Below are 104,172 nucleotides of genomic sequence, written 5' to 3' on the forward strand. Positions count from 1 at the left end.
AGGAAGGAAAAGCGGTGAACCGGCGACAGGGTCATGGGCAGCCAAGGCTCATTGATGCACGTGGGAGCAGAGGCTGGCCGGAGCGCCTACAATGGGCACGTGAGCATCAGAACTGGACCACGGAGCAATGGAAGAAGGTGGCCTGGTCTGATGAATCACGAGTTCAAGGTGTTGACTTGGCCTCCAAATTCCCCAGATCTCAATCCAATCGAGCATCTGTGGGATGTGCTGGACAATCAAGTCTGATCCATGGAGGCCCCACCTCGCAACTTACAGGACTTAAAGGATCTGCTGCTAACGTTTTGGTGCCAGATACCACAGCACACCTTCAGAGGTCTAGTGGAGTCCATGCCTCGACGGGTCAGGGCTGTTTTGGCGGTAAAAGGGGGACCTACACAATTTTAGGCAGGTGGTCATAATGTTATGGCTGATCAGTATATATATATATATATATATATATATATAATGGATTCGAAATTTCTAGTGAATGTATGTGAGTTGTAAGACACATTTGTTAATTGTTAATTGTTAATTCAGAAAATAGTATTCAAAATGTCAATTTTTCCCATGTTTATGTATTTCCCTATTTATGCCATTATTATTCTTTTGTTTGTTTTGTGTGAAATCACTTTGAGTGACACACAACACAACCAATTACACATATTAAATACTGTAATGAGAGGTTAATTTAGTCTGTGGCACACATCTCTGTGAACTATTAACTTGACAGTAATCAATCCTCTTACCAATCACGTGTTTGCTGAAACAGCACAAAGTCCAAATCAGTGTGAGTATTTTTTCAGTTAAAATGTTATTATACTAGGCCAAGGAGCTTTTACTTCCAGAATCTTAACAAACATGGATACCTTTTCAGTATTCCTTAGAGAAATCCCTGGTTGGTTTCTTCTCTTTGGGATTTTTCTTCCAGTTGCATTGCTCTTGATACTCCTTATAGTATATTTGGCATGGAAGCTTAAAGAAGGTATGTTACATATTATAATATTTATTAGCAAGCGTACTATTCTAACAATGTATTTTGCATTGTTTTTTTTAAATCTTATTCTTATATGTTAAGTGTGTGAATTGACTACAATACTATGGGTTATAAATAAATATCTATCTATCTAATCACACGACCCAGTTTGTAATTAACCCAATCTCTCTATATATGTAACCTTTTGCTGTGCATTCTGTAGTTTCAGTTAAGAAAACTCTAGTTAAATCTCTTAACGTTTAGCTGTTACATGTTATTGCCAGTAAAAAATTATCACATTTGAATTACGTTTTTAACGTTCAACGTTTGAAATTAATAACAAGACTTAAAGCTTAACTAGCACACTCACCAAAATGATGGCTTTATATGTACATGTGTTAGTACAGAATTGTATAAATAATTTATCTGTGATTTTACTGTTCTATTCCATCATTTTTGTGACTTTAAAAACTTTACTTTCATCACAATCATGGCCACTAAATATCCCAAAGAAGATCTCTTCTGTCATTAAGGATGTGACATTTCAACACTTACTGGGAAGCAGAAAAGATACATTTGTAGATTGTAGATTTGTCTACAGCAGCAGCTATGTTCAGTGGTACTGTGATCATATGACTCTGTTCACCGGGACACTTTGAGATGGGACACAATTTGAAAGTAGTGTTTAAATGCAGACATTAACGTTTTAATCAGGCATTATTTACACTGTTGCCAATTTGAGTCTCAATGCATTGCAATGACTTAATCAAATAAAGGTTCATAACTGTATTATGTTAATCTATTGAAAGTGTATTTTGTGGCAACTGTAAACCACCCTGGAGACGAGTGTCTCCTAAATAAATAAATAAATAAATAAAGGTCAAGTCTCTCTAGATCAAATCAGTAGCATTGCAAATAAATCATGTTCAGCTGACCAAAATTCTCAAGGGGTCGAACCAATCATTGTGGTGAGTGCGCTAGTTCCCTTTAGCTTGCTGATGTTTTGAATGCTTAATTTTTACAATTCAAATATTTTTTACAGAATATAGTGGAAGCTACTGAAGCTATTATCACAAGTAGTAGGTAAAACATGTATCTTTTTTTAAAGTAATCCTAGTAGCAATGAATCATGATATTGATTTAAAATTCTCAGGGAAATATCTGAATAAAGCATTAATGTCATGCTGTTTTTCATGAAGATTTAGTCACTATGGTAGTACTTTGGTGGTGCATTAAAGAAAAGTGTATAAATAAAAAATGTAGATAAATTAAAATGCGAATCCACCCACATGGATGACATTATCAGAAATTAAGTCCTTGGTTACACTGTAGCTACTACTAATTACAGTGGGGCGAGGAACTGTCACAAACAGTCTATCACGCACTACAGCTACATGTCTGTTAGGAACGGCAGTAGCAACAGGTCCAGTCATCAAGGGAAATGTACCCTTTACAATTTAATATTCAGATCATGTGTTGTGGTTACACAAGCCTGAATATATAACAATGTTGTTTGCCTTTTAATTAAGTGATCATGTATTTTACATTTTAAAGAAAGCCTTTGCAGTAAGGTAAACATCATAACCTTGGAATAATAAAGACTGCATGGATATTAATGCAATGCAAATCCATTAGAAGCTCTCTTCCAAATGAGATGTCATACAGGTCAGAGGAGTACATTGCACATGTGTCTGAAATATCAAAATAAATGCCTGACATCTACATACTTAATTTAAATTTAATTTGCTATAATTTTTCTCATAGAAATTGATCAATTTAAGCAGTCATTTAAGCCTTCTTGCTCATTCTACAAGTGAGTGGGCATTCAAATTGTGGTTAACCTGGAGACTTTGTGTAACTGAACCTTAACTGGCTAATTTATTTCTTCACAATGAAAATAATGGGAAACAATCCTATTCATACTAATGGTGCTAATAGTAAAATAAAATAAGAGTTTTAAACTCTTATGCGAAGTTTTACAATACTAAAGTGTTCATTTTTATAGCATCATTAAAGTAAAGTTCAGGTCCCTTTACACGTCAATTTCTTCCCACATTGTTGATTAATCAATACATCAGTTCTTCAGTTTTAAATGGCAGTTATCTCAGTTCCAGAAAACACCATCCAATAGTCAAAAAACAGTTGAATGCAGCACTAAACAAAAGCTAGAAAAACTGAGGCCAAACTTTATCAGAGGCCTGCTCTTAGTTTGCATAATCATAGGACACAGCAGGCCCATGAAGGGAAAGCTAAGATCCCAGAATATCATGCTAAGTGGGGGCTCCCATGATCACTTTATTAGTACTCATCAATTGTGTTAATACATTGTAAAAGGATTTCTGGAGGCAGCAGTTATTTGACAGGGATTTAGTGCAATAATTATTTTACCAACCAAATGTATTACACATTCCTTTAATGTATTTTTTTGTGGGACCCCTGAGATCAGGGCCCTTGCTACTGTTACTCCCTTTCTCATTCTCCTTAGCACAATAAGTCTGTAGCTGTGATATGTTCACCAGGGTCTCCAGCATTGGTTTGGTTTTGTGGCTGTAATATACAACTGTCAGTGTGACATTTTAATTCAGCACTTATTGTAAAAATTCCCAGAGGAATCCTACAAAGGTGCAGAAAGTTTCAAATCTTTCTAAGGGCACCTTGACAGCTAAAAGAAGGGATTTTACAGTATATTCATGATTTGTCTTTAACTCGCAGTGAATGAAGAATTGGCTCTGGCTCCAGACCCCAGAGAGACCGCTTATGATCTGTGCTTCAGGACAGCAGCATTGAGAGGGAAACGCCGAACGAGGTTCCACAATCATTCCTGACTTGCATCCCAGAAGCAGCCGGCACTCGGCGGATAGGCAGCCTGTCAGAACTGCTAGGGTTCTCTCATCCTGTGAAAGGTAGCCCAGATGACGCAAAGCAAAAACCCTTCGGGAGACTTCAAGAGAGTGACGGTTATGCCTATAAGCTGGATTCCAAAGCACTCTATCTGGCTCACTAATAACTTTGAACTGCATGAATACAATTGTAGCCCTTCCACTTGAGAAATTAGTCAAGCACCAGAAACCTGATTTAAGGTCGGCATAAAAAAACAGTTCAGGCAGCTTTTCCTTTAACTTACTTGCTACGGCAATACTCTCTCAAGGTGACTTATATTAGAGATTCATTTTCAAAAGCTTTTATCACTTTGAAAAGCATCTCTTGACATTAAGGAAAAAATAATACAAAGGTTTTGCATTGCATTTAATGAGGTTCATTGATATAGTACTAGACATTTCAGGTGCTTATGATGCAGCAGGGTTTCAAACCGGCATATATTGATGTGGTGCACAGCCTACAATAATAGAAGCAGACAATATTTATTGAATATTGGATAAAAAGTACTCAAGACTGCTGCTATCCAGCTATTGATTGTGTGTAAATTATCAACCACAAGATATTAACGCATGTCAATCCAAATGATAGAACTGAGATAATGAAATTTAATGTTTAAAGAGTTTCTAGCCTGACAGATTCATTGAAAATGTTTGGTCCTCATTATAGATCATTGTAATATAGGCATCATAGTTATGCTTAGCAACAATACATGCTGTAGCTTATATGAACTTATCTTTTGCCAAAGTTTAATACAAAATCGAATTGAATACGTCAGTTTTTAATGTGGGATAGTACTAAATGAGAGAATATAAAAGACTGTAATAGCCACCCCATCCCTAAACCAGAGGGCTCTCAAGGAATGTATAATGGAAATATAACACTGTCCAGATCTTTCTTAAATCTATTTCCAGCTCCCAGAATGATTGATAGCTTAGTATTTAAATGTGCAGTATGTGCTGTGTGTGAGCTCTCCTAACAGCCTGTTTGTCAGAGGAATCTATTAGACCTATATAATTATTTGTATGAGGCATATTGGACATACAGGAAAAAGTCGAGCAGCACAGACTAATTTACAGGTTGAAACATTTTACACAGATTGATCTAAGGTTCAATAGTTGTGTAGGGGCTCACACTGAATATAGAAGTATTCATTTTATATACATGTAACACTGTGATAAACAAACCAAATCTCCTTGGCTACTTGTATCAGTAAAATAAAACATGAAATACTATGATGTGCTGTGGCTCGATTAATGTTAATGTTAGTGTAACTTAATGGGACAACTGAGTGGAATAGTATTTTTTGTAGTTGACAGGACAGGAAAAGAATGAGCGCTCCAGGAGAGAACAACATTAGGACAACATTGAGGCATCTACTGGAGTGAGATTTACACATTTAAATGGCTGCATAAAGACAATTTGCAATTGTGCTTTCACCAATCAAAAAATAACGACCCCACAAAAGCCTAAGGAATGTAAGGAGAATTTAAAATATACTGATCTGATGAAATCTTACAATCCTGTTTTTAACTTAAAGCTTGAACTGTAATTTCCAGTTGATTCACAGAAACAGGCAAGCCTGAGCTAATTAAAAAGAAGAGAAAAAACAACATGATAATTAGAGAATAAACAAACTTTTATTTTAACAGTGTTACAGAAGGTGGGACAAACACAAACACAAGCTGCTAAAAATCTAAGTTCATTTCTGCTATACACTGGGTCATAAAAGCAAATTGACATTGTAATTGGGTTTCAGCAAAGTATGTCATATTTCACAAATTGCTAAGCAAAAGGGAGCAGACCATTATCTACAGGAAAATTTATTTAATGTGTCAAAATAGTTCTGAAAAAAATTAGACAAAATATTTAGAGCAAATGAGCCCAAGAAACAACTATCAGTTTAGACATTAAGACAAAGTGTTTTAAAGATAGCAAAAGTTTTCTACAGATATAAATCAGATAAATTTTGCCAGAAAGTTATGGAAAAGCAAATGTTTAAGCTGCCTAGAGTTGAATTGGTTTGCAGCTGGGAGGTAGATAAAGACACCTCCCAGACATGGAATGTTTGTTGACTGCGTAAGAGAGTATGTTGGCACTGCAGTACAATGTACTGAATGACAGTGCGTCGTCCGTATCTGGTCCCATTCAAATGAACCCAATGAAATGAATCTGCCATTCTTCAGGTTTTAATGTTTTTATTCATGCTAATGTCATAACTATATGGTGTAAAGACCACTTCCAAATCTATGTTGGCCATTCAATTATATGTCACAACTTACATGTTGTTTTAATCAATATTGTTCTCCCTGTGTAGCGTCTTCAAATAAAACCCTTCTGTACATGCCAGAAATGTATCCACAGTGAATTCTACTTACAATAAAATAGACCACTTATAAATTCTATTTATTTTTAATAATGGTAGAAAAAAATGTAAATGCACTAAAAATAAAATGAAAATGAGCTAAGAATGTTAAGTGGCTTTTGTTTTAATAAACAATAAAAAAGGAATTGTGTGAAGCACAGACACATTAGACATTTCATCTTGGCCTTGGGGTCATCTTCGGAAGTTGTTCCAGGTAGCCGAATTGTTGCTGCTTTCTGAAGATGACTGGATTTATTTTCTTGGAATAAGGGATAAATCTTCAAGGGCTACCTTCTTAGTTCTAAAACAATAATAAAAAAATAGAGATTAGTTGTAAAATAAGTCAACTGATGAATATTATATGGGAACCCCTAAACAGTAAACAATATGTTTTTAATCAAAACAAGGGTTTCAGTTATTAACACTGTTTTTTCTGTGCCAAACGCAATGTATCAGAAGTATATTCATGCCACTTGGTATATCGAAAGGTCCCATTCAGTCTCAATGTTAGGAGGTTAATTTGAGAACAAATAAATCATATGTTGCCTTGTATTCTTTCAATTGCTTCTCTTAAATCTCTCTTCTGAAGTATAACGGCAGCTTGGGACGTTTCCTCAGACCTGGTCCCCTGCTGACCAAGATATACTTTGTCCGTTGCCTTAGCAACGAGGGGTACATCAGGTCATTCAGTAGAGAATATCTGAACATGAAGCTTCTCTGTGCTTATAATTACACATATTATCTTCAGGAGACCAATTTGATATAATTTATGTTAGTAAATATTTCATAATCATCCAAACCAAGGACTCTATATGCTAATAAAGGCTTATCAGTTGGTTTAATGTATAACATTATTGCCTTATTCTGTTAAATTGATGTATTCAATTAACTATATTTATATATTTTGGACAAGTGCTGAACCTAACTACATATCAACATCTTTGCAATTATTTGGCATGGTTTATCTTCCAATCACTATTTCTTTTTATTACTGCTATATCGGGCACTGAATTTTCTAAATTATGCTTTTATATATAAACTAAGCAATTTAGTGTATTCCTATCCATTTAACAACTTAACATTGTGTCTTCTTTATCACATCATTTGCTTATGTGAAATTACATTTGGGTCAAGTAAATTTGTAGACTCTCAAAAACATTAGCACAACATTGTGATTAACATTGTGGGACTAAAAATAAAATGCTGCAACCTAATCACAACGTTCCTGCAACATTTAATTGGCATTACTATAACTTTGTGACAAACACGATGCTCAGTGTAAACAGTACTGGTGTTTTTAAAATAATCTAGAATTTTTAAAACAGTATTGATAGATTCTTGGAAAGATTTATAGATGGGTATTTATCACTCATGTGTTTACATTAAAAAATAATACTGAAAAGGGTAAATGTAAATTACATTTATACAATTTGCATAAAACATCCTCTATTAGTAATGTATTTAAAAATATATATACCAATTTAAAGTGTTTAATGTTTGTGTTTAACGTAATGTCTGCTTCAACCAAACCACAGTCTTAGCAATGTTCTGAAATGTTGTGACAACATTGTGTGTTAGCTCGGTCACTTGAGGTCAAATGATGAGATTGCAAGGACTTGTGATTGCTGCACACAAGGTTGCTAGTTCAGGAGAACTTCGGGCTTCTCAAATTAGTTCAAAAGATCACTTACAGAAATTTAACCACACCAGGAGAGCAAATAGAATAGAAAATATAGATTAAATGCAAGTTGGCTATTTTGTCTGTAGTGGAGCAAATAATAGAGCACACGTATTGACTTTGAAGAACACTGCATAGACAGTACCAATTTTCTGAGAAAATGACATTTCTTCAGCCTTCAATATGTATTTCATTTGTTTCTAGTGACAGCAACTCTGTGGTCATTTTCATAATGGAGCCATCAAGAGCATCTTGGCATAAGGACAGATGACTGGCTGTCAGGCCATTGATTGGAGTAGAATAAAGTAATGTTCTGTACAGACAGACTATGCGATATTTCACAAGGTAGGGGAGTTCTGGTTAAAAACAAACAGGCAAAAGTTTGTATTTTGGTCATGAAATTTACTGTTACTTATTAAATAAATGTATTGAAGCCAAAACACAGTCAGAGCAGCATTTTAATTGCACCCTCCCTGCCATTTGCTAATTTGTGTAAGCATGGATTATATACATTCTGGTGTGGCAGCTGGGTGATACACCTACAGTACAGTGCTGTTAATGATGAACCATGAAAATGTGATGTTATTCCATTCATTTCTATGGATTGGCAGTCAAGAGTCTCCATATAGGGTTAATTAACTCAGTTCAATCAACTGCAATCTTTAGTTTTGTTAGGCTTTTCTTTAATTGGTGTTCAACAAACTCTGACAATATAAGATTTGTATTATATCACAACTGTCCATATGTGTGATATAGGACAGGAGGAACTTTACCCAACCAGTCATATTCCTTGATTAAGATGGCATAGTCACGGCCCAATTATACACACATGCAAGCACACAACATATTTTAGTGGTACACCAATCTTTCCAGTAATAAAAGTCAGTAATTTCACCGAATTATTACCCAATTTCACAGTTAGTTTTGTATGTTGATAGAGAGAAATGCATCCCCAAATCACACTGATTCACATTCAAGTATCCCTTCATTAAACAGTCTTGAAGATGGTTAATTAATCTGTTGTTCATGCAAACAGTGAAAATGCATCTGCATCAGGATGTTAATAAATGAACACTGCAATTATTTTACATAACTATTTGATGAGCTTGTAATAGCTTTAAAAAAACTGAATAAAATAAGTAAATTAAAACATGGAAAATAAACTGCAGTACCCCCGAGTCCTCTAAATGCAAATCAATCTTTTAGTAAAAAAGTACAATTAACAATTAACATAACTAGAAAATAATTACATTAAAAATGTATAACAATAATACAAGTTTAAGTAAGAATAACACACCTTAAGCTTAAAACACAAAATCTGACTCTTTGCAATACTACAAACATTACAAATAAACAATGTTGTGATTAGACAAAATGTTTTTAATTTTACTTGTTTACTTGGAAGTGTGTGTGTATATACACAGTACTGTGCAAAAGTTTTAGGCAGGTGTGAAAAAAATGCTGTAAAGTAAGAATGCTTTCTAAAATAGACATGTTAATAGATTATATTTAATCAATTAACTAAATGCAAAGTGAGTGAACAGAAGAAAAATCTATATTTGGTGTGACCACCCTTTGCCTTCAAAACAGCATCAGTTCTTCTAGATACACTTGCACACAGTTTTTGAAGGAACTCGGCAGGTAGGTTGGCCCAAACATCTTGGAGAACTAACCAAATTTTGACTCATCAGTCCAGAGCACCTCCTGCCATTTTTCTGCACCCCAGTTCCTGTGTTTTCATGCATAGTTGAGTCGCTTGGCCTTGTTGCCACGTCAGAGGTATGGCTTTTTGGCCGCAAGTCTTGCATGAAGGCCACTTCTGACCAGACTTCTCTGGACAGCAGAGCGGTGTACCAGGGTCCCACTGTTTTCTACAAATTCTGAGCTGATGGCACTGCTGGACATCTTCTGATTGGGAAGGGAAGTAAGCATGATGTGTCTTTCACCTGCTGCAGTAAGTTTCCTCGGCCGACCACTGCGTCTACGGTCCTCAACATTGCCCGTTTCGTTGTGCTTCTTCAAAAGAGCTTGGACAGCACATCTGGAAACCCCTGTCTGCCTTGAAATGTCTGCCTGGGAGAGACCTTGCTGATGCAGTAGAACTACCTTGTGTCTTGTTTGCTGTGCTCAGTCTTGCCATGGTGTCTGACTTTTGACAGTAAACTGTCTTCAGCAGCCTCACCTTGTTAGCTGAGTTGGGCTGTTCCTCACCCAGTTTTATTCCTCCTACACAGCTGTTTCTGTTTCAGTTAATGATTGTATTTAAACCTACATATTGAATTGATGATCATTAGCACCTGTTTGATTGGCTCTGACTTCCCCGCGACCTCACCAGGATAAGCGGTTTCGAAAATGGATGGATGGATGAATGGATGGATAGCACCTGTTTGGTATAATTGTTTAATCATACCCCTGACTACAAAATCCCTGACTTTGTGCAAGTGTACCTAGAAGAACTGATGCTATTTTGAAGGCAAAGGGTGGTCACACCAAATATGGATTTGATTTAAGATTTTTCTTCTGTTCAATCACTTTGCATTTTGTTAATTGATAAATATAATCTATTAACATGTCTATTTTTGTAAGCATTCTTAATTATCAGAGAAACTGATATTTTTGCAGTGGTCTCTTATTTTTTTCCAGAGCTGTATATACACAGTTAGGTCCATAAATATTTGGACAGTGACACAATTGTCATGATTTTGGCTCTGTACGCCACCACAATGGGACTGTGAAATGTGGAATGAAGTGGAAGTGGAAGTGGAAAGTCAATCACCTGACCTGAATCCAATTGAGCAGCATTTCACTTGCTTAATAGCAAAACTGAAGGCAAAACGCCCCAAGAACAAGCAGGAACTAAAGACAGCTGCAGTGCAGGCCTGGCAGAGCATCACCAGGGAAGAAACCCAGCATCTGGTGATGTCTATGGGTTCCAGACTTCAGGCAGTCATTGACTGCAAAGGATCTGTAACCAAGTATTGAAACTCACAATTTAATTAATGATTACGTTAGTTTGTCCAATTACTTTTGAGCCCCTAAAATTTGTCATTGCTTAAAGAAGAAAATAAGCAAACACATTTGCTGTTCACCAAAAGGCATGTGGGAGACTCCCCAAACATATGGAAGAAGGTACTCTGGTCAGATGAGACTAAAATTGAGCTTTTTGGCCATCAAGGAAAATGCTATGTCTGGCGCAAACCCAACACCTCTCATCACCCCGAGAACACCATCCCCAGAGTGAAGCATGGTGGTGGCAGCATCATGCTGTGGGGATGTTTTTTTTTGTTTTTTTTTAATCGGCAGGGACTGGGAAACTGGTCAGAATTGAAGGAATGATGGATGGCGCTAAATACAGGGAAATTCTTGAGGGAAACCTGTTTCAGTCTTCCAGAGATTTGAGACTGGGATGAGGGTTCACCTTCCAGCAGGACAATGACCCTAAGCATACTGCTAAAGCAACACTCGAGTGATTTAAGGGGAAACATTTAAATGTCTTGGAATGGCCTAGTCAAAGCCCAGATCTCAATCCAACTGAGAATCTGTGGTGTGACAAAAGATTGCTGTACACCAGCGGAACTTTGCATCTTCAAAGTGGTAGGCATGTTGTGTAAATCAAATGATACAAACCCCCAAAAAATCAATTTTAATTCCAGGTTGCAAGGCAACAAAATAGGAAAAATGCCAAGGGGGGTGAATACTTTCAGAAGGCACTGTACATACATGCTAACATATATAAATAAAATATATGAGTCTTTAAGGATATGTATTAGTAGGATGGAAGAGTAGAGTTCCTATTTAAACAAGTAGTAAATCGGTGCTGCATCTTCATGAGCATGTCAGTATGAATTTATTCAAATAATGAAACCATTTAGTAACATACAATGAAAGTTTCAAACAATGAAACGTTCTACTATATGGATAGCAGAGGTACTGCAGTTTAAAAAGAACTTGAAATACTTTAAAATGGAAAACAAAACAAAAACAGAAAAGGAAAACGAACAGAAGGTTCACAAATCACTGAGGACAGACTCCAGGCTGTCTATGCTGTGCCGCAGTGGTGGTTTCAGAGAGACAGCGTGGGGGGAGATGATGGGAGCGTGCCAGAGAGGCAGAGGTGAGAGGGGTCTCTTGGGAAAGGCCTCTCTGAATGCTGTGCTTCCTTACCTGGCATTCAGTCCTCCCCCTCCTCTTCGAGCTCCGTCTCTTTATGTACCACCACCCTGGTCACTGACATGTCAGGGTGCTGCTCTTTGGCTTCCTTAATTGCCTGGGCCAAGGCCTACCCAGAATTTCAAATAAAAAAGAATAATGATATTAAAATAAAACAAACGTAACTTAGTAAAACAAAAGGAATTTAAAAAGGAACAAATCATAACAACCTTCCCTGGTACTTGCAGTGGTATTGCTCGAGTTCCCTTCACACATGTACAACTCAGAATTTGGCTTAAAAAGCACACAGGATTATATATGAAAATGCTTTTCTAGATCATGTTTGCATATTTCCTCAACAACCAGTGGTACCACAAAAATAAAAAATGACACAGTATGTATCTGTAAAAAGAGCTCTTCACCTCTCACACCACTCAACCAAAAATGAGTCACAGTGTCTATCCAACTTGTTTTCTGTACATCTATTACACCACACACAAAAAAGATTGATTGTACTTTCAAAACAGTCCAGCTTTTGTTTATTCACAATGCATTACGAGCAAACATTGCAGCATTGTTGTCATGGTCTTTAAACGTTTGGGTGGATTTGCCTGCCTGGAATTCCTTGGGTATCTGTGTAATCTCAGAACACAGAAGAAGATGAAGGAATTGTATTTGGTATACATGATAAAACTCAGGCCTCAGGCTATACCCTTCTCAATCTGCAGTCAAAGCAAGACTCATGCTCAGGAGAAATGTAAATCCTGGTTGAGGGGCCTGTTGTCTTGTGTCAGATTCTGTTATTGAATAATTGAAATGACTCAGCTTGTCTCAGCCTTTTACCAATTTAAATTGAAAGAATAGAAAGCAGAATACTCTAATGGTGGTAACTTCAAATAGTATTTCCATCACTGCAGCCATTTTTAATTAATTTCAGAGATATTAATTTTCGAAAACCTTTTAAGAAGCACACATTGGCAATTCATTAAATATCATAATCAAAATTAATGCACCAGGAGGATTAAACTGAATTTGGGAATGCTTGTTTTTTTTTCATCCTGAACACACTCAGAAAAACTTGGATATCTCTTAAGGATTGTTGCTGGTTATCGAACATTTCTATGTGCCTGACCTTTACCACTGACTGCACTGCAAAGATTTATTGGAAGCTCCTCATAATGCAGCTTTCGTGTTCTATGCTAATAATAACAGATCAATATTCTGGATAAACATTTTCATTTAAAAACACATATTTAAAACAAGCATATTCAGTGAATGTGTTTTTGTTATAAAGTGGTACTAGCCATTGGTCTTCAGACGTGATATCGATAGTGATCAAACATACACAGTCCATTAGCCATGATATTGTAATTACAATTAGTTAGTAAATTCATCAATTATGTTTTTATAAAATGCTACAGGATCTCAGACAAGGAAACAAAGCAGGACTCACCTGATCATGGTCAATGTCCGCATCTCCTGTGATGACAATACGCTTCTCAATCCTAGTTTCAGAAAGCCCACCTTTTACCATCTGTGGAGCAGAAACATTCCTTTGCAATAAATACAATGACTGTATTTTGATGGATAACACTGATTGTGATCTCAATCTTCTCTCCTTTAACCTGTCAAACACCTAACAATACCGTCCTTCCACCAGGCCAGAGCCGTTACCTTAGTGATGTGTGTGGTTGTGGTGGTGCAGACGGACTCCGAGGTGATGGTCTGCGCAGTCATCAGGACACCCGGCTCACCTTCTCCACTGCCATCCAGCTTGAAAACAGAAACATCAAATCCACATTACTTCATCTGTTTAGTTTTGTTACTGGGCTCTTTTGTTACTGACTTCACAGAATTCACTGATCCCTTGTGAGTGAAGTAAAGCAGTCTATATTGTGTGTCATTAACATCTCTTGAACAAATGCAGGTCAAAGAAGTGAATTAAGTCTCTTCATTTCACAACTGGCCCCCAAAAAAGTGAGTCTGTGATTGTGTTTCACATAATAGTGGAAAGACACAGGTAATCAGCATCTTTAAGATCATGTTAGTTAAGCAGAAAAAAATATTTCTATTCACATAACTCATTCCCAATTCACTGAGAATTACCAGTCTCCTACAAAAAAACATAACAAAAAAAAAACAAGCTAATCTACCGCCCATTGAGGACAGATGTAAAATATGATATGGCTGAAACAATCCTAGAAAAGGGAATAGAATAGTTTATTTTAAAAAGATGTCACCAAGGAAGTCTGAAAAAGCTCAATACACATATCCTAGTATCTATTCTTTGAAAACTGATGATAAACACAGCACAGAGGTATAGAAAAGTGATTGATCCTTGTAGGATATATTTATACCTGGGCGGCTTCATATGTGATCGTTTTAGTCTCAGTGTGAACAATGGGAACTTCTTTTGTTGAGATTTCCGTTTTCTGTGCGGCAAAGGTATCAGAGATGGTCACCATCTCAGTCTTTACCACAGGAGGCTGCAAATTTGAGACCAAAATATGAAACACTAAAAGCATTATGGAGATGACTCAACTACATAAATACCACATGCATGGCACAAACTACACAAACACAGCACCATCCCTACAGCGCACAAAGCAATTGAACAACTTTCTTACCATTAATTATGATTACAAAAGCACTTTCAAAATATAAATGAACAACTGAGAAGACACTCAAGAGAAGAGAATCATAAATAATTTTCAGATTTTGCATGAACCAAGAGTCTTAAGAACTGTTCACTGCATTGTGTTGTTTTCTTTTACAGAAAAGTGTTGGAAGCAGTATTAACAGAAATGTAATTACACCTTTCCATACTTTTTTTTAAATGATGAAAATAATCAAAAAATGTACTTATTGTACTTCTGCTTTACCAGCAGAATGTTCTACATTACTGCACTTATTTATTTATTTATGTATTTGAAATGACTAGTTATAATGCAAAATCAACTCTTCTATGTTTAAAAGAGGACAGTTAAGGATCTTGCACAGGGAAAAGTGGAGCATGTTAGTCTGGGGAAGCATTTACACTAATCTCACAGAGATACAGACATTTATGCACAGACCTTTCACAACAAACCACAAACATTTGACAGACATGCTTACTCAAACAAGACAAAACACATTCATATAGACCAAGGCTAGGCAACAGACAACAATGTGCATATAAACAAATCAAATATGTTGTTTATCAAAATACTAACTCAAAATATAATGAAGGAATGGGTGTGACATAAATGGCGAAATCTACAAAAGGCTGCTTCAACTTAAGACAGGCAGCCAGAAACCAAGACTGAGGCAGGCAGAGTTTTCATTGTTGTTTTTTAAAAAAATAAGGTCGAGCAATCACATTTGCCTTCAGGAGTTCAGCAACAGGAAAAATGTAAAGAGCATAATAAAAGCGGTAAGTGGTGCCACAAATTATTCAGCCAGGCTCAACCAAACCTTATTCTGCGAGCAGGCATTTACCTCAGAGCAACAAATAACCTGGGGCATATGTTCAGTTTCAGTGTGAGACACATCTCCGTTCACTTTGGGCTCCTCTGCAGCTATGGCTTCCACCACTGGCTCGGTCTCCTCGTGGCCATTGTAAGCTTCATCTTGTCGGTCCTTCAGCTCTTTAGTTTCTTCTTCCACCACCACCTCCTGAAGCTGAGACGAAGGAGGCGACACAGCTCCTTCTGCTGGCGGCTCAGTGGCTGGCATGCTTTCCTTCTGCAAGTCCTCCTCCTCCGGTTCTTCTTTGATCTGGTCCACAGACACATTGACAACTTGAGGATGATACTCGGCTTCTTCCTCACTCTCACTGTGGCTGTCGGAGGAGGTGCTGGTCTCCCTGCTCACCCTCCTGTCCTCTTTCTCCTTCTCCGCTGGCATGGGGATCTCAGGGCTAACAGGGGCCTGAGCACCAGTTTTAACTTTTGGGGTTTTCCTGATCTCTTCAATGACTACCGTCTCTTCTATCTCAACCTCTGCCTGCTCCTCCATCTCTGATTTCTGTTTGTCATCTGAGCTCTACACGAGAAAACAAAACAAAAAATGTATGGAAAAAACAACAACATACAGATGAAAGCAAAACAACGCAACGGAAAAGGGAAAATTAAAAGCAGATGGTGAATGGATTGCACATGATGTTTTGTAAAAGGTGCAAACAGAGGGAAAAAAGGGAATGATCTCTGTAATAAATGAAGCATAAGGATGATTAAGTGTGACAGAAAATGGTGTACTATTGAATGAATGATGTCTAAAGACCACCTCGGTGATGTCTTTGCTGTCTGGGTGAGATCCATCTGTTCTCGTTGGGGTTTTCTGTGGAACATAAAAGCAACCACAGGAACCAGTCACTCACTTCAAAAACTTTACTATCACCAGGAAGCACAGATATAGAACTGTACAGGTTCCCTAGATAGCAGTGTTTGTGTCTCAGTAGAAAAAAAAAATCCTCCCTCTTACCAAATAACATTCAGGCTTTTTTAAAAGCAAGAAACTCCATTTTATTAATGTATTCCCATAAGAACGTACAAGAACCCTTTACAGTACTATAACCTTTTGCATTACAAACATAAACCACACAAGCAGCACAACAAAAGCCAGATGAAGCAAAAACAATTATTTGCATAAGCATTAGGGTGGAAGAATGATTTATGATTATAAATTTGAGTCTTAATTTATGGCCAGTCCACTGACAAAATGTTATCACTTCACCAGCTGCAGATGATAGGGTTTGCTGCAATAATTCATATTAATAATTAACAGTTTGCAGATGTTGAGAGTAAAAACTGAATTATCTTTTGATAATTACATAAAAAAAGAACCTATTAGTTTAATGTATAATTACCTAACCCCTCATTAATGGTGTAAAATATTCTCAATAGTAAAATAGATTAAATATGCCAACATAATCCTGTAAAACATGTTTCTTTTTAATATATGCTATAACACAAACTGCATTATATATTTTATTTAAAACCTTTATATCAATATATTTGCAATTAACCTTGTTAATGTTTAATGCAGCATTCTTAAAATACTGTTAAATGCAGGAATAAGTCGGCTATTTTCAAAACTCAGTACTGAAGAATCTATTAATAATGTAATGATAGTCTCTCATGACAAATGTTTATATTTTGATTATGATATTTTTGGTTTTATCCTTCTATAGGGGAGGTTTCTGAACAAGCCTCTACATCAAAGCATCTCCTGCATATTAGAGAGGAATCTGAGGAAAATAGGCATTTTTCCTTAACAGAATAATAAAAATACTTCACCTTTATAAGGAATCAGAATGTTTTTAATCATAGATTGGACTGAGCATAAACATTCCATGATGGAGCTATGGGACAACACAGCAGCACATAAGCCATGTTAGTTTTAGTGTGGAAAGACACCAATCTGATTTACTAAGAAGCACCTCAGCAGGCTGTGAAGCCAGAGAGAGAGAAAGAGACTCAGCTGGAACTATAGCAATAGAGCCCTCTGCTGCTCGCTTGGCGGTGGAGAAGGAGCCAGTGAAACCAGTAGAAAAGCTTTCTTTACTTAATAAAATGGTTGTTATCTCCTCTTCTAAACTCTACACAGGTTAGAAAAAGTAAAGAATCAAAAGTTAAGACAGTGCAGGGACATAGACGATACCTATGAAAAGAAAATATGAGCGGTTATTTCCATGAAAAGCTACACCATCTACATGCAAAGAGAGTTCAAATAAGCCACATTGCCAGGAAATACAGCAACAGTACCATCTACAATTGTAAAGCAACACTACTTTAGTACACTTCTGGTCCTTATGAACGACCTTGTAATTTAAGTAGATTTTACACCATGAACCACAAATTAATGAACGTGACTCCGCAAAGCAAAGCCGCATTCAGTCTTTCCGTTGAACTGGAGCATTAACAACAATGAATATCGAAATTAGTTCACATAGACTGTGATCACAGAAGTCCCACAACATTAAACATTAAGGATGGCTTGAGTGATAAGGTACAGTATTGTTCAATGTCAAAGAGTTCTTTGAGAGCATGTTGTAAAGGCCTCATGTTGATGCTGACTTCATACTTAATCCTTGTCCCTTATCCCTGACCTTTCATTGACAATAACTTAATATACATTATAGTAAAAGTAAGAATGGCATGCATTGTTTCAACAGAAAAAGAACACGTTGAAACGCAGAAAACACAAAGTAGAAACACATACACATCACATATAGCCACAACACCAGCAAACATTCAAGTACATATAATGCATTCAATTTCACAACTTTGGTACTCAACTAATAATTAACCAATTTTTAATTCCTTAAATGACAAAAACATTAAGTAATGAAAAGATGTAGAATTGAGGGTCGCATGCAGTTATATGCATTTGTTTGCTTTTATCTAGTTAATTAATATGGAGTCCAGAGAAAAAATATATATCTTGTGGGCACAATTTAATGATGTAATGGGAACATGTGAGATTTAAATTTTGTAGTTCTTCCATAGCACACATGTGTAGAAATACCAAACCAATTCCCACGCATTAACTAAATCTTGCACAAAATTGTTCCCACAAGATTTTTTTTTTTCTCGTGTCCCTGGCTGTGCTCTGTGAATAAACATCTCTCAAATGTGTGTGTGTGTGTTCACATAAAAAAAACTAAAAACAGAAAGAACATCCAAAGAATATACACACAGAGAAAAACTAAAATCAAAAGTACAAAGGAGAAGGAGGAATTGAAAGTCACAAAAACTTTCTATACAGCATTCGCTTTGGTACAAGTGAAAGTATTGTACTTGTGGTAATTCAGCCACACAGCTCTGCAAAAAATAAGTATATTATATGAAAAGACCTCCAATGTTCATAGATTATCGTTTAAATGTGTTCATTAAGTCACTCCAGAACAAAGTGGATACTTGTCCAGCAACAGTTTATCATCACAGACAGGCAGCAGAGGTTTTGCAAAGAGATGGACTGGTACGCTGGAAGCAGCACTCATGTGACAGCTGTGATTATGTATAATTACTTCAGATCCTTTTAAGCTATTTAAGACAAATAGCAGCACAGCACTGCCCTTGTAGTGGGGCCTGTACATATCTGGAGTACGAAATATGGAAGTTTGGTGAGTAAAAAGTACTAATAAATGTTAATAAAATTAGTATCAATAAAATAAAAAGACCCCAGCTGCCACACAATAAGAAATTAATTCACTAGTGATTCATTTTTACTGCCACAAAAGAAAAGTTAATTTTACTATTTTTTCACTTGTAGAAGAGGGGAAATAGACACTGGCATGCAGGCTGGATTGACACATACCCCTTGTGTCTGCAGAGGCAAGGTCATGGTAAGACGCTTTTCCCACTGATTAGGACGTTGCTCAGGTGTAGATTCCATAAAAGTGCGCTTTAATTCGCTAATACTAGCCTGATGTTTCAAAACATCCTCCTGGGTCTTATCCAGGTCCTAGCCGCAGGTGACAAGGACAGCAGGGGAACAAAATGGGACAACGGATAACAAGTACATTAGTGTGTAAAATAAACCAAACAAAAAACAGCAACATATAGTATGCCAAGTCTCACTGACTACTGTACTGTAGACACAAACACATATAACTGGAATTGTATGTGTAAAGTTCAAGGTTAGAGGGTCTAGCATTGGCAGAATTTGTTCAGTGTAGCTAGCTGTGGTTCTTGTTTGAAGCAGTAGGTGGCACAATAGTACCACTACAAACAGCGCATTTACATCACATATAGTGCATGTAGTTATTTGAAATCATATCCTCCCTGAAAATATACATCCAGTCAGAAAAATGGCTTTTAGTTCGATTGAGTATAATGGCCTACGGAAAAGTGCAGAGTATATCTGAGGTCAAATATAATCGATTGGGTCGCTTCAGTGAGGCAAGGCAGTTGTAGTACATCTGTTCTAAGTCTAGATATGCACACATCAAAAAAAGCAAAAGGTTCAGCTGAGTCTATTTTCAGTTTGAAGTGAGAGATGATGCACAACCCAAGGATATCAAGTGTGCCAGCAGAGCAATGTGCCTTAAAAGCTCAGTGAAAAGTGAAGGGAAAGCAATGGGACTCCCACTTTCTATTGCACCAGCACTCTGCCACATCCTTAATTGCAGTATGTGGTCACTCTTCGCTATGAGACAAGTCATGATTTCTTGCGGCAGGAAGTCTTTTCAGTGGTGGAACCAGCTGTGTTGGGGGGGGGGGGGTGTCAGGATGCAACAGGTCTTCTAACAACATCCTAGATGTATGGCGGGGGAAGATCAGACTCCCTTACACTTCCCGTTGATTCCTTTGTATCAGAGAAAGAGGATTGATCAGCTTGGTTCTGTTAAGGTGAACATCCCCATCCATTTGAACAACATTTGTAGCAGGAACATGCAATTTCCTCTTCTGAAACTGGGTTAATTGAGAGGCCTCCCCAGAAGTGACTATGGCCATGACTCCTTACCCATTTTGAACTGTTTTGCTGACTGTACTAGTCAATGAAAAGAATAAAGCTCAACTGTTCTGCATTCCACTTTACAATGACTGCTCTCCACTGCTGAGGTCTTCTCTCATTCTCTGTGAGGGTTTGCCAGTAACCTGCGGCCTGCTGTTCAGTCAACTTTCATTGAGCTCTACCTCCATTGCACTGAAATTCTCAAGTCTGTTACAAGGTTCCCCTGCAGCACAGAGCTGCACTGCAGTTCTGAGCACATACCGATATCCTGCTCCTTTGGTTGATTATACATTATTTTGCCATCGCAGTCTAAGAATATATTCTCAATGGAAACACAGGATTCTGGATGCTCATGTGGCTGACAAAAAGTTCATGTCTCACAGATGCTGTGGTTGGTCTGTCTCGTTGTCTCAAGTGCATTTCCTAACTACTGAAGTGTCCAAACTTCTTTCAATATGCCAGATAATGAATGATCATAATGTTGTTCCTTCTTGTATCTTTTGACATCCTCTTCTAGCTAAGTTTTGATTTGTGCTATGTCACTGCATAACGCTCATTAGACAGAGATGTCATTGTTGAATTGAGATACGGTGTGAACCAGGTTATCACTTCACAGTCATTGGGATTTTTATATTAAGCTGACCTTTTTCTTTTCTTGATGTATGTTGTTAAAAAATCACCTAGGTAAATTTAGTATGTTAACTCAGTATATATATATATATATATATATATATATATATATATATATATATATATATATACACTGTATATATTGTATTAAGCTTTTAAAATGAGTAAAAGCTACCAAAGCGAAGTTCTTGTTTTATTAAAGGAAAGATTAGTTTGGTTATGGACATGTTTACAAAATAAATGAACAATAGTCATCTTATTTCGCCTACCTGGAAAAAAAATTACACAAATATACAATTCCCTACCTTCCCTACCAAAAAAAAAAAAAAAAAAATGTGATTTATACTGACAACTTCGTGACTGTGTCAAGGCAATTTCGCCCATATACAATCGAGTCTTGCATGCACCCCGATCCCCATGCAGATCATGCAGTGTCCAGACAGAGCCCTGCGGGTGAGAGGCAGTCTCGAGGAGCAGCAGCCCAGGAGAGAAGCAAGAAACAGCTGCATTCTCATACCAACCTCCAACATTAAATTGCTATGTCTGACATATATATTTTCCCCTTTTATTCTCAATGACTTGCTCTGTGGAATCAAAATGAAACAACACATATTTGCAAAATGCCAAAGCAGACAATACGGAAATTAAAACCCCAAACCATAGACGCTCGAGAAATGATTAGGACACAAAATGGCAGCCTGCTGTTTGACCAAGACAAGCTTTTGAAACAGCTTGCTAACCACATATCACCTCAACACTATTATCTACAATAAATAAAAAAACTCTAGAATTATACCATTGTTGGACACTGCTAGAAATACATTACAGCATTCAGCTATCAGCAATGTTTGAGAAAAAATAAATCAATACACATGGCAGTGGCATTGGATTTGCTCTGCTTAAACAGCTTACATCATATCCTAGTGTAATTAAATATGCCTAATTAAAATTTCCTTTAAATATGTGATTTACTTAAGATTAAGACAGTACTGGTTTCTTGGTTTGTAATCAGGTAGCCATGTATCATTGTATGCCCTTATCATTACAATGGAGGGAAAAACAACAACAGAAGAAAAATGAACACATGACACCACACAACTGATTTCCCAGCCCAAACCAAAACAAGAAGCTGTGATAACAGGAACACCCAGTACATCTACAAATAATCAATCAACCTTCAGCGGCTGTGGTTCTCCTTCTTCTCTCTCCGTCTGTCAGATTACCCAGAGCCCACAAATGAAAAGACATGTTAGTTTGACCGGCCACCCTGACACCAGCATCATTATGATTTTATAAATGGTGTAGCCACCCTATCTGCACTCCCTTCACAGACCTCGGTTGTCTCCGCCTCAGTGGCCGTGGCCGCAGTGCCATCGCTTTGCTCCTCTGCCACCTAGATTGTTGTAGAAATGGTTGAAGTAGCATTTGGGAGAAGGTGAAATGGAGGATGGGAGGTTTCATTCTCAATAGCACTACACAAAATGTGATGGAGAGAACACCATTCCTGCTGCGGTCGTAGGCAGTGAATCGCTGTGGCATGAGCAGACATGAAAACAGCATGCTGGTCTTGGAGATTTTGCACTCTGGTTTTCTGTGTATTTACTCAAACTCTAGTGATTATTAAAGGTTTGGTGACTTTGAAATGTCAGACTAAAGAGTAAATGAAGCGCGTGTCCAAAACAGCAGTTAATCGATGTTCTCTTCAGTTGTTTATGGGCGTGTTTAAGAATGCATTTAGTTTAGAGATTATTTTAAACTGGAGACTACTTTACAATGTGTTTCTAGTGGTCTAAGGGGCTTTAGAATATATAATATATACCACCAACAACAGTTTACAAACAGCATTAGTAACAATGTGATTAAACTTGAACATCCTTGTAAAATATACTAATATATTAATGTACTAATCTTAATACAGAGACTTCAGTAATATACAATTATAGCATGCTTCCTTCAAAAGCTTTTTGTATTGCACTTATATTTTGTAATAAGGATAAGGGCGCCTGTTAATAAATAAATAACTAATACTATATTGATTTGAAAAACAGTATTTTGGCTTCAGTTTGAAGTGTATAATATAATATTGATGTATTTATGAACCTGGGTCTAATTTGCATTTATATCACTAAAATACAACAGCTTTGTCACACTACTTCAACACAACGTGGCACAAATAACACTACATATCTGAAATCATGAATGAAAACCTTTGCCCCTAACATTCACGTTACAACCTGGCCTTTCAGATGAGGTTCGTTCATGTAACACAGAAAATACTGCAGCTTGCCAGAGAAAAAATAAAAATAAAACATAAAACAAACACACAAGCCAAGCGAAAGTGTGGCTAACAGTTAAGCAGCAGGGTTACACACCTCCTCTTGCTCTGTTTTGGCAATCAGGTCAAAGTCACTAGAGGTACCCAATGAGGTGGATTTAGGCTCCAGGTAGCAAAGGGACAGAGCGAGAGGAAGGGAGAGGGTGAGGGAGAAGGGGACCGACTGGGACGCGGAGAGAAGCAATGCGAAGATGAGGAAGAAGGAGGGGATGAGGGAAGGCGAGGTAATGGGGAGGTAGCGCTGAAGGTTGGGGGGCATGAAGGAGGCATAATCCTCTGGCAGACTGGGGAAACAGATATAGCCATCCTCATCCAACAGTGAGGGCAATTTGAAGCCTTTATACAAACCAAAGAAGGAGAAGTGAAATTCAGATTTGATTTCCACAGAGGTAATGCCTCCTTCTGCCACGTCTGTGCTTGTGGCAGTAATGTCACGGTCGCAAAAGAGGAGGTCCTGAGATGAGCCTTGAAGTTGATCATGCATTGAAGCGGTCCTGTTTGCAGCATGCTCTCTCAAACCGGAGGCAAAAATACCACTGTATTCTTGGTCCAGTTCACCAAATGACAGAGGATCATCCTCTGAGATGTCAGACAGGACATCCAGCTCAGGGATAGTCTCCAGGTTTAGGGAGGAGAGGGATGAAATGGAGCAAGTGGGTGAGACAGGGCACGTGTAAGGTGACTGAAAACAACAAACATGTCAGCCCAACCCATGCCGGACACATTGCAAAGAAAATAATAATGTGCATGACAAATAAATTGTACAGAAAGAGTGTGCAGGAAAAGAAAGGAAAAAAAAGAAAAAACATTAGTCTGTGAAACATCTCAAGTCGGGAGAGTAGCAAAGTTCAACAAATGGAAGCAAACAACACTAAGAGCATTTGCAGTAAAGGGGACAGGGCAAGTGTAGTACAGCACTGGGGGATGAGTTGCAGGCACATTCTAGACATCCTGCTGAATTTAAACAGGGCTACTGTTACCATTACTGGTGGTTAGGCAGAAATTAAGCAGACAGACAGAAGAAAATGCATCTGATTTTAAGAACCAGTACCAACCGTGGTGTAAGGTTTGGAAAAAGCAAAAACCAAATGCAATTTTGATGTTTTATATTCTTCTTTCCAGTCTATGGATTATGAAGTCTGATAGTTTTAGACAGCATTCTACGCCACACTGTCTCTGTAGAAAGTTTTAGTGATTGAAGGAACATCTCCCCCAGATCAATGAACTTTTTAAACCAGTTAAATATTACAAAAGAGAAAAAAAAAAGTTATCAGGGTTATTTAGAAACTCTTTATACTGGCTGAGACCATGTCCCCAATTGCTCTGCTTTGATAGCAATAGAGGATATTCTGAATACATTCATTTACAACATCTTATATGATGCTGAATACAGTCTTTCATAGCAAACTGTGATACTGAATACATTCTTTGATCGCAACAAATGTCAAGTTCAGACACTATTACCCTTTACAAACTTGGGTTGCTCATTGCAAGCAGTTTATAATGACATATTGTAACTGCGTTTCCTTTCATTATATTTCCTAAAATGTCCATTTAAGAAGTAAGCACAAAAGAAAACCAGATTGATTTTATGTACTTCCTCCAACTATTAGTCTGCAGGTGTTTTCTGTTAACCTCCAACTACAGTCCTTAAAGTTATTTTCTCTAAATGATACATTACAACTAAAGAGTTGCAGTTGTCAAAATATAATTGGTACGTCATGCTAATACACCTTTTAACCTCTCTTATATTTATCTTTATTTTTCTGAAAACTAGTGTAAAAGATTAACCCAGTTTGAGTGATTGGAAGAAAAAAAGAGAACTAATAATAAATTCAGCTAGAGCATTGTTTTCCAGCTTTTTCAATATTAAGGCACACCTGCTAAAAACTTTTACATTTTGTGCCGCACACCATTTCAGGAACATATTTCGTATACTTGAGAATTTGCTCTTCCTGATCCTGACACAAATAATCACCAGGATTTTATCCTAAACAATTAATTTTCTTTATTAACTTTCTGTCTGGCATATATGTAAATAAAAGAAAGGCTTTAAACAAAGTTACTTTAGACAACATGTAATACTTTGAGCTTGCTGGTTGCTCCTCAATTTCTGTATGGTTGCACATCATCGTTAAAAAAACAAAAAACAAGAAAGGATCCACCGTTACCTTTGATTCTGGGGAGAGTTCAAGACCTGTTCCAGCCTCCTTTCCATTCTCCCTGTCTCCTTTCCCTGTGACATCAGAGAGGGCTGGGCCAGAGGAGTCTGGCAGGAGCCCCTGGTCAGCGATGTTAACTACAGGGGCAGAAGGGTACACAGGATAGTAGGTTAGAGATACAGCTGAACATTGTATAAGGCCTTGTAGTAAATTGAAGTATACACAGCACATTTCCAAAGGCAACTCATAATGTCAGTTTAAAGAAAAGAAATAAAACAAACAAAAAAACTAATCAAATCATATATATACACACATACATACAGTGCCTATAGAAAGTACACAGCCTTTACAAATTTTCACCATTTAGCCTATTGCCTGGAATTAAAATGCTTTAATATATACACTCACCTAAAGGATTATTAGGAACACCATACTAATACTGTGTTTGACCCCCTTTCGCCTTCAGAACTGCCTTAATTCTACGTGACATTGATTCAACAAGGTGCTGAAAGCATTCTTTAGAAATGTTGGCCCATATTGATAGGATAGCATCTTGCAGTTGATGGAGATTTGTGGGATGCACATCCAGGGCACGACGCTCCCGTTCCACCACATCCCAAAGATGCTCTATTGGGTTGAGATCTGGTGACTGTGGGGGCCAGTTTAGTACAGTGAACTCATTGTCATGTTCAAGAAACCAATTTGAAATGATTCGACCTTTGTGACATGGTGCATTATCCTGCTGGAAGTAGCCATCAGAGGATGGGTACATGGTGGTCATAAAGGGATGGACATGGTCAGAAACAATGCTCAGGTAGGCCGTGGCATTTAAACGATGCCCAGTTGGCACTAAGGGGCCTAAAGTGTGCCAAGAAAACATCCCCCACACCATTACACCACCACCACCAGCCTGCAGGTAACACACAGTGGTAACAAGGCATGATGGATCCATGTTCTCATTCTGTTTACGCCAAATTCTGACTCTACCATCTGAATGTCTCAACAGAAATCGAGACTCATCAGACCAGGCAACATTTTTCCAGTCTTCAACTGTCCAATTTTGGTGAGCTTGTGCAAATTGTAGCCTCTTTTTCCTATTTGTAGTGGAGATGAGTGGTACCCGGTGGGGTCTTCTGCTGTTGTAGCCCATCCGCCTCAAGGTTGTACGTGTTGTGGCTTCACAAATGCTTTGCTGCATACCTCGGTTGTAACGAGTGGTTATTTCAGTCAAAGTTGCTCTTCTATCAGCTTGAATCAGTCGGCCCATTCTCCTCTGACCTCTAGCATCAACAAGGCATTTTCGCCCACAGGACTGCCGCATACTGGATGTTTTTCCCTTTTCACACCATTCTTTGTAAACCCTAGAAATGGTTGTGCGTGAAAATCCCAGTAACTGAGCAGACTGTGAAATACTCAGACCGGCCCGTCTGGCACCAACAACCATGCCATGCTCAAAATTGCTTAAATCACCTTTCTTTCCCATTCAGACATTCAGTTTGGAGTTCAGGAGATTGTCTTGACCAGGACCACACCCCTAAATGCAGTGAAGCAACTGCCATGTGATTGGTTGGTTAGATAATTGCATTAATGAGAAATTGAACAGGTGTTCCTAATAATCCTTTAGGTGAGTGTATATATATATATATATATATATATATATATATATACATATTTCACAATAAAACATTTTTCCTCCCTTAACAGTGTGGAGTATGGTGTGTGTAGCAGTGGAAAAAAAATCCTAATTTAAATGCATGAAACTATGATGGTACATTAAATGCATGACATATATGGCTACTTTCGGTTTTTAACTTCCGGCCAATAAACTATGCACATGTATTATTTAATACTTTGTGGATGATTAATAATTTAAACATACCATTCTTGATCCGTAAACTCAACAATAAATCCTTGGATGAACATTAAACATAATGGAGTCCTATCTAGGTCACTCACCTGCAGTAAAATTCTGAAGCAATTCTTTTAGGTCTTTCCAATCTATTACTGTACACACAAAATACATGTATGTCATAAAGGCCCACAGGAAATAAAAGGTAGTGGATATTTGCATATTGTAAAAAAGAAGACCCAGACATATTTGAGACAATTCATAAGACTGCCTGACTGCCTGGTTATTATACAGGAATAATAGTTTAATTGTGACGTACCTTCATGGTGTTTACCTCTTACAAAGAGAGTTCAAATCACAATTGTAAATTGTTTAAAAATTAACTTTTCCCTTTGTCCAGATATCAAAGGCCTATACTGTCTTTTTAAACCATCATGGTCTGGCTCAATGAAGAACAAATTCCGTGATGAATAATGATACAAATTCCACTTGCACTTCCACTTTTTAATTATATTATTTTTTCTTACATATAAATTAAGAATATCCAATTATTTTTCCGGATGAAGGCATTAACAGATAAACCTCTCGGGAACTACATCAACTAATCATTAGTAAAACCAAAATGCCATATTATGTAATGTATTATATTGCTGTAAGGCTTCAGCTGCCAGGTCCATAACTGCTGGACAACATGCCATTCTGGACAAGTCCATTATTTAAATATATCAACTAATTATATAGGCCTAAACCATTTCTCTTGGAAAACAAAGTCTCATTACATGTGTATTTTAAGTAATTTTTCTAAAAAGTGGTTATAATCTTTATTGGTTTCATGATACTCAGGACATGTTAATACTACGGTGAGTATTCAAAATGTTTATTATTAAAAAAACATGGGCAAATCTGGTACTGGATTAGAATTGAATATTGTTGAATTTGAAGTACTGCTCAACACTACACAGGCTCAGATCCTTTCACAAATTCCATTATTGTTCTTTTTATGTCATAAATATACTGTATATACTCCAGTTCATATTAATTAATTGCAGATTGACATCATAACAAATTACAATATTAAACGCTTGGTGTCACATTAAACGCATTTGTGGCGCGTTACATTTATATTTTATGCATTTGAGCCAAAATAATATTTAAAATACTACAGCACTTACTTGAAACATGTGCATACAAATATGTAAAAAAACAACAATGCATTTAATCATGATTTGTTATAATTATATGGACACAACATGATAACCCTCATAAATAAATACATTAAAATCATTATAACCCCTAGGCTGTCCCAGAAACCCAGCAAAGCCCCTCCACCAGCATCATCTTCTGAAGGTCTTGTTTTTCTTATTTATTTATGTATAGTATAGTAGAGTACACCCATCAAGGTCAGTAAAACCTCTGCCCTCCTCATCGACAATACGACACTATTACTTTAATGCACTTATGTTTTGCACAAATATACTCTGTTCTTTTGCTCCCTACTGTTATGAAGGTAGTTATTCCAGCACTTTTATCACATTACTGTAACTGCTACTGTTCAATAAGTCATTTTGCCTGCTCTGACCCAACTGTAAACAATACTGTTGTAACTACTGTGCTGTATTTGGTACTGATTTTAATTTAGTTTGAACTTTCCTTTATTGTATATTATACTTAATTGCACTTAATTGTGTCTGCTAAGAAAAAATAATACTACTTAACATGTAATTTATATTCTTATTTGTAACATCCTTCCACAGTAATACTGTTATCTTATCAGTCTGATTGGGAACCATTTGCAGATCAAGTCCACCAGAAGGAGCTATGAGCCAGATTGTATATCTGGTGCAGGTCCTTACCAAGGACATCTCTGTGCCTTTCATTACTCAGGCTTTAACTGCAGTTCAGCCTTTCCCACCATCAAGAGTCTCATAATTCATATTCATTTACTTTTGTAGTGGCTCCTATATTTTTATCATTCCCTAAAAGGGGTAATGAAAACAAAAATGTCAAAATTGCTATCCCTTCTTCATTGGATAGAGCACAGATGGATAATGGATTAACAAAGTTTGATTCAGATGCCAAATCTTCCTCCCAACAAATCTTTCAGTTACAGGTAAAACAATTCATGCCACATATAGTAGAGCCTCAGTTTCAGCTTAATTTGTAACATTTTACATAAGTGCTGGAGAAAATAAATGGCAGCTGAAACTAACACAGCAATGGACATTAATTACTGTTTATTTTTTTATGAATTTATTATAACATACATTACAGAAAATCAAGAAATATATCTAAATAGACTTTTTTCTTTAATTTTTTTTGGAGTTCCCATTATTGGTATGTGAAAATGTAAAATGTAATAAAAAATATGAAAGTACTAGTAATTTAATATCATATTTAGCCGGTCAGTTTTTTGGAAGCTGGAAACATGCTTAGAAAATCCAGAATTTCAGTCTTTAATCAATGGATACATATACATTCTCAATTACACCTATATTTTTTTAGAAATATGAAGACAGAAGAGATGCTTCACCATAAACACCAGAGAGAACAGAGTGTGGTTTGTTTATCACTGTTGACCTCTCACTGTGACTGAAACTTTATAACACACCTGGCAGCAAGATACAGAGGGGAAAGTGTGAAGAGCCCAGTTCCATCTGTGACATCAGAGAAAAATACATATACACACCCTCATAGATACAAGAACACTACCTATCACTAACAAGGGACATGGTTAACAGCTTTGAACAATGGTGTCAATTGTGTAAAAGTGTTTGCTATCACAAGAAACTACAATGAATTGAATATAATAAAGAGAGCGGAAGAAAATATTCAATACAAAGTCACTGCATTTTTAAGATGCCTGTACAACGTGGAAATGTTGCGAATGTTTAAAATGACCACATTGTGTGAATATGTCATTATTCAGCACTGCTAGTGTTATGGCTACAAAATGTTTGACTCTTGTGCAAACATTCTCAGCAAAAGCACAAATGTTCCAAATCCATGGTCAGGATAGTCCATTATAAGGGTTTCTTCATTGGAAACTGTGTGACAATGACAACAATTAAATAATTAAAACTGGCTGTCAGCAAATTGTTTGTCAGTTTATATAAATAGCTGGAAATGAAAGCCAGGTGTGTTATAAACAGAGCACACGGAGAAGCAGACTTACAGATATCATAAAAAACAGCATGTGCCAGCTATCACTCTTGTTTATTCTTATCAGATTTCCTCTTAACCCTCTCCAGACCACGTGAGATGTACGCAAGTCCATTTTCACAAGACACATCTGTGATTTAATAAGGTTTCACTGCCTTTTTCCGTTTAATTCTAATGGTCAGGAACCTAACAAGATAACATATGGACCTACCCTACTGTCTACTAGTACAACATCAAGGTCGATCAAAAGTGTAATTTTACAAGGCAATGTGTAATATTGTAGGACACAAATATTATGTATCTGAGAATAACTTTTTTATTTCCAACACATACACACAAGACAAAACAAATTATTACTCAATCAAAATGTGACAGGAAACTTATTTTATATATAGTTATAGCTTTTCTTTCAGGCCCAGTAAGGCTACTAGCTGGAGAGGGTTAAATCCATTACCCAAAATCCCAAAAGCAACAGAAAACAGCAGGGTTACAAATCATCCCAAGTTATGCATAACCATGTGTTCCTTCAACAGTTTAAGTAATGTTCCTTTCCACTGTTCACATCCTTGTGACACTTTACATGCCTAAGATATAAGTTCAGTGCAACCACTTCCAAAAGGTCAGCTTGTATTCATGCAGGACGTGGCCCTAACAGCTGCAGCCTGTCTGACATTTCTGGAGGCAGCGAGAGAGACAGCTTTGTGTAAATCATGCAGTGATAGAGTTGCCTCTAGTTGATGTTCCTCCAGTGGCTGTAAGGAACAAAGCAGTCTCAAAAATACAGGCCTTGTATTAAAGCATGCATAATCTTTTATAAATATGATTTAACTGAACTTATCACTCGGGGCATTTACATGAGCATAAGAATTTCAATATTTTTGAAAACGAATTCCGATATCAAAAGTTAAATAAAAACAGTTTTTGGGAAAATGGATCTGAATATTCCTAAAGTATTTTTCATAAAAAAGCACCTGGTAATTTCTAATTAAATTCAGAAAACTAACAAAATGTAGGCTACCAGGGTATATCATGTACACACATTTATCGGAAAACTCACTAAAGGAGCAAACTGAGCACTTGCAATGTCTAGACCTTTTATGCTGTATTTAGGTTTAAGTAATAAATTATGTAAGACATAATGTAAATACTCTCTATTATTATTATTATTATTATTATTATTATTATTATTATTATTATTATTGTTGTTGATGTTGGTATTTGTAATTGCTATTGCTAATGATGACAATAATAATAATAACAATAATAATAATTAAAATAATAATTTTTAATAGCTGATGAACTGATTCTCCCACTTCAAAAATAAGTGACATTAGTATGGAAACAAAGTGGTAATACAGTAAGATTACTGTAAAATGTGTGCTTAAAGCCAATTGATAATAGATAATATAATTGGCGCACTAAACTTGTACTTAGATGGCATGCACAAAATCTCCTGCATTTTCTGTATACTCAATTCTTTGTATACAGCTGAATTGATCCAAATAACAAGTTACGTTTTAAGATATCCAAAAGTTTTTGGAAAACATCCTGTAGTGCACATAATTACTTAGTTTATGAAATGTAATCAGGGTATGAACAAGGAGAAGAAAACTCACAGGCACCTTACTTAATCGCTAAAGCAACATCTGGTGATACATAGAACAATGTTTTGAAACCCCACTGTTTGCTCTTTAACCCTTGGATACCGAGGTTAAGTTTCACTTCATTCCTTTACAACAAGGAACCCTCAGGATGATTTCCAGTTATTAACGAGAGACATTTGGGTCCCACAACCTTCTCCACTTTACTGCTATTCATGCTGATACCTTGAGGAGGTTCAAAGTCTTTGCTCTCACTGGTTCAGACGTTGAGCATGAGAAGATGGCACTGCTCACTGCGTAGGGTCAATTTTCTTAATCACAACATGATTCACAGGACTTTGGAAATGTATTTTTAAATAACTCTTAACAAACAATATATGTAGATGTGATCATATTAAATAATGGTGTATACAATAATATTAATGACAGCTCTGTAATAAATAAAATGATAAATGTCAGTCTTCAATTACAAATATTAACAAAAGCACAGGGTTTACCAAAACCTTAAGTTACATTTTACCTTCTGTGTTGAAGACCTAATATAGCACAGCATATGTAGTATAAGCCACTCATTAATTGGTCAGTTTCTCAGTTTACAATCAGGAAACAGATGCAGGAGAAACTAGTCATTAACTGGCCAGTTCATCAGTCACAATAAGGAAACAGATGCTAGAAGCACTTTCCCATATCTGTAACTTGGCCATCTGATGAATGAACCTTTTTGGGCCACACATTGAGAAACATCATATTCTGGACACTATGCGGTGTCACTCTGAAGTAGTAAAGTTTATTACATTGGTAAGAGATGTACTATTGCTTTCGTTATCACATAACATGGAGTCTAATTAAATATATTTTATGTCAGTCTTTTACCTCAGACACTATATCAGAATGAAAAAGAGGACTACGCTAATCAATAATACTGTTAATATTAAGATTAAGCAGCCCATGTAAGTATAAATCTTGACTTAATTCAGTTTAGACACTACTTTATTGGTATTCTATTAAAATATTCAGGTAAATACAGTGGGGGAAAAAAGTATTTGATCCCCTGCTGATTTTGTACGTTTGCCCACTGACAAATAAATGATCAGTCTATAGTTTTAATGGTAGGTGTATTTTAGCAGTGAGAGACAGAATAACAACAAAAAAATCCAGAAAAACGCATTTCAAAAAAGTTATCAATTGATTTGCATGTTAATGAGGGAAATAAGTATTTGACCCCTTCGACTTAGTACTTGGTGGCAAAATCCTTGTTGGCAAACACAGAGGTCAGACGTTTCTTGAAGTTGGCCACCAGGTTCGCACACATCTCAGGAGGGATTTTGTCCCACTCCTCTTTGCAGATCCTCTCCAAGTCATTAAGGTTTCGAGGCTGACGTTTGGCAACTCGAACCTTCAGCTCCCTCCACAGATTTCCTATGGGATTAAGGTCTGGAGACTGGCTAGGCCACTCCAGGACCTTAATGTGCTTCTTTTTGAGCCACTCCTGTGTGTTTTGGGTCATTGTCATGCTGGAATACCCATCCACAACCCATTTTCAATGCCCTGGCTGAGGGAAGGAGGCTCTCACCCAAGATTTGACGGTACATGGCCCCGTCCATCGTCCCTTTGATGCGGTGCAGTTGTCCTGTCCCCTTAGCAGAAAAACATCCCCAAAGCATAATGTTTCCACCTCCATGTTTGACGGTGGGGATGGTGTTCTTGGGGTCATTCCTCCTCCTCCAAACACGGCGAGTTGAGTTGATGCCAAAGAGCTCGATTTTGGTCTCATCTGACCACAACACTTTCACCCAGTTCTCCTCTGAATCATTCAGATGTTCATTGGCAAACTTCACACGGGCCTGTACATGTGCTTTCTTGAGCAGGGGGACCTTGCGGGCGCTGCAAGATTTCAGTCCTTCACGGCGTAGTGTGTTACCAATTGTTTTCTTGGTAACTATGGTCCCAGCTGCCTTGAGATCATTAACAAGATCCTCCCGTGTAGTTCTGGGCTGATTCCTCACCGTTCTCATGATCATTGAAACTCCACGAGGTGAGATCTTGCATGGAGCCCCAGACCGAGGGAGACTGACAGTTATTTTGTGTTTCTTCCATTTGCGAATAATCGCACCAACTGTTGTCACCTTCTCACCAAGCTGCTTGTCGATGGTCTTGTAGCCCATTCCAGCCTTGTGTAGGTCTACAATCTTGTCCCTGACATCCTTGGACAGCTCTTTGGTCTTGGCCATGGTGGAGAGTTTGGAATCTGATTGATTGATTGCTTCTGTGGACAGGTGTCTTTTATACAGGTAACGAGATGAGATTAGGAGCACTCCCTTTAAGAGAGTGCTCCTAATCTCAGTTCGTTACCTGTATAAAAGACACCTGGGAGCCAGAAATCTTGCTGATTGATAGGAGATCAAATACTTATTTCCCTCATTAACATGCAAATCAATTTATAACTTTTTTGAAATGTGTTTTTCTGGATTTTTATGTTGTTTATTCTGTCTCTCACTGTTAAAATACACCTACCATTAAAATTATAGACTGATCATTTATTTGTCAGTGGGCAAACGTACAAAATCAGCAGGGGATCAAATACTTTTTTCCCTCACTGTACATACATACACCTAACTCCATCAGCAACAAAGAAATGAGCAGTTCAAAAATGCAGTGAAAATAAAGATTTTAATTTAAAGCTTAACACATGCTACATATAAGTATTATTGGTTTTAAGTATTTCATCATTCATCATTTAACACTAGAAGTGCCGTGGTTTCACTCATACTTAGTAGCACCACACCGGTAAAAATGCAATATCTATTATTGAACTTTTAAATAGAAAAATAGAAAAAAATAACCATGTTCACAATTTGCATTTTTTGTTTTACAGTACAAATGTAAAACTACAAAAAAAAGTGTTTTATAGAAAGGTAGCATGTAAATATTTGAGATATAAAACCATACAACAGTAAACACTATAATCAAAATATCTAAGTAATCTAGAAGAAAAACAACTTTGTTCAATATGGATTCAAAATGCGTAGGGCACAACTAATAACTGGCAGAATTATAATCAAAGGGAAGTATTTATAAATGCAAAAAATTAACTTCCAAAATTTTAAAATCTGCCTTCACAGACAGTTCACACAGACATGTCACTTCTCTATGTTGGCAGAGAACTTGCCACTCTTCTTCGGAGTGGGATTTAGTGAAGGGTTTTGTCTCCAAATTAATTTAAATAATGGAGCAATTCTAGACGCTTCTCCCTTTGTAAAACGTTCTCAGTGAGTGATTAAGTTGTTTACTGGAACATAATACTCAATTGTCCTGATACATATACAGTCACCTGAGAGACTATAAAAAGGATCAAGAGATTACACCTCCGTTTCGTATCAAAGTTGCAGACAGAAACATAGAGACAGCAGGCGCCTCTCCTGCAATAGGCTGAGAGAATTACAATATACACCTTTTTCATGAGTGCTGCTGCAAATACTCTAACCACATCGAAACATCAGAAGCACACTTTGAAATCATACAGGTGCAAATGGAGAGATATATGTAAGCGCAAAGTACATCATTGTGAGACAAAGGGCTGATCAAATCACAGTTTAATCAAACTAATAACATATGCTACCCTAATAAGCAACAATATATAGTAAATCAAATGCTGACGTGCTGATTAAAGTTATACATAATTGAAAAGCAATTCAATTAAAGGTTTGATGAATATGTATCTGTCACTGATGAAACTGTCTCAAATTTCATAAACATACAGTATGTAACACATATTTCTAGTAAAAGTCACAAACGTACATTTCTGGAACTGTCAGAATAACGGAGAAGGACAGTTTTATAAACCGTAAATGGTGATTGGTGCTAGTGTTAAACAATTATACAATGAGGCAATGACCCACATTTCTTTACATATTTAAATCTTAAAGTAGTGAAACCTGGAACTTTGAATTTTGTTTTGAAGCCTAGTGTTAATCTCACAACCCTTATCCCCTCACTCTGGACCACATATGGAAACTGTAACATGTCAATCTGAGTGTGAAACACTGGTAGTTGCTTTTTTTTGTCCATATTTTGAAAGTGAAGAATGTTTTTAAACTACATCAGTCAAACAGGATTTCTTTGTTCTTTGTTCACTTTGAGAGTTTGCCTCAGCTATAATCGGTCTTTGGTTACACACAATATTGAAGATGCATTACCCACCCACCACAGTAGGTCTGGAGTTGCTCTATGACTCTCAGTGTGGGTGCTAACGAGTGATTTAATCAGTGTAAACTTGCTTACCTCCATCCAGACTCCTGGACACTCGTTTACTGGAAGTGCGTTCAAAATATGGAGCCGGCCTATCGATGAGTGTGCTCGCCTGCCGTGTCTGAGCCTGTGTGCGCCCACTATAGCGAAACTTGGAGCCCAATGTCAGGAACTTGGCTTTTGGTGGCTGCTCGGGTGTTATCAACCTTTAAGAAGATCCCACAAAACACAGAACATATCGTTACATTTTATTCTCCATATTTGTTTCTTTAACTAACAAAACCGTACAGGAAAAAAAATAGTACAGAAAATGATCAACTTCAAAATCTTCATAAATGTGCCAAAAATAATTAGTCCCTGAATACTCCAGTAATGCAACAATTTTCGTAACTACATTATATATTTTTTATAATTATGAATCAATATATATATAATTATATAAAAAAAGAAAAACAAAAAAAAACAAAGGGCGATTCCTCATAAGTTCATACAAGTAAACAAGTCATTTTCCAGTGCTGCGTCTCACTCTTTGTATCTATACTAGCTCCCTTGAGATGTGTAAAATCATAGCTGGATTGTGCTCAATATGATGACCTTCCTATCCTCAGTTGTATTGAGCTATTATCTGAACAGCTGCACATTGGATGGGATGTCATCATAAGGTGTTAGTTTTTTTTAAGAGCCAAAGCACTCCCACCCTCATCTCTCTGAAATACAGGCGGATGGATGAGGGCCAGGCCGTCCCCAGAACCCATCAAATGTCTCAGATTCTACCTACTGAGTCTCCCCCCACGACATAATCAGGATGCATTTCGTGCCATTCAAAAGGCTCAGCTCGCACCACTGAATTCCACAGACGAGAGGACTTCCCACAGCTGCCGTCCAAACTGGAGCCCGGCAGGGTGGGTGGAGCCCAGCTGAGCAGCCAGTGGAATGGATTCAAAATTGCACCATCCAGATGTTTATTCTGGATCCTTCAGAGTTCCAGTATTACTGCATAGCAGGGCATTGGTATACAACTAAGAGGTAGGGACTGCTATTGCTCCAAAAATAACACTTTTGTTTTTCTTTAAAATGTAGGACAGATAAAACGAGACAACTCTTAAATCAAGAGGGTGTTTGTGGAAATGCTCCTGTATTTTGAGGTTTGAATATGTGCTTTAATAACCTGTTCAGAACATGAAGTCAGGCAACCTAGCTTAATCACAATGTTATGAAAGATCACCAAGAAAAAATATATAATTCAAAAATATATATATATATATGAGCTGTCAGCTTTAACGCATGCAATTAATTTAAAATGGATAACGCGTTAAACATTTTTTGAATCGCGTCTCTCTATTTCTCTCTATAACGTTCTGTGCACCCATAGTTGAACCACAGATGTGATCGTGATAGAGAAGAAAGGTGGACTAGTGATAAGTCATCTCTGTGAAGGTGAATCTCAATATTATAGAAGCACATCAAGTTTGAGCGATCAACTAAAAGCCCAAAATGCTAATGTCAAAGCGCTAGTCGAGGCAGTGTACGGTGTCAGTTATAATACTATAGAAGAATCTTCTGAAAATGTTAACAAATGTTAACAGTGTGAGCAACTGGTTCAGTGAGCAGAAACAGGTGACCTGCAGTACTATGGGTTTAGTTCCTATACAGAGCCTGTCACTTTAAAATTCTATAAGATGCAGTGCAGTGCAACTTTATTCACTTTTTCAGTTTAGTTAAATTAATCTGATTATCTAACTACATTTACAACGGACCCTTTTCAGTACATTTATAATGAAGAAGCAAAACACTCTTGGGACTATGGCAACCTCTTTTTTTAATAATTATGTAATTTGCTGGAATTATCATAAAAACTAAATCTAATTAATGGATTTCCTTGGGATTATTTTACACCCATTCTGCTAGAACTACAGTCATATATTTATGTCATTTTAACATGCTATTAATCACGATTAACTAGGGAAAATGTAAATGAATCGTTGGACAGCACTTATAGATATATATATATATATATATACACACACACGCACACACACACGCACACACATTCATACATATACATATACACACACACACACACATATACAGGACTCCCCTGATTGGCCTGGCTTCTAAAAGCAGGAAGCTGGCACATACCTTGCTTTTCGGGGGGGAGTTGAGGAGTTGAAGGAGCAAGAGAGAGAAAGACAGTCTGCGACCTACATAGTGGATGAAGAGCCCAAGAAGTGTGCTACACCCAGGAGAGGAATCCTGCTTTTGACCTTGGCTTTGAACTTTGGACCGTCACTCGGATCATGGTTTGGACTGTTTGTGGGCTCTGTCTGTCCATGTGCTGTGTGTGTTTGTATTTGTGTTGCATGTTTAGAGAGGGACCTCCATTTGCACTAGTTCCTCACTATATTTCAAGTTAATTTAAAATGTATTTATTGAGCAATACCATATTCTTAATAAAATTATATTTTAAACATTATTATTTTAAAAAACAACAAAAATGTTATTACGTTCAGCAATAACATATCTGTAGGAAACCCAGTAGAACCAACTCAAGATTATTTTCATGCACAGAAGTAACTGAGTAGAATATGAAGTAATAGAGCAGAGGAAAGGATTGTGAGAAGTGAATGGGTTTGTTTACTGGGGGATTCATTTACCATTACATTATAATGAGTGATTTATAAAACTCTAGCACCCCTTCACTATCATGCCAAGAAACAAACTGCAGGAAATCGATGTCAATTATTTTTTCAATTTGGGTCAACACATTTGTTCAGTGAAACACTATGCCTTCTAACAGATGGTACTTCGATTCAATATGATGGGTTTTATTACAACAATGTACACAGAGGAGTGACTCAGTTTAAACAAATAATCTCAAATTAACCTCTGGAGAGCAACACGCCACTGGCAAAGTTATCCAACTCAGATTCCACAGCAATTCTGCAGTGAGATTCTGATCTAGGAAGCTACAGGATAAATCAACACTAAATAAAATCAGAGAAACGATCCCACCTCGCTGTTCTGTCTGTATTTGGTCATTGTATAATATGCATCTGCACAGACTTCTCAGAGCATTCTCATAAACTGGACCTGGGCATGTTCCACCTGTTGTCTTTATTTACCAGCACCTGCCCAGTGCAGCAGCATGGAGGCTGTTGAGCTCCACATAAACACAGAGATTATTACTTACTTATTTTCATGGTTCTCATTACTTGTGCACCTTTTCACATACATGCTTTTGACTGCCAAAGGAGTGTCTTAGATCAGCTCGACACCAGACCTCTGCTCTAGCTCTAGTAGCCAACATTAATAGACGAAAAGGGTACAGGGGTAGTAGCTAAAACAGTTTTTTCTTTGTTACAGACAAAGAAAGTTAACCAATTAATCATTTGCATACATATTTGAATTAATTTAGGCTGATTTTACTTTAAAAGATGTATTTGCATCTCTCTCATTAGAACTGTGAAAAGGAATAAAACCATTGTCATAATGCTGCACAAAGGCACTGTGAAGGGTATTACCTGAAGAAGGTGTGGTGCTCCACACAGACCTTCCACAACCTCTTGGCAGATCGGTGGTTTGGCAGCTTGAATCCAATAGTGCTCTCAAACTGCTCCGTCTGGAAGGAATCAATAAAATCTATTACTTCCTTTGAGTGTGTTATAGGATAAACTAAGGAACACGTGCTTAAAACGTACTGCGGCCTTGCCAAGCAACTTAGCAGAAATGTGTCTGGAAAAAAATTAAGGAAACCCTGGATTTTCCATGTGTGCAATCATACTGGTTTTGGCTTTCGTCTGGGTACTGTACCAATTTTTGGATTATTACATGAAATTATTTTAGCAAAACATATACCGAAGTAGAAGGAAAATAGTCTGGTCTCATACGCTTTTTTCCTTTCCTTTTCCCCTGCACAAAGATTATGTTTTAACTTACCTCTCCTGGTCTGATTTTAATGTAGAAATTACTACGTTTATAGGAGATTTTGAGGATTTTTGGCCAGGCAAAGCGATTTATTCGTAGTCTGTCTTTGTAAATCAGCAGGCCATTGGCACACACACCCAACATGATATCCACTCCCTCCGAGTCCTAGCACAACAGAAAAAAGGAAATCAGAAAAACATCCAAATCAAAAACTGAATTGAATTCGGCAAGTATTAAGTATTCAAAATGAAACAAGGATTTAAGCAAATTAAAATAATCCAGTGTTACTTCAGAAGTTATTCATTTTTGCCTTTTTGAAATACAATCACATTCATCAACTAAGTAATCAATACTCCAAATGTAGTGTTTAGTTAATTATTATCTTCAAAACAAAACATAGGAGAAATACCATCTGCTAATCAAACCTGCTAATCCACTGACTGAACAGAATTAGAAATATAAATGTATGTGTAGCATTTCCTGTGATATAATGAACACACAAATACATATGTGAACAAATGCCAATCAATTTGAATAGCAACTATCCAGGCAAACATTTTAATGTAGTCCGTATTTTATTATCAGAATTTTTTATTATTATCAGAAGCATGGTAATATACAGGGATTACAATCCTATATGTAGAGGGTTTATGGACTACTGGAAGAAAATGACCAGAATCATTTTTAAATAACTTCATGTGGAACAGAGAACTAAAGCACCGGGACATATGACTTATCCATAACTGGGGGGTCATTGCTTACATTTCTTAACCACATAAGGGCAGTGTTCCCATCTATCCACACAAGCCATAGAAATTCACTGCTGCATCTGTTTATACAGCTGATGTCTTGAACTCAGATTTCTTCCAAAACATTGTTTTTCTTCGAGGGAAATACCACATCAAAGCTCACTTTGAGTCACGTTCACTCAGAGCTATTTAAGATGTTTTCACTGCATTTGAAATCATGATTCTCATCAGAGTTTCCTTTCTCTGTGTTTAAAAGCATTCAATTGGTGACCTAGAGAAATAACCAATTTTATACTGTTCCCCTTTACAACTGTTGTCTTTAATTAACAAGTCTTTGATCTTTCCAAACAAAGACCCTCCCCTTTGTTGTTTCATGATTATTCTCATGATCAGAAAAGATGACGTATAAAGACTGAATAAAAACACTTTGACAACCAAACACATAAAAGACCTTCATGATGCATGTAGGCCAATTTACTAGGTAAAGGGTTGCCTTATACATATTCTGCAGTATGATCTTAATTGCTCAGTCTTCTTATTTTAGGTGATCAAAGTCATGACTGGAAAATCTGAAGAGTAATCAATGCATTTACAATGGCTTCTCTATCTATGACTGGACAAATAGAAGGGGTTACAGTGCAGTAAATACACAGATACAGAGTCCTGATGTATTCCTCTTGCAATGTTAGGAAAATAAATGTGGCACTGAATTCAGACAAAACGGCAAACATGGTGAAGAGTCATACATAGACTGAAGAACCCCAAAAACTATAACCGTAACATTTGTATTTCTTGGTTACTTTCCTGTAGCATGAAAATTAAGTGAGTACCTTGGCATGATGTAGATCCACTCCATACATGGATAGCTTCTTGGCATTTTCCAAGAACTGTAAATCAGCCTGAGCCGGAGTCAGACCCCTAGAAAGTAATTTTGTGGCTAGTCTTATTAATCAGTACACATCAAATGAAGCACCTGTACCCCAACAAGAATATTTTCAAATAAAATAACAAAAATAAATAATTACTCCAGATGTCAAAAATACATAGGGTCTGAATGATTTTTCTTATTTCAGTCTTTTCTATCTCTGGAATCTTGTTACATCAGAGGAAATGTATCTTAATTTGCCCTCACAGGCATTTTTTGGTTTGTTTGTTCTGTTTTCCATGCCTTCATTTTAGCATGTTGGATGATGATTAAACTATTTTTTGGGGAACTGACTCAGGATTATCAACAGGCCAAAATAATTTAAATCTTAAAAGCACTACCACAAGGATCTGCCTACAAAGCAGATCTTTGAACACGCTGGACCCAAATGAGATCAGCATGGTAAACAAAGCAGGGTGACACTGATTAACTACAGGAAACAGATACAATTCAATTTCCTAAATCACATATTTCTAGATTTAAATGTATCAGTTTAAGAAGCACCTCTATAGAAAGCCCTTTTAAAAGTATGTTTAACCAATTGGTACTTCTGTCATTTTAATTATGATTTAAAAGCCAAGACTGAACTAAAACGACATAGCCAAGATCTCCACATCGCAGCATGATAGAAGGAAAAAAAAGCATTGTAATGAAGGCAACAGCTAGGTAACCTGTGTGTTTTGTGCAGCTCAACAACTTTCTCTTCCATCTCCTTAGTGTGCGAGGGTGCGAACTGGAAATCACTGATGTAGTCATGACGATGCTCCTCAGGATCGTAGTCCCCCAGTTCGGCCTGCAGGGTGTAGGAGCCCAGCAGGGAGTGGGTGACGAAGGAGCATGGCAGCCGTCCCGAAGCAATATCCTGACGCAGCTGAAGGCACAGGAAGTATCTGCACAGACAGGAAGAAAGAAATGGACAATAAAGCAATGATTACTATTATTAAAACTAAAATATCTACAATCACATCAGAGGATCATTTCTGACCTATATTCCTTCAAATATAAATATATCCTGAGATATATGATTATTATTGGTTTTAATATCGTCATCATTTTTTAACTGTCATTTTTTAACCTTAATATAGCTTACATTAAAAGATATAATGCTGGCAGCTGAAATTAAATCTGATTTTTAAACATGTCCCTGACATGTACGAGAACAAAAAAAGAGTACCTGGTTAAATCTTCAGTTAGCTGTGATGGATCAGGAGGGTAGAATTTAACATTGAAGGCAAACTGCCAAGGAGAGTCTGCAGATAGGGAAATTAAGAAAACACAAAAGCTGGTTAACGTAATTACAGGGTGGATCAAAAGAATTTATAAGCCACATCATTATCATGTACAAAAAGTTTGTCATGATTCTGCACCTTTATGTATTTATAGTGCATGCTATGTTATTTCCTCTTTAAAAACAAACACAAACATATCAACTTTGACACCCCCTTAAAAGCAGACAGAATCCAAATATGCTCCTTTATAGAGTGGAACTGAGCCAGAAGCTTTCCCAGCAGACTGTTACACAGCACAATGAAATAAGAAACACGTCAAGAGGATGTAGCAGCTGCAAGCAATTATACAACAGCAAAGAATCATGAGGAGCCAACTTTGAAGTCTGCCTTGTTGAACCCATAAAAACTGCAACCAGTCTCTTGACTTTGGGTTTTAAATGGAGATATGCTGTTATGCTAAGTTGTGGTGCTTTCAAAGACTGGTAATAAGAAGCAGGACAGCAAAACAGATATTGCAACGGAAAAGCTTTCTTCAAATGCTGTTTTTCAAATCTCTCCCGGAGAGAAATGTTTAAAGCACTGTACACTAATTACCAAACTGGAATTTCTTGTATCACATGCAAAATGTGAACCAGAATGCTGGCAGCTTTACTTATTACACGTTTTGATATTTTGTTTAGAGGAAGAGAAGACCAATTTACTGTTGGATCAGATCCTGCTGCATACATGGTATGACACCATCTGATAATCTAAATATTTAATCAATTTCTCCTTTTCCATGAAGATACCTATAAGTAATTTTTTAATCGGTGAATGCATGATAGTACCGGATGTATGGGTTACCATATTTTTGCCACATGTATCAGTTCCATCAGACTTTGGCCACTCCAGGCTGTTCAAAATGTGAAGTAGCTCAATCTATCATATGTGGGTTGCTATGCACACCACAGCGCAGTTTTACTTAAATGCTTAAGTAATGTGTATAAGACATTGAAACCATCCCTGCATGAATTAATAAATAAATAAATAAATATGGCATTTAGGGTAATAGAAACATAAGAAAAAAAGGTTTGTAATGATGTCAATCTGCTTGTTATGTTGCCAGGACCAAGTCAATCTGCAACAACACTGGATCACCTACAGCAACACTATTAGTTTATATGAAGTACTTTCTGCTGTAAATACACTTGCACTTAACTTAGAGCCTCAGTATTTAAGCACATGTCAAGCATTAACAGACTAATGGTATATACGTTATGAAAATGCCTTTGTAGAAGTGTCATAGAGCATATTTAATAGGTTCATATCAAAGCATGGCTTGTGCGTCAAGAAGAAAAAACATCTATTCAGAAGCAGAAAGGGGGGCTGACATAAAACGTTCCTCTTGTGACACATGAAAATAAAAATTAAAAACACAAGTTCAAAGTAATATGGAAGTTTAAAGGAATGCTAAGTATGTTGAACACACTGGGAGATTACTGTTATATGCAGCATCAAACAGAGACTATATTGTTGGTACTGTCCTTTAGCTCAACTATGCGACTAAAGTTAAGTCAGAACTTGTGGAAATTATGACAAAAGAGGAAAAACAGCTGTCTGGAAAGCTTATGAAAGAGGAATTCATGTCTTTCCACTTCAAGCGGTATCAGTAAGAGGCTACATAAGCTAAAGCAATGCAAAGAAGATCATCAGGTGTTGCTTACTTGTTTAGAAACAAAAAAGCCTCAGCTGATTGTTTAAGTGGTTGATTTTTGTAATCTACCACTTAACCCACAAAGGTCGCTAAATAACTAAATGAAAACCTGGTGATTTTTAAATTATTCAAAATGATAGTTTTTCTAAGCATATGTAAACCACATCAGCTGCTTCCATTTCAGATCTTGTTGTATCACAATGACATCAGATGCTAAACAGAAGGGTGACCACAACAGATTATGCAAAAAACAGACATACTGGATAGTACAAATGACCAAGTGCATGTAATGTATAGATTTCAAATGCAATCTATATACAAAATCCATAACAGAAGACTAGGATATGCTAAGTTATTGTCTGTCTTTTACCATTTGCACTGTTGAGTCTATTATACACATTTAACTGCTATGCTCTTCATTGAAAAGCTCAATTTAAAACATTAAGTGACTGGTATATGTAATTTAATAGTCAATGTATGCATGTTATGGGACCATTGGGATTCATTTTAAAAAGTAATGTCTCATATACAATATAATTATGTGAAACAGCAATATTTATACAGTTCCAAATAGCTTGGAAACCACGAGCAAAATTATTAATTTTATTATCCCATTGATTAATATTAATCAAAAACTATAATATATGCTCTGTTTGTAATATAAAGTATTTTGATCAATCAATATAAAAATAAAACAAACAACCAGATAAAATAATAATTAATAATTAATTAATAATAAAAATTTATATCAAGTAAAATTCCTCAAAATCATGAGTCAAAGATAACAATTTCCTGAAACGTTTGTTCCAAGCCACCTGGTGACCCCTGTTGCAGGGTTAAAATAAACAAGCAGATGCAGAATATTATTGGTATGGTAACACTCTTAGCTCCGATATATAATGTAAGCATTTCCGAATATATTGCAGTACCCTAAGATCATAGTCTTCCTATTATATATTTATTTTGTATATATTTATGGCCATGCTTTAATTTATTTTTCTTTCATTTAAAATAGGATGGGGTGCAGTATGAAGTAACAGTTAGGACTCTGAAGTGAAGGGTTGTGGGTTCAATCCCAGATGGGGCACACTGCTGTTGTGTCCATGAGCAAGGGACTTGCTCCAGTGAAAAAACAGCTTTATATGTAAAACTAATATGAGATATGACAACAATTGTAAGTCACCATGGATAATATATTGAATTTGAAATTCCTTAACAGAGAAGAAATTACAGGGAATATACTATATTAAATAACAAGCAAACCGACAGTAATTATGGTTGAAAATGCTGGCCTCTCGGAGACTGTTACCCTAGACTGTTGACCACTTGCATACCATTCTCATATAACTACCCCTTTGTGATTAATATTGATTACTCTGTTTGTTAGAGGTTTTTTCATATTATTGTATCTGTCTTGTATCTTTGATAGCTTCAGGTATTATTTTATTTTGATTGCACTTTTAAATGCACTTTTACTACAACCTATTGTACATTAGCTTCTCACATTAAACACTGTACTTTCTCTTAACATGTGTTTTTATAGTAAGAAAAACAATCACTAGTACTTCAAGTATTTATGGCTTAGGCATGATTCCAGAAAATGGGCTGGTCTCTCACACAGCTGTAACTTTTGGAGGATACAACTTTTAAAGTTGGACACATGCCTAGCTATGAGTCCTTGATGATGATATAAATTGATACATTATGTCAGAAAGCTTACTCCTAGCTAAACAGTAAACAGTCACTGCATTTACATGGCCACTAATTTTCCACAAGTTTTCGGAATATGAAATTTTGCGAATTTATATTCTATATTCTATATACTCACAAATTGCTAGAGGCTGTTAATTTAGTTTTATGCAGTCACTATTCTTAATTTGAGTTGCCTTGCATCCGCCGTTTTGTAAATGAACTTCAGCTTTGTCATCTAACCAGGACCAATGGAATGTATTTTTAATAGCTGAATCGATGTATTTTATACAAGCAACATTTATTGACATTGCAACTCCCTCTTTGTGTCATGCACATATATATTTGACTTTGACCACAAGATGTCTTACTGTACATATATATATATGCATGCAACAAAGTGAGTCCGGATTGACCCCGCGTACATATTTTTGGAATCTGACAACTGTAAATCTGAATCAAACACGTTTTTCGGGGTTACTATGCAAAAGTAGCTGAAAAATTCCACACAATGCTCGAGTGCAGCACCGAACCAGTTGCTGTCATGCTGACACTCTTCTCCTCAGTCTACCATTTTCACTGTTTCACTACATTACCAAAGCGACACGTAAAATTCTGAATACTTGTGCCATGTAAATGTATTGAGTGTGCTTCAAATACACCCAGAAATACCTCAAAGGAGTTTCCAAGGATACAAACAGACTTGGTCTATTCTTAGATAAAGTCATTAGTGCCAAAATGATTGTAGTTTTGTGATTTGCATAAACAATAATAAAATACAAATGGCTAGTGTGTACAGGGCCATGTTCATGTTAAGAGCACTTACTTCGAATCTGACGCTTGATCTCTTTAGTAGGGTCCAGCCAGCACTGCAGGAAAAAAAAAAAAAATCTTTAAAAAAGGGAAGAGATTTGACAGTTCACATGTTGGCCTGGTAAATCTTAGAAATAAGTTACTGTTTTGGAGCAAGCAGCAACAGCTCAAAACATTGGCTTAATAAAATGGTTAGAAGATTGAACATTTTAGAATAATGACCTGATGATCTTCAATGCTACGTTCTATAAATTGGTGCTGATGTAGAACAGACCCAGTGTGTAGCTAAATTAAACTGCTTTAAAGGTGTATCTGAGAAGAAAAAATGTATGGTGTGATAATGATGAAACAAAAATAAAACAGAGGCCCACAGTATATTGTGATCTCTGAGAGACTTTGGTTATCTGCTGCCATGGCTACTGACTCCCCAGCCGTGACTGTGACTTAAAATGCAGCTGAATGAACTCCATGGTGATATTTCTACACTGCATTAAGGGAAGGATGATAAGAAACGTCTAAATTCTAAATATTTACTCCCACAAACAGGAACTGCTAATTGGTCAACTAAGTCTACAGCTACAACTAATATTTCAGGAGAGATGAGTATGTATCCCCTGAACCAAATGGAGTGGATGCAATTGGAAAGACTACAAATCTGAAATGCCGGGCAGCATAGAAGCTCTCCGAGCCAGTGGTGATTCCCTAGGTTACTTAAAATCACTGTGTCCCTGTGGCACACCCAATTGTGCACCAGCCTCTGGGAACTCGTTGCTAAAGCCAGCAATAGCATAGCCAGCTCTTTTCAGGCTTTAGGACATATTTAAGTTGCATTCTAGGTTGCATAGTGAATGCTCACTATTGCAAATACTATCCAACCTCTACTATGCCTAGAGCTCAGCATTACCATAAGTGTATGTATTTTTTGTAGCACATCGTAAAGGTAATGCTCTGGATGAGGTTGTACTCATATACTCTGTCAATTTAACTGGTTGTGACCGAGGAGAGCTCAGTGGAAGCGTGCAATTGGCTCAGCGCTGCCCAGGTTGGGGTAGGTTAAATCGGTATGGTTTCTCTCGGCTCGTCACTATCAAGCGTCTCCTGCCGGCTTCCTGAGCACCTGCAGTACAGCTGAGTGGGACATGTCTCTCCTCCAATCGGCGCTGAACCTCTCAGCGGGCTGAGTAGCCTGCACGGTGAAAAGAGACAGGGGGCTCGAGGACGGCCAGGATTGGAGGAACCTGCTTGTACCTCCTCACCCTCCCCATGTGAACGTGGTAGGAGTCATAGCGACGAGCCGAGATGCATTAGCAAGATTGGCGATTCCAAAAAGTTAGGGGGGAGAAAAACACAAAAACAATTTGCGATTCCAAATTAAAATACCACATGCATTTAGACATCATATTTGGACATCAGTTGAAATATTATTCTTATTTATTTCTTATTTTTAGAAATTACAACTACTGTGCGTATCAGTTGATTTAATAGTTTTTTTCTCGATTTACAGGCAATGCATATTACACACAACCTGAAAGTGGCAATACCTCCAAGTGAAATCTGGTGAAACATGTTACTCTAACTCTTTTAGTTGGAAGTTAAATATAGGCATGATTTATAGTATGCATGACTAGAGTGTGTGGCAGCAAAGCCTCCTGGGAATTATCTAATGGCAACACTGCCACTCTGCTGGGATTCATTGCTTATCATCAATTCAGATGGTTGCCTGGCCTTCGGTTTCTACGTTCCACAGCTGAGAACACCATCTGTATCGTACAGGGAAGACTGAAGTTACTGAATACAAGATAGAAAGGAATATATTTTAATGTGAACTGACTTCAAGGTCACTTTGGGTAGTCCTAAACAGTGGGGGAAGGTACAAATATTTTTGTATTTCTAATAGTATAAAATACATTCCATTTAAGATGACTAGAAAAAACAGGTGAACTGATGGAACATAAATGCTATTAGCCTTTTTTTCAACCCTGGTGACATTAGCGCACCTAGCTACCTACAGTCTATCATCTCTCCCTACACTCCCTCTAGACCTGTCCGGTCCTCTTGTGTGAGAAGACTAACTTCACCTGCTCTCCGCTCCCCTTCCTCCAGAGCCGCTCCTTTTCAACCTAAGTGGTGGAACTTAGATTTTACAAAGCTGTAAAACATTACTTTGGTTTTACTCCAGTTCATAAGTATTTGATCCCCAAGTTTTGATCATTTCTTTGTCAGTGGGCAAACGTACAAAATCAGCAGGAGATCAAATACTTTTTTCACTCACTGTATGTATGTTTACTAAATGCTTTGATTTCTTAGAGTCCTAATAGCAGAGTTTATATTGGATCAGGTGCTCTCTCATAGTGGATAAAGCCCTTGCACAATGGAAGCTCATACCCTCTACAGCTTTCTAGTACTTCTTGGATGACTTGAATATGATCCATCATGTTATATTCACTTCTGAATCCTTGTTCTCTTGACCGGGCGATGTCCAGTGTAGGCAATGTGTTCGTACCTTTGTAAATACTGTGTATACAATGTAGCCTAATGGGCCTATAGTTTTTCAGATCATCTTTGTCTCCTTTCTTGTGCAGGAGAATGATGTTTGCATTTTTCCACTGTTTCTGGTATTTGTTTAATCTTGAGACAATTTGTAAAATGTTTTTCAAGAACATTCTCCATGTCTTCTCCAGCTTCATTTGGGATCTACACTGTGATGCCATCATCTCCAGGTGTTTTTCTATTTTTCATCTTCTTTATGGCATAGCCTACTTCTATAATTACATCTGGTATTTCACTTGTGTTCATTGAGACCTTGTCTTCTTCTTTATTACTGTATTACTTCTATAGAGTTTACTGTAGAATTCTTCCACTCTTCTGATAATCGCATCTCTGTTTCTGATTGTTATGCCTTAATCATTTTTCAGGGCAGTGATTCTTTCTGATATGGAGCCGTTTATTTGCAAATTTTTATGTTCCTATTATTTTCAGTGGTTTATTTTATTTTTAATTATTTAACTTACTGTTAAACTTTCTTATACCTTCAGTAATACTCTTCCTTACTGCTTTGCACAGTGTAATGTAATTAACTTTTGATTTGGGGACTTGACTGAACTTATATGTTCTCTTATTTCTTAAGAAATCTTTCTATATTTTTGTGATGGATTGAGTCCTCCAAATTCTCTTGCAGTGTCCATGGTGTGACTGGTGAATTTATTGCACGTGTGATGCCTTTGATTCAGTTTGTAATCATTACTTCATTACATTACTTCTTTCCACTATCGTATCGGGATAGACTGTACACCTAACCATTCTGTAGTCGCTTCCAGTTTTGAATCTGTTTCAGTTTTCTATTATATGTTTTATATATGGCAATACAGAGAAAATGCCAAAAGAGTTTCTCAAACTTTACAGCAGACCCTTTAAAAACTCATCACTTTGTACTGAATGCGTGGAGGGCAGAAAGTTTAAATTTTCAATATGATTGCCCACAAACACTATCCTAACCAAGGCAATGAGAGACATTAAACATCTCTCTCGTACGTTTCTGCAGCTGAAGAATCTCTAAAACGTAACTATGAGTAACGTAACTGTGAAGAACACAATTACTGAAGTCAGTGGTAAAGATCTAAGACATTTAACCTGAGGTAAATTATTAGTCTGCTTATATGAAGGGATTAGTCTGAGGCCCAAATAATAATAAAAAAAAAATTAATCACATCATATGCCTAGAACCCATAAACATGTAAGATCATTGCCGCCATAAACTGTAATGGCTTCTCACACAGGCAAAATGTCAATGCTGGTATGATAAAAACACATCTTACCTTTTGGTCGGTGTTATCTCTGTAATTCAGTCCAAAGTAGTCCTTCTCCAAGAGATTGAGGTGTTCACAAACTTTAAAAAACAGGATTTGTCCTTTAGCCCGTTTCTGGAAAACAAAAGTAAAATATACCTACATGTCAAATATCTATTCTCCTCCTTATTCAATCTCGTACTTAAAACATTCTAATAGAGATTTTCTATATAAATTTGTTGGAATATTTTTCTGTAAAGACCGTTTCTAACAATTTCTCTGACTTGGGAGGCTGTATAGAAGGGAATTAAACTACGGACACCCAAAGATCTGAAGAGTGCTATTGAAACACCACACATTGAATTGGGTTCACCACTGATGAACGTCTCCTTTGTATTTCCGCATTGTCACATAAGAGGCATCATAAGGTACAGGGGACACATTTTCAGAGAGAACAAGCTCAAATGCAGCCAAGTTTTTCAAATAAGAAAAACATATCATTCTACATGAGGAGGGCACAATCCATTCTGCTACAGCAAAACAGAAAATTGCTGAGTTCATATTAACATTTGCTTTTTTGTTGTGAATACAGTTATCAGGAGACAATTGGGAAATTCTCATATACATGATATACAATAAAAGTCCTGTGAAATTTTGGTCATACTATTCATAGGAAGACAATCAAATAATTTTATAAAAATGCAGAAAAAGCAGAGGTTACTACCCTTGGATTTCATTTTTGGCACCGTGGGATCCATGTGACACTGAAATCCCAGAGGAATTCCCAACACCCGCTCAGTGTCCACTGGCATTTGTCAATGGCACAGACACACTGCTTTTTGGCTGCTTGGCAGCTTTAAAACAATTTATGCATTCGCTAACCAAGCAGAATTTAACAGACCGTTCGCATTATAGTAAAATCCCCACAAAACCTCATCAACTATCTGTGTAGGTCCTTTGACTCAAATGGTATTACATAACTATTTGAGATGAATCAGTCTCCACAATGGAGACAAACACTCTACCTCCTCAGGCAATATATTTTCCAGGCCTGCAGGAAAATCAAAAAGGACAAAGAACAATAGAAGTGATTGCTACGCTGAAAAAGAAAAAAAAAAACATGCATTTTTGTCCTTTTCTGTAGAGTGAGTAAAATATTTATGGTATGCTGGTTTCATAAATCACTCCCTAGAAAGGCGCCATAAAGTATTTGAATTGTAGTCTTTTTTCAGTGACAATAGTCACTGTTACATAGTCATAGTATCAAATCAAAAAACACGATGGCATTTAGTCCAATAGCCAAGAAACATGGAGATGTGTGGAGCATTTAGGTGCAGGAAAGCATTCAAGTAAAGCGTTTGATAAGAAATTACATAAAATGATTGATCATGAGCAAAAACATCCAAGCTTTCATAAAGCTGTTGGATTAAGGAGTTTAAGAAAGCTGTCAGGATAAAACACTGAAATGTATTGCCTTTTAGAGGTTTTCCCCCATAAAGCTACTCTAAGTTATATGTATTTAAAGCTGACATTCTACAAATAGCACAACTTAGATATAATAAAAACAGAATAAATTAAAAATAAATCATATACACTTGGTTTCAGCAGATTGCGTGAAAAATATTATTTCTGGAGACTTCTGGAGAGTCTGCGAATCATTATTCTGTACTTAAAAAATCTCAACAAAATGATTTACCTGCTGTCCATCCACCAGCAGGTATTTCAACTTTTTCCCCTGAACGGAGAAAGTGGCAAAAAAAAAACGATTTTGTGATTTTTACTGCTTGCCTGGTTGCACACCCAACCAGCTATTCTGTATCCAAGGTCTTGAGTGAAGTCAAATCTATTTTAGTGGACCACAAATCTTGTTGCACTGCTGATGAAGGAGATGCAATAAATGCAACATGCTTTACATTAAGGTTCTCCCAAGATATAGTAAGGGCACAAGATGAGATGTGTTAAACACAACCGAATCTTGGAAATTCCCGCTACAGTTTGTTGTTTCACTGAAAGCATGTATTCACTGTGCATGACAGATGTTCATATGAACAAAAACTTGAGTTCACATGTCTGGCTGAGTATGTGATGAAAAATTAACAGAGAGATGCACTGCTGCTTCAATGAAACTTAAGCCTGATGAGTTAATTTACTTTTGACTCAGATTTCCATGACAAGGTCTTGGAGAAATCTTTAATAAAATCTACCATAACAACTCTTAATTCATTGTGAATGGATCTCTTTTCCATCTTTTCCTATAGCTTTCAAGTGATTTTTCTGTAAAGCACAAGGCTAACCTTACTTTATTCCTACTGTTAGCGGTCCCTTCAGGGCTTAGGAGAATTCTTCTAAAGGGAATGTCAGTATTTCTAAGAGAGCATTACTTTGTATCTTCTATATCCTGAATCCTTATAAAAAGCTATATTTTCACATTTACATGTATTAAGTGGTGCATTTTAATGTAATGTAGCCTATGTAGCATTCAAAGTGAATCTTTGTCAGTAAGGTATATCATAAATTATTAATTCAACATATAAGCATCTTAAAAGCATCTTATCTCATAGTTCTGGCATCTAGAAGTCTGGTCATGTGATATCACAGTCTGCTTGTTTAGATCACAAAATATGACATGGTAGTTTTAAAATGAAGGACAAAAACCCACAACAAATTGAAAACCAATGTTACAGGAAATACACTTCTGCAACAGAGCAACAAACAGACAACCTATTGATCAGAAAACTGTCAGATGAAAGGATTTGGGGTAGCTAATTATGCCCTGACTTGTAAGGGGAATACAATACTAGCATCGGGATTATGACCCTTGCTCCTCAGAAGCAAGCTCTGAGATCTCAGGTAAGAGAGGCTGTTAAATTGATCTCAGGTAAAGACCCCCCATCAGCAATCAGCCCCCCATCTCAGAGCCATTGACAAGGCCATTTTATGCAGATCCCACGTTGACAATTATACTTCAATTGTTAGTAATGCAATGGAAAGGTCTGAAGAGAAGGGAAATAAATGTCAAAAGAGACTAAATATATTGAAAAAGGCTTATTTGTTACACCGCTGAAAAGTCACACATGCTACAGTGTGTATTAATTGGAACACTTTAGCTGTGACAGAGTGATGTAAAGAGCCTGTTTCATTACCTACACACAGGTGTTCAAGAGAAGCAGATGGTTTCAGGAGGTACTTTTCAAATACCCTTCTTAAACACACTTGAATAAAATGCCACATGTTTATATGATGCAAAAGAAATGGGCAGGCATATTTAATCAAAGAGTTAATTATACATGATTTGGAACTGTCATAGAGTGTACATGCTGTGGCATGTAAAATCCAATAAATAATGCAAACCAGCACGCTCTTAATCAAATATAGAATAGCCTAAGGACCACTCAAAAGGAAAGAAAAGCAACAATCAACATTAAAGCTTTCAAGGGTTTGTGAAGAAACCGAGACTGGAAGTGGGATTGTGGTTAATTGAATCTGGCAGGTTGGAATAATCAAAAGCCTGGGTTGTCCACTAATGACTTCGGAGGGTAAATGCTGAACAATGAGGGGTATACACATTCGTCTCATACTGTGAACCTTTGAGGGAAACTAAATTGAAAGATCTATTCTTCATTATAAACAGAAAACAAACAAAACAACCCCCGCCTAAAAAATTCTAAAATTAATTATTCTAATTTCTAGATTGTCTTAAATAAATGTTGTTTATCTTAATTTCACTATGAGCGTTACATTGCACTAGTAATTGCAACAGTTGTATTAATTTGGGTGAGTAAAACACACCAGCTTTAACTGGGATGTGTCTGCGTTTAAACTAAATGCATAGTCCAATTTATATAATAATTTAAAAATACAAAACCAATTCAGTATATTACAGAGCATCTGGAGTATACACAGAACTCACATTGTTGTCCAAGCTGTCTTTGCAGTCTCTGTTTATTGAGGGATGCTAAACAAGCATTAACATTCAAATAAGATTCATAAGGTTTCAGCAATTTGACGCAAAATGTGGTTCCAGGTGTATACTGTGACAATTCGCTTAGTTGAAAATTGTTTATGTTTGATATTAATAATTGTACACTGCAACAAGACCTAACATTTAATTATGGTAATGGCACAGAACAAATATATTTAGGAAAATGTGAAAGCAGAATATCAATATTAAAGATCTGATTAACTCTGTCTGGAAAGTAAAGGGTAATTTAATTTCATACGAATTACAAATTGGTGTATATACTAAGGCTGTGACCAGACAACCCTGTGTGGCAGCTGGGATCATTGCTTTGCAGTGCACCCCTTGACTGGGCAACACCAGAAAGAGCAGTGGTGGTCCTCTTACTGACAATGAACCACATAGATTGCAAAAATCGTCTGCTTTCAGCAAAGTTCCTGAGACATACACACATGTTTGGCTCTTCTATAGACGATCAGGGCTGCTATGTGGTGATGAGTCAAGAGACAGTGAATGTTCCAGTTTTGTGGAAGAAAGTGGCAAAAAATGATGGTTCTATATTTAGTAAAATAATAATAAAGCCGACTGTGTCAAAGAACCTCAGACATAATTCTTGCCCACACTATGATAATACCACGTCTACCAAGAACAAATGAAGAAGTTATATTTAATCCCAAGCAGTTACATGTTTCTAACCATTTCTTCTGTAACAAACCCAGGCCCTTCAAATGCACTCAACTATAAATGACTGATAATAAGTTAATTTCCTTAAATACCACCACAAGTGATGTTGAACACCTAGAGCTGAAAAGTTAAGCCAATATGAAGCTCAGAAAAAACAAGTCAAGAAGTATTTTATTAAACAATTGCCATTTTGCTGTAAAAAGTATATATTGTTTATTCTGAAGATGCCCCTACACATAGGTAAGAAGAAATTATTAAGATTTATAATCATCCTCACACATCTAGCCTTTTCACATGAGCTCATTGAGTCACCAGTAACAACTACCGTTCCAACATGTTACACCTTTAAGCACTTTATTGTGGAATACTATTAAATAAAGTAAAAACAAACAATAAATAAAAATACAAATGAGAGGAAGACTATGTGATCCATGCTGCTTGTTTGGTAGTTAGCATATTAATCCAATCCTTCTCTTGATACCGTTCTAGAAAAATCACGTCAGCTTTACATAGCAGTGTAGCTTGACAATGACGATTCTTTTAATTTGTTGCAGAAACCGGATTCTTGGTTTTAAAAAGTACTGCAAGTGATACAATTTCTCATTCGCCATCAAAGGCATAGGGGAGACTGTTCAACAGCGATAAAGATCTGAAGCTGATTTGTATTACTTTAATCTAACAGGCATATCAGGCATTTGTTTTTTTTGCTCTCCTGGCCCTGGGTGGCTTTCAGAACCAGATCCAGAACCCGGTGCATGCTAGAATTTAGGCTGCTCAACTGAATGCGTTTCAATTAACTCTGTGCAGCAATACATTCAGGTCTACAAAATGTTATTCTTCATTTCATTTTCTAACTTGGGGAAAAAAACGGAATACTTCTGTTCTTTGATTTATGTGATAAGAAACTAAGGAAAAGATAATCTATCCCTCATATAGCCAAAAACGGAAATATTCTGACCTATTGCAGAGCTAGGATTTGCACATGCGGTTTGAATTCATCACTCTGTATGACTATTAACTATTTCAAGTTCTGTAAATTTGACGACAACTGTTAAAATGTTTATTAGTGGTATATACTTTTATATCGTTACCATAACAGTCAGGGTTGCGTTTATGTTATGTTAGATTGACCTTGTATTTAAACAGTATGTGTTTGGACTAAGACATTATAATATCTGTTTTGATCTCTCTTACTATGGTTTTAGTGGGCAGCAGATTACAGTCTGTAGTCTATATGCATGACTGGATTAGATTATGTAGATTATGGGATTAATTAATTAATACAGTTTAAAAATATCTTAAAAACAAAAATAAGCCAAACATTATGTTAAGAAGCTTAAGATAAATGTGTTTTTTTTGTAGTATGATAAACAAACATAAAATCCACAAACCTTCGCATGCATCATACCCTATTTTTTTTTTATTAAAGCTTGTTTTCTATAGCTGTTACAGAAATGTTTATCGTATGTCTGATACATTTCAAGAAAGATTTGCCTCCAGACATCGGCTCCGGCGCCCCCCGTGACCCTCACCAAGACGAGCAGTTTCGAAAATGGATGGATGGATGGATGGATTTGCCTCCATACTCTACAATACTCAGTCATAATGATCACTACTCCTAATTGGATGCTAATTCTGAGAGGCTGTATTGTAAATTACACATCAAAGGACAGCAGAAGGGAAGGGGAAATAAAATATTTCTCAAGCTTAAGGACTGAAAGGCCATCTTTATTTTTAAATATATTTGCAAATGTTCATATTCAATTCGAGTCCAATACATTTCCAGTGGGTTTAAATTGACTTTTATTAAATTAAGTTAAGTTAATACTTACATAAGAATATTTAAAGCTTTGCTTTCATCTGCATATATGCAATATTACAGAAAATCTGTACAGATTACATCTCTTTATAAAAATGTTGCATTCTTCTAGATGAATACTCCCTAACAATGGTATTTACTGATGTCTCAGCTCTTTGTAAAACTGCAAACAAAGCGGGCCCTGTTCAAATGGTGCTGTGTATAGCTAGCAATTAGTACCAGAGAGATGTTTGTCATCAGAATCTGGAATATAGAAACTCAGTAAAACACCATGAAATAACACCACTCCACAGCCTACTTCTTTATATATACTGGGTTACAAAAAAACATGGTGATCAGAAAGTGAAATAGTAGGATGCATTTTCAACCACCCAACACAGACACACTAGTACAAAAATAACACAAACTCCTACCCTGTTGCTTCTTTTTGTATCATGCTGTGTACAGTTTCTTTCTGTTAAAAATGTTGTTTCTTGGCTTTTCACCCATTTTATTTTTGCACCAATAAATTCCAGACAATAAAATAGTTATTTTAAGAGTTGGGCAATGTATTTAAAACATCACTGCAGGTGCAGAACGAAACAAATAACCTACTCTAGTAAAATGTATATTTCTGTACACTACAGTCGATTATTGTGTTTTACATAATCCAGAGCTATCCAGTTAATTGAATTGAGCTGAGGCAGATGAGTCCCAACCAGTGCGCCTCTCACTAACCTGCAGGGATGTGTAAACCTCTATGGATCCCTAGGCAGTACTGGCAATGAAGACATCTCCCAGACATGTGGGGTGTCTCACCTTGCAAACCATACACTATTCTAATTTAGTCATCAGAAGCAACACAACAGTCCAACTATTAAGAGGTTTCTGATATCAATAATAAACACCATCACCTTACTGAATCTTAAATAAGATGAAATATGAAAAACATCTGTATAGATAATTGTATTACACAAAAAATATTTCCTACCAGATATTCTTACTCTTACTTTTTGTATGGTCATTCATATTAAAATCAGAGACTAGAGTTGACTTGCCAGATGCTACTTGATATATTGGACCTATGACCAACTAAGGACACTTCAGAGCTCACAACATACAAGAATATAAACTTAATGATTCGTTTACAATGTTATCATTTTTTTTTCTATCCCATTAAATTACCTATGGTCAGCATATGCCATAGTATTAATCTGCTAATTGCACATGACTCTGATAATCTTCATCTTTCAGAGTTTTAAGCGCCAGCTGCCAGACAAGCCCCTGCAGAGCACTGTGCTTTCACCGCTCTCAGAGGTAAGCAAAGTGTCACAACGATTTCTCAAGCACCAGTCAAACCTGGAGCAAGATGAGGTTGATGTCTGAAAAAGGTCAGGGTTTAAGCAATCTATCATCTTGTGGGATCATAATTTTTCCACATCATCTACCTAATTACCTGTCTTGTTACCATATTATTCCAGCACGATGGCCTTGGATGCCTTGCTTAAATAACAAAACCACCATATTGTGGCCAACATTGACAGCTTAGTTATCTATTATTGACAAAACTCTTATTGAGTCCCTTGCTTTCTGTTGTAATTAACTCAAGATACAAAACAGTCTCAATATAATATGTTTCACTACTTCCTTCCACAAAAAACAAAGAGATTAAAAGCAGAAACCTTAATTATAAGCAACAAAAGGACTGAGGAGCTTTGTCAACAAGTCTGCCATTCCATTTCAATGCTGGTTTTACTCAGAGGTTCCAAAGCTTCATGCAGATTAATAACAAAGAACTCCTAATGTCCTCACTTGCACTTTCAAACTAAACACATAATTTTGTGATTTGTCTTGCCTAAAGTAATACTAGAGGGAAATACCTTGGCTTTCTTGATGTTTGTTTGTTATGCAAATGTGTCCATTTTGACTGATGTTTATTTCCACTGGACACTACATTTTCTATAAAGTTTATTTAGCACAAAGCTTTAAAATGGGGATACAGAGCATAAGAGACTTTACAAATGGCAAATAACATAATTTGTAACTGCCATATTGAATGTAAATCTCACTCATCATGAACATAATCTACTATTGAGAAAAACAATAATTATCAAATGTATTAAATCAAAACATAATGGATTGCATACATCAAAAATATGTTGTTGTTTTTTCAACCATGTCCAGAATAAATTCAAATGAAATAGGGATTTCAGTACAGAAATCTAGTCAAGGAAACAATCATAAAGTAAAGCATGTGTTAAATGAAACGTTTTGTAATATCAATATATCCTTTGGTCTGGAATGATCGTTTGAAAAATTACCATTTAAATTGAAAAATCATAAATCACGTTTGTGCCGAATTAAAAATAACGGCGTCAGTCTTCAGTACTTCTGTATTCTTAAATCTCACATTTATAATGCATTATTTTAATGGAATATATATGAAATATGGTTCTCAGATGACAAAGCTAATACCAGCAACCACTAATCTGTTTTATGCACTCCATCGTCCGTGGCCAGGAAACTAGGCTATAAAAACAGCCACTTGCAGTACTATTTAATGTTATTAATTTAGCCCATTTTTGGCTCTGCCATTTCCCATATTACATTCAGTTTTCATCAAGTTAACCTTTAATGTTCAGTGACCATAATTTAATGCTCCATCTTTCTTTCTTGCTTGCTCACACTATAGTAAATGTAAGTTCATTATTCAGCAGATTTATAAGAATAACAAACACTATATAATAAATAATACATGCATGTAGAAGTCTTTGTTTAAGTGCCTTCCTATTCCACTACATGGCACTTTCTTAACAGCAATACCGAGATGTGTATCATTTGCACTTCTATATAGTCTTTGAGGCCTTTTTCCTTTTTGATCAACAGCACTTCTTGCGAAGTAAGCTGGTGTTATTCTCTGATTACCGAGATGTATCACCTCCACAGTCTTTCAAGTTGAACTACTAAGCGATGTCAAGGACTGTAGAGTTAAAAGAAGGTCTGCAAACTAGGAGATAAAAGAGTAACAATGGATCATTTTTCATGGTTTTAAAAACTTTTACTTTGAGGTTAAATAATTAAGCTAATACACTGTGAATGTTATTTCATACCATTCACCCAATTAAACAGTTGAAACCCTTTCAAAGGGAGTGTCAGAGTAGCTCCTCCATTTAAGCCAAGTGTAACTGGCTGATCATCGATGGCTGGATTGTAGTATGTGGAGCTGACTGGGGAAACCTCGATATAGCCAACTGCACACTAGCCACTCTCTTGTGTGACTGAGCACTATCAATAAGAGCTGTGTCTGTCCCCTGATAGCCCCGCTGTTCACATTATAGGATCGCCGATAAACAAATCTGCCAAGAGGTGTTACTCTGTTTCAGCATTACAATACATTAGGTTAAAAAAATGGCAAGACAAAATCATATCTTTGACCTTCACATGAATCGCAAAGTATAACTCTGTACCCTAGTGCAATTTAATTGGTTAGAAGCCACTTTCTATTTATAATTTAAAACTAGCCCTAAAATTGATTAAAACTGATTTAAAATCATATTTGTAGTAGTAATAACTATACTACTACTACTATTATTATTATTATTATTATTATTATTATTATTATTATTATTATTATTATACATGAGCAACAACAAAACACATATTAACAGTACCTACCAAATTGATATTCACTACAGTTCTGACAAACTCTGCTTTTCATTCTGACATGTTGTGGATTAAATGTTTCTATGATCTTGCCAAGTCATGTAAATGTATGGTTACCAAATTAAATGTGCTTCCATAAATATTTTTTTGAAACCAGCAAATATATATCATTCTCACTAAACCCAAAAGAATTTCTTACTCTTTGGTGACCTCGGACTTCCATCAGAACCTATTTTAATTTAATGGGTGAAACAGACTAGCTTATAGATTAAAAAAATATACATGGAAGAAAAACAATGCTAATAATTCTCCTCTTGTAGTACATAAATCTAAATTATAGCACCAGGATTTTTATGTCCCAGTAAAAATCCAACCTCAACCTCAGAAATCTCTCAGCAGCATGGCCATGATTTTCCTTTGAAAACAGAAGTTAAGAGCACTGCAATCATTTTGTTTTCATGAACAGGCAATAAAGAACGAACTGAACCGTGCTCCTGATGGAAAAATATGATGAATTACACAAAACAGAACTGATGTGCTTAACCCCTCAAGACTCCGTTAGTCCCACAGAAACCATCCAAAAGCTGCATGAGCTGGAGCAAAATGTCACAAAATTCCATAAAACAGGCCCAACTCACTGAACTACATTCATGATTGTTCTTGTGGGAGTTTTATTCGCCAGAATGATGAATGCCCCATCAACACAAGATTTAAATTAAATGTTTATCTTCTAAGAAGGAACGCAATAACACATTTGGATCATCAAAATAACTCAAGTGTGGTCTAACTTGTGGGATTGTGTAAAACTAATTCCCCATGAACAAGGAAAATAAACAGTGATAAGAATGGTGCCTCCACTGCCTTTTGACAAACTGAAGCATGGAGTCAATTGGCCTTACCTCAACCTCACAGGGGTACTCTGTGCCATCCAGCATGGTAACTTTGCACATCACTGTCTTCATTTTCTTAGGTGGCTTCACTGGAGGCTTGTCAGTAATCACTTCAGGTTTCTCAATGTGCTCTTCCACTTTCTTTTCCTCCCCCGCTCCGTTTTTCTCCTCCTCCTTCAAATCAGTTTCCTTTTCCAAAGAGTCGTCTCTCCTGTCTTCTTTGGCAGGCTGATAAATACATAAAAAATATACATAAATAAATAGATACATACATACACATACATAAATAACATTAAAACAACATCTTTTGAAATTAGTTGAACAATTCATCTGTCACTCCTTTTACATGCACAAAGTTTACAGAAATAATTTTTCCTTCCCCCCTTTTGTATCCATAATTGTCTGAACTCCAAAACCACGTTTAATTGTATTCTCCCCTTTGAAACACCACACTGAATACCCCCACCATGTTTTAGCTCATTCGCATTTACACTTACGTCTGTACAGCATGGAATGGCCTCTGCAAATCTAAACTTTTAAACCATATAATTTTATAAATTATCATACAAAACTGTTTTGACCATTTATAAAACATTCCATTGGCTTGATCACTATAGAGATGATGTCATAGGGTGGATCCACATGGAAAATAAAAGCAATTTGGCTAAGGTCATGACTAGAGATTCTGGATACCACAGGTTTGCAGATATTTCTACCATGACATTCTGCAAAGTGTAATGAGAGTCATACAGCAAACCAAAAGAGACAGACTTGCCCTTTTGAATTGCTTCCATTTGCTTTTCTTTTAAGATTTAAAAAAATATTAATCGGTTTTTAATGATTTATTGATGTTAATATCAGAATACAATGCTAAAGTTATCAATATTCCAGTTTCAGCAAAATGTCACGTTTTTCTGTTCTGTTCCATCATGTGACACCTCAACATTGAAGTTAAGGATTGCTTCTATCCCCTTTCGAAACAATGTAAAAATACGTATGAAACAATGTAATCCCATATATGAACAACAACTGATCACCTTCCTTAATCACATAATAGTGTACTTTAGTCTTTTAGATTTCTTTGAGCCCAGTCATCTGATGCTTTTTAATTTAGCCTGCAGAAGTCATTCATTATAATTGCAATGACAATTATTCTGTGTGGCATACAGTCATAGTGACAGTATATTAGTGTTTTTAAGTGCTGCAGAACACTGTAGTCTTCTTATAATCATATGTCATACTTTTCTAGCCATAATTATTTTTGAAACCCTTGCCAATTAATGTATTTAGTGGAAAGAACTACTACTGGCCAAGTTTCTCTGGCTGTTTCACGAGGGCCTCCAAGGTCAAGCATTACATTTATCTTCAAACTTCACACATGCAGGTATTTGTTGATTGATTGTTTTGTTTTTGTTCTCACATAAACTCTTTGAACTGCAGATGCTGACACTGTGAAAGTACTACCTATGTCTCCCCGTAACCATAAACAATCTGTCAAAATTAGTACAGACTTTGACTACCTCTTGTATGAAGTATAGAACATCAAAACGAATTACCAAAAAACGCAAGGTGTTGAATCCTAACCATCATCTGGGAGAAATAATGTCCTGTGATTAGAAATGCCACAATCATAATGCCCCTTGATTGTAGACCAAAGCTTTAAAATATTTCAAACATTTGAAAAACAATTCAAAATACCAAACTAGCATCCATGCTTCCAGAAAATCGAAGCGGAGAAATATCCTTGCGAATGAGGTGCCTGTGTGTTAGAGAGCACAAGCAAGCCAGCTCCCAGTGAAGGCCTACAGAGCTGAGCTCAGCACCGATTCAGTTCTCCAGCATTCAAGAACAACCAGCAAGGACATCATAATGTGGAACACTAAGTGCCTTCAACAATCTCCACTACTGCGCTGGTGGCTGCAGACACAGCCCATTAGAACTGGTCGATCAAAAACAAAATCAAACAAGAACACGGACCTTTCAGAAAAATCTTAGGCAATTTCCATTTTGAAATGTATTTCCATTTGTAAATTAATACATTTTTCATTAATTGGACCAAAGATGTTCTTACCTGTAACCTGCTATAATATAAGAAGGCAATATCATATAGGCCTAAATATATTAGAGAATCACCATAACTTGGACAGAATTCATTCTAAATAAATTAAAGTAATTAACAAGTGGACAGAAGAAATTCAAATTAAGCCCTTTTCATAATACAAAAGGCCTTGCAGGGAGAACGTATTTAGGTATAAGATTGTTGTTGAACATGCTGAGCAAATTTCGTTTTTGACATAAATATACGAAAATCTAAAGATCACAGAAAGACCCCAAAAGAGAAACATTCTCCTTCGTAAAGGGAGAGTCATATAAAGACCAATACATTTTATTTATTGTAGCTCAACAGCAACCACCACTGTGCTGCTAGAAAGAAAAAAGTGCATAGTGTGCCTTGTTCTAAAACACATGAAATGTTAAAAGTTTTCCTTCTTGCAAACACAAGACTGAACACTTCATGTTACTTCACTCAGGTTAGCTTTTTCTTTTTCATCTAGTTCCACTATTGTCAAAACAGTTTTCTTCATTTTGGCTGTCCACCCAGAACTGAAAGAAATTAATCAAATTTTACTGGAACTGACACTATTAAAGGTCTCAGAAAGGAAAAACACAGGCCAGGACACTGAGGAAGCAAACAAATCAGTTGGAGAGGGAGGTATTTACTCATTAAATAATAAGATGTTATATATTTGTCTTAATCCAAGGCTGTTGATACTGGCCAAATACCAAGCCAAGAAAATCATGTCATAGAACCTAGTGCCAGATTAAAACTAAATGTGGACACAACTGCTGAAAACAGCACAATACTTATGATTTTGTTTTTTTTATTGGTAAATATCACCACTAACCAATATATGTTAGTAGTTTGCATTAGCAGGTGTCTCAAAGTTTTGCTTTAATCCAGTCCCTACACTAGACTTTAGTTTTATAGTGCATATTTATCCCGATTATTATTTATTAGTTCCTCAAACTGAACTACTGATCTCTACTGAGAAAATAATAAAATCTTTCAAAATCCAGTGTGAGTTATTCCCACAGCTACTGCTTCTTTCTTTGCAATCACACACTATTGCCTTGTTTTGAAATCCTGACAAGTATTAGCCTACATATATGTTATGCTGGAGCCGCTTGAATATAAAACTTTAGCAGTCCATCCATACAACACAATATAGTCCTAGGGCCAGATTAAATCAAAACTTTGACCCACCCGCTAATAGAAAACTACAGATCTGTACTCAGTTGCAGCTTCATTTTTAGTAAGATGCCACTTTCTTCTAATCAGAGATGGAACCGTTATGATGTACAGGTTTGTAGTTTGCTATTAGCGGGTGGGTCAAAGTTTTGATTTAATCCAGCCCCTAGTCTAGGACTACTCTGCCTAAACTAACATTGGGACGTCCATGCATAGGTACTCAGAACATGCATGTTGTAACAGAAGAGTAATAATTAAAAATGTATTAGAGCTGTAGGGAAAAATAGAGCAAATGTTATGCTCATATGTGGGGCAAGGTTAAAATGCTGATGTGGAACACTGCATAATGTGCCTTGAACATTAAAAATATAATCAGTTGAATAGTAACAGCAATGTAAGAATAAGAATAATTATAAGAGTGATGCAACTGCTTACTATACAATATCAATACTGCTACTTTCAGGACATTTAACATACAGCAGTACAACAATGTTCTCCTTTTCTGTATAACGACCCTAGGAGGTGAAAACCTTAGCAGTGATATCTAGTGAAGTGAAATAAATGGCACAAATAATTCAGTGACTGGCTTGTGGACAGAGTGGACCCGTTGACAGCAAGGCTACACTGGTAATGTAAATAGAGTGGAAGGAGATCAAAAAAAGAGAAACCATTTCAAACGTGAGCGAGTGGAACTGACCGTAGCAAAAAATATCTGAAAATGAAAACAGACCTCTACATTGAGAATTACAATCCCGTACCTGTGTATCTGCGCTGCCTATCGAGTGCTTCTCTTCCTTCTCATCTGCTTTGACCTCCTCCTGCTCCTGTTTGTGCTGATCCTCGGGCAGAGTGACCACCACCTCCTCCTCTTTTTCTACCTCCTTCTTCACATCCGGCTGCTCCGATGATGGGGACTGCGTGGGAGACTTCTCCGCCTGATCCTTCTCCGCCTGATCCTTCTCCGCCTGATCCTTCTCTTCACCTTCCTGCTCCCTCAAGGGTTTCGCGGTCGGCTCTTTAGGCAGGCTTTCTTTGGGTTCCACCTGACTCTGGGATTTCTGCTTCTTAAGCCATGGGGGGAGGAACCTGGATATACCTTTGCTGGCAGGCTGCTCCTTCTCTTTCTTCACAGTACCAGCTGGTTGTGGGTTGGACAGGTCCGACTCCTTGGGCTTCTCACTGGCTTCTGACTCTGACACCACTGTGTTCGTCTCCTTCTTGTTCTCTGTGGACGCCTGTGACTCTTTCGCCTCAGTGTCTCCTAATGCCTGAGGCTCCTTCTGGGTCTCTTCCTGCTGCAGTGGTTCTGGCTCGGTCTGCGTCTGCTGCTCTGGGGGCCCTTGCTGCTCCTCAGTCTTCTCCGGCTCCTTCTTTACTTCAGCCTCAGATCCCGCTTCAGTCGTCATTGCAAGAGATGATGCTGGGAGAGGAAATATTGAGAATATTTAAAGTGAAAAATGCTTTTATCTCAAGAAGCACAACTTTTCAAAGTAACCGTTGTCACCAGCTGCTGTGTCAGCTGGAAATGCAGACAATAAAAGTATGATAGAATATAATGACACAAATCTGCTAGTTGGGAATTAGTAATAGGATTACATTTCCAGCAAACCTGGTGCATTTCTGTGGGAAACAAATACATAAAACAGATAATGGGTGCTTTTATAGCTAGTTTTACTGCCCATTGATCATACTGACCCTGAAAGAACTCATTGACTGTTTCACTATGTTGAAAAAATCCCAATGCACATTATGTAAATTAGAGTTGTAGCCGGATTGTTAAATTAGCAATGGTGTTACTGCGGCTCTAGCACATCCATCATTGTTGTAATCAATATAGAGCCCATTATGGCTTTCAGTACAGTAAGTGAGCTGGGAATATGCTGGATCAGAGGTCATTTGATAATATAGTTCAATTTCACAGGCACTTCACAAACCAGAAGTGGGATTTCATAATTAATGCCATTCTTAATCAGTGAATCAGAGGAAGCCTAAATGTTCTGAATACTGTAGGTCACGTGATTGTCATCTTATCATCACATTTTAGTATACAAGGCTTCTGTCCTATAAAACACGACATGCCTCACTGAGCTCTCAGTACACTCTGCTTTTGGATGCCATACAGAGAGATTTTAATCAATATGTGGTCTGAGATAATTGGAGAAGAGTCCGGCTGGCTACAGCATTGCTATGTCAAAGAGGACAAAACTACATTTTTATCTCAAATCTGGCTTAAAGTCACGCTATTGGTAAATTACTGGATGTGTTATACTTAAAAAAAGAAGTAAGTATAAAGCCAATCATGAAAGTAATTTAGGCTGTCAGCAGTCCACAAACATGGTCAACACAAGAACAGTCCTGTAACATCACATCACAAAAAAGTATATACGAACTGCCAGAGGGAGGACTTCAAGCTAAATATCACTGACAAGTGTGTAGTAATGTACAGCAGAATTAAAACAATTTCTACCGAGTCATACATACTATGCATTTATTAATATGATACAAATTTTACATTTATAATCAGTGTAAGATAATATATATGACACCATCTTAAATTTTGGGTGTGCATAATTTGTAAGGACTAGTAAGCAGACAAACCCATTATGAATATCTTGGTTGTTCATAGTTTTAGAAGGAGAATTGCTTTTAATGGATAGAGAAATGTGTTTCTAGAAGTAAGTACAATGATAAACTGGATTAAAGGTATCCCTGTCTATTGGGGAAATACAGCCTTCAGCCAGTGAACACCTTCATTATAAATACAAATTTTCTATCATATCACCCGAGTCCTGTGTAGGTCAGCACCACCTCAGGTTGGTAGTACGGTATTTGAGTCAGCACATGTATGTCATTGTTAGTTTCAGTGAATGCTTAGGAGGCACTGCTTGTTCTTGCAAATCTCCTCAGGTTCTAAAAAAAAATTGAAATTCTTCTCATATACTGATACATCTCGGAGCGGAATAATTTACTTTCACACGTGCCCATAGTACTCTGTCCTACAGTGATGTTTTTTAAATACTGGCATGTACTTAAAAAAATATATAATGTAGTATAATAATTGATGTGCCACTTTTTATTCTTATAAGAACTGAATTAAAATGAAACTATAAAAGGCTACTTATTTCCTACTTAAATATTAGAATAGTCTAGTGATTACTTTTAAATCTACAGAATGTATTTACTTAATGCTTTACCAGAAAGAACTATAATGAAAAAAGTATCCACTAAACAATTGAAGACGTCTCATGTTTAGAGTAACCACAGATTGCTGACTATGTAAAATGGTCTAAAGGTTACTAAACAAAAAGCTTTTCTAATTCCATGCAATCAGGACTAGCCCACAGTGTTGTCCACTTTCATAAATGTCACTAATTTATTATGTATTGATATGAAGCATATCATGTAGTACATTTCAACCATTCGGTTAAATATTTGTTTGGTTTCATGTTTGGCAATATTTGTGGTATTTCAAAAAATGTTCCAAGATCCCTTTAACCCTATGCACCTCACTGCAAAAGCTATTGGCTTTACAGACTGTAAACTTTGAAATAAAGACCTTTGTTAACGACAACATAGATTTCAAAAAGGATTTATAGTTACATAAGCCAACGTGATTATGTTAGAATCTGAACATGTGAAGTCATTCAAAATAATGAAATAGTGAATATAAAAAATGTATGATATCCAATCAGATAAAAGTAAAGTATTGTACTGAGGTATAAACAAACTGTATAAGTACAACAACATGTCCACCCCCACCCCCACGAGCAATGAATCATACCAGAGATATTTTAGGTACATGGACTGTGGTAGTCCACATATAAAGGCATTTTGCAACCAGTTCATGATCCATTCCTGTACAGACTGGAGCAGACAACTTGCAAACTCACAAATTTAACCATCTGTCAGACAGAAAACCCTTACAATGTCTAGTGTTGAAAGTCTTGCACATGAAAAGTAGACAATAGCATGTGAATCCTGAGACATGGTGAAACAGATGTCTGACCTAAGTCATCACCTAGAATAGCAATGGCAAAACAAAAAGAGATCGCACACACCTACGTCTCTTAAAGCTCTCAAATGCATAAACGAAGTAAAAACAGAACTTAGCAGCAGTTAGCATTACTATCATAGAAACCTGGAAGCAACTTCAAAAGTTAGTGTACATTTAAATTATTTTATTCAAGGTAATGAGGAACATCTGCTCTTCTTACCAACTTAAGTCAATTAGGAAATAAATCACTGAGCTCATACTGTAACAATAAATCTTAAAAAATGTATTATAATGCATCTCAAAGAATCAAAAGTAATACATGGTTTCCATTATCATTATAAATCATTATGCTTCTGAAAAGTACAGTAAAAAAGTATGTACTGCACTTATCCAGTAACCCTTTGCCCTGCACAGTACTAAGAAACAAAGTGTTGGTAATATGAAACGATGGCTACCATCCATCTAATGAACTATGCATTGACTTCTAAGACAATTACCAGGCTAGTAAAGCTACCAACAGTCTAAATTTGCAAGCTGCAAAGCAACACTCCCTGTCAGAACCAATCACTGCCCACAGCCTTTAGTCAGCCCAGGAAATGATTTGCTCTCATACTTTCAGATCCTCTTTCATTTAAGCTAAGAGGCTAATATCAGTCAGAATACATGTCATGGCCTCCTTGTTACTTAAGTAATCCACTACAGCCTCAGCAAACCTCAGTGATGCAGCTGCTCAAACATAATGCAACAGCTTATTCCTGAGACCTAATGACTCAGTGAGAAAGTGTTTATCAACACACCGGAACACAAACATTGAGTGAGACGATTTCTAAAACAAAAAGAACAATGAAATCCTCAACTAGCTCTAAATAGACAGGTCAGCAGTGCATAATGGCACTGAATAATCAAAGATTTGGCATGTCCTAGATGAAGCAATGGCTGCCTCATATTTAGAAAAATGGAGACACAGTAGTGATACAAAGTGCACTGTATGACCATAAATGCATCCTATTGTACATTTTGCCTGTTTTGCTTCAATCACCCCAGTTCTTCCTCTGGCAGTGAGAATCTTCCACAGTGTACTTTCATAACTCAACAACACAATTTAATTCAAATCCCACTACAGTAAACCCTCAACAAACGCTGCCTGAGGATATCCACAGCACACTCGGTGACTTCGGTGCACTAATTATTTTACGTGTGTTTTCATAGCAGGACAATGTATTGGCTTCAGAGTTTGTTTGATTGTTTCACGATCTGTGGGACTTCAGCAAAATGTTTAATAAATAAAGGTATTAATATCATAAGCAATAACCTCTATAAACCAGAAAAAAAGTAACTGCCCACTTCAGGACCTAGAGAGCTGGAACTTCTTTGCACACAACATCACATAAACAACATGCAAAATGGTCAAGCAGAAAGCCACATATTACTTCCCTTTACCAGAATTATGGAAACATGCAAGGCAGTGAGATATGTATGTACAAGATGCTGACCATAATCAACATAACAAAAAAGGCAGTTTCAAAGTTGTTCAAAAGGAGCTTTAAGACATTAAATCTAAATCTAAACACGTCAAGTCAGTTTGTTATCTGTTACAGATCTGGCATAATCAAAAAGCAATTCTGCTCAGCACTGTTTAAGTTAAGATCTATGACCAAAGCCAGCCAAACTGCATTGTCCTGCATAATCACTTTGTTTTATTTTAAACTGAAATCATCCAAGCCTAGTGTTTAAACTAGAGCTGTTAAGGATTTTATGGGAGGGTAATTAGCAACGTAGAGAAGTGTTTCCAATTGTTGATGGCACAGAAGCAGGCTCTGCAATTCATGAAGCAAACTTCAGCAGTACGCAAAGCCCAAACAAGTTAATGAATTATAACACTCTACACTTATCACAGGGAAATGCACAGCAGCAGCGGCACCTACCGTGAACGATTCCCTTTCCTTGTTCTTTATTTTAACCTCCCAGAACTTGATTTCCTGCTGATCAAGCTTCCTTAACCCTGCCCTCTGTCATAATGTTGATATGGAAAGTGGCTAAAATCCACCAGACTCGGGGAAAAAATGAAAAATTATTGAACAAGGCAGACCCCACCCAACCAGTGACACTGCCAAGAGAATGCATGCTCCGATTCACTGGAGATAGAGCACAAGGGAGCACAGCGATCACAGACACTCCCCCTAGCAGCAGAGTCTCCTGCTGTTTGACAGTCTCGTAGGAACTGATATAAACCTATCAGGATGAAACGTGAAGAAGTCCAGTTTATATTAAAATCTCATTACAGCATTCATGTTTTTCAGGGGTAATTTAAAGTTGTAGTCAGTTTTGCTGCAACAACATATAAATTGACTTAGGTTACAATAGTATTTAATGCACATAAACATGGATGGATGAATATTCACATTTGATTCTTCATAAATTTCAGTTACAATCTTATATTGCTTTCAAATCCTTAAACAACGGGCAACAATGTTAATTTAGCATATGTAAATTATTTATTTGTTCTAAGACTTAAAGAGTTTCTGTAAGGATTAAATCAGTCCTTGTGCTTGTATTTTGTAAGTCGCCCTGGATAAGGGCATCTGCCAATAAATAAATAATAGTAATAATAATAATAATAATAATAATAATAATAATAATAATAATCATGATAAACACATAACTGATAGAGTATATTGAAACTTCTACTATATCCTTCTACTTCATTCAATAACAAAGGCAAACTTTATGATGCATGATTTTGCAAATTACATTTCCAATTGCAAAAGCAATGCTCTCAGGGCTATACAGGCCTAGTATTTGAGATAAAAAGATTGTCTCCTAAGGCAGCACTCTTCACAAATGCCACACAAAAGAAAGATTACTTTATGAACATCAAAGTAGAGTGTAATACCACCTTTTAATACAGAACGGCAATAAGAGCAATCCAGAAGCATTTAAACTGTCAGTCATACCAACCATGCAGATAAATCCTTTCAGTGCAAAAGAATTGTCTATATAGGCCTAATTGAAGAATTTGCAGATCCAAATTATGCATCATCATCAAAAATGATAATAGATTTCTAACTGGATATTGAATGGGGGGGGGGGAATAAATTCTAAAAATGCATCTTTCTAAGGAGACCTCAGTCCTTCATTCCCCCAGTATTATAATATTAGTCCTTTTAACCCCCGTCAGACCCACTTCACAGATTGTTATTATGCTTCTTGCGTTTTTAATTTGTTTCCTCCTTTCTCCCTTTCCCGTAGCCCTTGACTGTGACCCTACATCTTGACAGCACTTAGCTTTCACTGTCCAGCATGTAGGACCTCACTTACTGTACTTGCCTGTGTAAATTGTAAATTAGAAGTTGTAAAATGTATTATATTTTGAATTGCTATGTTCTGTGTAAACTGAATTTGTAATGATTGATGCCTTTATTGAATTGTATTTTTGCACTTTGTTTTGTACTTATATTGTAAGTCACCCTGGATAAGGGCATCTGCCAAGAAATAAAATAATAATAATAATAATAATAATAATAATAATAATAATATAATACCATCAAAAAGAGACAAAAAAGTATTTATACTGCTCAATTTTCACCTTTGAATTAAGGTCTCCATAGAAGCACACACACATACTCACAAAACAGACAAACTACACTTCTAATCATTCTATCTAGAGCAGACATCCTATATAAATCTCAAGTGTTCAATCTGCTGAGCTTTTGATAGGTTTCTATAGTAACCTATAAGAACAATGATAAGAAATAAGAACCTTACTGAATAAAGGGGTCTTTATTTGAACCTTGGAAATAATAATTACTATCCTTTTGAACTAAGGTAAATCCAAATAACACTTGAAATCATTGTATTGCCATTATGAATACCCTACACACAATGTTTGTGAAAATGTGTGCATTAAGAAATGCACATTGTCTATAATATTCACAGGAACACATAACCTTCTGTTGAGTGTGTCAGTGTACATTTCAGCAATAACACATTTATCAGTAAATAAAAAATAAAAAGGCCAACAATCAGGTAGCACCCATCACCCCCCCTACCCTCAACAATACATCATCAACCCCACCACCCCCTAAATTGCATAATTTCTGGGGAAAATTATGTCTTGGGATCCACTCTAAAGCTTCTCTTACCCATCTTTGCTGTTTTTATCTCTCTGCTTCTTATTCCTAGCCTGCATCTTTCCAAGCTTCTTTGTGTTTCTTTCAGTTTCTGTATAATATTCATGTTTAGTGACCAGGTTTCAGAGCCATAAATAAGCACTGGTAGTATGTATTATTCAAATACTTTTCTCTTTAAGCAAATGGATGGATTTCCTTTCAATCCATCTGTGTGAATTTGCAGCACAAGTTAGACATACATTTTGACTTCTAAATTTCTCTTGATCTACTTCAATTGTCTTATATTGTTATAACAAAGTTAAAAAAAAAAGTTATAACAAAGTCACAGAACAAGACTTTGGTCATACTCAAGTTAATTTTGAGTCCAGATTTCTTGCATCCAAGAGTTCTTGAATTTGAAGCTGCAGGTCTGCAAAGATGACAATATCATCAGCAAATTGTATGTTGTTCAAGTAATCTCTGTTATCGTGATTCATTCAAGTGTTGCCGTGAAGGGTTTTGGAGAGATTGTGTCTCCTAAGACAAGAACATAAGAAAGTTTACAAACGAGAGGCCATTCGACCCATTGTACTCGTTTGGTGCCCATTAATAACTTAGTGATCCAAGGATCCTATCCAGTCTATTTTTAAATGTTCCCAAATTTTCAGCTTCAACCACATCGCTGGGGAGTTTGTTGCAGATTGTGACAACTCTCTGTGTGAAGAAGTGTCTTCAGTTTTTCATCTTGAATGCCTTGAAGAGTCCCCACATAGTCTCCTCTGTTCCAGGGTGAAAAGGTTCAGTTCCTCAGTCTCTCAGTAGGACTTTCCTTTCAGACCTGGAATAAGTCTGGTTGCTCTCCTCTGAACTGTCTCTAAAGCATCAATATCCTTCTTGAAGTGTGGTGCTAAAAGATCTATGTTTATTTCCTCAGTGTTTTGATTTCTTAGAGCACTACTGAGTTTGTATATTCTGAATCAAATGCTTTCCCATGGTGGATAAAGCACAGGCACAAACCCCCATGACATATATGACATATATAAATTAAGAGCTGTAAATTGTAGCACTTTGCAAAAGTGCTTTTGTATTTAGCTTTCAAAGTCACATTTGTGAATACATCTTATTTGTGTAAAACATGCATTTAACTGGATTCCACTCCCATCACTGTGGTAGCAAAATCAATCTTCCTTCATTGACAATGTCCTGCTGTTTCTATGTGCTCAATGTAAAGATCAATTACTGTCATGAGCACAGTGTCCTTACAACCAGCAGTCTTTGAGAAACCAACTACTTGAAGAACAGTATACACAGCACATACACACAGAGACATACACACATTTTGTTTCCTTGGTAGCTGAAATATGCATAAATTATTGAACACTGGAGCAGTAATTTGTTTAAAATAAACAATAGAAAAATAAAATAAAACATAATTAGTATTAGACGTGATATCAAAAAGGAAGGTTCAACTTCAGGTTACTGAAAGAAATGCCAGAAAAGTCACTGGTTTTGCAAAGAGGGCTGAATGAAAGTAACATCCACATGAGGTCAAGACAACAATCCTCTGTGCTATACTGCACACTTAACACATGACCACACTGACTGCAATCAAGTGAACCCACTCAGCCAATCTACTTGTCTACCAATCTATCATCTCCCTTTTTGTTTTACTAAAAACAAAACAATTGTTTAACATAGATGTGCTATGAACTCTAGGGGGGAAAACATATAATTCTCCGTGTCAAAGATGAGGAGTTACTGTAACACAATAAAGTAAGTCTTAAACATGATATTCCCAAGGTTTCACCATCTGTATTAATACATTTCTACCTGCTGATAACATTACAGAAAAGTGTCGAGCTGTGTGGTAAAAAACAAAAAAAATATTTTACTGCTTCATTGCTGAAGTCAATCTTTGTAATAGTGCCTATTCTTCACAGAGGTTAATTATTCTCCTGAGTGCTATCTATTTGCTAAAGCAGAGGGAGTGCTTGGGAATCTGCAGGACACAGCTGAAGATTTACTTTGCATTACCCTCTAGTTCCATGCCTGAATATATGCCTACAAACACATATGAAATAAACACTGAAATGTTTTGATCAGCACAATTAAAATACAGTTTTGTAGATTACTCAGTTTGAGGTTTTTAGAGGGGAATTATTACAGTGATGCAATCATTTAATCTGTGCAGTATCTAGACACTTCCCCAGCCTATGAATTCTCTGATGCCTTCCATTCTGCATCTGCTTCTTGTTGAATGGCAGCTGACGTCTTCCTGTATCCCTGCGGTCTGTCAATAGTGCAGAGTATTTGTCCTGCGTCAAGCTGACGGACTCAGAGTTGTTTCTCAGAGTTGTCCCTGGATGGCTGCCTGGTAAGATACATTTCTTCAGTGGTCTGGGAGCCTCCACCCAGGCTTTGTAGTACATGTTGTATACCATAAAATTTGTAAAACATGGGAAATGTGCCTTAAAACACGTGCTTTACAAAAACTGAATTGCAGTCCTACTACAGGCAGCAGTGTGGAGTAATGGTTAGGGCTCTGGACTCAGCAGTGAATGTGAATAATCATTCTCTTCTTGAAAAGTGTCTTTTATGTGAATGCTAAATATGGCCTAATTATTTACTGCAACATTTTAAGTGTTAAATACGCTGCTGCTATGATAAAGCAAGTAAATAGTGTAACTTGACACTTTATGATCTTGCATCTCTACACTTCAGATGCAATTATTACTATAATTTCAGAAATGCTACCCTCAACACTGCACAATATTATCAGCAAAAACATACAATGGTTGTGAACCACAGCCTGTAACACTGCCATTCCCAATAAATAATCCTTAAAGGATATTTTGCCTGCTGATCCTCAGAGAGTTATTTTATGGATTAAATCTGAATCCTAACTGTTGATGTCATTTCACAAATGGGCTCCACCAGTTCAACAGATTAGATCCTGTGCTGGACCCTCTGAAAGAACACATCTGCGTGGACTGCTCACTACTCCACCCTCATTACAGCATACAACCCATGGGAGCAGTATAGTTTACAGCTATAATTCAGGACATGCTTCTGATAAATAACTGTTTGGATGATTTCTAAGAATTAAGTAATTTTGTTGTTCTTAATCTTTTTAAGTATATTCACAATACACTGGATGTACAAATGGCTGTGGCCCTCCTTTTTGCAATAGATACATTTTATTGGCTTCTACGATACAGATGTTTTAAGTTTTATTGACGAGTACTGAATATTTTGATAGATGTGAATACAGGGATCTATTTCAGGTCCCATGAGACACAATTTCATATAGACCACAGACCTTGAAAAAGTTACCTTGCTACTTTACTATATTAGTTTGTAGCAAAGCTTAAATTTTAAAATGACATGTGGTCTGCTTTCCGATAATGACAGTACTTAAGGTTTATAGATCATTCTCATGATTAACTACAGCCAACTTCCTCCCTTGTGTTTCCCAAAACACCATGGAAACTGCAGTCTTAAAGTAGATAGCAGAAGGTGCTGTCCCAGTTAAGGTGCTGAAAACAATGGGGAGTCAATCACAAAAGAATCGATTTGTTCAATAGTTTCTGTGATTTTAATAAATAAGTTTTATAATGAATGCCAGTGAAAGCTCATATTGTATGACTGAGAAAAGCAATAGATTAAAATTGTAGTATTTCCATATTTCCGCATAGGCCAGGCCTAGTTGTTTTATTTTCACATCAATAACGTAATTATTCAAGCTACCTATAAATAACACAATCTATCCTGTACATTACATTGGGCCCTGAAAAGAGTAAGGGAAGCAATAGCTCTCATTTGACAACGGAAAAGGGCACCACAAAGAGAAGACACATTCCCAAATTGGAGGTGGAAGTATTTGTCAATGAAGTAGAGGCCAGCAGAGATATGTAGTCTACCAAGCTAAAAATGATAATGACCAAAAAATGAAAGAAATAGCAGCAAAGATCAATGTCTTACTATTCTTACAAATTAAACATTTGGGCGGTGTCTATGATTATTACCTTCCATTATTCTGTGAATCGCAGTCATACTACCCAAGACCAAGAGGGAGTTTATGCACAAGGCATTTATGTACTGTCATGACTCAAGTCTCTCCTCTTGATGATCTCTGTTAACCATTCAGTCAATGCAAATTTCTGGGGGAAACACAGAGTAAATATAGCCATGCCTAAATACGCAAACACAAAGAAGGGTATCAACCGAACCCTCAATGTACACAAACACAGTGTATTCGTATACAGAGGACACCAGTGTATTTAAACAGTAATGGACCCTAACTACTCCTCAAAGCCCCCTTTCCCCTTTATGCACCCTGAAAGACTGAGTGTTTCCAATTTGAATAATGTAATCACTCATAACTGGCCATTGTCTGTTGTAAATTCCCTTATTCATTTAACGTTAGTGCAGCCAGGCGTGCAGGATTCTGTCCCTCCACGGTCACATGGCCTAGGCACGCGAGACAACAGCTACACAGGTGTAAGCAGCTTTCAGTGGTAAACCAAGATACTTCTTCACAGGATACTTAATCTGACGCAATATATAGATTGCCACTAAATCCTGACAGAACAGAAAAAAGACTTTATCATGAAAGCACTTTGCCCATGAATATTGTAGTAGCATAATTTCTGGGTGTAGACATTTTACAATTAAGTTTACTTTATACCACCTGATGAACAAATTTATAGAACTAAATTTCAGTTCATGCTTTTAAGAAAATAAATACCTGGTCATAACATAAAAGAAACCATCTCGAATACAAAAGTTCAGGATCTTCTGACTTGCTTTTTTAGGGATACATTGTTAAATCAAAGTATTTACAACTTCATCTGCCAGAAGAGGAAGGGATTTAAAGGCCTGCTTAAGAAGACTGACAGCAGCTCTATTTATTTTCCCTTGATAGAGTTTTCTGCACGTCCTGCAATCTGCTGCAAACAGTTCTTGAACTCTGGCCCAAATTAAAAGTGAGGAAAATCTGCCTTTGTCATACATTCCATCCTCTCCCATGGAAATTTTGCCATTTCCTTTATTTTCCCTGTCTTTAAAAAAGATTAATCACGTATTGAAGTTTAGACGAGACGGCAGAGTAGAGTTTATCTGATGCAATTATTCGGTCATACAATTTATACTTTATTAGATAAAGGGGAAAAATGAAATTATAATCAGTCTCTCTAAATGTTAATTTGTGATGTGAATAAACAAACATGTTCATTGAATAAAAATGAAACACAAGCCGGCAAATTCACATCCAAATATGATACACAAAAAGACTCTACTCAAGCCTATACAGTATAGCAAGAATTAGGTCTAGGTCATTTACACAGTCAAACAATGGATCAAGCATCAAAAACCACTTAGTGTTGTTCTTCAAACTAGGTTATGCAGATGCTTTGTGTTTTTTATGACTAGACACTGAAAGTGAAACAAAACACAAACAACAGAGAAATGAGAAAAAGTGGAATTCGGAAATAATTATTGAGTTGTCGGATGAACATGATGTAGCCTACTTTCAAATTGAATTCCCTTTGTTATATCAGTTTTTACAGGAGTGAAGCTAGAATTGTATGTATGTGTATACCACTGCTCAGAAACAAATTGCAATCAAGCCTGTCCTTTTCATTCCTCTTTAGCTCCGTATCACAAGCTTGAAATGAGAGCTTGAGAGTCCAAAGAGGATGATTAAAGGATGTAAGCACTTAGTTTACAGAAACTATCCGGTAATAGTGACGTAACTACAGTGGAATACCCTTTTCCTTTTTGTCTGTGGTTGGTAATGGTAAACAAGGTTTACGAGCACGGTCAATTAGTATTCTGTAGTGGACACATTCCTCAAAATAAAAGCAAGACATTTCAGTGGGATAAACAAAGGGGTCGGCCGTGAGCATTCACACTTTGCTGCTATAGTGGAAATGAATACTTCAGCCCATTTCCTGTTGGGAAAAGGGGAACTCAGTAGACATTCTCATACCTTCCAATCTCCATTCCCTGGGTAACCAGAAATGAGAATTGCGTGTCTTGTTTTTACAGCTTGCAGATTTGTCACTGTTTATCATCCTGCAAGACATACTATATTCTACCCTTTTCTCCCTGAATTATAAAGTGTCTCATCACAGAGAAGACACTGGAATTGAGTTTTCCTCTACAGTATTATTCTGAGGGAGTGAACAAAAGCAAGCTGCCCTACTGACTCACTTACAGTACTGATTTTCAATTTTGCTCCATCAACCATGTTTCTGATAGAACGTTTTACTTAAGAACTACAATTACATATGTATGCTGTTTTAAGCGGTACATTTGCTTCTGAAATACAAATATAAGTAAGACTGGTCCATGCAATAACAATAATAAAATATATCTGTGTGTAATCATTAAAATTAAGGAAGGATCTATCCATTTCTCTCTGCTCAAACTCACAGAAACCTCCAGAACACCTGATAATAAACTGGCAGGTCTTGGTTTCTACAGTCAAGACATAACCAGATGAAATCTCGCCTGCCAGTGCACAACTGGCTGAGCACTGCCAGTGTTTCCCCGGCTGGTCGTGTAACAGAAACCCCTGTGTCTCGCGGCCTCCTGTGAGCCTGCGTTGTTGTCAGTGAGAGCTGCAGTAGTTCTCCTACAATACTCTAGCTGTTTTGCTTGCACTGTAGGCACACAGTGCGGAGAGAAGCAGATGGCCTGCCAGTGTACATTCTGGAGAACATGCATGTTGTCTTCATCTCCCTGTGCCAGCTGATTAACAATTGGCAATTTGGGAGGGTATCATTTCCGTAAATTACAGAAAAACTGACAGATAAAACACTATCATATCTAGAAACAACAAAAAGAACAAAGTCATATCACAAACATATATATGACAGTGAAGTTATTCTGGGCTGAAAATACGCACTACTACTGTATTGAGTATTAAGCATCAAAGTAATTAAGAGGTCAAATTAAACAAAACAATCAGCCGACACTACGGCCTTCATGGAGTGGGTTTGGGGAGTCAAAGTGAGGAACTGCTATAGTACAACATCACCTTCAATTACATACCTGTAATTCAGCTTACAAATGAACATACACTGGGAGATGGTTCTTTATACAGAGCACTGTCGCTGGTTCAAGTTAGAAAACAGGTATCAAACAATTCAATAATTAAAACCTTGACTTTCAAGGCCACTTTTTATCCAAATTATTTCTCACTTCTTGACATCAAGTCTTTCCTGCCAAATTGGAACCCTACAGATAATCTCTTTTTAACTATGTATGGCAATTAGCCAAACCACAGGCACAAAAGACTCAAACTATTTTCATTCATTATCCTATCTATTTCAAAGCTGGACAATTTGTAAGAGAATGAACTCAAATGTTTGTTTTGTATTGTTATTTTTTATTTTTTACCTTTTACAATGAGCAGCAAATTGTACATTGTTACAATATTAATTCTTATAGCAATGCTGCTTTAAGAAATTATTGTATTTTGATAAAAGCTTAAAGTGCAACTCAGAAAGGAGATACAGATATACAGGTATCTTCTGCAGCTTGTTTTGTTATTTTCTGCACTGGCTTAAGAGTTCAATGCTAAAATTGAAATATATTAGATTCATGTTTTATAGCAAATTATATAAAATCAGTGGTATATTCAAACTTAACTAATACTATATAAAACCAAGGACCATGGCCTAGGCCAAATTAAAACGTGAACGCAAATCAGAATATGAAAGTTTTTGTTATTTAAAAAGTATCCTTCATTCTACCTTTTCCAAAACCCATAACATACTGTGTTTTTAATTTGCAATTGGCAAGTGGGTCAAAGTTTTAATTGTCTAAGGCAGTGATTTACAATGTTCAGTTTATTTAGTCATAATTGGAAGTGTTCCTGGCAAAACCATGTTAACCTTTACCTTCTGAAAAGCATTTTGAGCCGACTGTAACATTAAGTAAATACAAATTTTCCAATAATCTGTGTAAATGCATAGACAATGCAAAAAACGAAAACGCTGCAGAGAGATCTCACACACAATAGTGTTAGTTAAAGACTCTTAAGCAGGTTTAATTTACATACATCGTATTTAGGCCTTTAAGCCTCAGTGAAGTGATGACCCAAGGCACTCTGACAAACTCTTACCTTCACATCTGTTTTGTACATCCACAAATAAAACAGCCTGCTCCTGTAGTCCAGTTTAGTCCTGTCAGCTTTTGGAGCACCACAGTATGTTACCTCTGCATTCCTTTTCACTTCACAGTTTTAAACCATTACTTTCAAAAACATCTCCATCTGTCTTGGTGAAACAGAGTATATAATATAAACAGTTCAACTTTAAGGGCATTGCTCGATCAAATATTCTGTCCGAATGGAGACAGAATCCTAGAGATGACAATGTCAGTGATATTTTTTCAGAACACCACATACTGCTCACTGAAGTGAAAACTCAACTGCAAAAATCCACCGACATCTTTGCCTGTTTCAAACCACAATGGGTACAATGCACTGGAGTACATATTTCAAATGAAAAACAAGATGATAAAAAGCTAAGTGAAGATCTCTTGCTTTGCCTCATTAAAAGTTTGATTTTCTTTCAAGTAAATACTGTGCAAATGTGCAAGATCCTACTCAAAACGGTTGTGTAATTCCTTCAGTAATCACTGCAGGATATTGGACTACAGCACTTCAGTTTCAGATGTTCCCACAACCCTTCCGAATGGTTAAGCAATCTCTTACACAGGGTGGAGGACAATTATCAGGGCAAAATGATGTCAAAAGCAGGCAGTTATAGCAGGAAATATATCAGAGTTCAAATATAATTGCAAATCCTTGAAGCACCATGTCAAATTAAAATTTGATTTTAAGTCTTCAGCTAAGTGGCAGTAAAAGGTGGAATTTTAAGGCCTTGGCACCTTGCCCTTTGTTTTTCTTTTTCTTTCTTCTCATATGCCCTCTTAAAAAATTGGCACATCTTTTCCTTTCATTCTCGTTCTCTGCACACTGTGTATTAGATTACTGTTTTCATAATTCAGTCTTCATTTACTTAAAGCCTCTGGCATGAATGGATGCACTTGACATCTGCACATAATGCAGTTGCACTGCTGAAGGTAATACAGGACAAATGCAGCTAAATGTGTAGCATCAGTTCCACCACACAACTGAACACTAAGCTGTGAAGGGTCGGAAAGAAACAAAAAAGGTATCACTGTGCAAAATCACAGATACATTTCACAGACTCAGATTAACACTAGACCTGGACTTTCCAATACTATGTAAGGTAGGATTGTCCAAGACTAGTGCTAATCAATGTCGTGAAGACCAAAGTGACAGTGACTGAAATTTACAACAAAACAAGTATAAATAGGTAGATTTCATGATAAAAACTTGATTACGACTTTAGAATACGGATTTGGTTTGGTTGCTGTTTATCGTGTGTTCGTGTTGACTAGTTACTTGTGTAGAAAGGGACCTGTTGCATGTTTAGTTTAGGCTAAAGAGGAGCAAGGGTTTTGTTTGGGTTCTTCATATTTCTGCTTATTTTGATCACTGCACACTGCGTAATACAATAAATTAGTCTGTTGATTCCTGAGCCCCACCTTCAGAGTCCAGACACCATGCCCAACTCCACATGGTCTCACTATATATATATATATATATATATATATATATATATATATACTCACCTAAAGGATTATTAGGAACACCTGTTCAATTTCTCATTAATGCAATTATCTAACCAACCAATCACATGGCAGTTGCTTCAATGCATTTAGGGGTGTGGTCCTGGTCAAGACAATCTCCTGAACTCCAAACTGAATGTCTGAATGGGAAAGAAAGGTGATTTAAGCAATTTTGAGCGTGGCATGGTTGTTGGTGCCAGACGGGCCGGTCTGAGTATTTCACAATCTGCTCAGTTACTGGGATTTTCACGCACAACCATTTCTAGGGTTTACAAAGAATGGTGTGAAAAGGGAAAAACATCCAGTATGCGGCAGTCCTGTGGGCGAAAATGCCTTGTTGATGCTAGAGGTCAGAGGAGAATGGGCCGACTGATTCAAGCTGATAGAAGAGCACTCGTTACAACCGAGGTATGCAGCAAAGCATTTGTGAAGCCACAACACGTACAACCTTGAGGCGGATGGGCTACAACAGCAGAAGACCCCACCGGGTACCACTCGTCTCCACTACAAATAGGAAAAGGAGGCTACAATTTGCACAAGCTCACCAAAATTGGACAGTTGAAGACTGGAAAAATGTTGCCTGGTCTGATGAGTCTCGATTTCTGTTGAGACATTCAGATGGTAGAGTCAGAATTTGGCGTAAACAGAATGAGAACATGGATCCATCATGCCTTGTTACCACTGTGCAGGCTGGTGGTGGTGGTGTAATGGTGTGGGGGATGTTTTCTTGGCACACTTTAGGCCCCTTAGTGCCAATTGGGCATCGTTTAAATGCCACGGCCTACCTGAGCATTGTTTCTGACCATGTCCATCCCTTTATGACCACCATGTACCCATCCTCTGATGGCTACTTCCAGCAGGATAATGCACCATGTCACAAAGGTCCAATCATTTCAAATTGGTTTCTTGAACATGACAATGAGTTCACTGTACTAAACTGGACCCCACAGTCACCAGATCTCAACCCAATAGAGCATCTTTGGGATGTGGTGGAACGGGAGCTTCGTGCCCTGGATGTGCATCCCACAAATCTCCATCAACTGCAAGATGCTATCCTATCAATATGGGCCAACATTTCTAAAGAATGTTTTCAGCACCTTGTTGAATCAATGCCACGTAGAATTAAGGCAGTTCTGAAGGCGAAAGGGGGTCAAACACAGTATTAGTATGGTGTTCCTAATAATCCTTTAGGTGAGTGTATATATATATATATATATATATATATATATATATATATATATATATATATAATATAATGCCTAGCTATTTCAGTTTATCGTCTCTGTAATAGAATTAATCTGTATTTGAACATCATGCCTTCAAGTAGTATTACTTAAAACAATACATTTTTTAACATTCTTCTCCTTCTTCTTTTTCTTCTTTTTCTTATTATTATTTTGTATTTTTTAAGATGATTATCTAAAAATTTATAATTTTAACATTAAACTTGAAAAAACTACATGAAGACAGTATTGTAATGAATACTGTGGTTTCAGTGCTTCAGTATCACGTCCATCAAATGATTTAATAATTGTCCCTGTTGTTTGCCACGTTTTGCCATTAAGTAGTTAATAATTCTCACAGTGAGCACTCCCTAGGTGTGTTGGTATGTTAAATGCAGGCAGAGGTGCCTTCAAGCAGCTTTTCTGAATAATTTAGTTCATTTTAAGTCACATTAGCAGTGGAGTGGAAGGCCTGTGTTTGGTCTGTTTTCGTGAAGGAGCCCAAGTTTGCCAGTGGATGTCAAAACTGTGTGCAATAAAAGCAGTAGTAGGATCTCTCTCATATTGTGTTTTGATTAAGGTTGTCACAATTATTATTATTATTAATAATAATAATAATATTTATTATTATTATTATTATTATTATTATTATTATTATTATTATTATTAACATATATATATATATAGCCATATCACTGAAAACAAAAGCAAAAAACACAATTTAACCAAACAACCTCCATCTAATTGTGGGGACTGGATTAAACTGAATAAAAAAGATATTACAAAGCCAAGTATAACGCATTAACATAGAAGAAAATAAATATGAATAATGCATGCACTCAAGCCTCCCAAGAGATATGAATCAAGTCTCAAATTGGATACAAACATAAACAACCAATGTACCGCTATTATGAATATATAGAGAGGAGATGTTCCAGTACATTTCTCAAATCATGATGTAAAAGGTTTATGATGGGTGAATTTATTACATTCCCACTGGGATGCAAATACTTTCCACTAATGCATCAATCTATCAGAGAAAGTCTGAAACAGAGTACACAGTCTGGCTGTTGTGCAGTGAAACCCTTGAAGTGGATTTCTTAGAAAGGAACTCAATGGGTCAAGATCAAGAAGAAAAAAGGAAAATATTCACATTTGATTTGCTTTCAGCAGTCTTTCATATTAGCTGTGCATCTGTGTTCACAAATGATTACTTATCCTAATTCTTAGTAGTTGCTTAGAAAAGTATAGGCTACATTGTGCAGTAGCCTAAATGGTTGATTCTGAATTCCCAAAACAATTATTAATTTTCTACACAGAATACAACATTACAATTTACAAAACCTGCCAAATTAAGGAAATTGTTCAGCATTTTAAAGATATGACATTAGACGTTAGCCAAGGTCACAGATGATATAGTTTGGTTTGCTTTTTCCTACTTAAAGTTGAATGTTTTATATCACAAATAAAATAAGCTTGACATACATTTATGCAAAAGGTCTCCAGCAAAGTGAGAGCTGAACTGAAGCTGCCAGACAATGCTGATGCACATCTGTATTTCCTTAAGGTCTTATTGATTAAAATATGTTTTTGATTATATGTGGCATTTTTTAAAAAGTGGCCATAAGACATTCAGCCTTTACATACTGTCTGCCTGTAGTACTGACACACTGAGTTTGTCATTACTGAGTCATTCACTATGTCATTAATTTCAATGGCTTCATACTCGCTGAAGCCCCCAGTGTCGTAAGCTGTGCAATTCCCTAAGACATTTCTATACCAGGTGATAACACCACTATTGATTTTACGAGTTATTCAAATACTCCATCAGTAAAAGTAGGATTAATGTTGTTGGCTATTGATCATTTCATTAAAAAAAATACATTGGAAAAAAAAATTGTACATAGTGCTGTCTCAACTATAAGTCAGATGCTGAATACATTTTAACTATACATTTACTTAAAAAAATGAGAATAACTAGCAGCAATCAGAATCATTCCTTTTGTAAACCCTTGGAAAAAACGAAGCAATTAGTGAATGCTGTATTCCAGACCATTAGTTACAATGAAGAATTAACATATTGTAGTCCTATGCATTCACCCAAATATCCGCTCTTGCAATTACATAAATAAACCTTGTCTAGTATGCACTTCAGTACCACTGTGCTGTATAAAATTTAAAAAATGCAAAAGGCATCCAGATTCAGTGTGTTTTATTAATGCTATTAGTATTTATTATATATTTAAGATATAGGCTTTTTTTTTATCTCCACTCTATGTCATAAGAGTCCCAAGAGTTTGATGATAATTTCCATCAACTGAGGTGAGGTTAAACTAATTAATCTCTTGTAGGGCTGTGCGATATGACGATATATATCGTATGACGATAGAAAAACATCTATCGTTTCATATTATGCTATATCGTTTATATCGTGGTGTCGCAAATTGCAATCTTCACGGCAGTATTTTCGGTCATTAGGACGCTTTGCGTTCTTCCCGGTTCTTCCACACGTGCTGGATGCAGGCAGAATCAAACTTGTACAAACACATCCAGAATACGGGTCCGTGTCTCCTCAGGCTTCTCTAGTGTCTCATTGCCGAGGCTATAGCGCTCTTGCTGGCAATCTCTGTTTTCTGTGTGAATGGGTCCTTGTCCGTAATTTTCCGGCATTTAAAGCCAGTGTGAATGGGGGGCAACAAGAAAAAAGCAGGAAAGCATTTCCTGCAATTTTCCGGCATTTCAGTGTGATTGGGGCTTAGATTTTAAGAAACTACTTGTATGAGATGTATGGCAGAATATACTGCAGAATTCATTGTCATTATGCATGCAATATACTACAGCGGCGGATTTAGGTATAGGCGACATGGGCAGCTGCCCGCACAAAACAATGCGGAATGACGACATTTGCGCGATCGGTTTGCTATCGCTCATTTGCACGTCACATCAATGAGATCATGTCACCGTGTGGGACTGGGAGTCCATTAACTTGTCGGAGTGAGCGCCCTGATTCTAGTTTGTGAGCTCGGCAGGCTGGGAAGGTCTCCCACTCAGAAGTACGAGATGAGGAGAGGGCGGGGGTAGGACACCAGGTCTCCCCACTGGGAGGGGAGTGGGGGAGTCTATCAAAGAGCACACCTCTAACTTTGTACAGTACTAATGCAATTAGTAAAATCAGTCACACTACGAAATGCTCCCAAATAAACCACAATTCATTCATAATACTGTCAATATATAGTTTCACAGACATATTGTTGAATTTTTTTCTGGTTTGTGCGAAATTGTTAAGAATAATATAAAACCAGTCTGCACACCACCAAGGTGAACTGGTTTAGTCTCGACTTTTGGCTGGCAGTGTTGGGGGATGGGTAATGTACTGATGCTCGAGTGCCAAATCAACACAAATGGATAAGAAAAGGTCTAAGCCATCAGGTGCCCAGTTTAGGAAAAGGAGGAAAGAAGAGAAATGCGCAAAAGATAAAGGTATGCAGCTATGTCATCTCTTAATGAGTTTAATATTATGCATGTAATGAAATAGGCCAGTATAACACTTATGTTTATGTTGCCATGTTGCTTGCTATGCTATTACACACAGGGCGACAATATTCCGTTTTCAATGTTCCAAATGTCTGAATATAAATTACAGTTAGTGCAGAATGGTGCTTTGTATGTTGTTGTAGTCCATCCAGCATGATTCATGTGTAAAGTATCACAGACCTTCCTTTGACCTGTAATTCTACAGCTGCAATCACATGGAAAAATTGGAAGCTTACAAAGACTGTAAAAATTGCTTGATTCACTGCAAAAAGCAACACCACCAGTTTACACACAGACAAAACTTTCATATAAAAAAGAAAAACTTTGAATTAATAAAGAAGTGGGCTTCTTATTGGCTGAGCAATACTGTGGTTTCACATTGAGGGATGTAGTTAATGTGGCTCATATTACATGCTTGCACACAAAATAGTACTTCCTTATTGTGTATATCTGCAATAGGGCATTGTTTGTGTGTGGCAGATTTGGGTGAGCAAGGTTCTGCATTTTTTGGTGGTATGTGCTCACCGTGCCTCAGTTTTTAAATTGAGTTCAGTGAGAGCATGCAGAATAATATTTGTTTATGTTCTGTTCCCTCTGCAGTTATACAATAAAAGCACCAAATTAATCAGAGCAAAGCCACAACATGTAAAATATTCTAAAAACAACACACACTAAAAACATTTTTTCTTCTGACAGAACTTAATGGACCACATTTCAAATGATCTGCAGTGTGAAAGTGCTCTCAAGTTCAATTACAGTTTCCTGGGGTGAAAACAAACCAACCATGAACTGTTTGTCTGAAAGTGAACCACAATTTGAACAATTTGCAAGTGTGAAATAAGGTGTGAAAGTGCTCTAAGAAGTGGAGAACAAGAGCACTGCTTTGGGTATTGTGTAAGTGGCTTTCTACATAGTGCTCTCCAATACAGTATACATATATATTTGTATTTAAAGCCTAAATACTAAACTGTATGATTAAGATGGACTTAACATTTCTCAATTTCTCACATTACCATAAATACCAAATACCAAGCAGATCTCCATTTCCAAGTCTTATCTGAGGAGCACTGCCTTGTATCATCTTGCTGATTAATGTAATGTGACCCCTGTGTCTACTGATTTTTGGTCAAACTGACCTGTTAATCAAACCCTTAACTGAACTAATGAAGGTCTTATTTCAACCTTGTCAGCTGTTTTCAGCTCTAAACTAGGTGGAGATCACTCAGTTAAGTAACCGACAAGTGGGTTGGAATGAAAACCAGTAAACAAAGGGGTCCTGGAGGACTAGGTTTGGGAATCACTGCTATAGTTCATGCATTTTCATGTTCCTAAAGACTCAATGTTCTGGTTCAAATCAAATCACAGCCAGCTTCTAGAATCAGTAGCCTACATTTTGCCAAACCAACATTTTTCCCTTCCTTGTTCACAATAAGCACAAATGGCTCCCACACAATGCAGACTTAGAATTGTTCTGTGAGCTTTTGTTCCTGGTATTTGTTTTTTCCTCAAGTTTTGTTATCATGTTATTCATAAACAGATGCTTTCCTCTGAATATTCAGACTGATCTAAAATAAACACAGTCAGAGCTCCAATATCCTTCAGGTATCCAGCTTGTCAATGCCAAGCAGCTCGAACACAAGTACTGATGCTTGTTTAGGTCCTACTGCTCACTCTGTAAACAAGGTCAGACCCGGCCTGAGACGAGGTCAGTTCTTGTGAAGACCTCTGTTACACAGTTCCTATCAGACCAAAAGTGCTGAGACTCAATGTAAATGTGCAATGGTATTAATTCAACATCCTATTAGGTGTATGTGCAGTGCATTGGAGGGCACACAGGACTCTCTTCACACGTTCCTTAAGGAATTGTGACACTCCTTAAGATGGCGATCATTCCACATCCACCCCACAGAGTAAGGTAACAAGGAAGCAAGGGCCGGTTTGGGACACTGCCATTGACTTTATATTCCCACTACTAAGCCTCATAAAATTGCACCGAAGTTTCAGTCAAATTACCTTTTGAAGAACTAATCTGATATATGGCCCTTTCATTTCAATAACATTTTATTACAAAGCATATTTCTCAACAAAACATTCAAGTATTGAATGTTTTCCCCTTATTGGGGAAAACATTATCTCCTGTTCATCAACACTCTAGAGATATGTAATAAATCTTTAAACAGCCGACTCCCATTTATTTGTTCACTCCAGAACATTATGCTGCATTACTGTACTAAACAACAATATGAGATAATACAATTTCACTTCCGTTTATCCTGCCGTAGTTCCAATTAAATTCCTATATACATATGGCTTTCAACTGAGGATACAGATTACATTTCTCAAAAAGCATGGCTTTTTTTCCCAGCACCAGGATGCAAATTAATATAAATAATAAAATTATAGCTATTCAATTCCAAAGGAAGCTAATTAATAATCATGACTTTGTTTTAGTTACAAAAAAACAATAGTGTCATACCTATTTGATTAACCTTAAGCTGTTTTCCCCCTTGTTATTACAACAGCAAATACCCAATTTGCAAGTGTAAAGACAATTTATTATTGAATTATTTAAATATTACTACTATTTCTATTAACAGAGGCAAATAAATTTATATTCCGACAGAGAGGATTTTCTCATCTGTTATTTAGCCTAGATCAGAGACCACTAATATGATTGCTGGTAAGACTTTGGTTTTATTTTATTTATTTTAAATTATCTTGCTTTTTTGTTGTTGTTTTAACAGCTGAACTTACCAGTATAAATTGTATAATTTTTCTATTAGCACACAATGTATAATAGAATAGTTATTACAGACACATTAAAGACCATATATTTTTCTATGACACTCAATCACACCTGCTGGAGAAATACCTTGCTACAAACCATGATATGATGGAAGTGCCTGTAGCAGGCATGTCTCCAAAGCAAATAGTAACATCCAAGGACACTGCAATGAACGCAAGCTGATATCTTCAAAAGGCAACACATTAAACTTAAAAGCTTGAAACTTATCAGTATGTGAACAATGAAGGAAAAAATACAGCTTAGTTACTAAAAAAGTTGCCGCAAAACACAGAAAACATTAGGTTAAGATTGACAGCTATGAGACAGCGTCCTCCAGTTAAAGGCATAAGGGCAAAGAAAATGATTTACGCAGAAAAAGTTATTTTCAATCTGACAGAAGCATTTGTTTGTGCTAAGATTTCCCTGAAAAAAAAATGGTTACGGCTACACAGCCCCCCCACAAAATCATAATATAACATAGGCTACATGAAAAATATTTCCTGGGAAAATAGACTAATAATAAACATATCCAGTATACCACTAAGTATACAGACAAACCTATCAAATATCTAAAGCACGTACCAAAGTCCATGCAGACTTCCAAAGAAAATAATAACAATGAAAAGTAAGAACTACTGTCTAGCCTGGTGGCAGTTTCTTCACAGTGTGGAATTTTACTTCCAGCTCATAAGGGACAGAAAACCTTTCATAGCCTGAGTGTAAAAAAATGCAGCAAAGTAACCTACTACGAGTTTAGGTAGCCAACAGTTCCAGGTTCATTTCAAGTTGCTTCACATTTAAACTTAATAACAACAATAATTTGAGGCACATAGCCTAGTCAACAACACAATTTCTAATAAGGAAAAGGACCACACAACTGTCCATTGCATTTGCAACCCCCTGACACAAAACCCCATTCAGACTCAATTTCTAAGAAATGTGTGGTTTCAAGCAAGGGTGGCAGGTACAAAATATTTTTCAAAATTCAAATTTGAAAAATACCATACTGTAATTCCGTACCGTACCGATACAACTCTTTCATACCATAATTTCATACTTATTTTCACACCTCCAAAAAAAATACTGAGAAAAGGAGAATAGTACTGACTTTAATAACATGTTTTGCGTCCATGGACAATATTCTTGCAGCACAACATACCGCAGTACAAATTACTTACATTAACATTAAACTCGCTCACAAATCCTGCAATTAACATTTGTATTTACTTGTTGCATCGCAAAGAGTATGATGGAATCAATAATCTTGTCTTTCAGTCCTCCTAGCTTAAATGTGATCTAGAATATAGTGCAACTTCAAGACAGAAGAGTCTCATCTTGTGTTGCGTGTGTGCTGCTGCAGACCCCTCAGTACAGGCTGGAAGAGTGAACAGAGATGAAAGGACCTCTGATGCGCAGACCTAACGTAGTTGTTTTTTATTTGAAACTGAAGATGCTGCAATAATATTCTCCAAAGCATTTCATTTAGAGGGATTTATTTTTTAAAGCATGCTCACAAGTTTTAATAACACATATGGCCATAATTGCTTTGAAATAACATAAGGCAAACTGGACAGCAAATCACAGTAAAGTCGTTCTTCTCTATTGGATTGCCTTTCCAAAATCTTACATAGTGTTTTGCAGCATCTATGGGAGTAAACAGCTCATTCCACAGGTGTCCTCTGTGTGCCGTGCTGATAAGTTCTGGCTTTGTTGGGTCAAAATGTCCTACTTATGTGGTCTACACTGGATAGGTATTTGGATAAATATGCAATGTGATATGAAGTGCTTGTGCAGAATTATAACTCACCTCAACCAACTTCTAACTAGGTTGGTACATAAAGGATGAGAAAAAGCTGTTGTCATACCATATCTTATCATACTTAGGGGTAAAATAATTCCATACCAAACTGTAATTTCATACCATACCAGGCCCAGCAGTGGAAAGTAACTGAAAAGTAGTTTGCGTAAAAAATAAAGAAAATACTGCAAATTATTTCTGGGTTACACAGTATTGGTAACATTACTCACATTACTAATTTCAAGGGAATTAATGGACCTGGAAAAGTACCTAGGAGTCATTAGCCTTGTTTGAAATCAAAACGTGATCGATGGAGGTTATTAATTACAAAATCAAAAAATTGTTTCTCAAATATTTTGCGCTACAGTGCAACATCCATCGATTATGCGGCCGTTGAGGGATTTATTGAATATGCTTTTGCTTCAGGCAAACCCCCATTTGTTTTTCCTACATTATATTAATCGATTGGCCAGAAAACCTCGAAAGTGGCAGTACGAGCCTGGCTGGACACATCTGTTTAAATTGACTGTTTGAAATGCTTTCTGCACTTGTTGTGAGTGGCACTGGCTCAAACAGGTGACTCTGGAACTCTTTTGCAACACTTAGGCCTAAATGACCAAATGACAGCAACCCTTACCGAAACACGACTGCAAAAACTGCTACATTGAACATTTCGAAATAGAACCAATTATTATGTTTATATTGTTCATTTAATAAATATGAGTGTTACTAAGCTGATGACATATAACATACATTAGACATAATTACATCAATATGTCTAAAATCATCTTCAGAGAAAATAACTAAAGAATCACTGCATTTTTGTCGTACTCCTACACTTATCACTTAACAATAAAATGGTAAATTACACTGATGTGACATAAGAGACAACTAATTGTCTGTGAATTGCTATACTAACACTAGCAGTGCACACACTCAGCCTCAGCACATTTTCATTTTGGCTATGTGCTTCATTAACTTAGAAAAACAGTCTTACTCCAAAGGAAAACATGTTTGCCTTAATTCGTTAAAAAGGTGCCAACATTTAAATGTGTTTGAAATATATAAACATAGATCAGCAAGTTCTCAGACAAATACAGATTCAACTACAGTCATACAGTATTAATCAAAGAAAGATGTCTGCCAATCAGCTGTAACTGGTGCACGTTATCTGCTGCAGTGACAGGATGAGCAAAATAAAGCACTGTCCCGCAGTGTCACTGAACACCATGCCAATGTCTGAATCGGGATTAAAATGTGAAGACATATGATCATCTCTAAACACTGCTGTTGAATTGCTATTCAGCCTATCCTTCCCTTGAGCATATACACTAGTTACACAAACACAGTGAAGCCAGCTAAATCATAACCAGAACAGGCCACTGTATTTAAAATGGCGCCGTGGAGTTTTTTTCCTCTCTAACAGTGCTGTCTGTAGTAAATCCATCCTCACCAGGGAGGAAGAGAAAAGTTTTCACTCAGGGCCTCCGTATAAAACAAGCAACATGTTAACTAACTGTACATGAGAAGCAAGACCATATAATTATCCGTTTGACCTCAAACTGAGGCTAAAACCAGCCGCAATTAGTGCAAGCATATGTGAATGGGTTAACCTGATGCTTACTGCCATATGATAAAGAAAGAGCCTCAATATATCATTATTTCACACACACAAGCAAAACATGACGAGTGACATTGACAGTTTTCACATGTCGTCCGTGTCACACGTCCACACAACACGCTGGGGATGTACAGTACCTCACAAACGACTGGACCCTGGCAAGAGGTGTGTATTATGTATACTACTATTATCTAGCAATATCAAAAGTGAGTGAAAAGCAGCGTTTAAAAGCCTCCAGCATGTGCACATCCTTCAAATGCACAGATTCAAGCTGCGACCAGAGCCGTGATGAGAGATTAGCCGGGCATGAATACAGCGCCGCATTGCCCACGCCGGCATTAGACGTCTCAGCACATACATCAGTCTGTCTTATTTTTCTGCTGCAGATGTATGTTTGAAATCACTTTGTTAGCTTTCGATTATTCTTGTTCTTCAAACTAGACACGATGGCACTTTAAAATGTCCAATGTGTGCAAAAGGAGATGTGCAAATCGTCACGCTGTGCAGCACTGTAACTTCTGTATGTGTGCACTGCGCTCAATCACACACGCTTTTCACTACAAGGGCCTTATACACTGTAGTTAAATATAATCAAAGCATCTGTACTATTGACTTACCTTTTCTCTGAATAAGTTCTCAACTGCAGTCTCTCCCCAACCTACCTTTCGCTTCCAATGTGAAATTGAAATTCCCAGACCAGATCTGTCTGGGAGGGAACCCAGGTCAGCAGAACCATCCCCCCCGCACACAGACAGTCCCTCCTGCTCACACCTCATTGGTCTTAGGGCATCATTAAAATGCATATCTGCGATTTGATTGGTTAGTGTAACTGTGCGTTTGATTATAAAAACGCCTTCAATTGGTCATCAACAGGCAGTTGCAAGAATGATACTGATGATGAGGTGCACAGTGCATTTCCTTCCCTGACAAACGGCTCCCACTACTGTACAAAGTCATGTACTTGCATAACTGCGTTTCTCTTTAGTATTATTATTATTATTGTGGTGGTGGTGTTTTGTTGTGTCTTCACAAATGACGATTATCGAATGCATTGTTTATAATATTGTATGAAGTAAAGAGAAAGCCTCAAATGAAATGCTTTGGTTTTACTTTATAAATGTATCATTGCAGACCACATTAAAGGTCACCACTTCTGCAGGCCATGACTGAACTGTGTTAGTAGGCATGGCTCAATGAACATGAGTGTTCAACAGTATGTCAGAACGTCTCTTATTTCTAATATACATATTCAGATGGCATAACCCCTACTTTGTAAACCAGAGCCCCCTGCATGACCAGCCAAGACCAGCCAAGATCAATAGCTGAGGTTCCAGGATGTGACCCGACCTCACGCAATGTGACTTCCCCTTGTATGTGCTAATGCATAATTAACTAAAGCAGTACAGGAATGTGATATACTATGTCTGGAGTTCTTTTTTATGTAATATTTAGTCTTAGTGGAACATGTTTACATAAGAGGAAAATAAGGGAAAATAAAAAAGTATATTAAAACACTTGAAAGTATGTTTAATGTTGCTCTTTTATTTTTGCAATTATAAAATACTCCAAAACGAGACAGGGAGGCTTAAAATAATCAAGTGGTATAATTAATTGTATCAGTTTACCAATTATCCTTTTACTAGCTGTTCTCCCCATGGCCTTACTATGAGCTTGCTGTACAGTCACTTCTTAAAGCAGATTACAGTGTGAGGAATGAATTACATTCTGGAATAGTAGGATTGCTGATTCACACAATCTGTTAATGTTAATGACATTGAACTGTGCAAAACCGTAATTCAATCTTAATGAAGATGTAAGAAAGACAGTAACTTAATTAAAGAAACCATTGAAAATAATTGGAATATCAAAAATTCAAAACAACAACGCCTAATGGGAAAGAATCAAACCATTGCCCTGATATGGTAATGGTAATGGCACAACAATCAAAAACAGTGATGTGATCAAGAAGTGAAAGAATGAAAGAAGTGAAGAGAGTGAAGTGAAGTCAAGAGTGATAGAATTGTACAGAAACCTATATAGCAGTGATGACAGCAGGGAAAATATGAAGAGGTCACAATGAACACAAGTGAAATACCAGATATGATTCCAGAAGAATTAGCGTATGCCATAAAAAAATGGAGAAATGGGAAAACACCTGGCGATGATGAAATCACAATGACAGTGTGTCAGAATTAAACATGTCCCAGGACAGTTTTACAATTTAACTATAATCCCCCATCCACAAGAAAGGAGACAAAGAAGATTTGAAGAAATATAGTCACATTAGTCTACTTCCTATCGCATACAAAGTATTTATAAAGGTACTAACAAATTGCCTTCATGCCATCCTAGACTACATTTAACCAAGAGAACAGCAGGATTCAGAAGTGGATATAACACAATGGATCATATTCACATCATCAGAGAAGAATCAAAAAGAAGTAGAGAATATGAACTTCAATTGTGCCATTATTGACTATGAGAAAGTCAATTGATTCAATATATACAAACTCAATTATCAGGGCTCTACGAAATCAAAGCATTGAGGACACATACATTAATCCTATTAATTATATCTACAACAATGCCACATCGACAATTCAATTCCACAAAGATACTGACAAGATCAAGATGTGCAAAGGAGTATGTCAAGGAGAAACAATATCTCCAAAACGCTTCATTGCAACACTTGTTCAGGTCATCTCAGGACTGGGAAGAAAAAGTAATCAAGATAAATAGAGCTTACATGAACATGAACACCTGAAGAACTGCAGCTTCCAATTCAAGAATTCTCGAATACAAGTAAGAAAACTGAACTCAGAATTAACTTGAGCAGGACCAAAGTCATGTTCAAGAACTTTGGTTAAACTAAGAAAAGTACAAAATACTTGAAGAAGTGGTATTTGTATATTCTTGGTCACAAAAAATATACAGAAACTGGAAACAACACAAAGAAGCATGGAAAGATGCATTCTAGGAATAACGAGAAGAGAGAAAAACACAAATTAATGGATCCAAGATCAAACAAAAGTATGTGACATTAAAATTTAAATGGGATGGATACATTGCAAAAAAACAGACCAAAGATTGACAAAATATGTTAAAAAATAGATCCAAAGATATAATAAAAAAGACCTAGAAGACGACCACATGTGGGTATGAATTAAAAAGGAGGGAACTATATTCACATATATACATATAATATATATTTAAATATATGTTCCAATAATGTCTACTATATAAGGTACTACTATGTGTATTGCAGTGAATCACCTGGCCGTTAAACTGATCCACTAATGATAATTTCAGTGTTTCGACTTGATTTACACTATTGAGGGTCATTGCAGAAACACTGACTATAAAGCTAACTGTATCTAATTACCTGATTTCGACCATGATTTTTACATTTACAGTCAGATTTTCCCCAACACTACATCAAGACTACATCAAATATCAGACAAAAACAGTTCAAGAGTGCTGCTCTGATAGCATTTAAACATTACATAATAACAGTATGCTCCAAAATATCTTGCTATGCTACATTAAGATGAAAGTGATTAGTGCACATGATGGGAATTCCTTTTGTATCAACAACTGAATTTGTAATTTATATAAATTTCTTCATATTGGAGATTAATTTTTGGAAATGAGAATAACTTACACACACACACACACACACACACACACGCACGCACACACAGACACAATGCTTTCTGGGTGTGTCAGTAAACACCAGGACCTGATTAAAGGCATACCTTCAATACCTCCAAGTCAAGCTATTTACAAGTTGTGCCGGTAAAAAATAATACACTTGTTATGTTGGTATTGTGACATTATGCAGGTGTTCTGTTATTATATAATGATTAAATACAGTAAGAGCAACAACTCTTTTTGTTTTGTTTTCTTCTTTAGGTCTTGATTTGGTGTTTATGGCCAATGACCAGCCTTGACTGGTTTCACTAGTTTTGTACTTTTGAGTAAAATAACATTCCTATTAGAATTTCTAATACTGATTAAAAGTTATACAAAACAACAAAAGCAAACTGAAATACATTATTACATGAGCAATGGAAAAGATTGCTAGAGGACAGTATCCTCATATAAAAATAATAATTAACAGTTCACTGTCCCATCAAATATCCATTACAAAGCCACATATCCTACAGTTTGGATCAATAACTGAGTATCATTTACCACTTTAGAACAGGACAAGGTCTAGTTCTTCATTATTAATGCATGGATTGTTTCAGATTTTATTTTAACGGGATACTAGATCAATGGCCTTGTCTTTCTATTTAACCTTGGCTTTCACTGACACATTAATGGCAAATGCTCTTCACTTTTTGTGTTTCATTTGAAGTGCTGAGCTGCTATTTAAAAGCTAAAGGAGAAGTTTGACTTTCCAAATGATTGAATGCAACCAACTTACACATCCAGTATTAGTAACCTACAACAACACTGTTCAATGTAATTCAATCTCATTAACATTATACCCATTAAAAGCTTGATACATTAAATATTTTAACAATGAAATGAAAAGTGTCATATATTCAAGTGACAGGTGATGCGAACAATATCACATTCACAGATTGGCAATTCACACATTTACCCTGACAATAATTTCAGAAAGCAGAAATGACTAAATGTATCCGTGCAAAGGACAAGAACAGATTTAAAGCAAACTGCTATACAGTATATCTGGTTAAATCAAGACCCTTCGTTTTCATGTTATATTCTGAATCAAACTAACAGCAATTCAAAGCAGTTAATATATTAAAAGGAACAACAAGTAAATCTGTTAGATTACTTTTATTATTTGCATCCAAATTTGCAAATTTAGTAAATGAACAGAAGATCAAGTATATTTTCTCTCAGAAAATGCCAACTAATAAGTCTCTAAAGCCACAGTCACTTAAAGATGTGTAGTAAATACTGCAAGCACAACAGAGAACAATACTGATATAATAATAATATTCTATGACCTACAGTATTGTTACAGATATGTAGGATTGTGGGGTTAGGTTTTATTACACTTTACTACTTTTCAATGAATCATGCAAACACAGCAAAGTCCAAGCACAAAAACCCAAACAGTTCTTGCAATATATATGTCTATTACTTAAGTAATGTCACATAAAATACTTTTTTGTTCCAATTCACAAGAAACCAGGCTATTCAGCCAGCATAGTGTGATAAAATTACACATAGATAGTGTTTTAAAAATAACTGATCATTTTAAGTCAGTCAAACTTCCACATTTACTTAAAATGGTAATTTTGTAAGAGAATAATTTTCAAAAAGTGAAGAAAAGTATAATCTTACCAGATATAGGTTTCCGAAGTCCCAGCAGCAAAGAAGGCCATTAATTCCATCCCAGGAGTTCAAAGTAAAAAAATAATAAAAACATAGGAAGACAATTAATCAGTTTATATTCAATACTTTTCTGTTAAAAAATATATATACAAATGCAATAAAAATGTATACATTTTGTACTTTTGACCTACTAAAAAAAAAAGAAAGAAATTGGTTTTAAAATAATAGTAATTATGCTAATTGATATCTGTAAATGAAAAACCAGAACAGATACAGTTTGATTAGCATATTATATATGAGGATATTACCAGGGTATAAAGTTGTCTTCTAAACCACTCTCTGATGTTGTTTCTAGTCAATTCCAAGAACATGGCTGTACAGATTTCCAAAGAGATTAGTAAAAAGAATTATCGCAATCCACCATCTGGCCGGCTGATATCAAACAGAATAAAACAAGTACATCAAAAGTAACAAAGCTGACTTGCTGTTCAGACTGGATACAGTCATCAAACACCATGTGTGTCGACTGCTCTGTTTTATTTTTAAATGGCACATTTAGGAAGCTGTACAGTTCATGTACATTAACACAACAAGCCTGTGCAGCCATTGCATCAGATGACCAAAGAATTAAGATGGTTCTAAAATTAACAGTGGAATAAGCGGAGGAGGGAGGCAAACAACACTAACTCCTGCACTCTTAAATCCTTTATAACTGCCAGCTAAGGGCTGATAAAATAGTACAGTTACTCCACTCCCAATCTCTCATACATACGCTTTGTGCCCTACACCTGATTCACAAAAATGGGTTTCTATTTTTTAAATTTCAGCACCTTTTGCTTTCTGCTTACATGTTATTATTTTTTCTTATTTTGTATGTTTGTTTTGTTTCAAGTATATTGAAAGAGTTAATTGTGAAAAAGCCTCTTTTGTTGCATCGTCCTAGTAAAATAACACCATTTAGTATCATTTAACCATTCTATTATGTTCTAGTTTTTATAGAAAACTAACAAACAAATACATAAACAAATACAATTTTGTATTTCATTCTAATAAACATACTTCCTGTCAAAAACGGATCACACATAACCATTTTCTAGGGGCAGGGGCTCCCCTCAATGGATGCCTTCTTTCCCGAATAAGAGGTATTTCACGGGAAGAACAAAACAAACAAACTAAAAAAAAACCCTGTTGCCATGAGTGATTGGTCCTATGAGATAATAATTGTTGTTATAGAATGAGAACTGCCCTGCATCAAAAGCAGGAGTGAGCGAGGGTGAGATTTCTCTCAGGCACTGTCTCCAGAACACCGTTCACACACACAGGACAGCCCTTAGGGCAAACCCAAGTATGATTTATTCCCAGAAAAAAAGCATGTGTGAACAAGGTCTAAATGTGCTCCTGAACTGTAGTTCCCTTCCACGTTGATATGGCTAACAATCTATTGTGCATCTCTGGAACAAAACCTCAAACCATTCAGAATAATCCCACAATACTACATATTTATCCATAAACAAAATATCTTTGACGGTTTCCTTATGAACACCTCATGAGGTTAATATGCCTCATTTCACCAACATAAAGAAGGGAAGGACAAGATGGAAGTACACAATTTCTACTATGCCCTGCTATGAGAAATCCAACACACTTGATCAGAAAAGCTGTCACTTCATTCTTTGGAATTGTCAGGTGTATACATTTAAATGTATGTAAACGGTCTTATAATCTTAACATCTCTATGTTCTACTAATGTAGCAATTTAATTATTACTATATGATGTAATTCTGTGGTACATTGAATGTTTTCTCTCTCTCTCAAAAAACATTTAAATAGGTTAAATAAATATATAAATAAGTAATGTGCATCTGCAGGTACAGACAAGTCTGATATTGAAGAGACAGCTCTATAAAGCTCATATTGAGTATAGTCTAAAATCAAATTCCACTGCTTTAATTGATAGTGGCATATTAAAAGTAGTTTATACAAACATGACTTAAATGTGAACTATACATAATTTTTCATTTGTTTGTGCATGAGAGTTGCATTTAAACAGGTTAGCAAACTATTTTCCAAGACTGCAAAAATACTTAAGAGGTAGACATGGTTTATGGATTAATAAAAACAAGCCTGAGGATTTCATTATTGTCCTTAAGTTACTTACTTTTAACTATTGCACAAGAAGTATGATTTCAGTGTGTAAACAGCAATAGTCTTGGCTCATGCCACTAACAATGATCTGCTTAAAACTGTAAACAAGGACTGAGAAGGGATTACTGTAAATACTGAACTGCCGGTACTGGTTTTACATACCAATTTATTATCTCTTTTTCATCCACTACTTACTATTCCATAATAACCTTTTAAAAACTACGTATTCACCTACTCCTTGGTCCTCTTTGTTTGGTTATGCACTCTATTTTACCCTCTGAATTCCAGCAATGATGAAACCTGGATAAACAAAACCACTGTAACTCAATCCTAAGCCTTATTCAGATGCTGAGAATGGGTTGCAAATGTAGTAGATTCAAATTCTCACCAGAAAGACTGCCTTTGGTTCCCAGGTATTATAATAAAAGTCTGGGAGGCGAGATGTGAAATATCCAGACATTGAAGTTACAACTCCGTCTCGAGTACAGCCTCGCTTCCTAGTTTTTCTGCCTAGAGCGAAGTGGTTGCAAAACTAGTCCTGCTTTTATCCTCATGCAAACTGGGTGGTTTCATTTGTACTGCATGAAACCAACACCAGTGGTATGTAATTACAAAACACAAACAAAGGTGTGAAAGGTAGAGGCTGAAGCAAATATTTGAGTTCCTTCAACATAATGTTTTTTTCCACATACAGTAGAGGGGTTGTTTGAAGAGAGGTGGGTGTACCATGAGATTTATTATATGCTGAACAAGTGGATTTGGGGGAGAAAAACATTATTTTTCTTAATGCTAATTCATTTAAAATATGCATAACCTTTAAATATATGATCCTTTTAATCTTTTTGACTGACCTTTACTTTGTCTTCCTATTTTACTTTATGTAACTGTGTGTGTGTGTGTGTGTGTGTGTGTGTGTGTGTGTGTGTGTGTGTGTGTGCGCGCAATGGTCTTAAAGAAATAGGCAAGCAATCATCGTTAAGGACTCTGATATATTCTTTCACTATCAATTAGTAATTAAGTAATTTAACATCTTGGCACTGCTGTTGCCCATTTAATTATTATGTCTAGGAGTGCGTGATTCCACATAATAACAGTTCAAGTGCAACTAAATTAGCAAAACAGTAAGTGGAAGTTGATTGGTTATAAACCTAATGGCAGAGAACTTGATACCCTTATCTAAGGCTTGCCAATTTGAAATCTAATGTCACAACATTTGTTGTGCCAGCAAAACAATTATTTGTCATTTAATACTGTTTTTAAGACAGAAACACATACTCAAAATGCTCTCCTACATAATTAATTAAATTACTTAAATGAGGATATGAAGAATAACCCAACTATTTTATGTTAAATATATTTGACAAACTCTCTCCCATGGCATAAACCACATCCAACACAAATGGGATTATGTAACATTTATTATGTAACTATACTAACAATTTTGATCCCCATGCTGTGGCCTTCAGGATCAAGGCTGCCCATCACTGTTCTATAGACGTTCCCTCTCCCCATCACTAAGAGCTGTTAATTGTAGTTTGAGCTTATCAGGTGGCTGAATTGATCTCTTGGGGGATTTTCCATTGTATTTATGTGCATCCACCTGACAGATTAAATGAAACCCTAAATTTATTAAATTATTATGTTTTGTTTTTATTTTCTGAAGTATGTCCTAAGTGCCCATACAGAGAAAACACATTCTGTATCTGTGTGTGTAGTTCAATGTCAGCAAAGACAGAAACTTGACCGATTACTGCATGCCCGCTTCTTCTAACAGATAAATACATAACCAATTATAGCAGTCCCTCTGCTCTCAGCTTGTATCCAGCTTCAGAAATGTCTTAGTTGTCCCCTGCCACACACACACATTTTCATTGAGTTGTGGAGCCATCATCATCGTTTCCTAGATGTCTGTCCCTAAAACGATATGTCCCACAGTGTGGAGAAGGATATAGATTCAACTGAGAAGCTTCAGTGAATGGAAATCTATCTATGTATCTATATATATAGTTTTCACATTGTGTTGATTTAAAGCTTGCAGTAATGACACTTTGTCTTGAAGTAGGAACTAATGAATGATATATACACATCCTACTCAACACATTCAAAGTAAAAACTAAAATAAAAAAGGAAATAGAGAATTAATATGTAACAACATTGGGAAAGTCATGAATGCTTAAGTATTCCACACAATTAGTTGAATGCCTCTGTCTGTGCAATAATGACAATTCTCATGTCACACCTGTCTCTGTGAGGTTCCTTGGTCAGGTAGTGGATTGCAAGCAAAGACTCAACCATGAAGAGGAAGGACAATGATCCAAAGCACAAGACCAAAGCTACACTGGAGTGGCTTAAGAATAAGAAAGTGAATGTCCTTGAGTGGCCCAGTCAACGTGTTGTGGAGAGATATGAACACTGCTGTTGATAACCGATCCCCAAGCAAGACGGTTGTTGGTAGAGTTTTAGTGA

At 36.5% G+C, this 104,172-nt stretch overlaps 2 protein-coding genes across 17 annotated transcripts; one reads left to right on the top strand and one right to left on the bottom strand.

The window, feature by feature from the left end:
* Positions 1-799: 799 nt before the first annotated feature.
* Positions 800-5,085, top strand: smlr1 (small leucine rich protein 1). Its single transcript, XM_066699592.1, has 2 exons — positions 800-982; positions 3,686-5,085. Exons 1-2 carry the CDS (start codon positions 859-861, stop codon positions 3,796-3,798), a joined length of 237 nt encoding a protein of 78 aa, XP_066555689.1. The 5' UTR covers positions 800-858; the 3' UTR covers positions 3,799-5,085.
* Positions 5,086-5,471: 386 nt separating this feature from the next.
* Positions 5,472-94,980, bottom strand: epb41l2 (erythrocyte membrane protein band 4.1 like 2). 16 transcript variants are annotated; one of them, XM_066699452.1, is made up of 23 exons: positions 94,866-94,980; positions 66,274-66,935; positions 62,275-62,493; positions 51,303-51,407; positions 47,501-47,543; positions 43,238-43,313; positions 42,735-42,953; positions 41,969-42,056; positions 40,402-40,554; positions 39,987-40,084; positions 36,499-36,671; positions 25,618-25,745; positions 22,445-22,504; positions 22,287-22,322; positions 19,342-19,488; positions 17,462-17,620; positions 16,306-16,359; positions 15,520-16,065; positions 14,400-14,528; positions 13,717-13,815; positions 13,496-13,576; positions 12,058-12,172; positions 5,472-6,516 (listed from the first exon to the last, which is right to left on the bottom strand). In XM_066699452.1, exons 2-22 carry the CDS (start codon positions 66,919-66,921, stop codon positions 12,065-12,067), a joined length of 3,369 nt encoding a protein of 1,122 aa, XP_066555549.1. In that variant the 5' UTR covers positions 66,922-66,935; positions 94,866-94,980; the 3' UTR covers positions 5,472-6,516; positions 12,058-12,064. The 16 variants fall into 16 exon arrangements, with proteins under 16 accessions (XP_066555549.1, XP_066555570.1, XP_066555578.1 ...); XM_066699473.1 differs by having other exon boundaries at positions 94,911-94,979; XM_066699481.1 differs by lacking the exon at positions 94,866-94,980 and adding an exon at positions 81,750-81,834.
* Positions 94,981-104,172: the final 9,192 nt, after the last annotated feature.

This window comes from Amia ocellicauda, chromosome 1 (assembly GCF_036373705.1).
Source record: "Amia ocellicauda isolate fAmiCal2 chromosome 1, fAmiCal2.hap1, whole genome shotgun sequence".
NCBI classification, from domain to species: Eukaryota; Metazoa; Chordata; class Actinopteri; order Amiiformes; family Amiidae; genus Amia; species Amia ocellicauda.

Excerpts from the sequence above, each read along its gene's own strand:
- epb41l2 (XM_066699452.1), bottom strand. The coding sequence starts at position 66,921 with ATGACGACTGAAGCGGGATCTGAGGCTGAAGTAAAGAAGGAGCCGGAG. Across the intron at positions 47,544-51,302 it reads GAGATAACACCGACCAAAAG|TGCTGGCTGGACCCTACTAA; the intron begins GTAAGATGTGTT and ends TTTTTCCTGCAG. Across the intron at positions 36,672-39,986 it reads GAGCACCACACCTTCTTCAG|GTTGATAACACCCGAGCAGC; the intron begins GTAATACCCTTC and ends ATCTTCTTAAAG.
- smlr1 (XM_066699592.1), top strand. The coding sequence starts at position 859 with ATGGATACCTTTTCAGTATTCCTTAGAGAAATCCCTGGTTGGTTTCTT. Across the intron at positions 983-3,685 it reads GGCATGGAAGCTTAAAGAAG|TGAATGAAGAATTGGCTCTG; the intron begins GTATGTTACATA and ends TTTAACTCGCAG.